This window comes from Salmo salar, chromosome ssa11 (genome assembly GCF_905237065.1).
Source record: "Salmo salar chromosome ssa11, Ssal_v3.1, whole genome shotgun sequence".
NCBI lineage: Eukaryota > Metazoa > Chordata > Actinopteri > Salmoniformes > Salmonidae > Salmo > Salmo salar.
In genome coordinates this window covers 79,561,347-79,705,525 of record NC_059452.1, presented here as the reverse complement: position 1 = coordinate 79,705,525, position 144,179 = coordinate 79,561,347, and the positions used below count along the sequence as shown (strand labels likewise).

Here is a 144,179-nt window from a genome sequence, read left to right as displayed (position 1 = left end):
GTGGTTTGGGTTTATGTGACATTATATGCTAGCTTGAAAAATGGGTAGTCTGATTATTTCTGGCTGGGTACTCTGCTGACATAATCTAATGTTTTGCTTTCGTTGTAAAGCCTTTTTGAAATCGGACAGTGTGGTTAGATTAACGAGAGTCTTGTCTTTAAAATGGTGTAAAATAGTCATATGTTTGAGAAATTGAAGTAATAGCATTTCTAAGGTATTTGAATAACGCGCCACAGGATTCCACTGGCTCTTACGTAGGTGGGTCGATTTCGTCCCACCGACCCTAGAGAAGTTAAGCATCTCCAATCCAAAATTAAATCTAGAATCGGCTTCCTATATCGCAACAAAGCATCCTTCACTCATGCTGCCAAACACACCCTCGTAAAACTGACTATCCTACCGATCCTCGACTTCGGTGATGTCATCTATAAAATAGCCTCCAACACTCTACTCAACAAACTGGATGCAGTCTATCACAGTGCCATCCGTTTTGTCACCAAAGCCCCATACACTACCCACCATTGTGACCTGTACGCGCTCGTTGGTTGGCCCTCGCTTCATACTCGTCACCAAACCCACTGGCTACAGGTTATCTACAAGTCTCTGCTAGGTAAAGCCCCGCCTTATCTCAGCTCACTGGTCACCATAGCAGCACCCACTCGTAGCATGCGCTCCAGCAGATATATCTCACTGGTCACCCCCAAAGCCAATTCCTCCTTTGGCCGCCTTTCCTTCCAATTCTCTGCTGCCAATGACTGGAACTAACTGCAAAAATCTCTGAAGCTGGAGACTCATATCTCCCTCACTAGCTTTAAGCACCAGCTGTCAGAGCAGCTCACAGATCACTGCACCTGTACATAGCCCATCTGTAAACAGCCCATCTATCTACCTACCTCATCCCCATACTGTATTTATTTATTTATCTTGCTCCTTTGCACCCCAGTATCTCTACTTGCATTCATCTTCTGCACATCTACCATTCCAGTGTTTAATTGCTATATTGTAATTACTTCGCCACCATGGCCTATTTATTGCCTTAACTCCCTTATCTTACCTCATTTGCACTCACTGTATATAGACTTTGTTTTCGTTTGTTGTACTGTATTATTGACCGTATGTTTTGTTTATTCCATGTGTAACTCTGTGTTGTTGTATGTGTCGAATTGCTACGCTTTATCTTGACCAGGTCGCAGTTGCAAATTAGAAACTTGTTCTCAACTAGCCTACCTGGTTAAATAAAGGTTAAATAAATAAAATATATATTTTTACTTTCCCTTAATCACCGGTATTGTACTTCTACTAAGGTCCCCTAAACCACCGGAGCGCAAGAAAACAGCATATTTTCTCCTTTTTCCCCTCTTAAGGAAAAACCCAACTATCAGTAAAACCAAAGTGTGAGCCTTCTTCTCTACCATCATCTGATTCGAACTGTCATCATCCGAAGAACAAATGAGCAAATTCAAAATATCGAAAGCAAAAAAAATATACTGCGGTGCTCTACCGGACAAAATAACCTGACGTTAGGGTAGCTAGCTATGGGTGGTTTATCAACTAATCTTACCAATACTTTCAAAACGTCGCATAATATCTTAGGTATTTCATGCTATAAACATAGTAGTTATAAATATATCAACAAACACACGATTTGCCCAAACTGACGTCACCCAAAGTTGGAGTTGCTAGCGAGCCATGCCCAAGTTCCTTTGTGGGGAAACAAAAAGGCACAATAGAAGGCCTAGGATCCAGCTGCGATCCACGGGCTTGGTTAAAAGCGCTTACCGCGCTATGAACGCAAACTGCAGCTTACCTGTACCAAACAGGTCCCGGTGCAAAGCAGACCTACAATGGATCCCAGTGTTTTCTGTGGCATCTTTCTGGGTTGTTGGCCAACAACACGACGGGAATCATATAGCAGTTGATCCACAACTTGTGAAATGAACAACTAATTCAAACCGTTACGTACGTGACATGTTTTGTCTCTGTCGTAAGGCGTTCAGTGACTCAAATCTCAACCAGAAACAGAGATGTTGCACTAGCCACTGGATGGCGGTGTTGTCATACAACTGGAGAAGTATTTTTGTGCAACTTGTATAGTGGCACTCCTGTCTCCTTTTCACCTCATTTAACATCGGATTTACTTAAAAGGTGTGTGTAACAAAAGGAACATCTCAATATGTTGTCCATGTAAGTCATGACATATTGGGGAAAAAGGCCGATGACATTACGACTTCCCATCAAACCAACTCCTTGAATGCCCTACTCCACATGTCCAACTCATTCCACAGAGGGCCAAGTGTGTGTGTTTTTTTTTCTCCCCCTTGTACTTGATTGATGAATTAAGGTCACTAATTAGTAAGGAACTCACCTGGTTTTATAGGCCTTAATTTAAAGGGATAAACCAAAAACCTGCAGACACTCTGCTCACCATGGAATGAGTTTGACAACCCTGCCCAACTCCTTGAAATTATCAAAAAAATATATACTTTTTTTGCTTAAAACATATATTTGTTTACCCTTTAATGTGTGTACTTTACTGTAATATCAGTTTTCAACAGGAAAAATAAAAGAAATATTGGAGGACATAATATGTACTGGTAGTAAATTTCATGATTTTCAGACAAGCAAAAATAATAGCAAATGCTATGGAAAAAAATCCCCATATTTTAGCGTTACCTGTAGGTAATGCTGGGTGAGCAACACTGGTCATGTTTTTGATTTAACCAACTTGGAAGACCAGGTGTGTTGAATTTAGGAAATCACTGAACTGATCAATTAGCTCAGTTGATCAGGTGGGGTACCTAGTTGGAATAAATACTAGAAGGGTGTAGCTGCCACTCAATATGGCGACCGGAGTATGGGCGAGTGGGTGTGTCGAAAGGAAAGTAGTGGGCGTGTCAAAGATTGGGTGTGTCGAAAGGAAAGTAGTGGGCATGTGGAAAGGAGTTGTTTAGGAGAGGCTCCAAGATGGCAGCTTGAGCGCACGTGTCCTACCGAGCTCTGCATACCAACTTTTGTAAGATAGTGAGAAGTGTATTATTTTGAACTTCCAAATTAATACTTCGCTTGCTAAAAACACCAGGTTATTGATGATTTAAGATGATATTTTCCAAAATGTCACAGCGCACTGACAGAAAGAGACATTTTATGGCTACCTCCTCAGCTAGCAATGCTCCGCCATCATCCAATGTCGTTACACAGGAGGCAAATGCTTTGATTGACAACTGCCACAACTATACTGGTCTGACAGATTCTATGACACTTTCCGTGTCAGAGGAGGATTTTCCTTCTTTGCCTATAACCAGAAGCAAACCTCCAGCTTCCAAGAAAGGCATGTTTGAACTGGGCCCAGATGCCGCTGCCAATAATGATGTTATCGCCACTCTTTCCAGGCTCATCAATGCAAGGTACGATGCCATAGAAAAAATGGTTGGCGACAACGCAATGAAAATCGAGGGCTTAAAAAAAAAACTGTTGACTTTGCATGCATGTAAGAACGTTAAGAAGAAGGTCGCCCACATTGAAAAGCATGTCGAAAGGAGGAGGGAAAGATGGACTTGTGCCAAAGAAGAATCGCGGAACTTGAAAGCTATTCCAGACGGTGGAATCTAAGACTGTATGGAGTTCCCGAGTCAGATGGGGAGAACGTGCAGCAAGAGACCATCAAAGTCTGCCAAGCTATCCTACCTGTGGAGAAGGCTAAGCTAACAGATGTTGTTGACACTGTACATCGCCTCGGCACGAGAAGGCAGGGTGACTCCAAGCCCAGAGGTGTCATTCTCCAGTTCACATCATGGATCTACAGGGATGCCATTTGGAAAGCAGCCAAGAAATGTACTTTCCTATGCGATAACAATCTACGGTTTGCTGAATACCTCTCAAAAGCAGACAGAGAAAGGAGAGAGAAACTGTGGCCAGCTGTGGAAAAAGCATGAAAAGAAGTGAAAGCGGCTTACTTCATCGGAGGGCGCGCTTTCATCAACTGATCCAAAATCAACCTTACTCCTTGAGAACTGTCATAGGCTGTGCCTGTTGGTCAACATAGGCTACCTAGATAGCTACCTCTGATGTGAGCAGATCTCACTCCCGGCTCTAAGGTGATTTAACCTTCGTTCTAACTGCACAAAACTACTGGAGTAATGGATATTTACTATTTTATTTGTTCTCTCACTTCTGATATTTTTACCTGGAGTATAGTCAGTGAGCAAGCTCTTTGTTGTTTCTTGTTCTGGCGGTTAGCTTTGTTATGCAAAACTACTCTCACTCAATCATTTATATCTATATGGTGTGCAACGCTGGTTTCCTTTCATTCTTATTTGATTTGTGATTGTTGTTTAGCTCGTTGTACTTTGTTCAAAATTCCACTTTGTTGTTGTCTATAGTTTCACTCAATGCTAGGGGGTTAAGAAATAATGTAAAGCGCAAAGCCTTATTTTTATTTGCCAAACAGCTTAAACAGATTTATGTTTTTTTCAAGAGTCTCATTCAGTTGCTACCGACGTCAACTTCTGGAGATCTCAGTGGGGTAATGATGTATGCTGCCCTACCAAGCGAAAAGACACTAACTACTCATAGCATGGAACTGAGAAAAATTGCTTTTATTTACCTTGGTTTCACAGTAACTTTATGCAGTTACTGCTAACATGACCCCCATTTTCTGCAAAACACAATACAGTAGAGGCAGGATACTTGTCCAAATGATTAAGCATGTATTTAATGTAGCAAAAATGACATTAACTCATTTTCGACCAAATGAGCAGTTACTGCCTTTTTGCTTGGTAGGGCAGTATGTCTCTCTCATGGTTCTGAACTCTCTGCTGGAGTTACCACTCTAAAGAATCATTTTAATGGAAGGATTTTGCACTCCGACTGTGACTCTTTTGGTCACTTTCTTTGTCTTGTTATCAACTGTAACAACATCATCATTATTATTACCAACATTTATGGGTACAATTCCAAACTTGAAAATGATCACTTACTTGAATCCTTAGAAAAGCGTATGCTTTACTTATAGTAGGTGGGGATTTTAATATTTCTACGAATAATTTAATTGATAGATGGCTTCCGGGAAAGTCCACTTCTATGAATACACGTTTGAGGCAGTTTATGGAAAGGTTTGATATTATAGATATTTGGAGAGTAAAGTTTCCTAATGACAAGTCTTTCACATGGAGTAATAAGGCATGATCCAGAAAATCACGCATAGATGTTTGGCTTGTGTCTAAATATTTTGATAAACAGGGTATTTCTGTTAACATCCTTGCCACTCCCCTTACTGATCATAGAGCTATTTATATTGACATTAAACTTTTTATCACTGATAATGGCCTTGGCAGAGCATCCTACTGAAAGCTTAATAGCTCTATATTTGTCAGGCTCATCGTGCGAACTGGAAGCAAACTCAGACCAACATGCAGCGTGATCTAGGTTCCACATATTTTATTTAAGTGAAACGCACAAAACAATAAAGCATAAACGATACGTGAAGCTCAAGCAGTGCTCATAGGCAACTACACAGAAACAAGATCCCACAAAACACAGTGGGGTAATGGCTGCCTAAATATGATCCCCAATCAGAGACAATGCTAAACAGCTGCCTCTGATTGGGAACCATACCAAGCACACCAACATAGAAATAAAACACATAGAACACCCCCAGTCATGCCCTGACCTACTATACCATAGAGACCCAAGGGCTCTCTATGGTCAGGGCGTGACAATATTAAAACATGAGTTGGTCAAGATGGAGATAAACAATTTCTTTACACACTTTTGGAACAAAGCTATAAATGACAATTCATACATTAATAACTGGGAGCTTTTTCAATATGAGATTGTAAAATATTTAAGAAAATATGGGAGTATTCTTGCCAAGACGAGGAGAGCTGAAGAAGAAAGTGTAATTACAAAGATCACCTCTCTTGTTCAAAAGCCTGTTGAAAGTCTCTGAGGAGGACTAATCTGTTCTGTTTGAGCTACAAAACAAGTTGGATGATATGTATGAACTGAAAGCAGAGGGAGGCTTTGTCAGATCTAGGAAGAAATGGTTAGAGGAGGGTGAACAAAATCCATCTTATTTTTTCAGGTTAGAAAAATACCACTCTAAAAATAATACAATTCAACAACTAAATATTAATGGTCTCATCACAGATGATCCCAAATTAATCTCTAACTTTAGTTGCAACTTCTACAGGAATTGATATAGTTCTAAGTATTGTGAGGTTTCCTCAACACTTTTTTTGACTCTCTGGGGGATGTGAAATCAATTGGGGAAGCTGAGAGGGAACAGTGTGATGACCCTATTATAGTTGAAGAGATCATTTATTCTATTGAACACCGTCAAAATAATATGTCTCCTGGGACTGATGGTATATCTACTGAGTTTTACAAAACTTTTTCTCAACATTTTTGTTGGAGGTCTTTTCTGAAAGCATTGCAAATAATGCTCTCCCACCCACTTTGACTCAAGGTCTGATTACATTAATACCTATGCCCAAGAAAGACTTGCTTCTCCTCGATAATTGGTGTCCAATCTGTCTGCTCAATAATGACTACAAAATATTAGCCTCTATATTTGCAAAAAGAATGAAGGCAGTATTGGACTCAATTATAGAAGAGACCCAATCTGGCTTCATGAGGAATAGACATATATCTAATAATATCCGACTGGTGTTAGACCTCATTGACTATTCTGATCTAATCCCCAAAGATAGTTTATTGTCTTCTTAGACTTTTATAAAGCCTTCGATACAGTGGAACATGAGTTTCTATTTCTCTCCCTTGAGAAATTTGTTTTGGGGGAATTATTTTGTAGTACTATTAAAACTCTTTATATGAATGGGAACAGTTCCATTAAATTAAAGCATGGCACTTCTCCTAGATTTGATTTGAAAAGAAGAATTAGGCAAGGTTGCCCAATTTCGCCTTACCTCTTACTGCTTGCTGTTGGGCGGTCCTTTGCTTGGGGTGATGTAAGTTTCCTTCAACAATCAGTCGTCCTGATAGATGACACAGGAACCTTGGTATAAAACTCTTTAGTAATAAAATGCAATTTCCGACAGATTCACATACAGAATACCTCAGTAGTCTATAGTAAAGATCTGTGTGGCGAAACAGGAGACTACACTCTTTATACTAGTTGGTGTGGACAACCTACCGCCAATCATACCTTAACATTGTTGCATTGCATTAGATACAAAGTATCTAAGATGAGAAAAACATGTCTAGACTGTGGTTTCTCACTCTACTATAAGCCATCAACCACACCTGTGTAGTCTCAGGCGCTTTGCTACTTTTGGAACATCTCGGCTTTGAGGCTGCGAGACTATTAGCAGGTGCAGGCAGTTCTCAGTCTGAGAACTAAAGCAGTACATCTCCATTACCCAGTACTTTTCCATCATTGCGAATTGCAAGCATACAAAGGTTATCACATATATACAGTAATCATGGCATTGGTGTAGCCCCACACCCGACCCCCCCAGGGTAACCCCCAACATTCCCCCCTTTGAGACTACCTAGTCTCATATAACCATGTACAGAAATCGACGTTAGAACTTTTAACCATTCATATATAGGTAGTATAGTAATCATCCTCTGGGTCAGTTGGGCAAGCAAGAGGGTCATAGTTGGGGTCAACACCAGTGGCATCATAGTATTCATCATAGGAGGCAGGTAAAGCCAATACCATTAAACCAGGCATGCTTCTTCACTGCCCATTTACCAAGACAACAAAAAATCAGAACACAGCAAAAGCCTAATAACACAGGAACTGTGTTAAAAAAAAAGCCGACACAATTATTTTTTCAGTGACATTAGATTAGTCCATTTACAATGGCCATCCCCATGGCATTGTCCATTAGCTGTTATAAAGAGGCACTACCCTCTCTATCGTCGCCCTGCAGATAGGGCACTTCGTTGGCTGGTGGCAGAGCCTGGTAGAACGTTGATTAATGTGCACTGTCCCTGTAAAAATAAAATAAACTCAACTCAAACTACAAATGACAAGATACCCATTAAAATCTGGCCCATAACATTTCCAAATTTCCCACTGAACCATTTACCCATCCTGGTCAGAACATCATTGTCACTCGAACTGAGAGTATTAGAGAGTTTAGACATATCAAGCAGGATTTTGGTCATGTTATTGGATGAGTCAGGAAGCAACATTACGCATTCGTCATCAAGGTCCAGCAGGTAATCCAAAGCCAAACTGTGCCTAGCCGTAACTGCCTTAAGATTCTGGACATCCAGGGAGAGCTGGCTAAAACTCTTGTAGGTCAAATTAATATGAGCTTGTAGCAAGTAAATCAAATTATTAATCCATTTACCTAAAATGGATACACTAACGCTAGGAATAATGGAGATACCGAATATCTCAGCTGTTGTAAGGACATGGCCATACGCCTCATTGTTAATTGGAATAGACCTTTTCATACGTGTGGAAATGGGATCAGTGGAACAGTTAGTTGGTATAGCAGAGGTGGGGACTGAGAGCATTGGTAAGAGTTTCACAGAGGAAACAACTCCCGCGGCAGTTATTTGGAATTACCAGATAACCTCTACTGCTGCAAATCCACATAAACCCCCAGGGTGATCCCATACCATCGTTTAGAGCAAGATAGATCACTCTAGTAATTAAATATGAGACATCCACTAAATGCCACCCTTAGGGTGTGCTAAAATTTTGCCTGCGCTCTTCTTCTTCAGGGAGGTAACCTGCATATGATCTACAATGCACTGTTACACCCACAGCCAAAGAGCCATTGTTACAGTGGAACACATTCTTCCTTCAGATTCTCTAAAATTGGTTCAGCCACAGTGGTCCCCAGGTTTTCACTCCAACCATACATCATTGGGTGAGTACACATAAGCCTTTTCTTAACTATCTTCCAATTATCATCATCCCGGGGATTATGCCGTGGCCAAAACCCACGAGTTACAGTCCCTATTCTATCCACAGCTTCTGGATTCCCATTTGTCAAACACCCTCCCCAGATTTTGTATGCCCCAGTCCCTTTCAATACGTTCTTATTACCCTGATCAATTAGCTCATGTCCATTAAAGAGTCCTATGGTACAATTACACTGGCTCTGCTTGTCTTTTGCCCTCCTCATAAAATACAACATTCCACAGGCCTGATCTGTCTCTGCCATTGGTCTACTCATTGAACCAAACAACTCTCTCATGGATGTGGGTTTAGACAAAATTAACACCGCAGTCCCGTTTGGGGACACTTTTCTACCTAAGTCTCGAACAAACTTTACCCACATGTTGACAGGGCCGGCTTCAACCACACAAACAAGTAGTGTCAACCACCAACGACCACATTAGAGGTCGACCGATTCTGATTTTTCAACGCCAATACCGATTATTGGGGTCCCAAAAAAGCCGCTACCGATTAATCGGCCGATTATTTTTTACATTTATTTGTAATAATGACAATTACAACAATACTGAATGAACACTTACTGTATTTTAACTTAATATAATACATCAATAAAATCTATTTAGCCTCAAATAAATAATGAAACATGTTCAATTTGGTTTAAATAATGCAAAAACAAAGTGTTGGAGAAGAAAGTAAAAGTGCAATATGTGCCATGTAAGAAAGCTAACATTGTCATTGACATATGTGTAGGTGGCAGGGAAGTCAGGCGCAGGAGAAACCAACTTAATATAATTGGAGTAGTTTAATATATTTTAAAACAAACTCCAATATCAGCGTACATCAAATAAACATGGGTAAACATACCCGTCGCACACCTATACAAAATACACGAACATAATAACACCAAACAATCTCCAAAACAAAGACATGAGGGGAAAACAGAGGGTTAAATGCACAGCATGTAATTAATGGGATTGGAACCAGGTGTGTAGGAAGACAAGACAAAACCAATGGAAAATGAAAAATGGATCAATGATGGCTAGAAGACCGGCGACGTCGACCGCCGAGCACCACCCGTACAAGGAGGGGCATCGACTTCGGTAGAAGTCGTGACAAACGTTTAAGTGCCTTGCTCAGAACATGGAAACATATGAAAGCTGGTGGTTCCTTTTATTAACATGAGTCTTCAATATTCCCAGGTAAGAAGTTTTAGGTTGTAGTTATTATAGGAATTATAGGACTATTTCTCTCTATACGATTTGTATTTCATATACCTTTGACTATTGGATGTTCTTATAGGCACTTTAGTATTGCCAGTGTAACAGTATAGCTTCCGTCCCTCTCCTCGCTCCTACCTGGGCTCGAACCAGGAACACATCGACAACAGCCACCCTCGAAGCAGCGTTACCCATGCAGAGCAATGGGAACAACTACTCCAAGTCTCAGAGCGAGTGATGTTTGAAACGCTATTATCGCGCACCCTGCTAACTAGCTAGCCATTTCACATCGGTTACACCAGCCTAATCTTGGTAGTTGATAGGCTTGAAGTCATAAACAGCACAATGCTTGAAGCATTGCGAAGAGCTGCTGGCAAAACGCTCGAAAGTGCTGTTTGAATGTTTGAATGCTTACGAGCCTGCTGGTGCCTACCACCGCTCAGTCAGACTGCTCTATCAAATCATAGACTTAATTATAATATAATAAACACACAGAAATACGAGCCTTAGGTCATTAATATGGTCGAATCCGCAAACTATCATCTCGAAAACAAAACGTTTTTTCTTTCAGTGAAATACAAAACCGTTCCGTATTTTATCTAACGAGTGGCATCCCTAAGTCTAAATATTCCTGTTACATTGCACAACCTTCAATGTTATGTCATAATTATTTAAAATTCTGGCAAATTAGTTCGCAACGAGCCAGGCAGCCCAAACTGTTGCATATACCCTGACTCTGCGTGCAATGAACTCAAGAGATGTGACACAATTTCATGTTAGCAGGCAATATTAACTAAATATGCAGGTTTAAAAATATATACTTGTGTATTGATTTTAAAGAAAGGCATTGATGTTTATGGTTAGGTACATTGGTGCAACGACAGTGCTTTTTTCGCAAATGCGCTTGTTAAATCATTACCCGTTTGTCAAAGTAGGCTGTGATTCGATGAGAAATGAACAGGCACCGCATCGATTATATGCAACGCAGGACACGTTAGTTAAACTAGTAATATCATCAACCATGTGTAGTTAACTAGTGATTATGTTAAGATTGATAGTTGTTTATAAGATAAGTTTAATGCTAGCTAGCAACTTACCTTGGCTTCTTGCTGCCCTCGCGTAACAGGTAGTCAGCCTGCCATGCAGGCTCCTCATGGAGTGCAATGTAAGGCAGGTGGTTAGAGCGTTGGACTAGTAACCGGAAGGTTGCAAAAACGAATCCCCGAATCCCCCCTGAACAAGGCAGTTAACCCCCGTTCCTAGGCCGTCATTGAAAATAAGAATGTATTCTTAATCTGACTTGCCTCGTTAAATAAAGGTGTAAAAAAAAAAAAATGTAATCGGCAAATCGGTGGCCAAAAATACTGATTACCGATTGTTATGAAAACTTGAAATCGGCCCTAATTAATCGGCCTTTCCGATTAATCGTTCGACCTCTAGACCACATGCTGTCGTCTTGCCTCTCTTATACCCCCTAAGGGTTTGTGTCACATGGATGACGCTGGAGAGACGAAGCAGGTATGGGGAGTCAAACATTTAATATGGAACGGACATGGAAAAAGACAGGAACAGCGTCAGCAATCAAGTAATACAGACAAAAAACTATTAATGCAGCAGCGGAGAACAGAGCAAGGGAAATGACAAATATAGGGGAGGTAATAAACAGGTGATGAGTGAGTCCAATATTGCTGATGCGCGTGATGAGGGAAGGCAGGTGTGCGTAATAGATGGCAGGAGTGCGTGATGCAAGGCAGCCTGGCGCCCTCAAGCGCCAGGTGGGAAGAACGGGAGCAGACGTGACAGTACCCGCCCCTCCCCCCCGGGGTGCCACCAGGCGTCCCACCTGGGCGAACCGGCCGAGACATGGGCGCTGGGCAAGCCGGTTGGGGCTCAGAAGCCCTACGAACCGGAGCAGACGTGACTGTTTGTTTATTTACAACATAACCTTGCTGATCATGTAAAACATTTGGTTTTTCAGGGCTTTGGTCTTGCCCTTCATCTTTTTCAAGTCTTTGGTCTGGACTCACATCTGCTTATGCCTCTTGTTTCAGGCTGTGTCTGGCTCCATCATCTCCTGTGGGCTGAACACCTTCTGGCAGTGGGACAGGTGACACCAGCCGGACCTTTCCTGAACTCTAACTGCCGTTGGTGTTGCCATGGTTACCTCGAATGGCCCCATCCATCTTGGCTGGTTCCATTTTCTCTTGTGGACCCGGATTTTGACCCAGTCTCCAACCTCCACAGGCAGGTAGTCAGGGTCCTCACCTGGTACCTCCTCCTGAGCTTTCCTAGTGTGAGAGTGGAGAGATCTGACAATAGTAGTTAGCTCTTTCATGTTCTACTTCAGCTAGAGTGAGGTCTATTTGTCTGTCAGTCATGGGTCTGTGTGCAGGAACATTCATGGGTCTTCCTGTGAACATTTAATGTGGTGTGCACCCCAGGCCTTTATTAACACTACTTCACATTTTCATTAACACCAGTGGTAAACAATCCACCCAAGATTTATTGGTGGAGTGGCATGCCGAAGCTAACCCTTGTTTAATGGATTGGTTAGCTCTCTTTGTAACCCCATTACTCTGGGGGTGGTAGATGGACACAAACTTCTGGTCCACACCCATCATTATGGCTACCTGCTTCACTACATCACCAGTGAAGTGGGTACCGTTGTCTGCAGATAATACCTAGATTTGGTGTTCCTGAGATTTTATCTCCCTCACTAGTAGCTTTGCTACTGTCTTAGCATCACAGTGTGTGGTGGGAAATGCCTCCACCCACCTAGGTGAACCTGTCAATAAAGACTAAACAGTACCTTTTCCTTTCTTTTCTTTCTGCAAGATCTATAAAATCCATGGCAAGATGGACAAATGGTCCTCTTAGCGTAGGGAAATGACCTGGTTTCAGAGGTGTTCCTTTGGCAATGTTAAATTGCATGCACGTAGCACATCGGAACAGAAACTGTTTCACATGCTGAGTCAAATTTGGACAAAACCAATCATATCCCCCCTTGACAAATGGGCCATACCATGGGCCACTTGGCAAACAGAGGTGATAAGACAAGCTGGCATTCACTGTCTGCCAGACAGTCTGTCTCCAAATTTTAGAAACTGTGTCAAGTTTACAACCCCGCTGTTGTCATACCAAATGAGAACCAACATCCAAAGCCTGTTTAGATGCCAAATCATCAGTGTCTTTCCCAACAGTAGCAGAGAAGAACATGGAGTGGCTATGACACTTTGAGGCAGCCAATTTAGCAGCCTCATCAGCCTCATATTTCGAATAGTACTTCCACAAGCATTGTGAAAACCCCTACTCCTCCAGACACCACACCAGGAGAGACAAACCCCTATTGCATAAGCAGAATCGAAGAAAAGTGTAACCCTTTTCCCTTCTCTCATGTTACAGGCAGTGGTTAGTGCCAAAAGTTCAGCCTGTTGAGCTGAGAAGGTATCTGGTAATGGTTGTTGTATGTGAGTGGTTCTATCAATTGTTACAATACCAAACCCTGCATGTTTCTTCCCTGTAGTTTGATCTATATATGCAGAACCGTCCACGAAAAGCTCAGCATCAGTCAGGGCAGTGTCAGAGAGGTGAGGCCCAGCATTCGTTGGTGTGGGACCCACTGTCTCTGCACTGCCTTTGGTTGAATCTGTCATGGTGCCCCGTGATTTGGTTTTAATCAGGTTCTATGTAATGTGGACTGAGTGACTTATCTGTATGGTACTGTAGAAAAACCCAGTTCTATCCCCGTAAACAGGTAGTAGAACCTAACATAGGGTGATATACCCAACGCAGTTCTATTTTCTCTAACCCCTCTTCTTCTTTAGTTTCACTACATTTATTCACTAACCACGCTACTGTAAGTGGTTCCACATACGTGTGGTAAATAACCACAATTGGTTTCAATTGTATTTTAACTTCAGTACGGGTGTCTCTCTGTCTCCTCTCTTGTGGATGTAATGGAAGAGTAAACTCACATACATGTCTTTCCCAAAACGCAATTCTTAAATGTATCCCTTCTTGTACTAGTCTTAAAGACTTGTTGTCTATACCAGTCTAGATTTATTTCAGCACATAGAAATTCTTGATATTGACTAGCATATATCCATTCACTGTTATCAATACACTCAATTCATTCAACAATTGTACCACACCAAATCTATAATCCCACCAATTATACATATATCAAAACAAAACCAATGTCTTCCCTCAGGTAAGGACACCATACACAACCATTCTTTAAAAACCTGTGCCTTCCATCAGGTAAGGACACCTTACACAACCATTCTTTAAAAACCTGTGCCTTCCCTCAGGTAAGAACACCATACACAACCATTCTTTAAAAACCTGTGCCTTCCCTCAGGTGTCATGCCCTGACCATAGAGAGCCCTTGGTTCTCTATGGTGTAGTAGGTCAGGGCGTGACTAGGGGGTGTTCTAGTTCAATATTTCTATGTTGGTGTTTTGTATGGTTCCCAATTAGAGACAGCTGGTAATCGTTGCCTCTAATTGGGGATCATATTTAGGTAGCCATTTTTCCCACCTGTGTTTGTGGGATATTGTTTGTATTGGTGCTTGTTTGTTGTTTTGGTTAAGGAAGTTTCACTTTAAATAACTATGTGGAACTCAACAAACGCTGCACCTTGGTCCGTCTCTTACAACAACTGTGACACCGGTTAAGGACACCATATACAACAATTCTTTAAAAACCCATGCCTCCCCTCAGGTAAGGACACCATGCGCAAATAACACTTTCAATCACTTGTCACCCAGTACCTTAGTACTGACTTGGTTCATCCTAATCTATAACCAAGTTCCTCACACAAGGTTCCATTAGACCCTCAGGAATTTCTAACTATTACACCTGGGATTCTGTCATTTATCACATATACATCATATTACAGTGCTTTTTCTAATTTTAGACATCTGGTTTAACAGGCATCTGCTTACCTTCTAATTTGATGCGCTGCACAGTGGGACGAAGATCATCCAGATGCAGTGGTCACCAACTCCTGTGGTTTCTCACTCTACTATAAGCCATTTCAACTTCATCTGGAAAAATCGTATACATTATATTAGGAAATCTGTCATTATGAATATGGTGATCTCAATTGTTTTTATTTTCTTATTTTGAATAATACTTAAGATAAATTGGACTAAACATTTCTTAAAGAATCCGTCTTCAGTTTGGAATCTCATCCCTCATATCTTCTCCTGTTTTGGTGGCCTCAATTTTGTTACTTTGTAACTATAAACTGTATAAGATTCTTACAAAATGATCTGCTTTTCATAGACAAGTATTCTTAGCGTGGTCGTTAATATATAAACAATTTCTCCCCGCATACAGTGCCTTGCTAAAGTATTCGGCCCCCTTGAACTTTTCAACCTTTTGACACATATTCAGAATAATTTTGCACGGCCAATTTTTCAGTTTTTTATTTGTTAAAAAAGTTTGAAATATCCAATAAATTTCGTTCCACTTCATAATTGTGTCCCACTTGTTGTTGATTCTTCACAAAAAATTACAGTTTTATATCTTTATGTTTGAAGCCTGAAATGTGTCAAAAGGTCGAAAAGTTAAAGGGGGCCGAATACTTTCGCAAGGCACTGTAGGTATTTCATTTGGCACAAGGATATTTTGTATAGAAAAAAGTCTTTATTTTAAGAACTGGTTTAATAATCATATCCTGCTGGTGACTGAACTTTGTAATGTAGAAGGATTGTTACTCAATTATGAGGAATTTTTATCTCGTTACAATATCCCTGTAACACCTAGAGAGAACACTATAGTCTTTGACGCTATTCCATCTGGAACTCATGTTTAGAGGCATAGCCAGACCTCTGTCACGCCCTGACCATAGAGCCATTGTTTCTTTATGGTGTAGTAGGTCATTGTGTGACTAGGGGGTGATCTAGTATATCTATGTTGTGTTCTACTTTCTTTTTCTATGTTGGTGTTTTGTATGATTCCCAATTAGAGGCAGCTGGTAATCATTGTCTCTAATTTGGGATCATATTTAAGTAGTTATTTTTCCCACCTGTGTTTGTGGGATCTTGTTTTGTGCATGTGCACCACTTAGTCACATTTTGTTGTTTCTTTATTTGTTTTGTTCAAAGTTTCACTATAATAAATAATATGGAACTCAACATCTGCTGCGCCTTGGTCCGTCTCTACAAGCGATCATGACAACCTCACCTTCTTGACCTACCCTCGCTTAATCCAGTTGACTCACCAATATCGTGACAACCTCACCTTCTTGACCTACGCTCGCTTAATCCAGTTGACTCACCAATTTTCTATGGTAGGTCAGCGCGTGACGGGGGGGGGGTTCTGTTATGTTCTAGTTTTGTAATTCTATGTTGGGTTTTGTTTGGGATGATCTCCAATTAGAGGCAACTGGTCATTGTCTCTAATTGGAGATCATACTTAAGTAGGTGTTTTCCCCCACCTGGGTTTGTGGGAGATGTTTTGAGTTAGTGTATGTTTCATCTATGAGTCTTTTTTATTTATTTTTTTTAATTTTTTTAGTTTGTATATATTGCATAGTTTCACAGTGAAAATAAAATGTGGAACGACACACACGCTGCACTTTGGTCCGCTACCTTCCTACGACAACAGTGACATGCTCGGTTTCCTTAACCATAATAAGGAAAAACAATTTTACCTCAAATCTAATTGTGCTAATGGAAAAATGTAATATTGATAAATATAATTTCACAAAAAAAAAAAGTTTTCTATAAGGAATTTGAGCAGTACATTAAGACCATTCAACATATTTCAAATAAAGCTGTTAAAAGAAACACGCATTGATTGTTTTAAGGTTGTGTAATTTGTTGTACCCCTTAGCATGTCTATTTGTATTCTTGTATGTATACTGGTTTTCTTTACATTAAATGAATCCTACAGACGAAGAACCATATATGTGACAATTTTTCCATTTTAAGATAATCAGTTATTTTTATATTATTCATTGTGTGTACCACATTGGGTGTTTTATGGTTGACAAATAATTCACCATACTCATATCTTCCAACAACAATTGATATTTTTTTGTTATTTCAAAAAATACTTTTTTTATTGCCGTTTTAATTTTTAGAATGTGGAAGAACAGTATATCTCCAGTGATGATTTCAGTTTGTGGAAGAACAGTATATCTCCAGTGATGATTTCAGTTTGTGGAAGAACAGTATATGTGACATTTTGCATGACACTTGTAAGATGTCCTTTTTTAATACCTGATATGATGTTTTAAGTACTTTCAAGTACAGATGCCCTTCATGTAAATAACTTAAATGCAATATGTAGTTAATTCATTTAATGGAGGTTCATTTAAAGGTGGTCTATCAACTTTAGCACCGATGACTTTTCTTAAAAGTTGAGTCATGAAATCTTAGTCTCATTTAAAATGAAGCCCTCAATGTGAACATACCATAGAATAACTACAAAAATAGAATACAATTAAATTAATTAAATCAAAAGAAGTACAACTTGTACATATCAAATATGGATCAATGTCATGTGCCAATATGCGTGTCCATTATGCAGGTCCCTAAGGTCAATATTACAAAACGTTCAGAAAACCATTCTCTTTGCGTTTAACACTATGATCTGCAATTAAGTTTTGAATTGCGTTAAACCCATGCTAAAGGCAAGAAACGTCCTTCTGTACTGAGGTGACAGCAGTAAATAAGTATTAACTGCTTAGAGTTGATGCTAAATGTGGTGACAGAGATGTATATTGTAATGAATAAAAAAAGGGAATCATTAGGATATTTTATTGTTAGAACAACATGTTGCATGTTGATGGGATGTTAGTAAACTATTCTCTGTGCAATACATGTGACTTTTAACCACCTCACTGAAGTGATCTGTAGTCCAGCTGGTCGCTTGAGAACAGAATCTGGGAGGTGACTGAAGTCTTCACATTGCATCCTCATCACCTTGAATGGTTTTGCTGGTTGTGCTTGTTGTTTCTCGTATGGGACAGTGTAGAAACTGTTGAACAGATGCAGCTTGCGCTCATCAATCAACTTTCCACAATCCTTTCTGCACGTCGTGGAACACGCTCTTCCCTGCAGGATACAGTGTAACGTTACATATAACTAGCTAGCTACTGTAGCCATGTCGAATCATCCGGTGGATGGACAAAAAGTAGCTAGCTATGTTTCTTCTATAATCTAGCAATAACATTTGTAACGATAATGTATAAGGTAGTAGCCAACGAACTTTAGCTAATATGTTTTCTCTATAGTTACAAATTAGACAACCCAGAACATACATGTTAGTTACTGTACTCTATAGCTAGCTAGCTTGATTGTTTGATATACGGTTCTTCCACATACCTCTTTTGGACAGCTTTTCCCAGTTTTTTCTTGACCCTTACGATTTGTATAGGGTTTTCCCGCATCCCGTAAGATCTTCCTTTGCCTGTCTTTCCATTCTTTTAGTTTTGTTTTACGTTTCTTTCCCACATTTCGGTGATTTTCATCAGCAACAGAAAAGTTGTGCGCTTGTCCGTCAATTCTGAGTGGTGCACATAAACGGTTATTCCACGAGAGCCTATCTTTAAATTTAAACATATTGTTAATTAGCGCGTGGAAAGCTTGTGAAACCGGTTCACTATAGAAAAAGGGTGTCCAATAATGATTTTTCATGTATATCTCGTTTTTTTGAAAAATGTCACATATACGGTTCTTCGTCTGTAGGATTCAAATGTCCATGGAATTTTTTTTTAAAGGAGTTTAGCAACAAAACAAACGTGCAACTGAGGTAAAACTGACAGGGTTGGCTTAGTTTACACGTCGGCAACAATATTTTGTCGCCAATGTTTATTGAACATAAATACATTTGCACTTGTGTCTCATACATTTTTACAGTTGGTTGGCTAGCTAGGGATTTTTATTGCTATATTAGTGTAACCGATGTGAAATGGCTAGCTAGTTAGCAGTGGTGCGCGCTAATAGCGTTTCAATCGGTGACGTCACTCGCTCTGAGACCTTGAAGTAGTTGTTCCCCTTGTTCTGCAAGGGCCGCGGCTTTTGTGGAGCGATGGGTAACGATGCTTCAAGGATGGCTGTTGATGTGTGCAGAGGGTCCCTGGTTCGAGCCCAGGTAGGGCGAGGAGGAGAGGGACGGCAGCTATACTGTTACATTAGCATTGACATGAAATCAGTCAAAATACCTCAAAACAAGACACTGTATCAAGAACAAGATGAAACTAGCTGCAATGAGTCACCTCCAATTCCCCACGTGGTAGTTTTTTGTCATTGTTGGTAGCTATCTGGTCATCCAGAATCAAAACAACCCAATTGACTTCTGCCCCATTAAAGAGTGCACATTGTTTTTGTGACATTGTCAGCTAACCCATCTATTGATGCCTTGTACAAAACAACTGGGAACTCGGACATCTCAGACTTCCGACTAGTGTACTCACAAGACCTGGGAACAAGTAAAAAAAAACAAGCTCCGACTGGGAAAAATTGCTTAAACTCAACTCCACAATACGATGGAGTTGCACGCGACTTGTGTGGGTGGACTGGAGCTCCGACGTCACACAAAATGTATCGTCAGAACTCAAAAGAATAGTCAGCAATTACAAACATTGTTCTGTGTAATGCCGCATTCAAAAGAACTGGGAACTAGGAACTCTGAAATCAAATTTTATTGGTCACATACATATTAAGCGGATATTATCGCTGGTGTAGAGAAAAGCTTGGGTTCCTAGCTCCAACAATACAGTAGTATCTAACAATTCACAACAATACACACATCTAAAGGTAAAATAATGGAATTAAGAAATAAATATTAGGACGAGCAATGTCGGCGTGGCATTGTGTAACCGTTGTCGTCGGGAATGGAGGACCAAAACGCAGCAGGAATGTGGATGCTCATCTTGTTACTTATTTTAAATAAAGATAACACCAAAATAATAAAACGAAGAACGCACGAACAACAAACCAGTCTTGTCATGCTCACACAGGCAAAACAAGAAACAATCTACCACAACACCAAACCAAATAATTACCCATATATAGGACTCTCAATCAGAGGCAACGAGAAAGCACCTGCCTCCAATTGAGAGTCCAACCCCCATCAACCTAAACATAGAAATACAACAAACCAGAAAGAAAATAGAAATACAAAACATAGACCAAAACCCATAAATAATAAATCAAACACCCTACTACATAAATCACCCCCCCCGAACCACATAAACAAAATACCCTCTGCCACGTCCTGACCAAACTACAATAACAAATAACCCTTATACTGGTCAGGACGTGACACATTGACTAAAATACAGTAGAATAGAATACAGTGTATACATATGAAATGAGTAAAGCAGTATGTGAACATTATTATAGTGACTAGTTTTCCATTATTAAAGTGACCAGTGATTCCATGTCTATGTAAAAATGGCAGCAGCCTCTAAGGTGCAGGGTTGAGTAACCGGGTGGAAGCAGGCTAGTGATGGCTATTTAACAGTCTGATGGCCTTGAGATAGGAACTGTTTTTCAGTCTCTCAGTCCCAGCTTTCTTTGATGCACCTGTACTGACCTCACCTTCTGGATGATAGCGGGGTGAACAGGCCGTGATTATCTTTTTGGCCTTCCTGTGACATGGGGTGCTGTAGGTGTCCTGGAAGGCAGGCAGTGTGCCCCCGGTGATGCATTATGCAGACCTCTAGAGAGCCCAGAATTTAGCAAATTTGTAACATATTGTACGTTTTGGTAATTCTTATACTAATTGTAATTTCTAACAAATCATACAAAATGGATGATGGACATCCACAAATTTATACATATCATACGAAACTTAACATATCATACTGAATGGAATGTCTCAGATTTACATAAAGAATAATAGGAAATGCTCAGAGACCAGCTGAGACCAGGTTGTGTTGCCGGTGGTAGCTAATGTGGCAATTTTTTCTACCTCCCATGATTTTATTTCAAGTAGGATAGCAACCTACACTAAAAATTAAAAATATTGATAACCATCTAGAAGTCACCTTGATACATGCACATAGTCTCCTCAATGAGGAGGGTATGAACAGCAACAACATCGGGACACTTACAGTTGAAGTCGGAAGTTTACATACACCTTAACCAAATACATTTAAACTCAGTTTTTCACAAATCCTGACATTTAATGCAAATAGAAATTCCCTGTTTTAGGTCAGTTAGGATCACCACTTTATTTTAAGAACGTGAAATGTCCAAATAATAATGGAGAGAATGATTTATTTCAGATTTTGTTTCTTTCATCACATTCCCAGTGGGTCAGTTTACATACACTCAATTAGTATTTGGTAGCGTTTCCTTTAAATTGTTTAACTTGGGTTAAGCTTCGCACAATAAGTTGGGTGAATTTTGTCCCATTCCTCCTGACAGAGCTGGTGGAACTGAGTCAGGTTTGTAGGCCTCCTTGCTCGCACACGCCTTTTCAGTTCTGCCCACACATTTTCTATAGGGTTGAGGTCAGGGCTTTGTGATGGCCACTCCAATACCTTGACTTTGTTGTCCTTAAGCCATTTTGCCACAACTTTGGAAGTATGCTTGGGGTCATTGTCCATTTGGAAGACCCATTTGCGACCAAGCTTTAACTTCCTGACTGATGTCTCGAGATGTTGCTTCAATATATATCCACATCATTTTCCTCCCTCATGATGCCATCTAGTTTGTGAAGTGCACCAGTCCCTCCTGCAGCAAAGCACCCCCACAACATAATGCTGCCATCTCTGGGCTTCATGGTTGGGATGGAGTTCTTCGGCTTGCAAGCATCCCCCTTTTTCCTCCAAACATAGCGATGGTCATTATGACCAAACAGTTCTATTTTTGCTTCATCAGACCAGAGGACATTTCTCCAAAAAGTACGATCTTTGTCCCCATGTACAGTTGCAAACCGTAATCTGGCTTTTTTATGGCGGTTTTGGAGCAGTGGTTTCTTCCTTGCTGAGCGGCCTTTCAGGTTATGTCGATATCGGACTCATTTTACTGTGTGTGTGTGTGTGTATATATATATATATATACTTTCGTATCTGTTTCCTCCAGCATCTTCACAAGGTCCTTTGCTGTTGTTCTGGGATTGATTCGCACCAAAGTACGTTCATCTCTAGGAGACAGAACATATGACGGCTGCGGGGTCCCATGGTTTTTTATACTTGCGTACTATTGTTTGTACAGATGAACGTGGTACCTTCAGGAGTTTGGAAATTGCTCCCAAGGATGAACCAGACTTGTTGAGGTCTACAATTTTTTTTCTGAGTTCTTGGCTGATTTCTTTTGATTTTCCCATGATGTCAAGCAAAGAGGCACTGAGTTTGAAGGTAGGCCTTGAAATACATCCACAGGTACACCTTCAACTGACTCAAATGATGTCAATTATCCTATCAGAAGCTTCTAAAGCCATGACATCATTTTCTGGAATTTTCCAAGCTGTTTAAAGGCACAGTCAACTTAGTGTATGTACACTTCTGACCCACTGGAATTGTGATACAGTGAGTTATAAGTGAAATAATATGTCTGTAAACAATTGTTGGAAAAATTACTTGTCATGCACAAAGTAGATGTCCTAACCGACATGCCAAAACTATAGTTTGTTAACAAGAAATTTGTGGAGTCGTTGAAAAACGGGTTTTAATGACTTCAACCTAAGTGTATGTGAACTTCCGACTTCAACTGTACTGTGGTACATATGCCACGTTCAAACAACTGGGAACTCTTACAAAATATAAGGTCAAATCATGACGTCAGTAATCTTCAGGTCGGAAAGTCGGAGCTCTAGAAAGAGGCCCGAGTTCCTAAGTTAGAATTCCGAGTTGGTTGACTGTTCAAAACGATTTTTCCCAGTCTGAGCTTGTTTTTTTCCCAGTCCCAGTTGTTTTGAACTCTCAGAAGTTGGAGCTTAACCTCTCCCTCAACGTCAACAAAACAAAGATGATCGTAGACTTCAGGAAACCGCAGAGGGAGCACCCCCCTTTCCACATCGAAGTGACAGCAGTGGAGAAGGTGAAAAGCTTGAAGTTCCTTGGCGTACACATCGCTGACAATCTGAAATGGTACACCCACACAGACAGTGTGGTGAAGAAGGCGCAACAGCGCATCTTCAACCTCAGGAGGCTGAAGAAATGTGGCTTGTCACCCAAAACCCTGACAAACTTTTACAGATGCACAATCGAGAGCATCCTGTCGGGCTATATCACAGCCTGGTACGGCAACTACACCGCCCTCAACCGCAAGGCTCTCCAGAGGTCTGCACAATGCATCACCGGGGGCAAACTACCTGCCCTCCATGACACCTACAGCACCTGATGTCACAGGAAGGCCAAAAATATCATCAAGGACAACAACCACCCGAGCCACTGCCTGTTCACACTGTTATCATCCAGAAGGCGAAGTCAGTACAGGTGCATCAAAGCTGGGACCGAGAGATTGAAAAATAGCTTCTATCTCAAGGCCATCAGACTGCTAAACAGCAATTACTAACTCAGAGGCTGCTGCCTACATTGAGACCCAATCACTGGACACTTTAATAAATGGATCACTAGTCACTTTAAACAATGCCACTTTAAATAATGCCACATTAATAATGTTTACATATCTTGCATTACTCATATCACATGTATATGCCTTCCCTGTGGCTCATTTGGTAGAGCATGGTGTTTGCAATGCCAGCATGGTGTGTGCAACGCCAGGGTTGTGGGTTCGATTCCCACTGGGGACCAGTACAAAAAAAAAAATGCATGAAATGAAAATCAAATGTATGTATTCACTACTGTAAGTCGCTCTGGATAAGAACGTCTGCTAAATGACAAAAATGTAAATGTATATACTGCATTTTATACCATCTATTGCACCTTGCCTATGCCATCGCTCATTCATATACTTATATGTACATATTCTCATTCACCCCTTTAGATTTGTGTGTATTATTATTTGTGTGATTTTGATTTGAAGAAGGGGCAGGGGTGACAGGGGTAGCTATAGCTAGCCATACACTGGTAAACAGTGGGGTGCACGGAACCAATGAGATGTTCGAGAAGACAGTCTACGGGCTATGTGCACACTGCCCACAAAATGAGGTGGAAACTGAGCTGCACTTTCTAACCTCCTGCCCAATGTATGACCATATTAGAGACACATATTTCCCTCAGATTACACAAATCCACAAAGAATTCGAAAACAAACCCGATTTTGATAAACTCCCATATCTACTGTCTACTGGGTGAAATACCACAGTGTGCCAACACAGCAGCAAGATTTGTGACCTGTTGCCACAAGAAAAGGTCAACCAGTGAAAAACAAACATCATTGTAAATATAACCCATATTTATGCTATTTATTTTCCCTTTTGTACTTTAACCATTTGTATATGGTTACAACACTGTATATATACATAATATGGCATTTGTAATGTCTTTATTCTTTTGGAACTTCTGTGAGTGTAATGTTTACTGTTCATTTTTATTGTTTATTTCACTTTTGTACACTATCTACCTCACTTGCTTAGGCAATGTTAACATATGTTTCCCATGCCAATAAAGCCCCTTGAATTGAATTGTTCGAGGGGGGAGCGGGGGTGTTCATGAATGTACCAATGGAATGCTTGAGGGGTGGAACTACCGAATTGCGGACTGCAGTTGCACACTATTGGTCAGGTCTCAGGTCGGCAGGATGACCATACACCAGTGCACTGTTTACCGGTTTATCGACTTGTTGTGCAGCCCAATCAGCCACGCAAAACGGTCTTGAGTGACAACAAATCTGCCATATTACCTTATTTGCTTTCCACACACACCCACTCGCCTATACTCTTGGCCGCAGTTAGCCATACTTGCGAAATCCCTGCTGTAGACTATTTGTCTGAGTGAGTCACAAGCACTGGAAATGAAGATCATTTATTAAGATTGGCAATTCCTAATCAGAAAAACTGAAATAATCGCAGATATAAATGGGTCTCGTGCCCGGCCACGTCGTTGTTTATGTTGACGTCACGGCTACCATAGCTACGGGGAGCTTTGCAGCTGTTCTCAGAATGAATACAGTCAAATGCTACTAGCTAGCTAATCCACTCACTGAGCCTGAACAGGAGCCACTCGCTGAGCAAACCATGGTAAGAAACCCTGCAATATGATCAACATAAAGTTGGAATTGAGCTATATGGCTAAATGCAATATCGTACGGGTGAGAGAGTAACGTTAGTCAGTTATCCAAAACGTGCGTCGCGACTAACTTTAACGTAGCTTTCTAATAGTTAACTAGCTAGGGTTAGTAACCTTAACGTTAGCTACAGTACAGCCTGTCCCTGCCAATAAGTCTGTACCTGGCAGGGCATGCTTATTGTCATTCATGTAAATAATGCATTACTGTTGTTACTGTCAGAACAGAACTTTATAACAAATAATACCATGTCTTATCTGTCAAGTAAGGTTACGCATAGGCAAGCTATAGCTAGCTAATAACAGTGACGTTTCAAATGTTATGGACACATTTTTACCTTGTGATTGGTAATCAGTTACCTAAACTAACAAGTACGGCTTGATACCATATTACCGATTCCTGCAGTAATAACGTACCCCAAACCTTTGAAAATACATTCATCCTCCAAGCTGACTACAGAATCACCTGTGACACGTGTAGTCTCTCAATTTATTTAGCTAGTCCTAATTCTTGTTGCCTACTCAGATTGCATGTAATCTACAGTGATTGTGACATTAACAATATCACAAGGATGTGGCTAGACAATCTGCTGTCTATTTAGTTGGCTGGATCAAAAAGTACAGTGACAACAGTGAATAAGAAGACCTCTTAAGCCTCCCTCAACACTGGAAGAGTCTTCTTGTGCATGACTCAACTGTCCAATCAAAGGTGCTGTGAAAGTAGGCCATGGCAAGAGGCTAACCGTTAAATCTGTGCTCTTAGTGCTTCTTGCCTCCTGCACACAGAGCTCGGGCTCGTCTTGATTAATCTGTGCCATGCCAAACCCAATCACACCGGGGAGTTTGGCTGAGGTTGCCCGCGGCCCCTGGCCTCGGGCCTCGCATTATTTCTGCCCTGGTGTGTTGGCTCTGTTATGCAATAATGTGTTTTCAGGTCACCCTGTTAACAGAACAGAAGTTGTTTGTAGCTGGACCACTTGCTGTTAATTGTGTTTGAACATAATGCCTTGTTACCTAGGTTCTTATCTCATTACATAGCTATAACCAAAGTACCAACTTGTGTTGTTTGTCATGATGTCACCTGACCTTGATGTGTGATGCACTGCAGGGTTTGCTGTCGATTCTGCGAAGACTGAAGCACTCTCCTGACCAGGAGGTGCGGTTACTGTTGCTAGGGCTGGACAACGCTGGCAAGACCACCCTGCTTAAACAGCTGGCCTCAGAGGATGTCAGCCACATCACCCCTACTCAGGTAAATGTACTGATATACACAGGATTGGGGAGTAATTGATTACATGTAATCAGTTACATGTTATCTTATTAGAAAAAACAGTACCTGCAATCAGTTACGTTACCATTAAAAATATAGTAATTCAATTACAGATACTTTTGAAAAACTAGATGACTACTTTGATTACTTTTAAATTCAGAAATGATGTAGCCAATTAAAAATAAAATGTAAAAAAATGCAGAGACCGCTATGATGACGCACCAAATGCATTTGATGGATCCTTTTTGTGATCTTCTAATGCCTCTTAAGGGGAAAGTAATCCAAAAGTAACAAAGTAAACATATTACATTACTGAGTTTGGGAGTTCCAAAATGTACATTACTGAATACAATTTGACAGGTAACTAGTAACTGTAATAGATTACATTTAGGAAGTAACCTGCCCAACCCTGGATATAGACCATAGCATAAACACAGCTCAGACACTCATGAAAGCATAGTTACACATGCTCGCAGTGATCACCAACTGTCCAAAGCATTGCATTAATGGGCACTCTCCTCCTCTGTCCACAGGGATTCAACATAAAGAGCATGCAGTCCCAGGGATTTAAACTAAATGTTTGGGACATTGGAGGCCAGCGCAAGATCCGCCCGTACTGGAGGAACTACTTTGAGAACACAGACGTACTGGTAGGTCCAAAAAGTATTCTGACCACAAATAAATGGAGACAGAAAGGTTCAACCATATCAAGCTATCTGTCACTAATACTCTCCTCGGTCCATCTTCGTCACAGATCTATGTGATTGACAGTTCAGACAGGAAACGCTTTGAAGAGACCGGTCAGGTAAAGCGGCACCAGTCTGTAAAAATGCACAATATTCTATTCAGCTGTCTTCTGATATCCCTATTTTGATGCAGTTATTGATTGACCCCCTCCCCCACCCTTCTCTTACACACACACACACACACACACACACACACACACACACACACACACACACACACACACACACACACACACAGGAGCTAGCTGAGTTGATGGAAGAAGAGAAGTTGAGCATGGTGCCACTGTTGATATTTGCCAACAAGCAGGACCTGATGACTGCGGCTCCTGCATCAGAGCTAGCTGAGGGCCTCAACCTGCACACCATTAGAGACCGGGTATGGCAGATCCAGGCCTGCTCTGCAATTACCGCAGAGGGAGTACAGGTATAAAACACACATCTACGGTGGTTTAGTCATTTTTGCAAATGTATTAAAAAGAAAAAACTGAAATATCACATTTACATAAGTATTCAGACCCATTACTCAGTACTTTGTTGCACCTTTGGCAGCGATTACAGCCTTGAGTCTTCTTGGGTATGACGCTACAAGCTTGGCACACCTGTATTTGCAGATCCTCTCAAGCTCTGTCAGGTTGGATGGGCACGTCGCTGCACAGCTATTTTCAGGTCTCTCCAGAGATGTTTGATCGGATTCAAGTCCGGGCTCTAGCTGGGCCACTCAAGGACATTCAGAGACTTGTCCCGAAGCCAATCCTTTTTGTAATTTAAAAAAATATATATACTTATTCTTTTTTTAGCCCCTTTTTCTCCCCAATTTCGTGGTATCCAATTAGTAGTTACAGTCTTGTCTCATCGCTGCAACTCCCGTACGGACTCGGGAGAGGCGATGGTCGAGAGCCAATGCGTCCCCCGAAACACAACCCAACCAAGCCGCACTGCTTCTTGACACAATGCCCACTTAACCCGGAAGCGAGCTGTACACCTGGCGTACACCTGGCGACCACGTCAGGGTGCACTGCGCACGGCCCGCCACAGGAGTCTCTAGTGTGCAATGGGACAAGGACATCCCTGCCAGCCAAACCCTCCCCTAACCCAGACGATGCTGGGCCAATTGTGCGCCACCCCATGGGTCTCCCAGTCGCGGCTGGCTCAACAGAGCCTGGACTCGAACCCAGAATCTCTAGTGGCACAGCTAGCACTGCGATGCAGTGCCTTAGACCACTGCACCACTCGGGAGGCCTTGAAGCCACCCCTGTGTTGTCTTGGTTATGTGCTTAGGATTGTTGTCCTGTTGGAAGGGTTGTTGTCCTGAGCGCTCTGAAGCAGGTTTTCATCAAGGATCTCTCTGTACTTTGCTCCATTCAACCTGACTAGTCTCCCAGTCCCCGCCGCTGAAAAACATCCCCACAGCATGATGCTGCCACCACCATATTTCACCGTACGGATGTTACCACTCTTTGGCATTCAGGCCAAAGAGTTCAATCTTGTTTTCATTAGACCAGAGAATCTTGTTTCTCATGGTCTGAGTGTCCTTTAGAAGCCTTTTGGCAAACTCCAAGCTGGCTGTCATGTGCCTTTTTACTGAGGATTGGCTTCCGTCTGGCCACTCTACTATACATTTTGATTGGTGGAGTGCTGCAGAGATGGTTGTCCTTCTGGAAGGTTCTCCCATCTCCACAGAGGAACTCTGGAGCTCTTTCAAAGTGACCTTCAGGTTCTTGGTCACCCCCTTTGAACAAGTCCCTTCTCCCCCGATTGCTCAGTTTGGCCGGGCGGCCAGCTCTAGGGAGAGTCTTTGTGGTTCCAAACTTCTTCCATTTAAGAATGATGGAGGCGACTGTGTTCTTGGGGACCTTCAATGCTTCAAACATGTTTTGTTACCCTTCCATAGATCTGTGCCTCGACACAATCATGTGGCAGAGCTCTACAGACAATTCCTTCGACCTCATGGCTTGGTTTTCCTCTCTGACATGCACTGTCAACTGTGGGACCTTATATAGACAGGCCTTTACAAATCATGTCCAATGAATTGAATTTACCACAGGTGGACTCCAATCAAGTTGTAGAAACATCTCAAGGATGATCAATGGAAACAGGATGCACCTGGGCTCATCCAGAACGCCGCAGCCCGTCTGGTGTTCAACCTTCCCAAGTTCTCTCACGTCACCCCGCTCCTCCGCTCTCTCCACTGGCTTCCAGTCGAAGCTCGCATCCGCTACAAGACCATGGTGCTTGCCTACGGAGCTGTGAGGGGAACGGCACCTCCGTACCTTCAGGCTCTGATCAGGCCCTACACCCAAACAAGGGCACTCTGTTCATCCACCTCTGGCCTGCTCGCCTCCCTACCTCTGAGGAAGCACAGTTCCCGCTCAGCCCAGTCAAAACTGTTCGCTGCTCTGGCACCCCAATGGTGGAACAAGCTCCCTCACGACACCAGGACAGCGGAGTCAATCACCACCTTCCGGAGACACCTGAAACCCCACCTCTTCAAGGAATACCTGGGATAGGATAAAGTAATCCTTCTAACCCCCCCCTTAAAAGATTTAGATGCACTATTGTAAAGTGGTTGTTCCACTGGATATTATAAGGTGAATGCACCAATTTGTAAGTCGCTCTGGATAAGAGCGTCTGCTAAATGACTTAAATGTAAATGTAAATGGCTCAATTTCGAGTCTCATCGCAAAGGGTCTGAATACTTATGATGTAAATGTTTTTTTTTTCTGTTTATAAATTTTTTATAAATTAGCAAACATTCCTAAAAACCTGAGGAAAAATATTAATTTAATCCATTTTAGAATAAGGTGTTAACGTAACAAGATGTGGAAAAGTCAAGAATGCACTGTACACACAAACTGCCTATACACTACATTTGCACACAACACACACATACTGTATGCACATTTAGAGAGCCTCATAGACACTGATTGCACACTAACGTTTTAATACTGTGCCGATGTAATATGTGTCTGTTTACTTACTTTATAGGATGGCATGACATGGGTGTGCAAGAACATAGCAGTTCGTAAGAAGTGACGCCAGGGGCATACTTATTCCCAAAGACTCAAACGAAGGGTAGGAGGTGAAAGGTGGAGTGGTGTTCATTATCAAAGCTTTTGACTTGCTGTCATAATATGTTTTAAAAGTATTGTGATATTTTTTTTAATAGATCATGAGCCAGTTGCAATAGAGCAAATACTTTAAATGTTCTGTAATGTTGACATTACCAGCATTTTATTCATGCTTCTCGAGTTGTATATACTGTATATACGTTATTATTTAAACATTTTAATTATTCAGATATTACTCAACTATTATTTCTGTGTGCTTACTTTTGCCACCTTTTTGTAATAGTCAGGAGGCTTAATTATGAAGATGTCTACATTATGAAAGTAGTTTTTTTAAGGATTAACAGCTGAATAAACACTACCCACTGGGCACAGACATCAGTTCCAACATCTAGTTCTGATTTACATTTGGTTGAGTTGTCAACTAACATGAATTCAGCGTGAAATAAACAAAATATTTCACCATGTCATTGGATTTAGGTTAAAAGTTTGGTGAAAAAAACCACAACATGCCCTTACGTTGATAACATTTAGTTTTCCACGTTGATTCAACGTCATCACATAGATTTTTTTGGGGGGGTTGAAATGATGTGGAATCAACGTTGATTCAACCAGTTTTTGCCCAGTGGGTACTTTGTTGCGTGTATGTGATTGAAACTCTGTCCTTAGTACCAGTGGGGCAGGGAAATATCCTGCTCTGTATCAGTAACCAGGTTTCCATCCAAACATTTCATGCCAATTTAATTACCTGAAGCATGAACAAATAAAATATGTTTGTTCAAAATGGTCTGATCTTTTTGTGTCGGTAAAATAAATTATGCGAGAAATGGCAGTTGAAATGCCTTTATTCGCAAATATTGATATAATAACTATCATATCGAAGTAAACTTGCAGTCACGCAATGATGTTATGTGGTCCTCCCACTACGACTCGTTAAAGCATGCCGTTTGTTAGACTAGAGACGAAATAAATGATGATGAATTTTACAGGGTTGTGAAAGTGCACGGTGATGAGCTTGACGCACCTTTTCAATAAGTATCGAGGGTCTTAGTCTGGTGACATGATGATCGATGCTTGACCACCATTTAACAAACACATTTTATCGCTCTTATTATCCATAATAATCTCATCATGTAGGTAGCCGACCCACACTGTGGGGCAAATTTGCTATAAGGCTAACGAATCCGTTTTTGTGACAAAAACGTCAATAGAGTTGAAAATGTGATGGCAACCCATTTAACTTGTATTTTTTCTCCGGTACATGGGAATTTAACCTCAAAAGTTATTTTATGTGCAAATCAAAATCCAATTTTATTTATGACATACACATGGTTAACAGATGTTAATGCGAGTGTAGCGAAATGCTTGTGCTTCTAGTTCCGACTGCAGTAATATCTAACAAGTAATCTAACAATTCCCCAAACTACCTAATACACACAAATCTAAAGGGGGAATGAGAATATGTACATATAAGTATATGGATGAGCAATGGCCGAGCGGCATAGGCAAGGTGCAATAGATGGTATAAAATACAGTATATACATGTGATATGAGTAATGTAAGATATGTAAACATTATTAAAGTGGCATTATTTAAAGTGGCATTGTTTAAAGTGACTAGTGATTGGGTCTCAATGTAGGTAGCAGCCTCTCTGAGTTAGTGATTGCTGTTTAGCAGTCTGATGGTCTTGAGATTGAAAAACAGCTTCTATCTCTCGGTCCCAGCTTCGATGCACCTGTACTGACCTCGCCTTCTGGATGATAGCGGTGTGAACAGGCAGTGGTTCGGGTGGTTGTAGTCCTTGATATTTTTGGCCTTCCTTTGACATCCGGTGACATAGTTTGCCCCCGGTGATGCGTTGTGCAGACCGTACCACCATCTGGAGAGCCTTGCGGTTGAGGGCGGTGCAGTTGCCGTACCAGGCTGTGATACAGCCCGACAGGATGCTCTCGATTGTGCATCTGTAAAAGTTTGTCAGGGTTTTGGGTGACAAGCCACATTTTCTTCAGCCTCCTGAGGTTGAAGAGGTGCTGTTGCGTCTTCTTCACCACACTGTCTGTGTGGGTGGACCATTTCAGTTTGTCTGTGATGTGTACGCCAAGGAACTTAAAACTTTCCACCTTCTCCACTGCTGTCCCTTCGATGTGGATAGGGGGATGCTCCCTTTGCAGTTTCCTGAAGTCTACGATCATCTCCTTTGTTTTGTTGACGTTGAGTGAGAGGTTGTTTTCCTGACACCACACTCCAAGTGCCCACACCTCCTTCCTGTAGGCTGTCTCATTGTTGGTGGTGATCAAGCCCACTACTGTTGTGTCGTCTGCAAACTTGATGATTGAGTTGGACTATGTTATCACGCACAGACTTTTATCTGCAATAAATCTGTTTGTTGGCAACACATTGGTGGGATAATGTGCATATTGTTTTATGCAGATTTCAGAATATTGCCATGAAAATCTGTTGCATATTGGATGGAAACCTAGCTACTAATGCCCAAGCACCGAATGTCCGACATGAATGCCTGCGCCTCTCCTAGAAAATAACTAGAGGGCAATATTTCTCTACTATTGATCTCCATGACAACGCTTGCTCACAGCACCCATAGATCCCCTCTTGTTGTATAGTACTTGTACTGTTTTTCAAGAACATACAATTCAACATGTGTATGTGATGAGTTTATGTCATGGGCTTAATTAATTGATCTATACTGGTTGTTATTTTATAGGGTAAAATAAAGTCATTATTCAGTATCCTTTAGGACACAAACAAGCAAAGCAAGAAATGATTTAGCCGATTGAAACGTTCCCTTGTTTTTCACTCTCATTTGGCTGGACTAATGTAGTTAGTCTAGACTAGAGAATTTGCACTACTACAATAAAAGCCCCAAATTACTACGAAACGTAACTCTAATGATCTCTGGATTTCGTACCTTAGAATTTGAACACGATCACATTTTATGCATGAGAGTTCTTTCCTTAGTAAAGCAAATACTATGAACTGCACCCAACAATCTCTGACACTAGCGCATTTATAACAATCTCTCTTCAATACATCTCTCTTGCATATACAATAAATCACATAGAATACCTCAACCATTCACTGAAGTTCTCACCTTGTTCACCATGATTTACCACAAGGCAATTCCATTTTTTTTATTTCTATTTTGTCTTTTATCGCAGCCCATACTAATCTGCCTGGGCTGAGTGCTCCACTGTGGTCTTATAGACATTTACATACAACCCTTTTCCAAGACTCTAATAGATCTCCAATACAATTTGCATTTATATAGCCCTCTTCATACCAACATGATTTGGGTGCTTTGCCATGATAAAAACAAACCTCCTCCTCTGGCCTTGAGTCACAATATTCTTCCGTGTGCCCTGCTCTCCATGTAAGCTTGGCTGGCTTTAATAACCCGAAGTCTGTTGATCCTCCATCTGAGGTAAAACGAGAGCAGGAGTATTCAGCTGGACCTCAAGGTGATTCAACAGTCAGCATAGAGTATGGAGGGTTTTGTAGACCATGCACAAGTGTGATCCATCCATATTCACTGTGGTTTTCTGCTTTGGTACACTTGAAAGCAATAGTGGTCATTACTCTACCTAAGCAGAGAAACATGTAATGTAAAGATGAACGTATTAATGAAATGGATCCTGAAAAAGTCGGTAATATATTTTCTACTGAAATGAGGAAATCTATAAGGAGTTGCATTTAAGTTCTGAGGAAATGAAATAAAGAATCACAAGTTTAGCTCTTGGGTTTGTCCAGTGTATAAATGGGCGTTTTATAGTTTTATGAGGATCTATGTAGCGCTCTTCTAAAGGTGAAAAAAATATAACAGGGAAATGAAAGTCTACCATGTGAGACAGGTGATAAAATCTCCATAACTCTCTCTCTCTGCATTGCTTAATTATTAACATCTGAACCACACAATGTACTAATCAAACTAATAAAATGCACTCGAAGTTGTTTCCCTTTCCCAAATATGATGTTAATCAGATGGCAAAGTGGAAAGGATGCGAGTGACAATAAATCCCAATGAACAATATAGGATTTCCCAAATAAGAGAATAGAGCGAAGCAATCAACCCTCGTTACCCTCACTGCTAACCTCGCTGAGGCGAGAGGCAGTCAGGCCTGCAGTAGGCCATAAATCATGGGACTTTCCCAGCTTCTTACCCCAGAACACTGGCCTCCCACACAGGGGAAACGAAGGACAGAAAGACAGATTGACCAGCGGGGTAAAGAGAGAGATATCCTCTAACTTAATTAAAATGTTGTGTGTCACACAGTCTCTGTCTGTAACTATACTACAGGCAGGGGTGTAGGAGAGTATAACATTGATTGGGGCCATCAGCCCCCCGGGAAGATTTTTTTGATAAACACCTTTTAAATGCTCTTTATTTTTTTTACTTTTGAGAAAAGGATACAGACAAATCTTAACTTACAAATAGGCAAATTTACAAGGCTAAGAGGGGCCATGCAGAGGGGCACTTACTCTGGTAAACTCCAATCAGTGACTGTCTATGTGGATATATTAATTTAAACATCCATTTTGTAGTCTCTCTGATACTGTATGATTAATTTCCTAATATTTGTCTTACTTTCCCTATAGCAGATTGTTACTTCTGCTGCTCTGCATACTGTATGGTTTGAAACAAAAAATAATATTTGTAATACAGTTATTATACTGTAACAATAACCAGCAACATAATAAAATAAAATAAAAATAGGCATGAAAGGTCAAACTGAAATTAATCAATCTCACTCTACACAACTACACTGTATATATAAAAGTATGTGGACACCCCTTCAAATTAGTGGATTTGGCTACTTCAGCCACACCCGTTGCTGACAGGTGTATAAAATCGAGCACACAGCAATGCAATCTCCATAGACAAAATTTGGCAGTAGAATGGCCTTATTGAAGAGCTCATTGACTTTCACCTTGGAACCGTCATAGGATGCCACCTTTCCAACAAGTCAGTTCATCAAATTTCTGCTCTGCTAGAGCTGCCCCGGTCAACTGTAAGTGCTGTTTTTGTGAAGTGGAAACGTCTAGGAGCAACAACAGCTACGCCACAAAGTGGTAGGTCACACAAGTTCACAGAACAGGACCATCAAGTGCTGAAATCGTCTGTCCTCGGTTGCAGCACTTACTACCGAGTTCCAAACTGCCTCTGGAAGCAACCTCAACACAAGAAGTGTTCGTCACGAGCTTCATGAAATGGGTTTCCATGGCCCGAGCAGCTGCACACAAACCTAAGATCACCATGCGCTATACCATGCGTCGGCTGGAGTGGTGTAAAGCTCACCTCCATTGGACTCTGGAGCAGTGGAAACACGTTCTCTGGAGTGATGAATCACGCTTTAACATCTGGCAGTCCAACGGACGAATCTGGGTTTGGCAGATGCCAGGAGAACGCTACCTGCCCCAATACATGTACAAATTAACTCAACTAACCTGTACCCCCGCACATTGACTCGGTACCGATACCCCCTGTATATAGCCTCGTTATTGTTATTTTATTGTGTTACGTTTTTTTTGTTTTTATTATTTTTTACTTTAGTTTATTTGGTAAATAATTTCCTAACTCTTTCTTCAACTGCATTGTTGGTTTAGGGCTTGTAAGTAAGCATTTCACGGTAAGGTCTACACTTGTTGTATTCGGCAAAGTTGTGACAAAGTTTGATTTGATTTGAACTGTAAAGTTTGGTGGCGTGGAATAATGGTCTGGGGCTGTTTTTCATGGTTCAGGCTTGGCCCCTTAGTTCCAGTGAAGGGAAATCTTAACGCTAGAGCATACAATGACATTCTAAACGCTTCTGTGCTTCCAACTTTGTGGCAACAGTTTGGGGAAGGACCTTTCCTGTTTCAGCATGACAATGCCCCCGTGCACAAAGCGAGGTCCATACAGAAATGGTTTGGCGAGATTGGTATAGAAGAACTAGACTGGCTTGCACAGAACCCCGACCTCAACCCAATCGAACACCTTTGGGATGAATTGGAATGCCAACTACGAGCCAGGCCTAATCACCCAACATCAGTGCGCGACCTCACTAATGCTCTTGTGGCTGAATGAAAGCAAGTCCCCGCAGCAATGTTCCAACATCTAGTGGAAAGCCTTCCCAGAAAAGTGGAGGCTGTTATAGCAGCAAAGAGAGGACCAGCTCCATATTAATGCCCATGGAATGATATGTTCGACGAGCAGGTGTCCACATACTGTTGTTCATGTAGTGTGTGTGTGTGTGTGTGTGTGTGTGTGTGTATATATATATATATACATTACCAGTCAAAAGTTTGGACACACCTACTCATTCCAGGGTTTTTCTTTATTTGTACTATTTTCTACATTATAGAATAATAGTGAAGACATCAAAACTATGAAATAACACATATGGAATCATGTAGTAACCAAAAAAGTGTTAGACAAATCAAAATATATTTTAGATTTTTGATTCTTCAATGAAGCCACCCTTTGCCTCGATGACAGCTTTGCACACTCTTGGCATTCTTTCAACCAGATTCACCTGGAATGCTTTTCCAACAGTCTTGAAGGGGTTCCCACATATACTGAGACTTGTTGGCTGCTTTTCCTTCAGTCTGCGGTCCAACTCATCCCAAACCATCTCAATTGGGTTGAGGTCGGGTGATTGTGGAGGCGAGGTCATCTGATGCAGTCCTCCATCACTCTCCTTGATCAAATAGCCCTTACACAGCCTGGAGGTGTGTTGGGTCATTGTCCTGTTGAAAAACAAATGATAGTGCAAACCAGATGGGATGGCTTATCGCTGCAGAATGCTGTGGTAGCCATGCTGGTTAAGTGTGCCTTGAATTCTAAACAAATCACTGACAGTGTCACCAGCCAAACACCCCCACACCATCACACCACCTCTTCCATGCTTCACGGTGGAAACCACACATGCGGAGGTCATCTGTTCACCTACTCTGCGTCTCACAAAGACATGGTGGTTCGAACCAAAAATTTGGTTTGGACCCATCAAACAAAAGCACAGATTTCCATCGGTCTATTGTCCATTGCTTGTGTTTTTTGGCCACAGCGAGTCTCTTCGTGTTACTGGTGTCCTTTAGTAGTGGTTTCTTTGCAGCAATTCGACCATGAAGGCCTGATTCTCGCAGTCTCCTCAACAGTTGATGTTGAGATGTGTCTGTTAAAGCATTTATTTGGGCTGCAATCTGAGGTGCAATTTACTCTAATGAACTTATCCTCTGCAGCAGAGGTAACTCTGGGTCTTCCTTTCCTGTGGCGGTCCTCATGAGAGCCAGTTTCATCATAGCGTTTGATGGTTTTTGCGACTGCACTTGAACAAACTTTCAATATTCTTTACATTTTCCGGATTGACTGACCTTCATGTCTTAAAGTAATGATGGGCTGTCGTTTCCCTTTGCTTATTTGAGCTGTTCCTGCCATAATATGGACTTGGTCTTTTACCAAATAGGGCTATGTTCTGTATACCACCCCTATCTTGTCACAACACAACTGATTGGCTGAAACGCATTAAGAAGGAAAGAAATTCCACAAATTAACTTTTAACAAGGCATTCCAGGTGACTATACCTCATGAAGCTGGTTGAGAGAATGCCAAGAGTGTGCAAAGCTGTCATCAAGGCAAAGGATAGTTACTTTGAAGAATCTCAAATCTCAAATATATTTTGATTCGTTTAATACTTTTCTGGCTACTACGTGATTCCATATGTATTATTTCATAGTTTTGATGTTTTTACTATTATTCTACGATGTAAAATTGTAAAAATAAAGAAAAACCCTGGAATGAGTAGGTGTGTCCATATTTTTTACTAGTACTCTATATGCCTTTACGGGCATCACAAAACCGGGCATCAACATTGATCAAAGAAGGCAACGGGCACAAGTAAGGGTGTGTAAAAGCAGTAACGGGCAGAGCAGCCCTCTCTCTGGAGACGGTCTTCTCCCAGGATTCAGCTAGAGACGTTTCATCCATCAATTCACTTGATTCTGATTGGCTACATCCAGCCCTTCCCTTCTCACAATAACACACACAGTTTCACAGTCTGTGCTGAGACCTGAAGCGAGATTAGATTACATCATACACAAAACATTTTTTTAAAGTGTTAAGAATTTAAGAGTTTAATGGCATGTAATGATGCAATCGTGCAATACAGGATTGTGCAGTAAGGAAAGACCTAAGGAAATGTGTTTGCATTCTTAACAGTAAGTTAAGACCCTGAATGAGTTTTTATTTTATTTATATTACCGAGGTCCAGACCTCAGTGTCCTCATATGTATCTATGGCTCTGTTCTCCACCTGAGACTGGTTTCTTCATGCCCTGTGGAGGGCCCCAGCCATAGCCCAGCGAGATGTGGGCCGAGAGCAGAGGCAAACCTCCACCCCGCAGGAGGAAGAAGGTCCGCAATCCCTTCCAAAAGTGAGAGCAGCCTTTGTTGTGACACGTCATTTTAGCAACATGGGGGCACTCAACACACAGCCATGTCTGTCTCTGTTGCTTGTCTGTCGGCGAGCCTGGACCTCCCCCTGCTGAATAGTACAATACACAAGGTGCATTTTCGATACTTGGTTGTGCACCAGCAGTTTTCTTCTTGTTACATGTCACTTACTGACATGCAGTCACTCAATTAGCCCATGTCAGTTAAATATTTTTAGATTGGTAAAGTAGTTTATTAAGTCTAGCCAGCTTTCTAAACTTTACCGACTGGGAACGCGGGGCACGTGCCCAGTAGCCCTGATCTCCAGGGGGCCCTGACCTCCAGGGGTCCCCCATGTATTTTATTAGTCACTCTCACTCAGATATCATATTAACATGTCATGAGTCATGGCAAAATGTGAAGAATTGCAGGAAATTAGCTCTAAAACTTCAACAAGAACAAAAGGTTATGTAAAGCAAGCGTATTTGCTTACCTTTTGTTAATAAAATATTTTTCTGCTAACAGATCCCTCTGTACGTATTAAATGATTGTTTTGAATCCCTGTGCTGAGTCAGTGGGAGTGCAGCAGCTAATTTGATAGGTAATAGACTATGTGTTTGTAGATCGACTGAAGTAAATGAAGCTACAGCAACCAATGTGATAATGGTTGCGGTAGGTTTTGCTTGTTTTTTTGTTCTCCAAATAGCATTTCAGTTTTTAAATTGTATAGAAATACAGTAATTGAGCTTTAACTTTCTTAAAATGTCCCTCCAGACCTCACTAAGACTCAGACCCTGGTTACAGCCCTGGTAGAGGAGGAGTTGAAAGGTCCGCTGGGTCCATGTCCAGCACCAGAGTGGTGGTGGAGGGGCGTTCCTGAGGGGAAGTAACCACCGTCGGCAGTTTAGAATTTGTTTTGCCAAGGAGGCCTTAGTCGGGAAATTTTACATCTAAATAAGGTGTTTAAGGCAGTATTTCTCAAGTAAAAATATGTGCTTGAGAAACTAGTCAGTGCACTGCATATACTGTACAGTCTATTGAGTCGGGAAAGTCTGGATGCACTCTAAGGACAGGATTTCTGAGAACAATAACATGTCTACAACTTCATCATCTGCAAGCTGTCAAACTATCTTAAAAACGTACAAGCTACACACTGTGTTTATCAGTGCCAAAAATCACTTGCTAAGTGTTTGTCAATGAAGCTATCAAGTAGTAGCTGGCTTGTGATTTCAGCCGTATGGCTACAGCTGTTTTATGAAAGAAAATGACCCAAAAAAATTTGAGGTGTTGAAGCAAAAGGAACTCTGAGTTCCTTCTTCTGCATGGTCCAGTCTCTCATCTCTGGATTGTGGCATCTGTGTTGTCAGTCATTGATTCGTGTGGCAGCCCCGACCCGTGTGAATCTTTGAGTGATCCTTTGACTCAACCCCTACCCACACACACACATACAGTGCATTCGGAAAGTATTCAGATCCCTTGACTTTTTCCACATTTTGTTACGTTACAGCCTTATTCTATAATGTATTGTAATTGTCCCTCATCAAACTACACACAATACTCCATACTGACAAAGCAAAAACAGGATTTTAGAAATCTTTCCAAGTTTGGAAAAAAAAAGAAGACAATTATTCAGACCCTTTACTCAGTAGTTTGTTGAAGCACCTTTGGCAGCGATTACAACCTCAAGTCTTCTTGGGTATGATGCTACAAGCTTGGCACACCTGTAGTTGGGGAGTTTCTCCCATTCTTCTCTGCAGATCCTTTCAAGCTCTGTCAGGTTGGATGGGGAACGTCGCTGCACAGCTATTTTCAGGTCTCTCCAAAGATGTTCACGTCCGGGCTCTGGCGGGGCCACTCAAGTACATTCAGAGGCTTGTCCTGAAACCACTCCTGTGTTGTCTTGGCTGTGTGCTTAGGGTCGTTGGCCTGTTGGAAGGTGAATCTTTGTCACAGTGTAAGGTCCTGAGCGCTCTGGAGCAGGTTTTCATCAAGGATCGCTTTGTACTTTGCTCCGTTCATCTTTCCCTTCATCCTGACTAGTCTCCCAGTCCCTTCTGCTGAAAACATCCCCACAGCATGATGCTGCCACCACCGTGCTTCACCGTAGGGATGGTGCCAGGTTTCCCAGATGTGGCGTTTGGTATTCAGGCCAAAGAGTTCAATCTTGGTTTCATCAGACCAGATGTTTCTCATGGTCTGAGAGTCCTATAGGTGCCTTTTGGCAAACTCCAAGCGGGCTGTCATGAGCCTTTTACTGAGGAGTGGCTTCCGTCTGGCCACTTTACCATAAAGGCCTGATTGGTGGAGTCCTGCAGAAATGGTTGTCCTTCTGGAAATTTCTCCCATCTCCACAGAGGAACTCTGGAGCTCTGTCAGAGTGACCATCGGGTTCTTGGTCACCTCCCTGAACAAGTCCCTTCTCCCCCGATTGCTCAGTTTGACCGGACAGCCAGCTCTAGGAAGAGTCTTGGAGGTTCCAAACTTCTTCCATTTAAGAATGATGGAGGCCACTGTTTTCTTGGGGACCTTCAATGCTGCAGAAATGTTTTAGTACCCTTCCCCAAATCTGTGCCTCGACACAATCCTGTCTCGGAGCTCTACGGAAAATTCCTTCGACCTCATGGCTCTGACATACACTGTCAACAGTGGGACCTTATATAGACAGGTTTCTTTCTAAATCATGTCCAAACAACTGAATTGGCCACAGGTGAACTCCAATGAAGTTGTAGTGACATCTCAAGGAAGATCAAAGGAAATTGAATGCACATGAGCTCAATTTGGAGTGTCATAGCAAAGGGGTGTAAATACTGATGTAAATTAAATATTTCTGTATTTAATTTTCAATAAATTTGCTAACATTTCCAAAAACATGATTTCACTTTGTCATTACGGGGTATTGTGTGTCGATGGGTGAAGAAAAAATATGTAATCCATAATTCAAGAATCATGAATATGTTTTGAACTGTACAAGAATGATGTACTTTTAGTTCATGGTTGATGCAGTTTGTTGGCCATTAGCCAATCTGCGTTTCTCAACAAGTTCAAAGAACATGAAACCATCTAACTGGTATTTACAACTTCACAACTGGTAATTATCACCTTCCCACTTGGTTATGAACGCAGCATGAGAATGAAGCAGTCAGTGGAGGTTGGTGAAATTACTCATGTTCCAGCAGCGGAGGCCTTTCAGTATAAAAGTCCCTCAAATCTGGCTACTATTTTTTTTAAAATTTTATTAAATGATTGCTTCTAACATTGGGGGGGACATGTCCCCCCGTTCCACCCCGGCTCCTACACCCTTGACTACATGCCTATAGCTGTTGTATTGACCTACTTTAGGATCAGTGGTTTTTATCTTAAGAATTATGATTACGAGGAATATGACCTCAACAGCAATAAAATGTTCAAAGGCCTTTCACACCTCTGTCCTGCACCTGCAATGTGTTAACACAGTATATCAAGCAAGGTACCCATTTACTCCGTGCTACAACCACCCACACATCCCACTATGTTGAGAGAGAGGGGGGGCTGGCGAGGCTGAGATTAATCTGCCCTATCTGACCAGCAGACACATTTACAGCAGCGAGGAGGGTTCGTTTGGCCATCTGAGTGCTCAGGGTATCATTCACCACCCATCCCTTTTGATTAAGCAGCAGAATGCTACATGATAAAACAAACAAATGTCGGCATTCCTCCCATAGCCTCTTTGATGTCTCTCTCTCTCTCTCTCTCTCTCTCTCTCTCTCTTTGGAGCCATAACAGCTCTGGGGGAACTCTGCCGCTCTCCAGGACACAGTGGACTTGGGGGCCAATAACGGCCACACTGTAATCAAGGCATGAGCCATAAAGAGCCACGGATGGGGACAGTAAAATGACTGGAGCTCGGTAAGAGGTAGAGGCTGTCCTCACACCTCAGTGTGGGTCAAACCGAGCAACACCATGGGGTCACCACTGAGGCCATCTTGGCAGGGGGCCTTGTTCTGTTTGATGGTGACGAGACAGATAGCGGAGAGAGAGAGAGGTTATAGTAGCCTGTTTACTCAGTCAGGGTTATATTTCCACTATGACATTAGGAATCTTGTGACACAAATCACAAATACAGTATATGCAGTACGGTTCTGTTTGCTGTCAGTGAGAGAATGGCGTGGGATGACATTTCTCCTCGCTGTTTTAGTAAGGGAATCTCTTAAATACCAATAGAATGGATGGAACAAACGTGGCACAGTGTTCTATAGCCCTGCATGGGTTTTGAGCAACGTTTTTATATGAACATTTCGTTTTCTTGATTCACTTCTGGGCTATTATTTCATCCAGCCTTTAATGTGCTTGTTATCACTTGGATGTGCCATTACAAGTACATAATGATCAGTTGCTGCAAGTAATCATCTTTTCCACAAAACAAATTACATTTTGATTAGGTTCACTTGAAACCAATAGTGTCCAATATAACAAAAACAGACTGTGAGGACTTAAGTTCTTTGGAGCAGTCTGGGAGCCTGCTGCATCAGCTATGGGCCAGGTCAAAGGTCATGTTCTTGACCCTTCACTGACCTCTAACTCCAGACTGCGCCCGGCTGTGTCACACAGGCACTGGGAGAATTACACTTTCCATCGCTCACGTGAAGAAATGCTTTCCTCATTGACTGATTGGCCTTATCTCTTGACGGATCTTTTCCAATTCCCTGTCTCTGTGTCCGTGCATCCCCACCTGTCTCCCCAGCAGTCATAATTGAACTTTTTATCACCTCTCGCTGAAAGAGAGAGCCGGCGTCATCCGTCATTACAGCACACAATGACAGCTCTTCACAGATGCATGAAAGGAATGGATTTTTACATTCGACTCAATCCAGGGGGTTACTTTACTGTAACAGATTCAATATTCTTAAATGAGCCTGGCGATACATGCCGGTCAGATGAAATGATCTATTGCATGGCCTTAATGGATTTCCTAGACTTCAAAGGCTGGGTACTTTAGGATGAAAATACATAATGTGCAATAAAAACATAATTATTAATTTGATTAGCCTGATCAGTTATGCCACTCCCATTGTCTTAGGGCTGAGTAGTGACTGTGAGTGTGTTCTATTTAGGATGCACAGATTTCTCACAATGACTGAAAATATCTCTGTAGAACAAAATAATTGGAAAATGAAAAGGTATGCAAAAGTAAAGACCTTTGTTATGGAAAATAGAGAAAATAAACAAACATATAAAAAAGCATATTATGAGAATGAATCTGCATAATGTGTTTCTTTAGATAGGCCTAACTGATATTGTCCCCAAGAACACTATGTATTAATTGTAATAAGAACATTCTGCTCTAGAAACCCCCCCCAAAATCAAACTTCTTTTACGGTATTGATATTTCCTTGATGAGAAATTATAAGCACTGTAATATCCATATGATATTATGATAGTTAGACATTTCCAAATATGGTACATTTGAATCTCTGTGATTCTCTGTGAGAGAATGAGAGAGACAGAGATAGAAAGAGAGAGGGAGAGGCAGGGGGAAATATTGTTTTTGTTTTGTTTAAATATCTTCCTGTTTTTAATGGCTTGTGTTTGAGTTTTGCAAGCGTCTGTGTGTGTGAGAGCGGGAGAGAGGGAGAAAGAGAGTATTCTCAATTTCCCTGTAAAAAGAAAATTCATTTGCAGTTGCTAATGTAATGTCATCGTTGTGTTTACTGAGCGTGGATGATGTATAGGGGATGTTGCATTGAGTGAGACTGCTTAATGATGCATAGAATTAAGTCTGCGGCTTTCAGCTGAGCTCCCCTCTCCCTCATACACTCCACACTCCCACTCCCTCCCTCTCTCACTCTCTCCCTTCCGCCCTTCCTCTCTCTCCCTTCCTCCTCCATCCTTCCCTCCCTTCGTTCTTCAGTTCCTACCTCTCTCTCTCTTCCCCCTTTCTCTCTCTCTCTCTCTCTCTCTCTCTCTCTCTCTCTCTCCTCAATGTCTCTCCCCCGCTCTCTCTCTCTCTCTCTCTCGCTCCTTCTCTCCCTTCCTCTCTCTCTCTCTCTCTCCCCCTCTCTCTTTCAGTGAACGCTGAGAAACAGGCTGTCTCGGACTGGTGGCCACACGTTGCTCTGTGCTCTGTCGCCTAACTCCATCAATCACTATGGAGGGAGAGCGAGTGAGAAGGAGAGAGCAAGAAAGAGTGTGTGTGGGGGAGAGAAAAACAATAAAAAGAGATATTGATAAAAAGTGGTACAAAAAAATCACATTGTGTGTAGACATTGAGGAGCATAAATTATAAAGAGAAAAAGGAAGAGAAAGTCAACCAAATGAAAGGTATAATAGCAGTTATTAATAATTTTCCATGCATAATGATGTCTCAAATAAATGTGTTTTCCCAATACTGCTTCACTACAGTGTGAATAAAGTGTCAGAATGGTGCACGGTTTGGCTGGGACTGTGATTATAATTGTATGATGATGGTGATGATGATGGTGATGATTATGATCATGGTGATGGTGATGATAGTACTTATGGTAATTGTATGTCCTTAGTTGTTATGGTTATTACCTATGTGAGATCACCAACTGAGCATTATGAGGGCTGAGCGGGAGACGTACAGATGGAGAGGGGTACCTGCATATGGCATTTACGTCATCTCTGTAGGAAATTCATCAATATGCAATGGTTAAAAGCCTGAAATGAAAACCATCGCCTGTTTTGCTGAAAATACTTTTTATTGTTTGACAATTGCGTTACAGTTATGTGTAGTTACTGAAATGTAGCTTTGCATTCAAAAAAATGTATTACACTGACCCAAGCAAAGGAAAAAGTGGAAATATTTAGTCATGTGCAAATGTCCTTGATATACACAATTCTGAAATACTGTAATCTACATCAACAACAGCTTGATGATATTGTAATCATCCTAACAAGTTGGGGGCCCTATAAAATATATTTCAGCTCTGTTGTGTGTAGATGTATGTGTAAATATACAGCCAGACAGCTGCCACAGTGAAAGCATCGCTGAGAGTGGCCTATTTCACTTCCAGCTGCTGAATGTGCTTTTCTATTTGATTTGATTTGGACTCCTCGTCACTTTTTCACTGGCATTTAAAAATGCTAAAAGACCTAAATTCCTAGGTACTGAAAGAGATCCTCACTATAAATCATTCAAAAACTGAAGTCTTTCAAATCTTTCATGAAGGAAAATATAGGACACCAGTTTTCTGTTCTGTTCAAAAGAGAACCCATTTGAATCAGTATTACAGTTCTAAATACACTTTGAGTCCCACACTATGAAGTAATAATGTTATATTAGTTGCCATAGTGTGAGAATGTTCAGCTCTGCAAACATGATGGTTATCAGCTGATGTCTGCAGAGAACTCTGCAATTTCAACCAAACTAAATATAAATCATTTTTCTACATAAGTGAAATGTCCATTTTATCACCTACGTAGTAGACAAGGTAGTCACAAGTGAAATAGACAATTCAGCCTTTCACATTTACTCAACTTAAAAGTAACGATTACATTTCTTCTAGCTTCAAAGAACTGAATATTCAAAATACTTTTTATAGCTCAGCTGGTTGCTAAATTATTGCTCAAACGACTCTGGAATATATCATAAATCACTATGGTTAACTAACTAAACTGTATTCATGAAGCTAAATGAAGCAGTGAATTCCATCATTTCAAAGAATGGTGCCAACACTTTCCTCTATAAGGACATCTGCTGGACCGTTCCTTTCAATTCATCTCGTTTTCTCAGTCACACATATAATCCGCTATCTGGAGTGTCTATTTCAGTTAGTTTTGTCTATGAAAACAGCATACAAACTATTTCGCTGAATGATGCAATGTTTGTTTGCTTGTTGATTTTCTAGTTGTGCTCTCTCTCCCTCTCTCAGGCCTCTTTCCTCCTGGTCTCTTTCTCTCTTTCTCTCTGTCTCTCTTCCTCTCTCTCTCCCTCTCTCAGGCCTCTTTCCTCCTGGTCTCTTTCTCTCTGTCTCTCTTCCTCTCTCTCTCCCTCTCTCAGGCCTCTTTCCTCCTGGTCTCTTTCTCTCTTTCTCTCTGTCTCTCTCTTCCTCTCTCTCTCCCTCTCTCAGGCCTCTTTCCTCCTGGTCTCTTTCTCTCTTTCTCTCTTTCTCTCTGTCTCTCTTCCTCTCTCTCTCCCTCTCTCAGGCCTCTTTCCTCCTGGTCTCTTTCTCTCTGTCTCTCTGTCTCTCTTCCTCTCTCTCTCTCTCTCAGGCCTCTTTCCTCCTGGTCTCTTTCTCTCTGTCTCTCTTCTCTCTCTCTCCTCTCTCGGCTCTTCCTCTGGTCTCTCTCTCGTCTCTCAGGCTCTCTCTCTTCCCTCTCTCGGTCTCTTTCGTCTCTTTCTCTCTTTCTCTCTGTCTCTCTTCCTCTCTCTCTCCCTCTCTCAGGCCTCTTTCCTCCTGGTCTCTTTCTCTCTGTCTCTCTGTCTCTCTTCCTCTCTCTCTCCCTCTCTCAGGCCTCTTTCCTCCTGGCTCTCTTTCTCTCTTGCTCTCTCTTCCTCTCTCTCTCCCTCCATTGCTCCGTTGTGATCCAGCTGTCCACCCCATTCATCATTCCGCCACACTCCCCGTGCAGAATTATTATTTATTTGATGTGTTATTAGTTGAAAACAAATCCATTTTGCTGCCCATCAATTTATCATTTGGGATGGGGAGTCACACTTCAGTTGTAGGGGCAGCAAAATGTTCCCAATTTCCACTGTACCGGGCTGTGTGTGTGTGTGTGTGTGTGTGTGTGTGTGTGTGTGTGTGTGTGTGTGTGTGTGTGTGTGTGTGTGTGTGTGTGTGTGTGTGTGTGTGTGTGTGTGTGTGTGTGTGTGTGTGTGTGTGTGTGTGTGTGTACGAGTGCCGATGTGTGTTTGTTTGTGTGTTGTGTTAATGTGCTTGTTTTTTTTAAATATCAGAGAGGGAGAGAGAAAGAGGGAACGAAGCAATGGAGGTAAATAGAAAGGAGGAAAAGAGAGGGAGAATGTGGGAAGGAAATAGAGTGAGAAGTAGAATGGAAGGGAGAGAGGGAAGGGAAATGAGGGAGAGAGGAAGGGAAAGGGAGGGTTTCTCTTCTCCCTCTCACCCTCCCTCACCTAACGTCTGTGATAATTTATCACTCCTCCTAGCTTGGCTGACAAACTATTTGCAGGAAAATGAGTTTTTCCGCTACGGATTTGTCCTCTGGGAATGGAGCGGGGAGCTGCTGTGTTTTTATTCTTTCACACACACACACACACACACACACACACACACACACACACACACACACACACACACACACACACACACACACACACACACACACACACACACACACACACACACACACACACACACGCATACTCTCAATCTGACTGAGGTCTCCAGTATTTATGGGGGGGGGGTTAAGATAAATGAGGTAAATTAATAGAGTCACTGAGGGAAAAGATCTGCTTCCGCACCAGCAAATCTGCCAGTGACACGCTGCCGGTGACACGCTGCCGGTGACACGCTGCCGGTGACACACTAGGGAGGAGGAGATATAGTGCTCCCTCTTTCTTTCCCTGCTTCTCTCCTTCCCTCACTTCCCCAGCTTAATCCCTTTTGCATTCTGTTTTCACCCCTCCTAAACCCTCCGTTTTACTCATGCTGACAAATGAAACACTCAAATAGATACCAGAAGGCATAGCGTAATAAAACGACAGGGTATATCCACACTGGGACAAAAACAAATACTACAATCTCCAACCAACATCTATCACACATTTACCAAGCATCCTTGAGAGAGGAAGAGAGTACTTTGCACAGTTGCTATAATTACCTAGCTTGACCTGGGTCAGTGGCTCCAATCTCACTTTTAACCTCATCAACCAATATATTGACAATGTGCTTGATGGAGAATTACATGACAATAAAGGCCTAATTACATTGCTATTACTATGGGCCATCAGTAATGGTCAGACGACGTGTCCACAGGACATCTCGGCAGTAAACTTGCAGGGGGAGAGGTGTGTCTGGTGTTCATGGGAGGCACTCTCCCTCCGTTATAATGGGACTCGATGCATGCCGGCTCATTTGCATATCAAGCACATTCCTGTTTTACGGCGTAGGCTATGGTGATAAAATCGCTGGATTGAGAAGAGAGGAGAGGACTTGGTGACTGTCAACAAACACACACCAACTGCCAGAAACGTATTGGGCTACGCATTCAAATCAATGAGTGTTACCTTCTAACGGGGGGTTTCCTCGTCACGTGACCTGATTATAAAATACTCATGAGCCCTTGTTATTTGTAATAGGCCGGCGCCACATTATTCCTGGAATCCTCTGTCTCAGCTGACTGCAAGGTCTACATACAAAAAAAGAAACAAATAAGTTACCCATCAAAGCAAGGAGGAGCTGTGTTTTGGCCTATTGCATTTCCCAGAGTGGGGCGAAAGATGGTGCTGGAACTGAGGCACAAGAGGACACCCTGCTCTGGCTGTCTGAAAATGATTGGGGGTCTTTGTGAACCCAGGAGGACCCTGTGGCAGCAATTACCTGACCCTCTGTCCACCAGCTCAGTCCATGTGTCAAAATCCCCTGCTCACACATTATGGCTTCATCAACACAGATACACCCTCCTCCCTCTATTATGGCCAACTTCACCTAAGACCTTTCTCTACACATCAAATTGAGTGGGTGGGTTAAATGTATCTTCTTTGGGAATAGCATGTCAGACTCACAAGGCTGTTCCCTTGGTGTGCAGGCTCCCTGGCACCCCTTTGATTAACTGAATACTGAGTTGACTAAGATTTTATTCAGATAACTTTAAACATATTCTATGAATTATAATCCAATTAGGTTGAGTTGGACTAAAAATGGATTTCTTTGACCATCCATTTGTCAAATAGGCTATCTCTCCAGTGGTGTAAAATGTTTGCAGAAGGTGGACCACCTGAACATGGTTTCCCTTGGGTCCACTCAACTCCACAACTCCAAACATACAGGCAACTGCCTTGCACCCTGTGATGTCAGTCTCCATGGAAACCACTACTCTGACTGACAGGCATGAAGAGGGGTACTACCAATCACTCTGACCACCCAACTCTCCCTTTGCTGATACTTATACTTTCTTATACTGTCTGTCTGCTCCTTGTCTGTCTGTTGGTCTACATATTACTCTAAATGTAAGTTAATAATTCACATGTTAGCTGCTCTTTTTGTGTAAAGAGTATCCCTGATTTCATTGAGTGAATTATTCTCTTTCATCCATATGTCCTCTTTTTAAAATTGGATGCTGTGGTTAAATGTTTTTATTAGCTGAAGAAAATCCTTGCCCAGACAAATACATTTGGTTAACGAGGTATACATTTTGTAGTTTGGGCATTGAAATTAATTGTAAAATCTCTGAGGGAAAGGTCCACATATTTTCTTAATAAAAACCTACATTAATCAAACAAAGACCACAATAAGCTACTATGAGCAAAAAGACTGGGATTTGACTACTATACCTGGTGCTTGACTTGGAATGAAATAGGTGTCGGTACTCATTTTGGGTGCCGGTACTGTTTACATTTAGGTGCAGGAGCTCCACAATGCATTTGAGCAAATATTCTAGAAGAGGAACAGGAACTCATGTAGTAGAAAATAAGAGGTGCCGGTACTCAGCTCTGGCGACTCAGCGCTGGTGACTCAGCTCTGGTGACTCAGCTCTGGTGACTCAGCTCTGGTGAGCTCCTGCCCAAGTCAAGCACTGACTATACCACAAACCAGGCAGACACCATTCAGTGTTTGAGATTTCTGCCTCAAGCCTACAAGTGGGGTGAAGTAACTGATGCCTGTCACAACAGACAAGAGAAAAAGAATGAGCGAGAGAGAGATAGCGAGAGAGAAAGAGAGAGAGAGATGGAGAGACAGAGAGAGTGAGAGAGAGAGAGCGCGACAGAGAGCGAGATAGGCAGAGATAAAGATAGACGAGGGGAAAAAGAGAGTGAGGAGAGAAAGGTAGAGCCCGAATAGGCTGGATGGCAGGGCAGGTAGGGATTAATGTGGGGCAAGCCCCTAAGTTGCTAATGGCTATTACCGCCTGGGTGCCATTGTGGCCCATACAATGGCCGTCACGCTGGGATTTTGTGAGGAGCTTGCCGGCAAAAGTTATTAGCCCCAAAACCTCAGGCGGAGCAGTCAACAGAGGAACAAGAAGATTTGGGGTGCCAGGGGGAGAGGTGAACAGGGTGTGGGGTCAGGGGTCAGACACAAAGCGGAAATGGGAGGCAGAGAGGGGGAACAATGGAGGGGGCTGAACCAGGCAGACAAAGCTGGAAGGGGGTGACGGTGCACAAAACACAGGAAGATGAGGATAGAAAGATGGGGTACCAAAACAGATGGTAAAAGGAGGTATGAGAGAAAAGGCAAGCACCAAAGAACAGGAAAAGACCTCTATTTGCAACATATACATCATAAGAGAATCAGTCTAGTGACTGACTGAGTATAAAAACGAAATGTGGGTAAATCACATATGGCAATTGGCAACATACTGTTAACTTATATAGCCCAACTAAGCATGAAATACTGAATGTCTCAATGGATGCATCAATGACATCTTGTAGTGTTTTCAAGGGGGCTAATGCTCTCCTCACGCTGTAGCTGAGCAATATAATATTGTCCCCTCACATATTCACTGTAAAGCTTGCAATTTTGGACACTTTTGTGTAGCACTAAGCTGTGCAATGCATTTACTGCATGGTGTCCACACATTAAACACAAATTCAACCTAAAGCATAAAAACAATAGAAAATGTTGGAAGATCAGAAAAAACGGGACAGGGGGCATCAAACGTGGGTGTAGTTACAGTGGAAATCCGTGGAAAAGAGAAGATTCCTTATATAAAATAAAAATCCTGGTCTGGGTGGAATTCTTACGTGGATCCTGGTAGAAATGTATGTTTGCACCAAAAAAAAGTTTGCAAGGGGGTAATGGAATCATCAATATTGAGGCATTTCTTTAGCTCGTATGATCTAATTATCTGGCTCATCTCGAATCGCTGACCACAAAGAGACAAGCGTAAGGCTAGATTTATAAAAGTTGCTATTAAGTGGGCTTTAACGTGAACCCATTCATCTTGCAGAGCGTGCAGAGTGACAAGCGGAGCAGCGTGGAGCAAGAGGAGGCCATGCATCACGCAGAGAGCGGGACGGGAAACGTGCGCGCACCGAGTAATCAGCGAATCAGACACAGTGAATTCACTTTACCCTCCCTTCGCACGCACCTTTGCAGGTGGAGAGACACCGACAAGAAGACAAAACGGTCGTTTAGTTTTTGTAAAATAATTTGAGAAGAATTTCACCACAAAAAAAGTTCAGTTACATAGATGGAAAAATTACAATTGGTGCTTATGAGGAAAAATAGCCTAGGCCCTAACTGGATAGCCTAGCTAGGCCTATTCTTTATCCCACTCTCTCGATGCAGTTTGGTCTCTTCTTCTTCAAAACGGACCCCATATTTTGTTACTGAATGAAGCTAAATCACTTGCGTTGTGGCCTTCGTTTTATTTTTTATAATTTGACCTATTCAAACCTATTATATTTGTGCCTCATAGGCTTATCAGTTGTCATGTCATGTCATAGCCTATATTTAAATGTCTAATTTGGAGTAGTCTACCTCGTGGTGTTCACTTCAGTGGTCTCTCAAAGTAATTCCCCAGTGAAAAATAGCTCAGCGTAGTTGCAAGGTGTAGACCTACATGCCTTTTACCGGTGTAAAGTGTCAGACCTAAGAAAGGTTAACCTAGTAAGGTGGAGTAATAGTTTTGTTGTGTGGAATATGAAAACGCCAAAGTTGAACTTAATGTTTTTGCTTGAGGCTACAACTCAACTCCAATCCAATTATGATAAACTTAAGTTGAAAAGCATATGTCTAATTGAAGTCAGAAGATTTCGGCTAATATTATAGTAGCCTATAGGCTTATCATTTGTTAATTAGTTTCATTTACTAGCCTATCTTTTGGACAAGAATTGATGCTGCTTTTCTGACCCTTTGCCCTCATGGTTTGCGCCCGTCGCCCCTGGGTCTGAACTTTGTTGCAGGTCCAAAATTGGCCGGGGGAGCTGAATCCGTAAAAACACCCATCAACAAGACACACCCGAAACATTTGGGGCATGCATCTTCTTTTGCCTCATGTCCCCAGAAAGTCCCAATGTAGGCTAAGTGAGTGATGTTGATATATTTTAAACCTATCCCTGTTTGTTTTAGTACAGAAAAGTCATTAAATGAATAGCCGATTGCCCTCAGGAAAAAGTAGTACTTATGAAAGCTGTCAGAAATGTAGAAAACGTTAATTATTCTGTCAGCTGGGAAATTTTACTGTTAAAATATGAATTCATTATTTCGATTAAAACTTAGATGCTTTAAATGCTTCTTCTTTATTATTTTGTGGGATCATTGATGCTACACCTGTCGAGATAAAGCAATAGCCTCTCAATGAAACGACTGCGTCCAATCTGCAAACGTTGGTATAGGCATTAATCTAAAAACAAGCATTTTTTTAAAGTAGGCTCCAGCCATATTCATTGAGGAAAAACACAGCAACCTTGGACTGAGGAGACGTTATTCATTATTTTTTGAAAGCAATGTTTTTGAGAATGGTTGCAGAAGGTGTTCTTGATATGGGTGGCTGTGCTCAAAGCCGAACGCTGCTGTAAATATTTATTTTTCTTTGATCAATGTATGGTTTTTTCTTCACTTTTTCATTTTACTTGATATTAACTGGCTCCACCCGAGCGCTACGTTGATTGTGTCGGTCCATTCTATAGTCAAATCGCATAAGATCTTGAGAATATCCTCTGGCGAAATGTTTTTCTCCATTGCATGTTGACAACCAAGTCTGAACTGAAGGACATGACAGACTGACTGTAGGCCTACATGTGCAGCATTGGAAAACAATCCGCGGGTTGTCTTAATAAAATCTCACAGTAGAAAATAAGTAGGGGCTGCATAGGCCTATTAATAATCAATCAAGTTACAAATTAAACGGGCTTGTTCATGTGGCCTGGGCGGAGAATGCTTTCAGGAACTGTCTGCGAGTTGATCTAATACCAGACAGATGACTTGCATTGGCAATACTCTTTATTCGAATTAATCATTTAGTTCAGGTTTTATTTCGAAATTATTATAGATGATTATAGACTATTTACAAAAACGTTAGGCCTATATGTAAACTTATATATATATATATATATATATATATATATCCTACATCCTCTCCCCCTATATCCCCCTCTCCATATACAACACGTTTATTTTGATATTGCAGAGGCCCGTGATATATGAATTTACACTGTTTAATTAGGCTATCAAAAGAGTTATGCGATTACTGGAAATAAAATAGATAATTTTAGGCTAATAATTGAACATTTTTGACGCAGTTTTGGCAATACACGCAACCTGAATACCACCGTCATAAACGTTGATGTAATGATTCAATTGATGTAGGCCTAATTATGTTATTTCTTCTTCTTCCTCTTCCATCTTCTCATTTTCATCCTCATCATCATTATAATATTAGGTTTATTGGTTTAGGAAGGATATTAACATATACTATGTTGTGTGTTGCATATTCTCTTTTGATTATAATCATTATTATTATTGGTGGATACTCATATGACCCAATCATCTGAGAGCCTTTGGGTGTATATTCATGCAATCAGTTTGCCTCAAAGCAAGCCACACAACAAAACCCCTGTAACTAAACATTATTAAAATGTGCACTTCTGATGTAGATAGCCATCTAGAAGTTTTAATCCCTTGTTAAACTCTCGATAACCTCTGTGTTCCATCTTTCTTTCTATCTCTCACCTCCCTCCCCAGGCAATTGCCCTTCGCTCTCGCTCTCTTTGCACTTCACAGAGGAATTCTCTGCTTCTATCTAATGTTATGATTCGCTTTAGTCCCTCGACAGTTTTATTTATTTCAAAACATTCGCCCTTTTGTCCCGGAGCGAACCTGATGTTATGGTATTTACATTGCACGGCGGACCGGGGAAGATTGAGAAGGAGTTCACCAATTGTAGCCTAACGAGATCAGGATTTGCGATGCACTGACCAATGATGTTAAATTGTTTGGGGCGCACAAGGGTCCCCTTCTATCTACTTCACATATATCTCGTAATCTCGCAACTAACTAACGTTTCTAGATTGTTTTTAAGGACCTACACTTAAATTGCCCCGACTTTTATGTTCTGTTTCCAATCACCAATTTCCATGGCAAAAGGTTGCACTTTTGCATAATCAATTTTGCTATGTCTTCAACTGGCAAAACTGTAAAACAACTGTAAATTGGTACCATGAGCCATATGGTTACATATACCATCATTTCTGCTGGGCAGACGACACTGTGGCCATGTTAGGCAACATGGGGTCATAAACGAGAGTCATTATAGGTGTTATGTTTGTTTTCCAAGCTCGTGAGAACAACTAAACACTGTTGGAACGCAGAGGGACACCAACACCCTGTTGCGAAGAACCACCCGCATATTTCACGGAGCCCATTCACTTGATATAAGTGGTGAATGTGTAAAATAAGCTACGGCATTCAATACGCACAATCAGAACGCCGTGGCTCTATGATAACCAGCAGCTGAAAATGCGTGAGATGTGATGTTCGGAAGTGATGTTCAGACGTGATGTCCACTAAATTGGATAGGCAGTGTCTACTGTCTCTGTCTTTAACTGGTTTGACCTTAAAGAACTCGCTGTAGACTTATTATGTAAGTAAGAGACAGTCTACCATTAGTTAGTAATCTAGTATTGGCATTTACAGCGCTACTTGATGGAGAGGTGAAGAGGATAGTAAAAAAGCTTACAGGGTTAGAACACAATCCACGTAACACTGTCTGACCTACAACTACACAAACAACCACAGAAAGCACTCTAAGGGCGGGTGGGTGAAAGGTAATACAATAATGTAATCCCATATCAACATATAGGACTGAGTCGTTGTTTTTTGACTGAACGTGGTGATGATGTTGAAAATGATGTTTTTAAGATTTACCTCTGCATCTTTGTTTAGTAACAGAATAAAAACAGACATAATCTGGTGGTGGTGGTAATAATAATAATAATATGAATATTAATAATAATATGCTAAAATAAATCCATTCCAACAATAAAGACAAGCAATCTGAAAGACGTTTCTAATAAACATTTAGGCTATTAATGTGCAAAAAGTAATACATGTAATCAATATTGTGGGCCAACATGGCCTATTTCATCCATATTTAATTAGTTGAAAGTTGTGTAAAAAGTAGCAAATACCAGCAATCGCCTATTCAACCTTTAATTTGATCCATTCTTTTTTAATTGAAGTCCTCTGACACGAAATAATAAGCTGTCCTAAATCATTCAATTATGACTGTAAGTAGATAATACTTTATATCTGATGTGCTTATGCAGGGTACAACACAAAACAAAACGTTATGATTTAAACAGGACATCTACAACATATATACTATAGGCTTCATCCATGTCCCTGACATGGTTTAGGCCTATATTACTCATTTTATCACTCAAATAAGGGGACATATACCTGTCATGTGATAGCAGAAATTGTGACAGATCACAACAAATCAAGTTCCAAATTGTGTGTGAAAACAGTGTACTCCAAATTAACCGGAATTCACAGACCCCCGGAAATCGTGTCACATCTTATACACAATCTAATCAAAGCGAAGCTGTCGCTGGGGGTGAATGAAAACAAACCGGCTCTTTGACAAGTGTTTCCGTAAACGTTACTGTTTCGCTAAGACAGTGTGTTGTATTGGGTGGAATGCCACTCAAAACACAAAATCAGTCATCCATGTGGTTTTGGGAAGGGTGACACCCTCTTCTCAAATAGCCACACCTCACCCTTAGTTCTACTGCACTCCCCTCGACTCCATCATCCAATGGCCGCGGCGCACCGTCTCCACTGCGCGCCTCGGAGACCGTCTGTTGGATAAAACCTTGCACAGTATTAGTAGCAGGTCGTGAACAGCTACACCACCTCTGCCTGTTGAGAGAGTATCATACCAGACGCTTTATCAAAGATTGACTTGGATCTCCCCGGCCGAGGTTACATTTCCTCCAGTGTGGTCTAGCATTGGATAATAATAAGGATATCTGCCCGGACCTTTTTTCTGCAAGGCGAAGGTAATTATTTCCACCAATGAGGTGCTTTTGATCGTAAACGCAATGTGCAAACGGCTAGTCATGGGTACATCACCGTGTTAGCAAATGTGGATGTTTGTTATCATATTTAACAAATGGTTGTAAATGTGTAAAAGCTTAACAATGAGTAATGTATTGGCTGATCGTTTAGTTAGAGTATCGAGTCCCGTTACATTCGCTAAGTAGTGTGAGAGAGTAGTCCCTACAGAGATCCTATTACTCCTAATTGGTAATCCCAACAAAGATCCAAAGGCTAGCCTACGATAAGCAGTGAAACGTGTTTTTTGTTTTGGCTTATTATATAGGCCTATATATTTATTTAAATAAGAGCGGCGGCGGGGACTTAAGACTCGAATTGAAACTGCAACGCGGGCGCTAATATATTGTAATACTATGGCACACTATGGCATAACCTTACTTAACAGTATTCATAAGAACCCCATATTAACTATTACAATGTCCTCTTGCAGCAAAGAGTGCACTCAGGAACACATTCATGCCAAGCGAGGCCCCACATGGACTAAAAACATCTAATTAACTGGGAAGAGAGAGAGAGAGAGAGAGAGAGAGAGAGAGAGAGAGAGAGAGAGAGAGAGAGAGAGAGAGAGAGAGAGCGTGGACCCCCAACGACAAAGACTTAAGAGATATGTCCAACAGCACCGGACGAGGTAAAATACCAGACCTGAGACTCCCTTCCCTCGTATTGCTATAGTATTTTGGCCGCTAAAGAGAAGATCATCGCATGCATTTAGCAGCTATTACTCAAATATAGCCAAAACAAACAGATACTTTGTTAAAATGTTCCTTAAAAAAAGCTGAAATCATTCATCAATATGAAATATTTAATTGTCAAAGAAAGCAAAAAAATGCAGTACAGGCATGACAAAATATTTCAGAGACCTTGACAGAAATCAGCCTTTATTAGTTTATGCTCAGGCGTTGACAACGGAATAAATTCATAATCCCTGTAATTATTTTCTATCCAAGTTTCGTTAAGAATACCTAACATTATTCACCGGGATTTCTAATTACATGAAAACGAAACGCTTTTAAAGTAATTGAATGATTATGCTGATAATAAACTGGATTTCAGCAGCAACGACATTTTGGCCTTTGGGTGCTTTGAATTATGAAAGACTTGAATAGTGTTTGTTGTTTCATTCTCTAATACATTGACATTATTCATACTGAATAAGGACGTTATTAACAGAAACAGGCTATGTTTTATTGTAATATCTGTATACCCACGAATTCTGAATACATTAGCATAGTTGAGTAGTCCATGGCTGTTTATGCAGTTTCTAAAGTTTATACAGCAATGTTTCTCTTATCAGAGCAGAGATCGGCTAGAAAGGCCAAGGACCTTAGTCAATAAAAACCGAATGATCAATAATTGAAAAACTTAATGTGCACCTGTCTTTATACACTGTTATTACAGTTATTTTCCTTAATTTCAGGGTGATCTTTGTAATTGTTATGACAGAATGTCAATTCATGAATTTAACATTTAAAAAATCGAACTATCAATGATCAGGCCAACAATTCTGAAAGTTGAGCCTGGTGTTATAAATCCTGCTTGTATTTACTATACAAAAATAACTGATTTTCCTTCTCTCGTCGAGGGTTTGTCAAGTTAATTGGACGTTAGTCTAGCTGACAGATATAGATTTGGGCCAATCCGTGGTCATTGTCACTTCAATTGTGCCAATGATGGAACGGTGGGGAGCTGAATGGTATGGCTTGTTTACGTTTCACCCGGTCTACCCCGCGGCATAAATTATGACACCCTCTTGTCGCCTCAAATGCGCCATCTTCTTTCATGTTCTCATAGCACCCGCTGTCAGGGGTTACAATAACCGTTCTGAAGTTACAGTGCAGCATTGCACCTCAGAGGTTTTTGGGGTTATTGGGTCCCGTTTGGCTCAGTTGGTAGAGCATTGCGCTTGCAACACCAGGGTTGTGGGCTCAGTAAGGGAAAAGTAAGAAAATGTATGCACTCACTATAAGTCACTCTGGATAAGAGCGTCTGCTAAATTACTAACATTGAAATGTTATGGGTCTAATCAAATTACGTGACAATGTTGTTTAAAATTGTTAGGAGTAGCTTATAGGATAGTCAACCGATGTTGTCAAATATAGGCAATCGATCTCTAGTGGCTGATACATAATTATACCTTATAGCCTGTGAGCATCTTCATTTCTTGTGTTAGCAGACGGACATACCACGACAAAAGTGCTTTTTTTGGGAGGGTGATCAACATTTTCTTTTAAAACTGCTTATTTTTTATTTAGACTAAATAATGGGTTGTGCTAATCGTGGTCAGTGGCCACACTTTCATTCCATAACCTAATGGCGAGTTAGTGGAATAAAACAAAATATATAAATAGGCTATCATATAGGGACTAAAGTGCAGTGTAACAGAAATGCTGCATTATTGAAACTCGTGTGAAACTAAAATGGTTTTCATGAAAGTGAGAGGTTCTGCAATAGTTTGTGTGGGCTGTATTATATTTAATGTAAGGTTATAGGTTAGACACACACACACACAATAGGTGAACAAAACCCGTTTTTTCAGGTATGGTAGATATTTCCTCTGGCATTTTGACGGCTCCTTATGTTACATTGTAGATTGTGTTCTCAATTCAAATGTGTACATACTCATCCAAAAGGCTAGGCCTTTAGGCCTATTACATTAGGCCTAGTTCCCGCATCATTTGAAGTCTAGAATCAATAAAATAATATATTTTACGGTGGATTATAAATTCGAATCCATTTTGAGGAGGAAAACCATACAAGGGGATTCATTATTTGAAGGGAAACAACCTAAAGAATGAATGGCATCATTACAAATTACGCGAAATGGAGACAATATAGGCTATTAATTGTGCAATTAGGATAAATCGTTTTTATGAGGGATTTTGTGTGTGTGTGTGTGTGTGTGTGTGTGTGTGTGTGTGTGTGTGTGTGTGTGTGTGTGTGTGTGTGTGTGTGTGTATGTGTGACAGAAGAGAGAGAGAGTTCACGCGCGTGTGTATATGCGTGTGTGTTTATTCCCTTGGGGTTGCTCAGCTTTAATATCCTGCAGGTTGGTGAAGCTTGGCGGGGAGATTTTTACACACTCCGCTAGCACGGTTAATGGTGCTCCTGCTCCCCACCCAGCCTCGTCCGGACTCCGTTTGATGTGGAAATAAAAGCTGGGAAAGGGCTGAGAAAAGAGCAAGGCGAGGAAGCAAGCTGCTGAATGGGTTAAATTAAAAGCAATGGGATTCTTACAAAGTCACTGATGCAGTCTATAGAAAGACAGAGAAGCTGCTGACAACTTTCAAAATGAAATGGCAAACCCTTTCCCCAGTTTCATTTCCAAGTCCTCATAAAGGAGAAGTCGATTTTTGATTTTGTAAATGAAAATGGTCCACTATAACTAGAACATGTATTACCTGGTGTGGTCTAGGCCTATGGTAGGCTATTCATTTTAGCATCGACACAAGGGAATAAATGTTATTCTACAAATGAATATGCATGCGCATTATCTCGAGCATATTGGTGAACCATAATAATTGGTATAGGCCTATAGGGAAAATGTTCATAGGAATCAGTATTTCATTCATCCCTATAGTTCAAATACAGACGATGGACACGTTCTGCCGTAGACTACATCACTCTCAATGTAATAGTTTTTATAATAACCGCATTATGCCAACGGACTACCGACAGCCCATCGATGTGTCTAGACGAGAAGAAATGTAGTGAGTATGCTTGCACGCAAATAGGCTATCAATAACTTGATTTACACCACACAAATGCTATTTGACTTAATATAGCTATTGGAAATGATCAACATGCTCACGATGTAGGCTACATTTTTCTAATGTAAAAAACGAATTATTGCCATTTATTTTGCGTAATTGTAAATGTGATAAACATGCCTGTCAAAGAGGTGGTTTCACATAGAACTTGGTGCTACAGCCTATAGAAGCCCATTATCCTCGCATATATACATTCATTTTTTTACGAATAATTGGCCAAATCGTGGAAAAATAAACTTCAAAACATAACATGATGATAAATAATTGACTTTGTAATTTAGCCTATAGAATTGTAGCTTAGACAGTATCACTTCAGGGCATTTTGAAATCGAAATGATGGCAATATCGTATCATTGTGCATGTGAGCTGTTTTTCCATGCCGCTTGCCAGGGTGGGCCTAAATTATGCATGGCCTATGGGCCCCGAACTCCTTACATAAAAAAAATGTAAAACGCGTAAAATTCTCCGCTTTATAACGTTTAATGTGACATTCATTTATATCAAAGTTAGGATAAACTTACTTCCTCTGCGAGAAATGACTACCTTCTCTCGCTGCCTTGTGTGTCCCATAGGAAACCCAAACCCGGAGAGAGGAATCTAGAGGTCAGAACCAGGATTGAGAACATCTAGAATGTGGAAGACTTACACAGAGCTGTCTAGACCAGAGGCTGTCAAATTTCTAGCTAGATCCGACTTAATTGGTCAGTTACCCTCTTTTACCACACTTTTAAAACAACACTGAATTATGCATGATAAATTGACAAAATATATTCTGACATGTGCATCATTCACATCTCTGTCATCATTTTTATATAGCCCTTTTAAGATCTTCACCCGGGTTAGTTTGATAGCTAGGGGCTCTATTCAATCTGTATCGCTGAAGCATTACAGATTGCGCTATAGAAATGTAAAGGTATTTTCCGATTGAGCCAACATAGCCTATACAGCGTTTACGGTTAATACAGTCTCCGCTAAAGCGGGAACTTTTCATTTACATTTCAATCACTCTGTAATGCTGAACTTCAGCAATATAGATTGTGTAGAGCTATGCTACTGTAACTTATAGTTTAGCGAATCATTTTTTTGTCCAACATTCATATCAATTACCTGTAAACTTGAACACACCAAACATGCCTGTCTCCTCAACATAAAAAAACGAATATGAAATAACTTTATTTAAAACAATACAGTGAAACAAATTCCAGGAAATATATGCTCATTGTTATGTTCATGACCTACACAATTCTGTGTGCTGAATTGTCCCACCAGGTTCAATAACATCTTCTCTTGGAAACCCAAAGGAGCCACCTTTTATCCTTTTTTTTTATTGCATTCTGAAAATGATATTGCCAGTAGATGCCTACATAATATGTGATTTATTTGATCAAGTCATCTATTTTCTTCTACATGTCTGTAGTATGTCATTGTCGTATCAAGGTAAGAACATGAGGTGCCAAGTAATCCCTGTCACGGACCAAACAAATAGCTTGAAGTAGAACCAGCCCAGACCCAATATCAGTCTGCCCTTCCTGTGTGTGTATCCTCTGTGTGAGTTAGTGCTGTGTGTGTATCCTCTGTGTGAGGTAGTGCTGTGTGTGTATCCTCTGTGTGAGGTAGTGCTGTGTGTGTATCCTCTGTGTGAGTTAGTGCTGTGTGTGTATCCTCTGTGTGAGGTAGTGCTGTGTGTGTATCCTCTGTGTGAGGTAGTGCTGTGTGTGTATCCTCTGTGTGAGGTAGTGCTGTGTGTGGGTGGTAGCATGGATGGCAGTGAGCTCAGGTTCCAGGACATTTATAAGTGTTTCACCCCCCCTCCTCCCCTAGGTCATGGGGGTCTTAACCAACTAGGCGGAATGTTTGTGAACGGCCGTCCGCTTCCGGAGGTGATCCGGCAGCGCATCGTGGACATGGCCCACCAGGGCGTGCGTCCCTGTGACATCTCCCGCCAGCTCCGCGTCAGCCACGGCTGTGTCAGCAAGATCCTGGGACGGTGAGCACCTCATAGCACCTTTACACCTTTACACAACAGGGTGATACTGTTAGCAGCCCTCTATTGTGTTCTCAAGACACCTAAACCTTTGTTTAGAGTGTCTGGGTTCACTATACAGTACATCATTGGTCATGTAAACACCTATTTTTGTTCAATCCAAATGATGACCACCCACATTCACTATATTGCTCTCTGACTGAACAAACCTCTCTGTACTTTTCCAGCTACTACGAGACTGGCAGCATCAAGCCAGGTGTGATTGGGGGCTCCAAGCCCAAGGTGGCCACTCCTAAAGTGGTTGATAAGATAGCAGATTACAAGCGTCAGAACCCCACAATGTTTGCCTGGGAGATCAGAGACAGGCTCCTGGCAGAGGGGGTGTGTGACAGCGACACCGTGCCCAGTGTCAGCTCCATCAACAGGTACTGACTAACCTCTCCATTATGCTATGTGTAAACCAATAAATATCACTAAGTGGGCCTTTAAATTAAGAACTGAGGTCTCTTAAGTAGTGTTAAACAAGTGTATAGAAATTGAATCAGCAGAACAAACGCAGATGTAAAGTCTGTGGTGCAATAGATTTTACACTGTTGTCTAATAAACACATTTCACTGCACCTATCTGGTGTATGTGACAATAAAACGTTGATTTATTATTATTTATAATCTCTGCTCTTTATTCCAGAATAATCCGAACCAAGGTGCAGCTGCCTTTCAACCTGCCCTTGGACGGCAAAGGCCTAAGCCCAGGACACACACTCAGTGAGTCTCTACACACACACTCACGCACGCACGCACGCACACACACACACAGACAGACACACAGACAGACACACACACACACACACACACACACACACACACACACACACACACACACACACACACACACACACACACACACACACACACACACACACACACACACACACACACACACACACACACCCTTGTCATTAACAAAGCACTAACACTCCCCCCACTCCAAGCACCAACACACGTCTTCACTAAGGCCTAGCATTATGATCTGATCATGTAGTATTTAGCCTAAAGAAACTCCATGCTTAATGGTTCGTAAGATTAACGGCTAATGGTCAACGATAATATTGCAGTAATAATGGTCCGTTTTCCCTTTCTGTCTGTCAGTCCCCAGTTCAACTGTCACTCCCCCAGAGTCGCCCCAGTCCGACTCCCTGGGCTCCACCTACTCCATCAGTGGCCTGCTGGGGATACCACAGCCCAGCCAGGAGGGCAAGAGGAGCCATGATGACAGTAAGTACCCAGCCTGATGTTCTATCCTCCTCTCACATTTTATCATTCTTTTTATGCAATTCAATAAGATTCACTCTCACAATTTATTCAACCATAATTTATGTACAAACTCAAATAGATTCAACAACTTTTCAGTATAACCCCACTCACCCCCCCCCCTCTCTCTCTCTCTCTCTCTCTCTCTCTCTCTCTCTCTCTCTCTCTCTCTCTCCCAGGTGACCAGGAGAGCTGTAGACACAGTGTGGACTCTCAGGGCAGTGCCGGCGTTCCTAGGAAGCAGCTGAGACCAGAGCACTTCCCCCCGCAGCACCTGGACTGCGGCTTTGACCGCCACCACTACCCACCAGACTTCAGCTCTGCAGCAGCCAGCAAGACCGAGCAGGTACGGTGGCCTACATGGCACATTGACACTGAGAGGTGGAGTCTGCTTAACTCCACTGCACATTTTTTTATTCAATTCAATTCAGTTTAAGGGCTTTATTGGCATGGGAAACATATGTTTACATTGCCAAAGCAAGTGAAATAGATAATAAACAAATGTGAAAAAAACAATAACAAATTAACAGTGAACATTACACTTACTAAAGTTCCAAAAGAATAAACACATATAAAATGTCATATTATGTATATATACAGTGTTTTAATGATGTACAAATAGTTAAAGTACAAAAGGGAAAATAAATAAACATAAATATAGGTTATATTTACAATGGTGTTTGTTCTTCACTGGTTGACCTTTTCTTGTGGCAACAGGTCACAAATCTTTCTGCTGTGATGGCACACTGTGGTATTTCACCCAGTAGATATGGGAGTTTATGAAAAAAATGGTGTAATCTGAGGGAAATATGTGTCTCTAATATGGTCATACATTTGTCAGGAGGTTAGGAAGTGCAGCTCAGTTTCCACCTCATTTTGTGGGCAGTGTGCACATTGCCTGTCTTCTCTTGGGAGCCAGGTCTGCCTTCGGCAGCCTTTCACAATAGCAAGGCTATGCTCTCTGAGTCTGTACATAGTCCAAGATTTCCTTATTTATTTGAATTCCCTCCTCTCTTTTTAACACACAACACACACTCACGTACAAATGGTTAATCCGCTTTATCCTCCACAGACTGTGTACCCTCTCTCGCTCATCAATGGCAGTCTTGAAGACGGGAAGACCAGCCTCTCAACATCGAGTGCTGCTATTGGTCGGAATCTGGCAGCTCACCAGGGCTACACTGTGGTGACAGGTAAGACTCTTACGATGGATGGTGCCCTCTCACCCCGCACAAAGATCAGCGCTCAAAGGTGAAGCAGAAGGAAAACTGAACACGCTGACACATGGAAACATTAGCATATTTCACCACCCAATTTACAAAGGCAGTTCTTTTAAATATCATAATCTGTGAATGTAATAGCAGTCTGTTTAGGCGTGTATACTCCGGACCGTATCAACTGCGGCTGTCATCAGTCTGATAATAGATCGTGCTTCCGACCGAGCTATCATAGAAGTTGATGTTTATCTCTGCAGTGCAGCCACATTTTTAGCTTGCCGTGCCCGCTGATGCGCTGTACAATTAATTTGGCCTATTATCACGAGCTGCCCAAAGCACCCTTTCAAGTTTCATTTAAAACAGACGTACAATATGTGCTGTATGTCTAATGTAGTACCCATTCACTCGTCATTTGTTTCAAGCATTAATTTCAGCTTCCTGGCTATTTCTGCTGTGTATTTGTTAATCCATTCATTCCTATTAGTTAATTCCATTTTATTTCATTTTCTCACCCATCCACCCACTGGCCATGCCACCTCAGACCCCCTACAGCCCCTCCCACTTTGTCTGAAACAGGAAATGTCCCCGGAGGTGACCAGCACAAGCCCCTCCCCAAATGTGGTGGCCAACTCTGCTTTCCTAGAGCTGCAGTCGTTGCAGGCCCCTGTCACTGTCAGTAGCAGCTGCAGCAGCTCCAACCATTTCCCTCATGCGTTCAACTCATTCTCCCATCATGCACCAGTGTACGGCCATTTCAGCAGCCAGTCTCTCATAGCAGGTAATGAAGCATTCGTCTCACCCATTGCCACGCCCTGTAGGGGGTTCATACAGACAGTATAGCCTACACTCGCTTATCATGTCACCTGCCACAACACACCAAACCCCATGTGCAGTACTGTACTGGAACGTCAATTGCTGTAGATGATGGTGAGCACCGCTGACAGTGACAGAATTGATTTGTTTTTCATGTGTATATCCACCTGCTGCACTACTACAGTGCATGTACATCCTCAGGCTGACATCCTCAGGCTGACAGTCTGTCCTCCTCTGTTTCAGGGCGGGATATGGTGAGCTCCACTCTCCCTGGCTACCCTCCTCACATCCCCTCCAGTGGCCAGACCGGCTACTCATCCTCGGCCATCACTGGCATGGTAGCAGGTAAGACTCCCGTCCCTTGACACACACACAGGCTATGAGACGGGCTATGGCATCCTAAAATGGGATTTCTGAGAAAGAGGTGAATGATGTCTCTACTTTCAGTTCAGCTTATATAAATGCAGTTCATAGTTTTATTTTTAGCCAAACCTGATCCTATCTGGGTTTTCCCTTGGGGAACGCTGAAACTGCATAAGCTATTAGGACAAAGCACCCCTGAGAAGAATTTAGACAAAAAACAAAGCATTTTTTTAGGGCAAGGCAGTGACCAAAACCAACGCTAAAAAAGCAAGGATGGGCGTGAGAGAGGGAGAGCGAAATGCTGGGAGGGAGGATTGGAGATTAACAGGAAGGCATGCTGGTTAATGAGTAGCCTGCTCGGCTGGTGAAGTGCACGGCGGTGCAGCCAGGGCCCAGGGGGTACAGGGAACAGGCTGGGGGTTCCGCCCTGCTGCCCGCACCCCCACGCCGCCCCTCTGACCACACATCACCATGGGAACCAGGGGCCCCGCCAGAGGGGGGGAGAGGGTGGGGGGCCACTGGGTGGCAGAGTGGGCCTGGGTGAGAGAGAGAGAGAGAGAGAGCAGAGGAGGAGGGTCTTTGTGTGTGTGTGTGTGTGTGTGTGTGTGTGTGTGTGTGTGTGTGTGTGTGTGTGTGTGTGTGTGTGTGTGTGTGTGTGTGTGTGTGTGTGTGTGTGTGTTCCTTTTTTATTTGAAGTCTGCCCTTCGAAGCGCGAAATGAGAGGGTCTGATTTATTATTTTTCTGGTGGGCTTGCTGTGAGGAAGCGTTCATACACAATTACTCACAGAAAGGGAGGGGGGTCTGGGGGAGAGCCGGGGTATTCAATCCAGCCAACATAATTACCAATTAGATATTGGAATGTAAAAAAAAGAAGAAGAAAAAAATAGAGGAGACAGAGAAAGGCTGAAAGGCTGAAGCAGGAAGTGAGGGATAGAGAGGAGAGGAGGGCATTTTGGATGGACGGAGAGGGGAGGGGTAAACGCTAAAGAGAGGAAGCGGAGACTAGCCACACGCACCAATGAGTCGAGGGATTTTACCCCCAGCCATCCACCTGGCCCATAGATTAATGGTTTACAAGATGCCCTAACCATTGGTGAATTATGAGCTAAGTCTTAGCAGATGCTGGCAAGAGGACAAACACCCTCAACTGAAGGCAAAAAAACAAACACTTTGAGGAATGCTGTGTCTTTATAAGAAATATTATGCCTGATATTGTCTAGACTGTAATGTGTTTTTTTCTATACACGTACATCTGTGAATTTCTTACTGAATGATGTTTGTTACTGTATGTCTCTTAGTGTACATCTGATGTATGTGCTGTTTTGTTCCATGTCTTTGCAGGTGCAGACTACTCTGGTCAGACCTATACTCACTCCCCCTACACCTCCTACAGCGAAGCTTGGAGATTCACCAACTCCAGCATTCTCGGTGAGTCAGTCAGTCAGGCACAGTGGAGTTCAATGGACACACCCTTCATAAGTATTAGAAGCGTGTACTGTAGTCTGTGTTGTGTGAGTACTGGAACGATGAAAGATTCCACACAGGACCATACTGTTTATAAAGCTGAGGTGTTATGATTGAAGTGAACGTGACAAAAGTGCAAAACAAAAGTGTTCAGAATACACTTCGCTGATCAGACTGAATTGTTATAGATAAAAGTCCCAGCTTCCAATTAAATGTTTTTTTTTTTTAATACAAACCATTCCTGTCAGGTCAAGTTTATACTTTGAACCTTATTCAATAGCTTTGAACCTAAGATACCATGAATTTGAACCTAGAGTATCAATGGGAAAACCGCAAATTCAAATCCTCACGCCAACCAGGAAATAAAGTACAGTCAAACTTTTGGTTTCAGTCAGGTCACATGTATCAGGATCTCTCCTAGTCCCCATGGAAACTAGTTACCCAGTTACCAAGGGGTCTGCGCTATACCCCTGCCGTCTCTTGGTGTGTACGGTAACTCTCTCTGAGCTTACCAGCCTATGAGAACTTGTGTTCTGTTGTGACTTTCTGGTCACAAGTCTGTGTGTCACCTTGAACCAGCTGATTTCACCAATTATTAACGACACCGGGGAACATAGACAGTATTAATGCTTGTGTGTTCTGAATGCTTAATTCTATGCAATATTCAGTGATATTTCTTCCATCAAGTAGAGCCATACTTTAACAGAGAGAAGGTGCAAAACAGGCAGCTTTATTCATGGGACAAACTATCCAAGCAAGGCAGATTTCCATCTGAACCATCTGCTATTGTCATGTGGTTGATGGGATTAAGAAAGCCTGCTCTGCATTGCATTGTCCCTCCTAACACCATCAAAGCCAAGCTAAAAATCAAACCACAATAGTAAACTCCTTTATCTCTGTCGCCCCCTGCAGGTTCGCCCTATTACTATAGCTCGGCCTCCCGCACCGCTCCACCATCCACTGCAGCCTACGACCATCTCTAGCTCCAATGGACCAACCTTCATCAAGAGGACTGATAATGGGGACCAATAGGCAAATGCAGCAAGGGATAGGAAGCTGTGATGAGAATTGGACTGTCTCCCAATAATGGACAGGGGAGTAAAGACATCGGAGGGACATTGAAGACTTTTAGTGGCAACACTGGACCAGCTATGCTTGACCCTGAACTCATGGCCAATACCTTCTCATGGCTAACTAATTCATTATTTATTTGTTTATAATGACAGCCTCATCCAGGGTGACTTGACACGTTTACACATGACATTCTGAACACTGTAATACATTTGGGCAACTGATGTCTATGACTTTGTCAGTGGCAAAGGCCTGAATCCTGCATTGTGTGTACATTGCTCCAAAGCTGTTTCACCAAAGACTTTATTTGTAGCACATTTTTGCATCACTCTGACATGCGACTTTGACTTCATGACATCACAGGATGTATTGGTGGCACAGTACAGTAACAGCTTTTTTTGTGAAGCTACTTCCTGTATTTGCATCAAGTTTACAATAGTTTTATACAATAATACACACGTCCCTTTCGCAGTCTAGTGTCGATTTTTTAGGATTCTCTGTGTTGAATTCCAAATTCAGCCTCTTTGAGCTCACCACCCAACAAAACCTTCCAGATCTTAAATGTAGTGTCGTGCCAATAGTCTGAATGAGGAGTACAGTCACACGTGGTATCATTCTCATAGCAAAATGTCCTCATGTCCTTGTCAAAAAAAAATGTGTTCTATGAATTGAACTGTCTGGGTTACTCTTGTTTGGCAATATGTATATATTGTAAATGGCAAACTGCTCTTGAGAAAGAAATGCAATTTTATCAGAAGGATGATTTGGGGGTGAATATTGTGGGGATTAATGACTGAGTATCTGAAAAACAAAACAACTCTTTAATAAAATTTTTTCTTTATGATAATTCGAGTTTGTTGTCATGCTGATGTTTAGTATGAGAACTGTGACTAAACTGTTTTTTCTTTTCTTATACTGTTATTAATATTATTGAAGATGTAAATATGGAATTTCTAAATAATTATTTTAATTAAATAAAGCATGACAAAGTGATTCTGCATTGCATTCTTTTCCCCACATGTTTGCACATCTAATGAGCGATGACAACATTTAAAGTAGAATAAAGTCCTATTCATATCCTTCGTATCAACTGTCAAAAAGTAAGAAACCCGTTTCTATTTAAGTCTGTATAGTTTGAGTGTTGTGGCATGTCGTATGTAGCGCATAAACAAACATAGGCCTACACAAACCTCCCCACTGCTTCCATCACCATAAGGAATGGACATCACAACGAGAGGATCATTGTTTCATCACAACGTTGTTTGATGCTGCACAAAGCTCCTATTGTCTAATAATCACAAAACTAGAATATTCTGTCACACATGCAGTTTAGAACAAGGCAATCTTACAAACAATCTTGTAAGATTGTAGCCCTGTATACCAACTCCTCATGCTGAAGCAATTAGTAAATAGTTTATACATCATCTATGAATCATTACACCATTCATAAGATGTCAAATAAATGTCCTTATAAACCATTTACTAATCATTAGTTAAGTATTTTTGCGTCATCTAAAGTGTGGGCTATTTATACTTTATAAATGTTTTGAGTGACCAGTGTTATTTCTCCCAAAAAGATGGACATGCCATTGGTAGACATTCCAGCAGTACCTGATGCTCCTTAAGGTCTGAAAATGGCTCTTAGAACATACCAATGGTTAAACAATAAGCAGACAACACAGAGGATGTTTAAATATATTCAACATTTTATTCCAAAACAGTCACATTGTTGTAATAGTGTGATGTGTAACTTTAGACACACTTTATGCTGAGTAAAATTAATTTTTTTCATCTGAAAACGCTATCATTAGCGTTTCTTGGCAGGGACTTTTCTACCAAAACCAAAGTGCAGATTGCAGTCACTCCGTAATCCATAGAATGCTTATGAGTTAAGGAAATAAATATCTGAATACATCCTTTCGTTGAACTATCCCATTACGGCTAAAGAGTTAACACATTTAAGGCCCAGTAAAAGTGCTGCCAAACAATGCCATGTGTGAAAATGAGTCTGTGGTTAAAAGACTGATGCACTGGAAGCATTTAAGGGTTATAACACTTCTACATGCATATAATAAATGTAACATTTCTACCTCAATCACATATCAGTAGTAATGAAAGAATAAAAACCAATTAGAGAAAAACTGGCCAATCTGGCCAGTTTTTGTGTGTAGGCTACATCTCTCTGTTTTATGATTAGTTTGTGTTCATGAGGTTGACAACATTAGCAAAATAATCACATTACAACACCTCCTCACATCCTTCAGACAGTTGTTTTACAATCGTTTCTGTGAATAAAATGTTTGATATATTTCCTTTAAAGGCCTAGTGCAGTCAAAACTAGATTGTCCTGGGTGTTATATGTGCTGTATTTCCACACTATGAGGTAAAAATAATACTGTGAAATTGTGAAAATGATGTTGTTTGAAATGACTGCCTGAAATGTCAGCCTGTTTTGGTGGGATAGTGTTTTGGCCTGCCTGGTGATTAGTTAATAGACCAATAAGAAGGACAGTTCCAAACCTCTCTGCCAATAACAGCTAGTTTTCAGTTGTCCCCTCCCCACTCAGACCACTCCCAGACAGTCCTAGATAAATTCGTGTTTGAGAAATGGCTCTTTGCCAAGAAGCTATTTTTGTTTATTTTTGATCATTTAAAATTTTAAATGAAAACAATCATAGTAACACAGGTAATTGTTACCCAAAAATGATGCAGTGGACCTTTAAACACCCTGTGTTGTCTGCTTATTATTTTACCATTGATATGTTCTAGGCTATTTTACAACCTTAAGGAGCATCAGGTACTGCTGGAATGTCTACCAATGGCATGTCCATCTTTTTGGGAGAAATAACACTGGTCACTCAAACATTTATCTAGCATTTATAAAGTATAAATAGCCAACACTTTAGACACGCCATGCAAAAATACTTAACTAGTGATTAGTAAATGGTTTATAAGGACCTATATTAAATACCTTATGACCGGAGTAATGATTAATAAATGATGAATAAACATTTTACTAATCCATTATAAATGCTTTATTACGTGGAGTGATTATAAGGTGCTACTGGGGATTTTAGTAGCAGTGCAATTCTTTAGCCTACAGTCAAAATAGGTGTTCTGCTAATTTCAATTTATCAACACAATATCTCACCAGATCTCACTGCCTCACACCACTTTACTGTATCCTATTAGTGATGTCAAATTCTTCACAAAGACAACAGGCCTAGTTTCCTCCCCTGGATGTAAAATGTAGGATTCCCATTGTGCACAATAAATACGTAGTGAATTAAATACTTTTAACAGAATACATAACTATTATTATTAGTTGTTGTTGTTGTTGTTATTATTATTATTATTATTATTATTATTATTATTATTATTATTATTAGGGTCTATATGGTTCTACTGCAAAACTCAAATGTTGCATATTTTCTGCAACTCAGCAATTCACCAGAAACGTAAGAGGACAAAATCAATGATCCTGATCAAATGCGCATCTGTTTAATTTCTTTTTTATTTTCTGCTTCATGTAGTTTTATTTGCAATTATTTCTCCCCTCTTTGCGGCCTCATAATTATACCGCGGTAACGAGGCCACGGTTCGGCGGTGCCACTGCCCACCTGGACCCACCATCGCAGCACAAGCCGCGGGACTTGATGGATGGCCTGCCTCTCCGCCGTGCATAAGTCTGAGTCGACACCAGATCACACCCCATGATGTTGGAAAGAACACCTACTGTATGTGTAGGCTATTGTCTCTGGAAAAGCAGCGAAGGTAATTATTTCTGTTTTCAAAAGGGACTCAATCCTGTTCTGTCTCACATTTGATTTGTTTTATTTGAAGGTGTAATTTAGGCCTGCAGTGGTTGTGGACTCGGGATGAATTTGTTGCTGTCTTTATTTTCCCCTAGTCTTAGAGTTTATATTCAACTTCATCAGTGAGTTCCTGCGCTAAGGTAATAACCCTTGAATGTGAGCTGACAAATCTAATAGGCCTACTGCCACATATCTTTTGCATATAGTTGCATATTCAGACAATTCGTAACCTAAAATAAGTGCATTGTGGTATTCTACTTCAAGATAAAGACTCATACATTATATCAATAGAATTAAGAGACTACATTTTCCTTTGTTTTTACCATAGGCTAATTCAAACTCTTTTTAATGTAATACTCTTTTTAACTACATCCATTTTTTTTAAATTCATTTGTTGTTTTTCTTCTGAATGTAGGCTATAAACCTTTATTGGTCCCTCAAAAACAGAGCACATCATGGCCTTAATTTACCACTAAAATAAGCACTAAAACAATGCAAAAATCAAATGAAATTAAGGCTAAGCTCCCTTTTGAAAAATTGTTTTAAGCAAACAATATCAACGATAACTGGCAAGCAATACAGTGTAATCAGGGCAGTACTCAGCTGACAAAGATGATTCATGACATCTCTTTATTTACTGTATACTCTGTCTTCCTTCCTCCCTCTCCCTCCCTCATTCTCTCACTTTCTCTCTCTCTCTCTCCTCTTCACACCTCTCCTTCCTATCCAAGTTGCGACCCTCATGCTCACTCTATTCCTCTACTCTCTGCCCTGTCCTGTGTACTTAAGACAACGCTCCCTTCTCCGTTGTTGTTGAAGTGGGATGCCCCACTCCCATCAAACGAATGGAACACATTGTTTTCAGTTCCCTGTGCAGACACGCCGAAACACACATCACATCCACATACTGAAACACAGAGGAGCTTTAAAGTATATGTCCCCTCTTTTTTTTAATGGCTGCAAAATGAGGCAATCCCCCCAAAGCATCAAATTCAAATTCCAAAGCCTCCACAAACCCAGCCAGCTGACGGACTGCCAGGGAAATAATGACAGCAACTGTTAAACATTAACAATCCTGCAGCCAAAGAGTCGAAAACAACATAATACTGCCACAAACAACTACAACACAAATACTTCATCTCTCTCTCTCTCTTTCACACACACACACACACACACACACACACACACACACACACACACACACACACACACACACACACACACACACACACACACACACACACACACACACACACACACACACACACACACACACACACAATTCCCAGCCCAGGCCTGGCTCTGGGCGACAGTGGGCCTATTAGTGTTAAGGTTTTGGGCCACAGTGCTTCTAGTAATGAGCCCGGCAGCACAATACAGGCACCCGGCCGGAACAGCTGAGGGGAGACAAAGCCAGCAGGATGGGGAGAGCGCTGGGGGCTTGGGGTAACTACATTTAACACAGAGAGGGACAGAGCGGTGTGTGTGTACACATGCGTCCATGTGTGTGTGTGTGTGTGTGTGTGTGTGTGTGTGTGCATGTGTGTGTATGTGTGTGTGTGTGTGTGGTGCATGTGTGTGTATGTGTGTGCCATAGCCATTACTGGGACAAACTAAGAGATAGATAGAGGCCCCTGGAGTAGCTGCTGCCAAAAAGGCAGTGCAGAGAGGAGTGTGTGGCAATCAGTGGAATGACGGGTCAGAGTTGTCCCGCGCCAGTCAACTGGAAACTTCTCCACTTATCTCTGGGCCTGAGACATTGGGCGAACCAACTCGCAAATAAGCATAGTGCACAGGACAATATTTGTGTGCCTAAATGAAACACAGGCTGCTGTTGTTTTAAACTGTGAATTGCGGGGCTACAAGGTTGCGCTGAGGGTCTCGTCTGCCGGATGTTTTCTGTGAGGACAGGCTTTGAGGCTTGGAGAAAAGCACTTAATCCAGACTGTTTGATTGAACACGTCACCTTCATTTATTGATTAGGACGGAGCGGCGGTCATTAGTGTGAGCCCTGTCGGTCCGTTACAAGAAGGTTTCTCTTTCAAACTATTTAAAATGAGCTCATTGTCCTGGAATGACACCTTCTCACCAATTCCAAACGGTCTCTGATGTCATCATTGATATATTTCTTCTGTCAGAATAAACGTGAGAAAAGCTTCAGCGATTACTAATCTACAGATTTTAATATGTGTACTACTTCTTTCAATTATACCATTGAAAACAGTTCCTCTTCCTCAAACATTTATAATGAGTACCATCAGTAACTTCAAGGATCTCATCTGTCCATTAAACCATAGAAGGACTTAAAACAATCGAAGTGGTCAAACAGACGGTGAGCCTGTGGTAGATGGGAGGTGAAAGACAGGTGCCCTCTGTTTGACTGGCCTATTAGCACACAGCCCTGAGGGCAGGAAGCTCTATTGACTGGAGACATCAAGAGGAACGCACCTTTCAAAGCACACACCTTCCGGACTCACACACACACACACACACACACACACACTCCTATATACAACCACCTGGATAAAATCAGCCAGGTATCAGGTACTGCCCCGAGGGAAAGCCCTGAACTCTGGACATGGAGACAGAGTCAACCAAGACCAACACTGCTCTCTCTATCAGATGCTTCAAAACATACTCTCCTCACACTCGACATTTCATTTTCTACGCAGATCTATCACGTATAGCACCAAGATGAAACCCCTCACTAGTACTGATTAAAACTCGGTCAAACTCAGATTGAAAAGGAAACACCGTCAACATACGTGTTTGTCCTGCCTGCCCAGATTAAAAAATCTATCCGCAGCGTACTGTACGTCGCCTATAAACCCTATTCTACGTGTCATTATGTTTGTTTGCAGCGCCCGTGTCTGAGAAGCACTGAATCCCTGCCTAGGGAGTGTTGTCCCAGGCAGGAGTGTGTGGAAGTGGAGAGTGCAAAGTTAGGTCATGCATTGAAATGCCCTTAAGCCAGGCACTTTACCTTAGCTGTTCCAGTGAGAGACTCCTAGGGTACAAAGGCTTACATTCTAAAGGGTATGGAGGAAAGAGTAGAACGTGGAAGTATTATTCATGTTAGGCCTGGGTCTGCTTAGCAAATCAAATGAATATGTCTGGTTTCTGAGTCTAAAATGGGGAATTGAAAAAAAGGATGTGTCTAATGCTATTTCTGGACTTCTCTAGCCTCCATGCCCTCACATCTGGTACCTATGAAAAGGGGCAAAATAAAATAGGAAGAGGACAATAAGAAATATGATGATGACATGAATCAAATGAAATGAGACAATAAAACTGATAAACAACCGGATTTAGAGAAACAGCATAAGTATGAGATGGAGCACGTTGTGTTTCTTATCCCACTGGAGACTCTCTAACTCAAGTGGACACAGAGGGAGCTGACAGTGGATAAGTGAAGGGGGGGGACGAGGGTCCGAATGGAAAAGAGACTCCTGAAAAGATCACAGAGAGAAAAGAGTAGAATTCAAGAGCCGGGCCACAGAGAAAGCCACGCCACGACGCCAGCAGTCAAGAGTGGAGCGACTGAAAGGCCAAGGATATAAAAGAGGATGGGGAGAGGTAGAGGGAGTAAAAAGCTACATCGAATACAGAGGGGAGAGAGAGACAAATAAATGGTTTGTGCGGATAAAAGATAAAAAGTAACAAGTGGAGCGTGTGAGGCGTCAGCACCAGATGGGCAATGTGTGTCGGGAGGGACATTGAGGGCAGAGGCAGGAGAGACAGACGGAGAAAATAAAGCACAGGGACAAATACTGTGTGTGTGTGTGTGTGTGTCTATATTAGAGCTTTTGGAATGTTGGATAGCGTTCAACACAGGATGAGTGTTTGTGTGCATGCTTCACAGGGAGAGACCTTATGTGTGGAGGGGCTTATTCTGAGTCCACTGCCCAGTGCAAGCGTTGGACAAGCCCCTAATGATCACAACTCTGGCCTTGCCTTTTTAATTACCCAACCAGCCCTGACAGAGCGCCACAAAGCTCTTCAACCCACAGAATGGGGAGTAGAGGGGGGGAACAAAAACAGGACCTTTGCATCTGAAGTATGGCCCTAACCTCTGCTAATGCAAGGCTGTCCTGTCTGCCTCACTGCCATGGCCACTCTTTGTGTGGAGTGGAGGAGCAAGATGGCACTCCAACCCAGCACCACTGCTGCTGTCATGGTCTAGAGAACATGTATAGAGCCTGGGTCAAGACCCTCCATTGATGAAAGCCAAAGTATTCACTGCAATTTGTACCCTGCATGCATTAAGAAGAAACCCGATGTGAATGTGTGAAAGTCCATGTGTTTAACAGGTTAACATTGCCTCAGAAGAGCAGGATTTCTGGATTTCTCCTACTGTTGCAATTCATGTACAACAGACCAAGAACATGAAGGTTATCCAAGATGGCGTCTTTTTAGCTTATCAGGCAGACACACCCGGAGCATTGTCATGGCCTGAAGCTCCTGCCAATCATTCGCTCAATCAATCATCCGCATCTTTAGAATCGGACTTTATCTTAACGGTCTGTTGTTATTCAAATGAATGAATATGAACCATTTTAACAGAAAATACACACAAATAAGCACTATCACATTAACCCAGGTCCTGTATCAGCAATATCGTAAAATGACACATTCGATGAACCCATGTCTCATGACAAGGGTCCTTAACTTATTACCAGATGACCTGAACAAGAAAAACTCTGGGCCTTAGTACGCCAGGATAAACTTGGTGCCCAAGCAAATTATGTATAATGTATTTCTGAATGTATGCATGTTTCTGTTCAAGATACTATTCTTGATCCTGAAGAGACTAGTCCAGTCAGAAAAGGTTTGTCCCATCTGTATTGTCTGTGTTCCTCACTGTTTTACCTATTGTCACGTCACATTCCTGTGTGTCATCCATAACAGTGACGTTAAGGAGCAATGTGAGGGTCTTCTGAAACATCCTGTTCTGACCGCGGCTGAAGATGTCCCTCTGAAAAAGAACGGCCCAGAATTCCTCCACGTGCCACGAGAGATCAAAAAACGATTAAATCCCTTTTCGCCATTCTTATTGACAAGGGCATACGTGACTGGCAGCTCAAAGAACTGGGATGGGTCATTTAACTGTTTTCATTCTAAACTCAAGAAGCCTAATCAAATAATTGTGAAACTTACAGTGAAATGTTATGGTAGTCAATTCAATTCAATTCAATTCGCTTTATTGGCATGACGTAACAATATACATATTGCCAAAGCTTATTTTGTATATTTACAATATAAAAATAAATAAAAAATGAGAATCAAATATTGTCAACAGGACAACAGTAACAACAATAACCAAGGGTCAAAATAACCATACATTCAACAATAACAATAATCATACAGTAGAGGACATGTGCAGGTTTATTGGTCTGTCAGACACTGTCCCTCAACTTATGGCAGGCAGCAATGAAGTGCGCTGCCAACACACAGCTCTCTGCGTCCTCCCCCAACAGGACGGGTAGCCTATCCTCATCAGAGAGGTCTTTGAAACCTTGAATAAGGGTTTCATATTTGGGGAAATGACACTCTCTAATTGTTTTATATTTTTGACATTTTGTCAGGAAATGCAGCTCCGTCTCAGGTTCTGCTGTGGTGCAGTGGTCGCACAGCCTTTCCTCTACAGGGAGCCAGGTTTTCCTGTGTCTACCCTTCTCAATGGCAAGGCTGTGCTCACTGAGCCTGTACTTTGTCAAGGTTTTTCTAAGGTTTTGATCAGTAGCCATGGTCAAATATTTAGCCATAGTGTGCTGTCGATTTAGGGCCAGATAGCACTGCATTTTGCTTTGTGTTTGTGCTTGTGTTTCCCAATAAGCAATGTAGTTTTGTTTTGACTGTGTTGTAATTTGGTTTATTCTGATTGGATGTTCTGGTCCTGAGGCTTCAGTGTGTTAGTAGAACAGGTTTGTGAACTCAGCCCCAGGACCAGCTGGATGAGGGGACTCTTTTCTTTGCTCAGCTCTTGGCATTGCAGGGCTTGGTAATGATATGAGTAATGATAGTCTTTCATGGAGATGAAATCCAAATAGGTTTATATAAAATGACATAGAAGATACAAGACTGCATAACTGGAATGAGCATATTGACATAATTTTTCAAACTGTTTTAGGCCTTCATTTTGATTTGATGTGTGATACACTGTTGTATAGCACCCTCATGTGGCTAGAGTTCCACACTGGCCATACAGAGCAAACGAGTAAGATTTTGTAACTGCAGAGACACATTTCTAATAGAAATAAATAGGAATCTCAACATTTCACAGCAAATTCATAGGTGTAGGTAGGTCCATGTGGGTTTTGGGGGATTAAAATCGTTAGGAGACATTCATTGCGGCTATGGAACCCTGACCTGTTCACCGGACGTGCTACCTGTCCGAGAACTGCTGTTTTCAACTCTCTAGAGACAGCAGGAGCGGTAGAGATACACTCAATGATCGGCTATGAAAAGCCAACTGACATTTACTCCTGAGGTGCTGACTTGTTGCACCCTTGACAACTACTGTGATTATTATTATTTGACCATGCTGGTCATTTATGAACATTTGAACATCTTGGCCATGTTCTGTTATAATCTCCACCCGGCACAGCCAGAAGAGGACTGGCCACCCCTCATAGCCTGGTTCCTCTCTAGGTTTCTTCCTAGGTTTTGGCCTTTCTAGGGAGTTTTTCCTAGCCACTGTGCTTCTACACCTGCATTGCTTGCTGTTTGGGTTTTAGGCTGGGTTTCTGTACAGCACTTTGATATATCAGCTGATGTAAGAAGGGCTATATAAATACATTTGATTTGATTCTATTACTCTTTTTGACCCGTCAGCATGAAACATCGACTTCTGAGGTTCAATTAATTTTGTTAAATTGATAGTGCACGAATATGAACTAAAATACTTTTATCTTATGAAGAGAGAATGTAACAAACAAAAGGACTCAAACAAGATCCCTGAGGGATGCATTCTGTTTTATTGACCTTTGCCTTCTTGCTGAATAAGTGCAAGCTGAAAATGAAAACTTAAAAGGACAGTGCTTGGAAGTAACACATTGTCCCTGTCCTAAAAAAAGCCATTGAAAAGTCATGTCAGAGTTATATGTGTCTCACTTTTGGACACCTGCCCTCATATTTCCTGGTTGCGTCTCGGTATGATGATCTTGCGATAGGTCCGTCTCTCCGAGATGTTGCGTTTAACTTTGACCACGGGTTGCGAGGCCATCTCCAGATCCAGGGAGGGGCTGGAGTGGGACTTCTTCAGGGTTCCCTCCTCCCCCTCCTCATCCACTGTGTCCTTACACACAGCTCTGTCAAACAGGCTGAGCTTGCTGGTTCCCACCTCAGTCTCAGTTGACTGGTTCAAACCCTTCCAGACCTCCAGCATCTGGATGTAGGCCTCGTAGCGACATTTCTGTAGGGAGAGGAAGGAATGAGACATCTAATGGAGTGAAGGGGGAAAAAATGTAGCCTGCATTACGATACTGTCACAGAACTTAACATTGTGGTCAATCCCATATGCACATAAAACACACACACACACACACCCACACACACACACACACACACACCTCATGCTGCAGGTACTCCTCTCTGACTCGGTGTTCCTCCATCTCCTTGGCTTTGGCCCTGCGCCCGTCAGGGAGACTCTGCTGCAGGTAGGCCAGGTCTTCCTGGAAGGACTCCAGCATGCCTGCATGGGACTGCAGCTGTCTCTCCTGCAGGGGGCAGCAGAGAGCCAGGCTCAGTGAACAGGCTCAGAACACACTCCAGGTAGAAAGTGTCCCTAACCATAGATCTAGTATCAGATTACCATACCTGGCCCAGCACAACTAGAGAACATAAACTCAGCAAAAAAGAAACGTCCCCTTTTCAGGACCCTGTCTTTCAAGGATAATTCGTAAAAATCCAAATAACTTCACAGGTCTTCATGGTAACGATTTTAAACACTGTTTCCTATGCTTGTTCAATGAACCATATACAATTAGTGAACATGCACCTGGGGAACGGTCGTTAAGACACTAACAGCTTACAGACAGTAAGCAATTAAGGTCACAGTTATGAAAACTCAGGACACTAAAGAGGCCTGAAAAACACCAAAAGAAAGATGCCCAGGGTCCATGCTCATCTGTGTGATCGTGCCTTAGGCATGCTGTAAGGCATGAGGACTGCAGATGTGGCCAGGGCAAAAAATTGCAATGTCCATACTGTGAAACGTCTAAGACAGCGCTACAGGGAGACAGGACGGACAGCTGATCGTCCTCGCAGTGGCAGACCACGTGTAACAACACCTGCACAGGATCAGTACATCTGAACATCACACCTGCGGGACAGGTACAGGATGGCAACAACAACTGCCCGAGTTACACCAGGAATGCACAATCCCTCCATCAGTGCTCAGACTTTCCGCAATATGCTGAGAGAGGCTGGACCCAGGGCTTGTACAGTGAGGGAAAAAAGTATTTGATCCCCTGCTGATTTTGTATGTTTGCCCACTGACAAAGAAAGTTTCAGTCTATAATTTTAATGGTAGGTTTATTTGAACAGTGAGAGACAGAATAACAACAAAATAATCCTGAAAAATGCATGTCAAAAATGTTCTAAAATTATTAGCATTTTAATGAGGGAAATAAGTATTTGACCCCCTCTCAATCAAAAAGATTTCTGGCTCCTAGGTGTCTTTTATACAGGTAACGAGCTGAGATTAGGAGCACACTCTTAAAGGGAGTGCTCCTAATCTCAGTTTGTTACCTGTATAAAAGACACCTGTCCACAGAAGCAATCAATCATTCAGATTCCAAACTCTCCACCATGGCCAAGACCAAAGAGCTCTCCAAGGATGTCAGGGACAAGATTGTAGACCTACACAAGGCTGGAATGGGCTACAAGACCATCGCCAAGCAGCTTGGTGAGAAGGTGACAACAGTTGGTGCGATTATTCGCAAATGGAAGAAACACAAAAGAACTGTCAATCTCCCTCGGCCTGGGGCTCCATGCAAGATCTCATCTCGTGGAGTTGCAATGATCATGAGAACGGTGAGGAATCAGCCCAGAACTACACGGAGGATCTTGTCAATGATCTCAAGGCAGCTGGGACCATAGTCACCAAGAAAACAATTAGTAACACACTACGCCGTGAAGGACTGAAATCCTGCAGCGCCCGCAAGGTCCCCCTGCTCAAGAAAGCACATATACATGCCCGTCTGAAGTTTGCCAATGAACATCTGAATGATTCAGAGGACAACTGGGTGAAAGTGTTGTGGTCAGATGACACCAAAATGTAGCTATTTGGCATCAACTCAACTCACCGTGTTTGGAGGAGGAGGAATGCTGCCTATGACCCCAAGAACACCATCCAAACCGTCAAACATGGAGGTGGAAACATTTTGCTTTGGGGGTGTTTTTCTGCTAAGGGGACAGGACAACTTCACCGCATCAAAGGGACGATGGATGGGGCCATGTACCGTCAAATCTTGGGTGAGAACCTCCTTCCCTCAGCCAGGGCATTGAAAATGGGTCGTGGATGGGTAACTACCTGGTGGCCAACTACAAGAAACGCCTGACCTCTGTGATTGCCAACAAGGGTTTTGCCACCAAGTACTTAGTCATGTTTTGCAGAGGGGTCAAATACTTATTTCCCTCATTAAAATGCTAATCATTTTAGAACATTTTTGACATGCGTTTTTCTGGATTTTTATGTTGTTATTCTGTCTCTCACTGTTCAAATAAACCTACCATTAAAATTATAGACTGATCATTTCTTTGTCAGTGGGCAAACGTACAAAATCAGCAGGGGATCAAATACTTTTTCCCCCTCACTGTACAAGCCCTGGGTCCAGCCTCTCTCAGCCTATTGCGGAAAGTCTGAGCACAGATGGAGGGATTGTGCATTCCTGGTGTAACTCGGGCAGTTGTTGTTGCCATCCTGTACCTGTCCCGCAGGTGTGATGTTCAGCAGGGGATCAAATTTCCCCCCTCACTGTAGGCCTGTTGTAAGGCAGGTCCTCACCAGACATCACCGGCAACAACGTTGCCTATGGGCACAAACCCACCGTCGCTGGACCAGACAGGACTGGCAAAAGTGCTCTTCACTGACGAGTCATGGTTTTCTCACCAGGGGTGATGGTCGGATTCACGTTTATCGTCGAAGAAATGAGCGTTACACAGGCCTGTACTCTGGAGCGGGATCGATTTGGAGGTGGAGGGTCCGTCATGGTCTGGGGCGATGTGTCACAGCATCATCGGACTGAGCTTGTTGTCATTGCAGGCAATCTCAACGCTGTGCGTTACAGGGAAGACATCCTCCTTCCTCATGTGGCACCCTTCCGGCAGGCTCATCCTGACATGACCCTCCAGCATGACAATGCCACCAGCAATACTGCTCGTTCTGTGCGTGATTTCCTGCAAGACAGGAATGTCAGTGTTCTGCCATTGCCAGCGAAGAGCCCGGATCTCAATCCCATTGAGCACGTCTGGGACCTGTTGGATCGGAGGGTGAGGGCTAGGGCCATTCCCCCCAGAAATGTCCGGGAACTTGCAAGTGCCCTGGTGGAAGAGTGGGGTAACATCTCACAGGAAGAACTGGCAAATCTGGTGCCGTCCATGAGGAGGAGATGCGCTGCAGTACTTAATGCAGCTGGTGGCCACACCAGATACTGACTGTTACTTTTGATTTTGACCCACCTTTGTTCAGGGACACATTATTTCATTTCTGTTCGTCACATCTGTGGAACTTGTTCAGTTTATGTCTCAGTTGTTGAATCTTATGTTCATACAAATATTTACACATGTTAAGTTTGCTGAATATAAACGCAGTTGACAGTGAGAGGACATTTCTTTTTTTGCTGAGTTCACAGTCTCAACGTACTACTAGACTCCTAAATATCACACCCCACAAAAATGAATACATAACGTACTAAAACAAAGCAGTTGGGACTACAGAGAGTGAACCAAGAGGGTATGTGAGTACAGTACCAGTGAGTGGGCAGACTGCGAGGCAGGCAGGATGGGTCTGCAGAACTTCCTCTGAGAGCCCACGGCAGCAGGGAAGGGAGGAGAGGAGTGTAGGGCTGACACCAGGTTGATACGGCTGATCCATGAAATCATCTCTGTTGTGGAGCTGGGGACAACAAGGGAACCGTGCACATAGAAGACATAACATATCTAATCATATCTTTGTACATAAAGTCACAGGATTATTGGACTGCTGCATCCTGATTGATTCGATTGTTCCTTCACACCGCCAAACAGTCAAACACATTAGTCCTTTGTGTGACAAATGTAAATTCACAACTCCAATACTACATGGATACAGTTCCGGTCTCTCAAACATACACACTACATAGACTCACGAGGCCTGAAAGAGGAAGACCCTCCAGTCAGCGGTCTGCAGGCGGAAGACGTGTGGTCTCTTAGTGTAGTCTGCTGCCTGCTCTGCCAGGGCATGGTGCACACTGACCACCTCCTCTGTACTCTGCCACTCCATCGTATACTCATCCTGAGGGGGGGGGAGAAGAGGTTGGATAGGGTAACAAGCAGTGAGGGATTCGTGTGAAAGGCATCCAGAACATTATCATGAGGCCGTGATATGGAAAGTATGGAATAAGAGGAGGTGACAAGATGAGGGAGAGGAGGAAGAGGAGGAGACTCTAACCTTCTGTAAGTAGAGGACCATTCCCTTCAGCACTCCATAGAAGATCTTCCAGCTTCTCTTCCCCCAAGGAGCTGTCACACACAAAGGATTTATCAAACACTATGACGCTTTGTACACACTTTATTGCCCTGATATTTGAGTTCCTATGGTTTCGTGCAAACAGTGTCACAGTCCAACTCACTGCGTTTGCCATCGATGTCAGCGTGGGCCTTGCGTTTGAGGAAGCTCTGTTTGAACACTGTGGCCTTCTTGTCATGCGGCACATCTTGGAACGGGTTGCTCTTGGAGCGCAAGGGTGCGTCCTCTTTAGCGTCCTCCGCCAACAACATGGAGCTCTTCAGTTCCTTCTCATCACTGAACAGGGCGATTGACGAGATGAGGGGAGGAATGAAGAAGCAATGGAAAGGAAATGTAAAAACAATGAAAATATGAGAGGTGTAACACAACCACAATATATTGGAGAAAGCAACATGAAGAGGAAGCTGTATGTAAATCAGCCATGTCCAAGGGGAGACTGAAAAGGTGGTGGTAAATAGTATAGAATAATGCTACCCACTACCTTGTTCTTAAGTCAGACTACTTACACTGCCCATTCCAGAGGCTCGTTCTTAATGGAGTTGTAGAGAGCCTGAGAAAGAAACAAGAGAAAGGACACTGAAGTCTTCCATTAAAACGGGCTACTTCAGACTGCTACAGACACTGTTCTTTCAGTTAACAGTATCTACTGAAATATTGAGTAGGTGTAGAATGAGGAAGGATAATCTTACCTTCAACAGCTCCTTACTGAAGTTCTCACCCTCATTCATCCCATCCAGGTTGGACACGAAGCTGGACACAGACATGGGTTTGCCCACATTCTGAGGACAGACACAAAAACAATGTTTAACTCAGTAGCGGTCAGTGCTGTTTAATTTGATTTTTTCTGAGGATGATCTTATTTCTATTGCAGCATATTGGATGACTGTCATTCATATTCCATTCACCCAGTTCAATGTAACATCGATAGGTTTAGGCTACTACATGATACTCAAAAATTGTCCCTATACCCATCATGACAACAAATTCAAGTTTACAACGTAGGTGCACAGGTCGAGAGACATTTTTCAGTAATCAAGGTGACAGACCGTGACACATTCAATACCGCCTTGCACACTCTTGCCTGCATCTAGCTAAGGTGTAATCAGTAGTCCAACAGTCGCAAACGAGAGTTTCTATTGGCCAAATTCAGGTATGTTTAACTCCGTTTCATTCCATTTTCTTCCGTTTAAGAAATGCATTTCAACAGAATCGGCAGAATAAATAAACCCTTGAACACCACAAACAGTTCAATTCAAAGCAGCCACATAGCAGCCACATAGCAGCCACATAGCAGCCACATAGCAGCCACATAGCAGCCACATAGCAGCCACATAGCAGCCACATAGCAGCCACATAGCAGCCACATAGCAGCCACATAGCAGCCACATAGCAGCCACATGATCATTTGCTCATTGTATAATTCCTTCTCGCATCTACACGCTCTCCTCTCACATTTTCCTTTCAACTTCAGTGCACAATACAGTAGCTGACCAGGCAAAAATCCTTTCCAAAACAAAACGTCATACCATAACCGCTACACACAGCCTACATCGTTGTCACCATATTAGCTAACATCATAGTCAACATAGCTAAATATTTTAACTAACTCGCAATAAACCCGCTACAATCTTGCAGTACAGTGTACAGCAAGCAGTTACACCGTTGGGCCCCGTTGGGAATAAATCAAACCAAAAGCGTACCTTGACTTAGAAGAGTTACAGTGTTGGATAGCCATAGCCAGCTAACATAGCATCCCTCTCTGTTTGAGCCAGGAATTTGAGTAGGCTAAACTAGCTAGCTGCATTCGCTAGATAGGTAAGTAAAAAAAAAAAAACACAATGAAATATAGCTAGCTCTCGCTCTCTTTTGCTTCTCCATTTTTTAAGAAACTAATTTGTTCAAAACTGTTCAACTATTGTCTCTCTCTCTCTTTGAGTCAGCTACTCACCACATGTTATGCACTGCAGTGCTAGCTAGCTGTAGCTTATGCTTTCACTACTAGATTAATTCTCTGATCCTTTGAGTTGAAAACATGTCAGTTCATACAGCAAGAGCTCTGATAGGTTGGAAGATGTCCTCCGGAAGTTGTCATAACTGTGTAAGTCTATGGAAGGGGATGAGAACCATGAGCCTCCTAGGTTTTGTATTGAAGTCAATGTACCCAGAGGAAGATGGAAACTAGCTGTCCTCCGGCTACACCATGGTGCTACCCTACAGAGTACTGTTGAGGCTACTGTAGACTTTTAATACAAAACAGTGTATTTTAATCAATTATTTGGTGACGTGAAAATATTTAGTATAGCTTTATCTAAAAAGGATAACTTTGTTTTGTTTCACACTTTTTATTTTTCTGAAATTCACTAAGGAGGATGGTCCTCCCCTGGTTTAACTGTGTATACATTCAAAACCCTAAATACCTACACATTTGCAGTGAAGTGAGGACTCACCTGTCCATGCAGATCAGAGTTCAGAAGCATCACAGAACAGGTGAGTGTGAGTACTTCTCCGGAAGAGGAGAAGGTGTGAGGGTTGCATTGCTGGAATCGACAGGAGAAATGCTGCAGCACCCGCTCTCTTTCCTGGGTCTCACCGATAAGCACCACCACCCTCAGGAAAGACCTGGGAGAGGAGGGCAAAATAAAGGAAATATAACATCATTTACAGATGGAAGATGCTCATTTGAGACCATTACTTGTTACTATTACAGTGAACTAGGAAAAATCTAATTAGAAAGTGTGAAGGACTTACCTCAGGCCTTGGTCCAGTCTCTGACCGGTGAAGTCAAAGAACTTGAGGTACTCCTCCCCAACGGCTCGGCTAAAGTCATTGCTGAATTAGAGAGGGGCCGGGAGACAAAGACAGGTCAAGTTCATGACTCAAGGTGACACATTATGAGGACAAAAAAACTCAGAAAGTACTTACTAGCATGGATAATTACCCTGATAGTTACTACTGCATAAGGCCTATGTAATGTAAAGTGTGGCCACTCCATGTTTTGCAGCCTTTGGTCTTACTCTTTGTCCAGGTGTTTGACCACATCTGTCTTGTGGATCCCGTCCAGCCTGTAGAGTCTTTCAGCCAGCCTGCAGGCCTTCTCCCTGTCCAAACCTCCACCATTCATATGGACCACCACTGGTTCTGAGGCCTCTATCTGCTGTACCTGAGACTCCAGTTGCTCTCCACTTCCTTCCCTGGGCAGCAAACATGAATCCTCTGTACACACTTTCTGTTCCAATTGTTCTACCTGCTCTGTCTGCTCAAGCTCTTCTGTCAACTCAGTCAGTGCAGTCTGCGCTGGCTGTTCAGCCCCTGAGTGTTTCTGGTCTTCTGTCTGGTGTGACTGTTCTGTCTGTTCAAGCTCCTCTGTGCAAAGGAAAAGTAATTCTTCTAACTGCTTTGAATGTATTGGTTTGTTTTCTGTCTGCTCGGACTGCTCCGTCTGCTCGGACTGCTCTGTCTGCTCCATGTCCCCTGATTGTTTTGACTGCTCAGAATCTTCAGAGTGTTCTGTCTGCTGTGATGGTTCTGCCTGCACTGAAAAGTCTGTCTGCTCCGAGTGCATAGTTTGCTCTGGCTGTTGCGTCTGCTCTGATTCTTTTGATTGTTCTGACTGGTCTGTTACTTCTGACTGTTCTGCCTGTTGTAAATGGGCCTCTTCAGTTTGCTGGTCTTCCTCCCCTGACTGATTTGAATGCTCTACCTGGTCGGACTCTAGAAGTTTCTCAGAGTCTTCTGGCTGCTCTGTTGTCTCGGTATTGTTCCCGTATTCACTCTGTTCTGTGTGGTTAGGCTCTGACTGCCCACTGTGTTCAGACTTCTCTGAGAGTTCTGACTGTTCTTTCAGTTCAGCTGGCTCAAGCAGGTGCTCTAAGAGTTCTATAGTCTCTGATTCCTCCTCACTGTCCGACTGTTCCCTCCCCTCTGACTGTCCTATCTGTTCTGTCTGCTCGTCACAATCTCCATTATAAGATAAATTAGTCACAGTCTGCTCCTCCTCCTCTTCCTTCTCCTCATAGTCCGTAGAGCTGGATCCTTGCTCCGGGTTGATCTGTATAGTCAGGACTGTGCCAGTCTGTTCCTGTTTCTCTCCCGGCACAGAGTCTAAACTCTCAGTATCCGACCTAGTCTCGGACTCTGCTGTCTGTACAGAGCTAGGATCTATGTCAGAGGGTGTGACAGTCTCCTCTGTCACAGACTGTCCTATCCCTTCCTCTGGCCATGGACATCTCCCTGAAAGAGAGTCTAAACACACAGATACCCATGTTAATATCGACCAAGTCAATATCACAGGAGGCTTTTGAGGGGAGAACGGCTCATAATAATGTCCGAAAGGGAGCAAATAGAATGGCGTCATTTGTTACATTTTAGTCATTTAGCAGACGCTCTTATCCAGAGCAACTTACAGTAGTGAATGCATACATTTCATACATTATTTTTTTCCCGTACTGGTCCCCCGTGGGAATCGAACCCACAACCCTGGCGTTGCAAACACCATGCTCTACCAACTGAGCCACACGGGACCATGTTACCATTCCATTTTTCAGCTCCAGTCATTAGAACGAGCCTGTTTCCCCAATTAAGGTGCCTCCAACATCCTATGCACTCAACATACTATATGATCAAGTCAAAGTGAGAGGTGAGAGGTCAAATGCATTTGAAGGGGTAGCAACTATCAGAATATGTCAACACATGTTAAAATAAAAATCTTAGAGTATGCCCATGGTGCATTTGCGAAAGTGACTTCGGTCTGCACTCACCATGGTCCTCAAATAGCTCTTGTGCTGAAGCCTCCTCTTCTTGTGTGTGTGCTGCATGCTCCTCCACATATGGCCTTGGTGTATCACATGCCTGGAATTGCAAAAGCAGCTGTCAACAATAAACATCAAGCTGGGGAAAACTTGTGATTGAGAAAGAGGTGGGATGATCAGCACTCAGACAGAAGGGACCTGGCTCTCAGATGACTGATATGTACAGTACCAGTCAAAAGCTTGGACATACTTACTCATTCAAGGGTTTTTCTTTATTTTACTAATTTCTACTTTGTCGAATAATAGTGAAGACATCACAACTATGAAATAGCAGATATGGAATCATGTAGTAACCAAAAAAAAGTGTATATATTATAGAGTCTTCAAAGTAGCCACGCTTTGCCTTGATGACAGCTTTGCACACTCTTGGCATTCTCTCAACCAGCTTCACCTGGAATGCTTTTCCAACAGCCTTGAAGGGGTTCCCACATATGCCAAGCACTTGTTGGCTGCTTTTCCTTCACTCTGCGGCCAACTCATCCCAAACCATCTCAATTGGGTTGAGGTCAGGTGATTGTGGAGGCCAGGTCATCTGATGCAGCACTCCATCACTCTCCTTCTTGGTCAAATAGCCCTTACACAGCCCAGAGGTGTGTTTTTGGTCATTGTCCTGTTGAAAAACAAATGACAGTCCCACTAAGCTCAAACCAGATGGGATGGCGTATTGCTGTAGAATGCTGTGGTAGCCATGCTGGTTAAGTGTGCCTTGAATTCTAAATAAATCACAGACAGTGTCACCAGCAAAGCACCCCCACACCATCATACCTTCTCCTACATGCTTTACGGTGGGAACCACACATGCGGAGATGATCCATTCACCTACTCTGCGTCTCATAAAGACTCGACGGTTGAAACCAAAAATCGCAAAATTGGACTCATCAGACCAAAAGGACAGATTTCCACTGATCTAATGTCCATTGCTCGTGTCGCTTCTTCTTATTGGTGTCCTTTAGTAGTGGTTTCTTTGCAGCAATTCAACCATGAAGGCCTGATTCACGCAGTCTCCTCTGAACAGCTGATGTTGAGATGTGTCTGTTACTTGAACTCTGTGTCTGTTACTTGAAAGCTGTCCTTGCCATAATATGGACTTGGTCTTTTACCAAATAGGGCTATCTTCTGCACACACCCCCCCCCCACCTTGTCACAGCACAACTGATTGGCTCGAATGCATTAAGGAAAGAAATTCCACAAATTAACAAGGCACACCTGTTAATTGAAATACATTCCAGGTGACTACCTCATGAAGCTGGTTGAGAGAATGCCAAGAGTGTGCAAAGCTGTCATCAAGGCAAACGGTGGCTACTTTGAAGAATCTAAAATATTTTTTGATTTGTTTAACACTTTTTTGGTTACTACACTGAGGGAAAAAGTATTTGATCCCCTGCTGATTTTGTATGTTTGCCCACTGACAAAGAAATGATCAGTCTATAATTTTAATGGTAGGTTTATTTGAACAGTGAAAGACAGAATGACTACAAAAAATCCAGAAAAACACATGTCAAAAATGTTCTAAAATGATTAGCATTTTAATGAGGGAAATAAGTATTTGACCCCTCTGCAAAACATGACTAAGTACTTGGTGGCAAAACCCTTGTTGGCAATCAGAGGTCAGGCGTTTCTTGTAGTTGGCCACCAGGTTTGCACACATCTCAGGAGGGATTTTGTCCCACTCCTCTTTGCAGATCTTCTCCAAGTCATTAAGGTTTCGAGGCTGACGTTTGGCAACTCGAACCTTCAGCTCCCTCCACAGATTTTCTATGGGATTAAGGTCTGGAGACTGGCTAGGCCACTCCAGGGCTTTGATGTGCTTCTTCTTGAGCCACTCCTTTGTTGCCTTGGCCGTGTGTTTTGGGTCATTGTCATGCTGGAATACCCATCCACGACCCATTTTCAATGCCCTGGCTGAGGGAAGGAGGTTCTCACCCAAGATTTGACGGTACATGGCCCCATCCATCGTCCCTTTGATGCGGTGAAGTTGTCCTGTCCCCTTAGCAGAAAAACACCCCCAAAGCAAAATGTTTCCACCTCCATGTTTGACGGTTTGGATGGTGTTCTTGGGGTCATAGGCAGCATTCCTCCTCCTCCAAACACGGCGAGTTGAGTTGATGCCAAATAGCTACATTTTGGTGTCATCTGACCACAACACTTTCACCCAGTTGTCCTCTGAATCATTCAGATGTTCATTGGCAAACTTCAGACGGGAATGTATATGTGCTTTCTTGAGCAGGGGGACCTTGCTCAAGGATTACAGTCCTTCACGGCGTAGTGTGTTACTAATTGTTTTCTTGGTGACTATGGTCCCAGCTGCCTTGAGATCATTGACAAGATCCTCCGTGTAGTTCTGGGCTGATTCCTCACCGTTCTCATGATCATTGCAACTCCACGAGGTGAGATCTTGCATGAAGCCCCAGGCCGAGGGAGATTGACAGTTCTTTTGTGTTTCTTCCATTTGCGAATATTCGCACCAACTGTTGTCACCTCACCAAGCTGCTTGGCGATGGTCTTGTAGCCCATTCCAGCCTTGTGTAGGTCTACAATCTTGTCCCTGACATCCTTGGAGAGCTCTTTGGTCTTGGCCATGGTGGAGAGTTTGGAATCTGATTGATTGATTGCTTCTGTGGACAGGTGTCTTTTATACAGGTAACAAGCTGAGATTAGGAGCACTCCCTTTAAGAGGGTCAAATATTTATTTCCTTCATTAAAATGCAAATCATTTTCTAACATTTTTGACATGCGTTTTTCTTGATTTTTTTGTTGTTATTCTGTCTCTCACTGTTCAAATAAACCTATCATTAAAATTATAGACTGATCATTTCTTTGTCAGTGGGCAAACGTACAAAATCAGCAGGGCATCAAATACTTTTTTCCCTCACTGTACATGATTCAATATGTGTTATTTCATAGTTTTGATGTCTTCACTACTATTCTACAATGTAGAAAATGGTCAAAATAAAGAAAAACCCTTGAATGAGTAAGTGTGTCCAAACTTTTGACTGGTACTGTATATTCCATCCACCTCATCTCAACCTACGACTGAAACCTAAATGCTGGTATATAATCTATGAATAGACAGAGGTAGAGCCATTTCTCATCCTAAATACTCTCTTTCTCTTGTACTTTCACAGACAAACACACACATGCACACAGGAAATAAAGGTCCAAAAATGGACACAAACACACAGCAACATAATCTCAAATGACAACAGACACATAACCACAATCCTTTCCTGTCTGCCTGACGTACCCGAGGGGAGCTTTCACTCTGGTCTGTGTCCAAAGGCAGCTGTTGCTCCGGTCCGTTGTGATTATGTGTCTTCTCCTGGACAGACAGCTCTATGTTGATTCCTGTTACACAGGCTTGATGTTCCTGCTGCTGGTGGTGGGACAGGGGACTCACAGTCCAGTCCAGACTGGCCGCTCCACTGGAGTCCAGCTCATCGGCCGGGCTGTCAGTCATGGGGTAGGGCATGTCAGGGGAGAGGTCGGTTATGTCCCACTGCACCGTGGCAAAGGACAGAGGGACACTGGGATGGATCATGGGGTACACAGGTAAAGTCATGGAATCCCAGTGCTCCTCTGGCTCCTCAGTCTGAAGAGAGTTATCCTCTTTCTCCCTGTCCATCAGGTTCACTTGCTCCTCCATCTCTCTCCACCCAGTAGCCTCCTCCGGTGGCCTGCTCTGTAGTGGGAGATCCATATTGGGCCATGTCTGGCTATCTGGCTCCCTGAGGTCTGGGAGAGGAGAGCGCACCCTAGACCCCTCCATAACCTCTCTCTTCACTCAGTCCTAAGCAGAGAGATATGTCTCAACTTAGTTTAGTCTCGTTCCTCTGTGCTGGGCAGGGCATCCATCTTGGAATTAGGTCAAAGTGATGCTGTCATGGTTGACTCCTGTGGTTGGTTAGCTTCCGGTGCTGCCCTAGTTATGTGCACGAGGTCCGTAAAGCAAGAACATTCACGTACAATAAAATATGGCAAAACATTCATTCAAACTAACTAGTGACTCGCTCATAAATTCCCAGAGTAATGTCAAACAAGTAGTGTTTGTAAAGGGCTAATGTTCAAATGAAAATAAATCAGTAAGACAATATGTTTAGCTAAAGACAGGTTCTCTTTAAGTACACCTTGAGGAGATCAATCATTCTGGCACTTGTTTATAAATAAACATATGTGGCGAACTGAGTCATCTGCCAAATGAAAGCCAATCTAAACAGGTACAGTAAATCGAAGAGGAAATACTACTCTGCAGGCTAAAATCTACTCCCCAACACTCCCCAACACCTGACTCATATATCAAGAATATTACAGTGTGAAATTTCAATTTGTAAATTGTATTATTTAAAAAAAAATGGACTAGGGTGTGAGATTAGCACTCTTTCAATTGACAGAAAGCCAACATCCTAAAATGTAGACCAGTGGTGGCTCATGTCACGCTCACACATCATACACAAATAGGCACCGTTCAATGACAAACAGTGTCTCTAAAACATATTAAAATGTAAGCCAACACTCACCATTCACTTCTGCATACCAAACACTATCCAGTTAATATATTTTAAGGAAGAGGTTGTTTTATAAACCCTGTTGACTTCTCTCTCTTTTGGCGTGGCACAGCGGATGTGCTTTGCAATGACTTTTGCTGAAACATTACAGAGGCGCATTTACTTCCTGACCACAGAAGAGCAGCCTTTACAGAAAGAGAGAGAGAGAGAGAAGTTGGAGAGCAAAGATGGAGAGAAATAGAGAGTGAGAGCCAGATGGTGGGGGTGTGAGTGGTTTCACTGTATCCTGAATATTCATGTCTACTGCTAACCATCAACTTGAGCTACCATGATGTACATGTATAGGTCATGGTCCATGGAACTACTCTGAGGAGATCAGTTAAGATATACAGTAGTATGTTGTTGATCCATACCAAGGACACTACCTGATATAAACACAGCATTTTTGTAACAATTCATGTGAAGCCTTATACTAAGCCTCTAGTCTTGAGAATTGCACTGTCATCAAAAGAAGGGTGACTTGGAAAAGGGTTCAAATACCTCCTATTCCCTCTATATAAACTTTCACTCCATTTCTTTCTTTCAGTCTCAGCCTTTTTGTCAATAGTCTACTCACATCACATAACCAACATCCGGGACCGTGCTTGGCCACACTTCCTGTGTGGGTGCTCACTTCTCATTTCCTGTTAGGGTGCTAGGCTGGCGCTCCACTTAAAGACATTAAAGAACGGTATAAACTTATGTTAGATAGATACTTTCTTTTTGCACCCCATACTTCCTCATTGAATCTGTGTGAATGAGATTTTCAGATCTCTGAGATTGTATAAAGATCCAGGTGTGTGTTGTATAAACTAGATTACTCTTACTTTGGAGTCTGGATAAAGACTAGTGACTCGCTCATAAAAGTCATCATCTTTCTTTAGGTATAATATTTGAAGGTATTCAGGTCATAGGTTACAGTTATCTAATTAGAGGAACATTGTTCCCTTCATGCAGGCACAATACAGGCCTATCTATTGTTTGTTGTAATAACAACAATAATCTCTGACCTTGGATTTGAATGTTGCTGGTGATTAAGTCTTCAGGTTCTTAAAGTTAATAAGAGAGAGATTTCAGTTGTGTCCTTTAAAATACCAGCATTACTACACTGAACAAAAATATTAAATGCAACATGTAAAGTGTTGGTCCCATGTTTCATGAGCCGAAATAAAATATATCAGAAATGTGCCATACGCACAAAAAATGTATTTCTCTCACATTTTGTGCACAAATTTGTTTACATCTCTGTTAGTGAGCATTTCTCCTTTGCCAAGATAATCGATCCACGTGACAGGTGTGGCATATCAAGAAGCTGAATAAACAGCATGATCATTACACAGGTGCACCTTGTGCTGGGGACAATATAAGGCCACTAAAATGTGCAGTCTCGTCACACAACACAATGCCACAGTTGTCTCAAGTTTTCAGGGAGGGTGCAATTGTCATGCTGACTGCAGGAATGTCCACCAGAGATGTTGCCAGATCATTTCTCTACCATAAGCCACCTCCAACATTATTTTAGAGAATTTGTCAGTACCTCCAACCAAAGACCACGTGTATGGAGTCGTGCGGGCAAGCGGTTTGCTGATGTCACCGTTGTGAACAGAGTGACACATGGTGGTGGTGGGTTATGGTATGGGCAGGCATAAACTACAGACAATGAACACAATTGCACTTTATCAATGTTAATTCGAATGCACAGAAATACCGTGATGAGATCCTGAGGCCCCATTGTGAGTCCCATTTTTGTAAGGTATCTATGACCAACAGATGCATATCTGTATTCCCAGTCATGTGAATCCATAGATTAGGGCCTAATTTATTTATTTTAATTTACTGACTTCCTTATATGAACTGTAACTCAGTAAAATCTTTGAAAATGTTGCATGTTACATTTATATTTTTGTTGAGCATATTTGAACCAAATTCAGGAAATGAAGGTCTAATAAACAGGTACAAGGCAATGGCAAAGGTTTAGCGCAGCTGATGAACCATTACATGAACTTGTGGATGTCCCAGTGATTATGTGGATCATCCCCTACCAGTGGACCATTGTATTGGCAGGCACTATGCATGGGACTCTAGCTGTTGAGACAGTCTATCAGAGTGAGATGCCAAACTGACTGTAACCACATTGACTCTTCAACACCACACCCAAAGGCTCTACATGACAAGTACAACGATGCACAAACCAAACCACAAACTTGAATGAAACCATCAACACCAACAGGATAACAAGGTTAATATATATTATTCATGTGTGGAAACACCAGATAATAAACACTACTGCTGTCAGCAAACTAATAACATGCCTGAGATCATTAAAAACTCAAACACAAACTACTTTCAGAGAGTAACACTTGCCATTTTCATAGTAAACTTCAATTTGGACTTACCCTTTAAAGCCTTCTCAGGGGGTATCATATGACCAGTGAGTTAGTAAGGCTTTAAGTCAGTCTGGGGGGAAAAACCTCTTTATTGCCATGTAGACAGACAGCTTAGTGCACAAGGTGTAATCCCTCAGATGACAAGTTTTCTAGCCTCTCTCACTTACACAGCGCTAGCCTGGGGTGTCACAGAGGATGCATGTCGCAAGTCCTAGTCCACTCCTCCTCTGTGAGAGATACCTCATCTCCAGGCAACAGATCCCAGACTTCCACCTCCCTCTGCTCATCTGCAACATGGATATGCCTTGCAAAAACAGGGGAAGAGGCAACAAAAATAAAGAAAAACCACATTGTGATTGGCAGGGAGCGAAATAGCACAAAGACACCTGAGAGCATTGGGCCCGCCCACAGCCTAAAGGCACAGATGCGCACAAGCATACATTGAGGGGATTCTATAATGCTGGCCCGGGCAGGCATACTTTGCACTGGGTGAAAAGTGATTGCATTCGTTTTGGAACCGTGCTGCTCCCGGGCATGAGCCAGCTGCCTCGTTCTGGCCGACAGCGAAGTCGACTCAAAACAAAAGGTGGACGAATGAGTAGGATTCTGTATGTTGTTTTTTTATATTTTTTTTATAAAAAGGCTTATGCTGCCTTCCCAATGAAAACTAGTTTGAAAATGTGAACATACATTTTATGGAAAATAGCTGTATGTTTCTGAACGATGGATCATGCTGTTGACAACATAACCAAGCACTGCAGATTCCTGTTTGATTTGAGCATGGCGCTCCTCCCTCACCGGTCACGCCCGGTCATAGGCCGGTCCAACCGGACCAGCTTAATATAACTCAGCCACAGGTTAGGGGAGTGCCTCAACTTCATTCCTGCAAGTCTTGACTGACACAAGGGAGTGGACTGGTCGAGCGTCAGGGCACTGTAGGCATCCTTTGAAGCAAATACGTATGAGTCCCAGTGGACCATATTCCCCCTGGTCTACTGGTTCCAAGACAACATTCCCACTGTGTTTTTCTAAGGATTGTTCCATGGAAACCTCAAAATAACAAAACAGTTAAACAGAACCACTTTGCATGTGTCGACTTGATGAATAATGTTGTTAATTAAGACGCGCCGCTTGTAGCCAGGGCTAGTTGTTGTGACATGTATGACTTGGGTCTATGCTTCTTGAACTGTAAACACGTGTCAAATCAACAAACAAGCTACTACAAGCCGCCCTCGAAAGAATGCACTAAATATATCACATATATAACATTAAACGTGTACATTTACCTGCCAGGTTGTTGGTTGCCTACTACACTTGAAACGACGGGTAACACACATGCAATGCGTCCTCCTTACCTGCGGAGGCGGTAGAAGAGGGAGAGGCGCTAGGGAGATCACGTCACTTTGACGGGATGGCACGTCACTTTCACGCGACGATTACTGCTTTGTTCCGGACACGGCAGCAACCTCGTACACACCCACCTCGTAAGATAGTTTAGGTTTTAATATTTTATTTGTATGCAATTTATTTGCAGATTATGGCGAAGTCAAAAGACTTAAAAGTGTTTTTGGAGTCGTCTCTGAACGAGATTTTTAAAGCCACAGTAAGTGACATATTGGAATCAGTGGACCAATCGTTGTCTGAGTACAAGGGCAAAATACAAAGAATTGAAAGTGAGAATGAGGATCTTAAACGAAGGCTGCACGAACAAGACAATAATGTTTCGATCGTAAAGGGTACGTACACAATGCAGTTGGCTTCAAAATAATAATCGCCAGTGCAGCTATCGTTAGTTGCAGCTGTCCTTTGTTGTACCATCTTGAAGTACATGCTGCCAAGATGGCGACCGAGCCTAGCTGACCCCTCTCTGTTGCATGTTTTATATGTCCTTTTCCAAGCACCCATTGGAACCATGGACAACAGTTGTTGTCAGTGGTACTTGCAAACTAGCTTTCAACGTAAGAACTTGTAGTAGATAGTAATCCCCTGACTTTGTTGGACATTTTTTTACTTTTAACATGTATTTGTTGTTGCCCAGACCCTGGAAGTAACCAGGACGTCGTTCACCTCCCTGACTCTTCAAGGAAGACATGTTCCAGCCGTTCATCTGTCAGCCAATCCCATAAGCCAATCAAAACACAGGGTGATGAGAGGAGGAGCTCCAGGAGACAGCACAAGGGCAAGATGCCTCAGAGCAGAGGGTCTGTCTCCATTATGGATCCAGCAGCTCAGCAGGAACCAGAATGCCTCAAAAACATCTCAGACACTGAGGTTTCCACCCTAATTTTCAAAACCATAAAGACTGAACCTGATATGGAGGATGACTATGCTATAGACCTCTCAAAACCTCCATCTCCTCTCAACCTGGCATCTAAGCAAATTAAGATGGAGAGTGCTGAGTTGAGCTATATCATTCCTGAAGAGTATGATGAACATTTTCAGTCACCACTGGACACAGATGTGGACTCTAGAGACAGCGACAGTGATGTCAAAGTCACCATAGTGTCTGACATTCACATGGAGATGAGAGACGATGAGGGTGGCCATTTTGTTGAATCGGAGGGAAGGCTGTGTCACAATGATACTGGAGAGTCTGAGCCAGAAGAAGATCCTTTCTTGACATACTACCCTGACATGGGAACTGACCCTGCTGGGACGACAGGGGAGGACGTTTTACCCACTCTGAACTCTCACGCTACAGAGCCCTCTAAAAACACACAAGGCTTCTATAACTGCACCCAGTGTGAGAAGACATTTAGTCGAGTGAGCTCCCTCAACATTCACCTGAGGAATCATAGTGGCGAGAAGGCCCACTGCTGCAACTATTGCGGCAAGCGCTTTGTCCGGGCAGACCTGCTCAAGTCCCACAAGCGCACTCACACAGGAGAGAGACCGTTCAGCTGCAACCTCTGTGGGAAGAACTACGGTCACCCGGGCCAGCTCAGAATACACAAACGTGTTCATACGGGAGAGAGACCGTACTGCTGCGTACATTGTGGTAAGCGCTTCAGTGAACACAACCAGCTTAAAGTCCACTTACGAACTCACACAGGAGAGAGGCCATACAGTTGCACTGTGTGCACCAAAACATTTAGCAACGCAGGTAACCTGAGAATACATCAGAGAATACACACTGGGGAAAAGCCTTACTGCTGTGTACAGTGTGGCAAGAGGTTCAATGGTATGGGGGACCTCAAAACACATTACAGGATTCATACAGGGGAGAGGCCGTACCACTGTGACCTGTGTGAGAAGACCTTCAGCCAGGCAGGCCACCTCACCATACACAAGCGGATGCACACGGGAGAGAAACCATACACGTGCTCAGAGTGTAGTAAAAGCTTCAGCGTGGCGAGCAGCCTCAAGCTGCACCTGAGGACTCATACAGGGGAGAAATTGTACAGCTGCTCTTACTGTGGGAAGAGCTTCAGTAGGTCTGGCCATCTGAAGAGACACGAGCAGGTTCACACCAAGGAGAAGGTCTACACCTGTGACCAGTGTGGGAAGACCTACACCGACCAGTCATCCCTCAAAAAGCACCAGAAGACTCATGGAGATGAGGAGATAAGGACTGAAGAGATTGAGGGCAGTACCAGTGGGACTGATGTTCCCCATAACCTAGAAATAAAGATTGAGGACTAAGACTGTCATGTTACTGTATGTGTTACAGTGCAGTATATATGGATATTTAATGTTGATGTATCAGTACAATGTTGTAGAAACACTGTATGCTGAATTTCATGAGAACTCAAGTTTAGATTTGTCCCAAGTAGTAGGACAGCAAACTGCTTCTAGTCTTGCCAGTATTGAACTATGGTAATAATTGTCATTTGTGGTAGAGCCTTTCTATGTATATAGTGGTAATGTTGTTTCCTAACACTGTACATAGCTTTTAAGTCATATTCTCTAAGAAAATGTAGATTTTCTTAAAAAGAATGTCATGCATTTTAGTCTGTACAAGGTGTAAATAATGAAATTCACCCAAATTGGTTGCGATGGCTTTTACCTAGAGACAAACTATTTCATTTAATCTATGAACATGCCGTTCATTTTCACAATTAATGGTTTTAAACAAATCAACATGTTTCACTAGAATATTGCGTTCTTTTGGTAAGAATGATGCCGAACTTTGAAAACTATTTATTATTCAAAGTGTAATTAAAGGAATAATCCACCCAAAACCACGCATTCTTTTCATTTACACTGTTAAACAACACTATGTGAACAATATGTTTTATGAACAAATGTTTCATTTTGACGTTATTATAAGGTTGGTAGCAACATGGAAAATTGGTGCGGAAATCTGTTGCAGCTCAAGTCGACTACGAAATCCGCAGTGCTCTCTCTATTGGCGATTTAGCAAACATAACTACACAGTAATACCAAAGACAATACCAGCATGTAAAGTAGGTAGTTAGTGCAATTTGTTCAGGTGATTTTACAGCTATCAATGTAGGGGTCTACAATCTCACCATGTTCAACCTGCAGATTGATGTGGAGTCTAACATTCGCAACTGCATATATACTTTTGCGGAGATGGGAAATGTCCATGCTATGTCAATGGGCCGCGCGGTGCATTCTGGGTGATTCTGGGACAAGGAGCACACTGGTATTTCACCCAATAAATATGGGAGTTTATCAAAATTGTATTTGTTTTTTAGAATTCTTTGTGGATCTGTGTCATCTGAGGGAAATATATGACTCTAATATGGTCAACAATTTGGCAGGTGGTTAGGAAGTGCATCTCAGTTTGCACCTTATTTTGTGGGCAGTGTGCACATTCCCTGTCTTCTCTTGAGAGCCAGGTCTGCCTATGGCGACCTTTCTCAATAGCAAGGCTATGCTCCTTATTTTTGGGTCAGTCACTGTGGTCAGGTATTCTGCCACTGTATGCTCTCTATTTAGGGCCAAATAGCATTCCAGTTTGCGCAGTTTTTTGTTAATTCTTTCCAGTGTGTCAAGTAATTATATTTTTGTTTTCTTGTGATTTGGTTGTCTCATTGTGTTGCTGTCCTAGGGCTCTGTGGGGTCTGTTTGTGTTTGTGAACAGAGCCCAGGACCAGCTTGCTTAGGGGACTCTTCTCCAGGTTCATCTCTCTGTAGGTGATGGCTTTGTTATGGAAGGTTTGGGAATCGCTTCCTTTTAGGTGGTTGTAAATTTAACGGCTCATTTCTCGATTTTGTTAATTAGCGGGTATCGGCCTAATTCTGCTCTGCATGCATTATTTGGTGTTTTACGTTGTACACAGGATATTTTTGCAGAATTCTGCATTCAGAGTCTCAATTTGGTGTTTGTCCCATTTTGTGAATTCTTGATTGGTGAGCGGACCCCAGACCTCACAACCATAAAGGGCAATGGGTCCTATAACTGAGTGAAGTATTTTAAGCCAGATCCTAATTGGTATGTTGAATTTTATGTTCCGTTTGATGGCATAGAAGGCCCTTCTTGTCTTGTCTCTCAGATCGTTCACAGCTTTGTGGAAGTTACCTGTGGCGCTGATGTTTAGGCCGAGGTATGTATAGTTTTTTGTGTGCTCTAGGGCAACGGTGTCTAGATGGAATTTGTATTTGTGGTCCTCACTGGCAACGGCACCATGCAATGCACCCTGGACGAAAGACGCAGACAAATAGGACAAATGCGTTAGACCCTCCATTAAATTACACATTTCTCAAGGTATGAATATCACAAAAAAATGCTCAATGGCTCATTCGAGAGAAGACATCCGCCTGAGTTATGACATCGGCCAGTATTGAAATCTGACGTGTGATAGACGTTTTCACGATTTAAAAGTCATTCCTATTAACTTCCAGTGTAGTGAGAGACTTTATCACAGGGCTGCATCATACTGGCTGGATTTCTGCCTGCTTGAACGCCAATAGCTCAGATACACATGTAAATATGAAATTACAGGTACAATATCCATTTTAGTTAATATACTCAGTTTATATAACATTTACCAGTGAGCTGCCACTCAAAAGAAAAACAAAACACAGAGTTTAAGTAATAATACATTCAGTATAAACAGGAAAAGAAAACCAAAATGAAGTGGGCCTCCGCCCCCAACCTTCCATCCCACCCAGCCAACATGTCTCCATCCACCCCCACTAGCAACTAGGGTTCAATTATGTGTTTATTTCTACAATGTTATATTTACATTTTTTCATTCTGACACCAGCATTTAAATCAGTCGGTGTACAGACACAAGCAAAAGCATAATCCGCTCAGACATAATATAGTATGTTTTAATAACTTTTTATTAAATAGCTTTGATACAACATTAATAACCTATGCAAAGACATTGGCATACAAAGACATTAGCCTACATATCAAAATAACTGAGTATGGTCAACATTTTATTGCATTTATTTGCTTGACAGGTCTATTTCCTCAAAGGCATTTCCATCCCTGTATATGACATACAGTATGAAATAAGTAAATATACTGCTCCAAAAAATTAAGGGAACACTTAAACAACACATCCAAGATCTTTATGAAAAAAATAATCTTATTAAATACTTTTTTCTTTACATAGTTGAATGTGCTGACAACAAAATCACACAAAAATAATCAATGGAAATCCAATTTATCAACCCATGGAGGTCTGGATTTGGAGTCACACTCAAAATTAAAGTGGAAAACCACACTACAGGCTGATCCAACTTTGATGTAATGTCCTTAAAACAAGTCAAAATGAGGCTCAGTAGTGTGTGTGGCCTCCACGTGCCTGTATGACCTCCCTACAACGCCTGGGCATGCTCCTGATGAGGTGGCGGATGGTCTCCTGAGGGATCTCCTCCCAGACCTGGACTAAAGCATCCGCCAACTCCTGGACAGTCTGTGGTGCAACGTGGCGTTGGTGGATGGAGCGAGACATGATGTCCCAGATGTGCTCAATTGGATTCAGGTCTGGGGAACAGGCAGGCCAGTCCATAGCATCAATGCCTTCCTCTTGCAGGAACTGCTGACACACTCCAGCCACATGAGGTCTAGCATTGTCTTGCATTAGGAGGAACCCAGGGCCAACCGCACCAGCATATGGTCTCACAAGGGGTCTGAGAATCTTATCTCGGTACCTAATGGCAGTCAGGCTACCTCTGGTGAGCACATGGAGGGCTGTGCGGCCCCCCAAAGAAATACCACTCCACACCATGACTGACCCACCGCCAAACCGGTCATGCTGGAGGATGTTGCAGGCAGCAGAACGTTCTCCACGGCGTCTCCAGACTGTCACGTCTGTCAAATGTGCTCAGTGTGAACCTGCTTTCATCTGTGAAGAGCACAGGGTGCCAGTGGCGAATTTGCCAATCTTGGTGTTTTCTGGCAAATGCCAAACGTCCTGCACGGTGTTGGGCTGCAAGCACAAACCCCACCTGTGGACGTCGGGCCCTCATACCACCCTCATGGAGTCTGTTTCTGACCGTTTGAGCAGACACATGCACATTTGTGGCCTGCTGGAGATCATTTTGCAGGGCTCTGGCAGTGCTTCTCCTGCTCCTCCTTGCACAAAGGCGGAGGTAGCGGTCCTGCTGCTGGGTTGTTGCCCTCCTACGGCCTCCTCCACGTCTCCTGATGTACTGGCCTGTCTCCTGGTAGCGCCTCCATGCTCTGGACACTACGCTGACAGACACAGCAAACCTTGCCACAGCTCACATTGATGTGCCATCCTGGATGAGCTGCACTACCTGAGCCACTTGTGTGGGTTGTAGACTCCGTCTCATGCTACCACTAGAGTGAAAGCACCGCCAGCATTCAAAAGTGACCAAAACATCAGCTAGGAAGTATAGGAACTGAGAAGTGGTCTGTGGTCCCCACCTGCAGAACCACTCCTTTATTGGGGGTGTCTTGCTAATTACCTATAATTTCCACCTGTTGTCTATTCCATTTGCACAACAGCATGTGACATTTATTGTCAATCAGTGTTGCTTCCTAAGTGGACAGTTTGATTTCACAGAAGTGTGATTGACTTGGAGTTACATTGTGTTGTTTAAGTGTTCCCTTTATTTTTTTGAGCAGTATATATATATATATATATATATATATATATATATATATATATATATATATATATATATATATATTTTAAATGCAAATGTTGTTTCACCTTAAATCTGAGAGGTGTTCTACTGGCAGTCTACCTACATATTGTGTCTTCATCAGTACCTTACATTCAGTCAGTGTTAGACCAAAACAAATTCACACCCTAATAACCAGACAACTACCTGTACAGTATGTGTTGAGGAATCATCCTGAGTTGGCTGTATTTCCGGTACAGCAGGAGCCAGGTTTATGTGGTAGTATAGTTTGAACAGGTAAAGCTCAGGCTGGATGCTGCTGCTGAATGTCCTGAAGCCAAAGACAATGTGGTGGATGTAGCAGCGGAATACATCCAGGGAGAAGTAGTGCTGGAATGGGAACAGAGCCACGGGAGGGAAGTAGTTAAAAACAATGATTGCCAAGATGATAAGGACCATGTTAGAGGCTTTTTTCTTGACGGGTGCATCTCGTCGCGGCCCGGCCCAAACTGCCTCAGGGCCCACAGGATGGCGACGTTACGGAATACCATGAAGGCAAATGCCGCCAAGATCTTGAATGTGAAGACCTCAAAGTTTATGATGTTGCCCACACACTTGGCGGTAACATAGGCCAGCGTGAAGAGCACGGTGGCGGCGCTCCTTGAGCTCTGTGAAGGTGATCGGGTGGAGCACGGCCATGTAGCGATCCAGACAGACGCAGGAGAAGAAGTCCTTGACGTCGTAGAAGTAGCGCAGCACATACCAGGTGCTGCTGGTGGTCCGGTAGACGGTGTTGGCAGCCTCCAGAGTGGGGGTGAGGCGGAAGAAGGTGTCCAGGATGGCAAGGTGCATTACGAAGATGTCTGAGGTGGTAGAGTCGCTCTTGTTCTTGTGCAGGGCCACAGCACCATAACGTTGGCTGGGATCCCCAGGAACATGTTGATGAACTACAGCGCCAGGTAGAAGAGGAGTACGGCTGGGATGTCTTCAGACTTCCTATACACACTCTTGTCCCCTATGCTGGAGTTTAATGGTTTGTGAGAGATTTAAGAGCAAGGACGAGTTGATGAAGAACAAGGATGAGTTGAAGCACCCCTCCATGATGACTGGACTAGTAGGAGACTCAGTGGACACCAGACAACAGGGCAAGGAGGACTCTATATCTAGACAAACAAAGAATAAAACTGTCAGATTTGGCACAACATCTCTAACAGCTAGTTGGACACTTTGACGTATCATGACATTTACATTGCTTTGTAATATAACAACATATCCTGTTAGCATCTTCCTTTTCCTCTGGTCACTGAACTTCAACATGACTTAACATCTGTCTTAAGAAATAAATCTGCTTACCTGATTCCTGAATATAGTTGTCTGATATTGAATAATTCCTCTTGCCACATGTTTTTAATATGGGACACTGTTTAAACGTAAACTGTGAGTGCGTTCCGTTTTAGTTAATGTGCACATAATAAGGACTGAAACTTGCCATGACACCTGTTTGCAGATGCCTGTAATGTAGAGTATATGCAAAGTAAAAATGCAGTATGTATTATCTTTGTTTCCTAGGATATATGCTGACAAGATAAAGGTAAACTGTGCAGGCAAGGAGATTGAATCTTATCTTGGTGTCCCTAGATCAATCCCTTTCTGGAGACCTAAAATCTAAAATGGCGAACAAATATATATATTTTTTATACCGTAACACTAGATATTTTAACATTAAAGTTAAGAAACTGCTTGTCTCAACCTTGATTCAGTTTCATATTGATTTTGACTGCTCTGCTTGGTATAGTGGGCTATCAAAATAGCTGAAAAAGAGAATGCAGGTCATGCAAAATAATGTTATCAGGTATATGCTGAATGTCCCCCCTAGGGCCCACATAGGGGTACAGGAGTTCTGGGAGGTGGGCTTGTTGCCTTTGGAGTCCAGAGTGGACCAACTTAATCCTATATCTTAAATGATCGTGCCCCAGGTTATATGGAAAACCACATTGATATGCTCTATAACCAACACAGTTACAATACCAGAGCTAGTGTTATGTCCTGTAAAATCCCAAGAGTAAACAGTACTGCGAGGAGCATGTTTTTCTATACAGGCATTTGTCTATGGAATAACGTAGGTGCACATATTTTTGAGGTGACACAGTGACAGATGGACAGACAGTGCTGCCTTGCACACTCTTGCCTTCATCTAGCTGATCTAGGGTGTAATTATTAGTCCAACAGTTGCAATTGAGAGTTTCTATTGGACAAATTTAGGTATGTTTATCCCGGTTTTGTTCCTTTTGCTTCCGTTTAAGAAACATTTTCCAACAGAATACACCCCTGATCACGTGTGAACACAGTTCACTAATAGCAGCCACTGTGGAGGATGGCACTCCCCTTCCTCCTCTGAGGAGCCTCCACTGAGCTCATTCTCATGGCAAAATGTGTAAAATAGCAAGAAATTAGCAACAACAAAAAATCTACATTCTCTCAGCCTAATTGCAAAATGTGTAGAATAGCATGAAATTAGCTATAAAACTGCACATTTTCCTCTCTGCCCCATGGCAATATGTGTGGAATTGCAGGAAATTACTCTACATGACCAAAAGTATGTGGACACCTGCTCATCGAACGTCTTATTCCAAAATCATGGGCATTAATATGGAGTTGGTCCCCCTTTTGCTGCTATAACAGCCTCCACTCTTCTGGGAGGCTTTCCACTAGATGTTGGAACATTGCTGTGGGGACTTGCTTCCATTCAGCCACAAGAGCATTAGTGAGGTCGGGCACTGATGTTGGATGTTCCAATTCATCCCAAAGGTGTTCAATGGGGTTGAGATCAGGGCTTTGTGCAGGTCACACACTGATCTCGACACACCATTTCTGTATTGCCTCGCTTTGTGTACGGGGCATTGTCATGCTGAAACAGGAAAGGGCCTTCCCCAAACTATTGCCACAAAGTTGGAAGCACAGAATCGTCTAGAATGTCATTGTATGATGTAGGGTTAAGAGTTCCCTTCACTGGAATTAAGGGGCCTAGCTCGAACCATGAAAACAGCCCCGGACCATTATTCCTCCTCCACAAAACTTTACAGTTGGCACTATACATTGGGGTAGGTTGAATTCTCCTGGCACCCGCCAAACCCAGATTCATCTGTCAGACTGCCAGATGGTGAAGTGTGATTCATCACTCCAGAGAACGCGTTTCCACTGCTCCAGAGTCCAATGGCGGTGAGCTTTACACCACTCCAGCCGAGGCTTGGCATTGTGCATGGTGATCTTAAGCTTGCGTGCGGCTGCTCGGCCGTGGAAACCCATTTCATGAAGCTCCCGAAAAGCCGTAATTGTGCTGACGTTTCTTCCAGAGGCAGTTTGGAACTCGGTAGTGAGTGTTGCAACAAGGACAGATGATTTTTACGCGCTACGCGCTTCAGCACTCCGGTTCTCTGAGCTTGTGTGGCCTACCACTTTGCGGCTGAGCTGTTGTTGTGTTGTGGAAATTCTTACACACATGTTGTGGAAATTACTACCAGGGGCACTCAAAGTCAATCTTAAATTAATCATCCTTTATTATTAGCGCGCTGGAGAGGTTCCAACCAACTCAATGCACCATAGTACACATGTCAATCAGGAGCTCTGCTGGGGCAGTCCCAGCAGTTGTCTGTGTACAGCCATATATAAGACAAGTTATATTTGCATGATTTAGCATAATGAATTCATCATTAGCGTTTTTGTTTCATTCATGTGACCGACCAATACTGGTTCATAACATTTGACAGACCAATAGCTCATGAGGCTTCTTCTCTCCAAGCTGAGACCTTGAAACTGAGACATCTTTGGTTCTCAAAACAAAGGTCAAGGCGTACTGCTACATTGCAGCTACTGATAGTGAGGATTCCTTCAGTCAGTCACTTACATGAACATAGAAAACGGTTATTAGAAAATCACATGAATAGAACACAACTTCACTTCACAATAACAGCACCTACATTTGAACGGGGCAGCTCTAGCAGGGCAGAATTTGACAAACTGACTTGTTGGAAAGGATGCCACATTGAAAGTCACTGAGCTCTTCAATAAGGCCATCCTACTGCAAATGTTTGTCTATGGAGATTGCATGGCTGTGTCCTTGATTTATACACCTGTCAGCAACGGGTGTGGCTGAAATAGCCGAATTCACTCATTTGAAGGGGTGTCCACATACTTTTGTATATAATAGTGTAGCTTTAAAACGACAACATTTTCTCTCGGCCTCATGGCAAAATGTGTTGAATGAGATTAACTATAAAACTACAAATGTTTTATCTATTTTTTTTACTGAGGTATGCCACTGTCGTTGAGACAGCCTACATGGGGTCTTTGGTCTGTTCTCTGTACAGATGGCAAGATCCCTAATACTCTGAATGTCAGAAACCGATCTCATAAAGAGGTTGTTTGACCTTTCAGATTACCTCTCACATCACAGAGCTCAGAGTGTTCTTTCTTCATTTTCATTCCATTATGAAGGAACAAAAAGGAAGACGAATAAAGACATCGACACAAGCGAAGGATACTTTTTTCAATTACAAATTGGAATTAGATTACACTTCACTGTGACATCAGATATGGCTTGTTGTCTTTAAACTATATGAATACACTTCTCATACAGTGAAAGTCAATCAACACAGCTGGATCCAGTCCAGGATTCACCTTATTTGTTTACTAATTTGTCTGTCTGATTAGTTACTGTCTGATTTGTTTGGGCTAACATGGTTATTGAAATCTATCCACATACACATCTGTATAACTTCTGTATAACTCAGAGTGTTTTATCTTGGTTGTAATGGCTACAATTCCCCACAGCATCTGTCGAAACACAACCCAGGTTCTTTCATTGTGTGACTGAATCCAAGGTCGTGTTTACATTAGTGCTCTGTTCACACAGGACATATTTTGCTCATATAAGGCAAGATTCCCAGATGCGTGCCACATTCGGCCCTGGGCTCTGAGCACCACCTCCAGCCACAAGACAAGGGTTATGTTTTTATCATGCAACTGCAGACAAAAGATCAAACCAAAGTTCATTTAAATGTCTCAATTCAAATGTCATATACATTTTAATTATACCATTCTGATTTAGTTACGTGTCATTTCACTTATGCGTTTCAGGAAACGTTTCATTAGATTACCAATTTTGCTGAAAATGCCAGCAATGAAACTGATAGGTTAAAAGGAGATGCCATTTGGTTTACTTACTGTAAATCCCCTTCTCTTTGATACCTCAGAGAAAAGTGACTACCTGAAGTCAGTGACACATAATTGAAGAGCACATTATGCCAGACATTGTTTTCATGCTTCTCCTATCCCACAGACAGTATCTTGTGTGAAAGTCACATCCCCACCATGCAGAAGTCAGTCATGCAGATGACATGATGCCCATGGGATGGTTTTGCCATTCTGTTTAGTTAGTCTCTGAGAGAGCGAGAGATGAAGTGCAGAGGGAAACTTCCCTCGGGGTCTCTGACTCAACATGCTTAGCTGTTGTTGCTTTGGGTGCTCATTTAATTAGCGGGAATTAATGCTTCAAGTGGAATGTAAAATAATTGCAATTAATTAGGAATGTTTATTTTTGTTGTTTGTATTGCTGTTGTTTTTATTGTTTCTGAAGCTGGTGAAATGTAGTGTAATAAAGAAAGTGAATGACATAAGTTGATTCATTTGTTTATGGTTATTAGATATATAATAAAATTCATTCGGATCCTCATTAGCTTTTATTAGTATCCCCATTTGGTTTTGCCAGAGCAGCAGCTATTCTTCCTGGGGTCCACACAAAAACATAAAACACGACAAGTAACAAAACACTGATAGTCAAGAACAGTCACACAATTTTAAAATTCAATGAATTACAAGCAATACAACTAAAGAATAACGTGTCATAGTGTGTCTGCGTGTGTTTGTCATTTCACAGTCCCTCTTGTGCCATGAGATGTTGTTTTATACATTTTTAAAGGTCATTTTGCTTTTGCTTGAGTAATAGGAGATGGAAGGGAGTTTAATGTGATCATGGCTCTGTATAATACTGTGCCTTGCCGTGAATTTGTTTTGGACCTGGGGACTGTGAAGAGACCCCTGGTGGTATGTCTTGTGGGGTACGTATGGGTGTCTGAGCTGTCAGTTATTTGATTATGATGACAATCTGGAATTTTCATCACAGTAATATTGCTCATAAAACTAGACAAGAAGCAGTTCGTGTTTCGTCAACCCTCAGCCAGGAAATACTCACCGTGCATGTTGTTGATGATAGTTCTGCATGCGCAGTGAAAGGGCAAGCTGCAACTTTGCTAGGTCTTTCTTTGCTTCACATATTCTGGATAGTGATCAAGATGGGACAAGACCAGAGCCTGAACAACTAGTACAGTTGATTTTAGTGTAAAAAACACAGAACACCTTGTTATAACAGACATACCTCTCTCCATCTTCACAACAACTCTGTCAATATGACTTGTCCATGATCATTTACCATCCAACCCAATACCTACGAGTTTAGCTTCCTCAACTTGCTCACTGGTCACATCCTAATGTCTCATGAATAAACCCCACAGTCTCACCATTTCTAAAACGTTTGAAAGACATACAGTCATTTTACCAATCCCAATAAATTCAATGATGTATGTCCAGGCCAAACAGAATTATATTACTTATTAAAATGTTCTCCGTTGGATCTTAACTAATAAAATCCAAATTGAATATTGGATGAATTATGTCATACTGCGAGAACGCACTAGAGCATTTCCTAGTCTGACGGTAATCTGTGAGGCATTGTCCACCTAATCAAATACAATGGCCATCATTGATCTGTCAGAGAAGCCTAATGCCAATTATATTATCTCTCGACAGAAGACACAAAGATCTCTATGTAGCTTCTAGTAGTCTGGAAGAGATACATGGGTAATATTTCTCATTGTTGCACAGATCATTTACCATGGGAGTCTCTGGTCAGTTACACTGTCTGTCCATCCAGCTTTACAATAACACACTCAATCAAAGGTTATTCATTTCAACCTGTCCATCAACTTGGCACGGGTTACTTTTTTTATTTGATCAGAAAGAACAAATTGGAAACAAAACCAGTCAACTAGTTAATAAGGGCTATTCTATATGTGTGATTATATAACAGTCAACTAGTTAAGGGCTATTCTATATGTGTGATTATATAACAGTCAACTAGTTAAGGGCTATTCTATATGTGTGATTATATAACAGTCAACTAGTTAATAAGGGCTATTCTATATGTGTGATTATATAACAGTCAACTAGTTAATAAGGGCTATTCTATATGTGTGATTATATAACAGTCAACTAGTTAATAAGGGCTATTCTATATGTGTGATTATATAACAGTCAACTAGTTAATAAGGGCTATTCTATATGTGTGATTATATAACAGTCAACTAGTTAAGAGCTATTCTATATGTGTGATTATATAACAGTCAACTAGTTAATAAGGGCTATTCTATATGTGTGATTATATAACAGTCAACTAGTTAATAAGGGCTATTCTATATGTGTGATTATATAACAGTCAACTAGTTAATAAGGGCTATTCTATATGTGTGATTATATAACAGTCAACTAGTTAAGAGCTATTCTATATGTGTGATTATATAACAGTCAACTAGTTAATAAGGGCTATTCTATATGTGTGATTATATAACAGTCAACTAGTTAAGGGCTATTCTATATGTGTGATTATATAACAGTCAACTAGTTAAGGGCTATTCTATATGTGTGATTATATAACAGTCAACTAGTTAAGGGCTATTCTATATGTGTGATTATATAACAGTCAACTAGTTAATAAGGGCTATTCTATATGTGTGATTATATAACAGTCAACTAGTTAAGGGCTATTCTATATGTGTGATTATATAACAGTCAACTAGTTAATAAGGGCTATTCTATATGTGTGATTATATAACAGTCAACTAGTTAAGGGCTATTCTATATGTGTGATTATATAACAGTCAACTAGTTAAGGGCTATTCTATATGTGTGATTATATAACAGTCAACTAGTTAAGGGCTATTCTATATGTGTGATTATATAACAGTCAACTAGTTAAGGGCTATTCTATATGTGTGATTATATAACAGTCAACTAGTTAATAAGGGCTATTCTATATGTGTGATTATATAACAGTCAACTAGTTAAGAGCTATTCTATATGTGTGATTATATAACAGTCAACTAGTTAATAAGGGCTATTCTATATGTGTGATTATATAACAGTCAACTAGTTAATAAGGGCTATTCTATATGTGTGATTATATAACAGTCAACTAGTTAAGCGCTATTCTATATGTGTGATTATATAACAGTCAACTAGTTAATAAGGGCTATTCTATATGTGTGATTATATAACAGTCAACTAGTTAAGGGCTATTCTATATGTGTGATTATATAACAGTCAACTAGTTAAGGGCTATTCTATATGTGTGATTATATAACAGTCAACTAGTTAATAAGGGCTGTTCTATATGTGTGATTATATAACAGTCAACTAGTTAATAAGGGCTATTCTATATGTGTGATTATATAACAGTCAACTAGTTAATAAGGGCTATTCTATATGTGTGATTATATAACAGTCAACTAGTTAATAAGGGCTATTCTATATGTGTGATTATATAACAGTCAACTAGTTAAGGGCTATTCTATATGTGTGATTATATAACAGTCAACTAGTTAATAAGGGCTATTCTATATGTGTGATTATATAACAGTCAACTAGTTAATAAGGGCTATTCTATATGTGTGATTATATAACAGTCAACTAGTTAAGGGCTATTCTATATGTGTGATTATATAACAGTCAACTAGTTAAGGGATATTCTATATGTGTGATTATATAACAGTCAACTAGTTAAGCGCTATTCTATATGTGTGATTATATAACAGTCAACTAGTTAAGGGCTATTCTATATGTGTGATTATATAACAGTCAACTAGTTAAGGGCTATTCTATATGTGTGATTATATAACAGTCAACTAGTTAAGGGCTATTCTATATGTGTGATTATATAACAGTCAACTAGTTAAGGGCTATTCTATATGTGTGATTATATAACGCTGCCATTTACAGGCAACCACCGACAAAAGGAGTTTTACAAAAGAAGAGAGAGAAAGAGTATCAGATACAAATGTATCAGTAATTCTAGCCAGATAAACACGACAGTTTTCTTTCACCACACAAGAGCACTACTACGCGCCATCTAGTCCCGCGTTGCCACAACTCCAAAATCACGTCGTCATCACACCTCCTGTTTTAGGGAATGCTGGTTCAAGACAAAGCTGCACGTCCTCGAATACCTGTCCTCTTACACACTTTCTCATTAAGACATTTGTGTATCAACATTTTTCCATAGACACCCCGCACATTGTTGTTCCCCACAACGTAAACACCGCGTCAAATATGGCTCTTTGATTGATGTTGCATAAATGGTTTAAATTTAACACCGGTTTCAACCACAAATCAACAAGAGGGTTTTACTGTTTGGTTGATTTTAAATGTAATTCATGTTTTCTGACAACAACAAATCAAATATTAATCCAAACGTGAAATATTTGCCCAGTGGGCTGTCTGTATAAACCTTTTTTAACCAAAGTAAGAATTATTAATATTTTCCTTCACTTTCTAAATATCTGCTATACTGGAAAAGAGGTTGGAGAGTTTATTTAGAGTAATATAACAGGTCCTACGTATTTTAGAAGCTCCCAACTGTGCCATGCAAAACCCGACTTGGAGGCACCCTGCACCCACAAGCTGTCCAGTCAACATCCTGACCCTAACATCCACCTACATAGAGGTGACTGCTTTCTAAATCAAGTCAACTTTGTTCAACAAGAGGCTAATATGACATCTTACAACCACCCTACTACTGATGACCCTCATCTGGATCAACCCTGGAATACAAAGCAATGAAAAAGCAAGGCTAAATTGATCACAGGGTAAAACACCACAGAAATAGATGAAAAGGTGGCTGATAATGTGACCTTATTGGCACCATATGGTCATGTTTATTTCACAGTCAAATGGGAATACTTCAATTGAAAATCGGAAAGGATAGGGTGGCATTCACTTATATACTCATGTGCAGCAAGATAACAACGACACCAAAGACGTCCAATCAAACAGGAGAGACAGACAGGCAGCCAGTCACAGCAGAGAGTATTGATATGCAGACATCATCACATAGCTGCGTTACATAGCAATCTACAGCCACTAAAAAACATTTTCTCAGTTAAAAAGGGGATTCAAGACTGAACGGCCTGTTGACCATGTGGTTTATTGTCCTGGATTAGTGGGACCATTATGAGATACAGCATTAAAGAGCGTTTGTACCTATGCTTGGTGTTCACCTCTCAGGGAACCAAGTCTCACATACCATGTTAGTACATGGATGAACAGAAATTGGTATCACTCATTCTTTTTTTTACACAAAGGCTCCAGGACACCACAGAGGAGAAGTGGCACTATAATACCAGTCTTGCGTGAATCATTACATTACATTAGAGGCCTATTAACCAAGGAGGAGTCACTTTCATTCCACTAGCCAACACAACGGCCCTCTTCTCTGAGCCACGTCCTGCTCCAGTGGTCACACTGCCACTGAGGACCAGGGCTCAATGCACATTCAATATAACCCAATCCTTCTCATCTTCAAGTCTCTTCTACGTGCAAACTTCTCTCTTACCCTCTCCACTACTAGATCCCCTTGGCTTGTAGGACATGCGTCACCTTTTGGTGCTCTCAATACATTCACTTTAAGGGAAACAAAATGTGACATTTACATGCTGCTCTGCTTCTAAAATGGTGGGTAATAGGCTATATATACTGGTGCGTCACTTAAAGGGTAATTAGAGAGACATAAATGAGATGCCGCACAGTCATGGTGTCCTCCAGGTCAGGGGAGCTCAGCTTCTCCTCATATCAACCATTTCAATGAAGGTTTGAGATACTCAACTGGGTGTACTGGAATAGAAGGGGAGAAATATCTACCAAAGTGTGACCGGGATCAAAGTCTCTGGATGAAATGGTTAACAACATTGTGTTGGAATGGTAGATCACAGCACATCAACTTTTTCATCTACATTTTTAGTGTGGTGTGTGTATCGGTCCGGAAGTCCCTCCAACAAATGTATTTTGTACAGCAGCTGTTGTCATGGTGATTGGCAGGGATGGATCCTGTAGCTCCATGTAATGGTTTTAAATGTAGTCCATGATGTCCAATCACATAGGATATACTGTGATGAGAGGGAGGGTAAACGTAAAGGCTGGTCCAATAAGGTAGGATCCTAGTGCATCACAGTAGATCCTTGGAGTGATCAAGCGGGAGTGGAATCCTGGGAAGGCCCCAGTTAGGAGTGGTAAGACTATGGTGTTCCTGGATTTTTGCCCAGTGGGTGAGGCTGACTGTCATTGGAGGGTTGACTCGGGGGTCCCTCCCTTCAAGGAGTGGCCGGCCCAGATTAGTGTGCAGGCCATTTTAAGTGGAGTGGTCAGTTGGACAGATCCAAAGGGAGTGGTACAATGCGGGGTAAAAAGATCATGGTGCTTTCATCATGACAGAAGTGGTCAGTTGAGTGTGGAATCCAGTAGGAGTGGTACAGCTGATACAGTTGTCTTGTTGTGACTGGGGGGGTCAGATAGAGCTGGAGACCAGTGTGGTTGTATTATGGCGTCTGTATTCAGATGAAGGTGGAGTCCATGGTGCTGCTGTCGTGCGTGCTCCGGGCGCGAGCCTCAAACAGCTGTTTGATCAGAGCAGACTTCTCCTGCTCCAGCTGAGTGATGCGCTTACCCTTATCAGTCACCTCCTGCGCCGGGGACGGAGGACGAGAGACATGGACAGGGGAGAAGATAGTTTGGAGTTTAAACAAGCCTGTACATTAAAAGGAGTTGACATACAGCTTCAATGCAGCAGGGAGAAGAGATAGGTAGAGGTCAGACCATCATAAAGGGACGGTGGTGAGGTGTACAGGAAATCTGTACATTTACAGTATATTGACATGACATGTTCAGTTTACCTGGGTGAGAAGGCGGTTCTGGTACTTTAGTCTCTGAATGGCTTGTGGGGGGGCAGGAGGCTGGGAGCTGGAGGAGATCACCGTGGGCTGGGAGCTGGAGGAGATCACCGTGGGCTGGGAGCTGGAGGATGGGAAAGACTGCTAAGAGGGAGAGAAAGAAAGATTATTCCCCACGAATTACCATGTTTCAGTAGCGACTCTAGTGTTTAGGCTTGACTATACTCTCTTTCTAAAACATAGAACAACCTCTCAACATCTAATTGCCACTGAGAGGACTCCAGTAAGAGGAAAATAAGTCCCTTCACAATTACTGTGGAATTCAATTTGACCTTAGAAATTACACAGTCATATGAGACAACTATCCCCCGTTTTTAGAGAAGTGCGGACGCTCAGTTAGACGAAGTCAGGCAAGGTGTCTTATTTCAAGACTCACCGCTCCAGAGCAGGAAATTAGGTCATTAAGGCAACGGTTGACTTCCTGCAGCTTGGGAAGCAGAACATTCATGTAACTTTGTTTCTGGGATTCTGTGAAGAAATCCTGGTGGGAGAGAGAAAGAGAGTAAGAACTGGACAGTTTCAGATAATTCACTGTATCATCCATTCCTACTAAATTGTATACATGCCTTGGGTCATGTTCGTTAGGGCATGCAACGGAAAACGAAAAGGAGCGTTTCTTATTGAACCTCAATAGTAGTCCCTCCCTGTTTCAGTTTGTTTCCGTCTGTTTGTTGCCTAATGAACAGTCGTTACCGTGCAGTGGTTGCTTTGGCCCACGTGCCTCTGTCTCTCTGTGACGTTGTGGATGTGGGTCTGGTACCACTCTCTAGCCCGCTCCACCACGTCCAGACCGGCCAGAAGAGAGTCCTTCTCCTGCTCCAACTCCTTCATCTGCTTCAGCTGGAGGGAGGGGGGAAAGGGAGTCAAATTCTCTCTTACTGTCATCGTCAACATGGGTCACTTACCTGACGTCATTTGGCGAACCTGGCTCCTCAAGCTTATACTCATCCTGAGCCCCCCAAAAAGCTTGCATGTCAATATTTATGATGTTTATGTTGTTTTGGGTTACTTGGAAAATCTGCACCCTTTTATTTGCACATTTGTCTGCCGCTTTTGTTCCGAGACGATGGCACCGGGCCAATTGTGCCGGAGTGGTACCCTGACCTCAACAGGAGACAATGTTAAGAGCAGCGATCAGCCCGGCGCCATGGCAACCATGCAGAGACCTAAGAATGGGTAAACAGTAGCCACTACAACAGGTCGTCCTGTCCCAGTGACCGGTAGACAGCATTGAGTTCTGCTGACCATCCTATCCTCCAGTACCACAGCAGAGGCCCCATCCCTGGCATTCAGCCACCCTCTCTATACACTATCACCGCTGGGGAAACCATGTCTGTACAAAGGCCTTGTTCCCAATGACATAATGCAATGGCCAAACCAACCAGTATTGTCAAAGTCTACTCATACTGTTGTTGTTGTTATCTGATCTGGACTGTAATTAGCCAGGGTAAACCTCTTGTGCCATCACTGCATACTAAACACATTTCCCCTTTCAGCTCTGGCCATGCTGGGTTGAATGGGAGCTGCAAACAGAGGAGAGGAGAGCGAGGGATGAAAGAGAGAGAGAGAGAGAGCAGAGAGAGGTGGGGGGGTGGGGTTGTGCCTGGAATGAAGCGCGACCCAGAGTGTCAGGCTGTGTTTGTGTGGTGGGCCACAGGCAGGGAAAATCTGCTCTGTAAAGAGGGGGGGGGAACACAGAACAGGGGGAGGAAAAGTTGCAGAGGGGAGAGGGGGGTAAGGGAGGGGGGAGCTGGCTGACAAAGCTAACATCACCAGGGCTGCAGGTGGCCAAGCAGTTAAGAGCGTAACCGAGAGGTCTGTGGTTTGAATTCCCGAGCCGACGGTGTGCCCTTGAGCAAGACACCTAACCTCAATTGCTCCTGTAAGGTCGCTCTGGATAAGAGCGTCTGCTAAATGACTTGAACGTAAATGTTAAAATGACACAGCATTCGACACCGGCATGACACAGCTGATGTTGTCGTCTCTAAAATCACAAAGTACAATATCATGGGCATCAGGATAATCCAAACAGTACAAACTACACCTGCTAGGACTAGAGGAACAAATATTACAACCAGGAGTTTACTGCTTATCAACAAGACCAACTGAAGCTGCCACTTTCCACTAGCTTCAACAACACATCAACCGCACACACAGAACTGATCAACCGCACACACAGAACTGATCAACCGCACACACAGAACTGATCAACCGCACACACAGAACTGATCAACCGCACACACAGAACTGATCAACCGCACACACAGAACTGTCAAATATTCAGCTGGTTGACAAGCGGTTCTCTCTCCCTGACTCTGCTCAGAACTCTATAGTTACATTTTGACACAGCTCAACACACATCTGCAAGCCTGTAATAGACATACACATACATGGAAACAGCTCAATGACCAAACAAGACTCTGCTTTTACTTCTCTTTCCTGGCCTCTCTCCTCGAGTTGTTCTCACTCACCCCGAGGAAAAAGTGCAGCGCATTGCTGCTGTACAGACTGCTGCTGAGAGGGATGAAGACAGTGGTGTAGGCTGCCCAGACAGCTGTCCAGGCTGGGCCGGGTGGGCCAAGCGAATCCCCTGCTTCCAGGCCCCTGGGCCCGACCCGGCTCATTACAATGAGGACAGGCGGCCAGAGGGGGGGAAGGGGAGCAGCTCCCTCTACGACCGCACACAGAGAACGAGTGGAAGGAGAGGAGAAGACAGAGAGAGGGGGATAAAGTAGGGCTCAGAGAGGAATCAGAGGTAGGGGGACAGAAAGAGAGAAAAAGAGGGCGAGTGAAAGAGAGAGGAGGCATGGAAAGGGGGCAGGAGATTGGGAGGGCCACAGGGGGAGAGGGGTGGGACTGAGTGAAAGGTGGGAGGGGTGTAGGGAGAGGGGTTGAATGGGGGAGGTAATGGTGGGTGTTGGCCAACAGAAACAAAGTGACCTCCAGCAGTTGCAGTCTGTACAGAACAGATAGGCCTGTTTATCCATGAAACTGTTCTCCACCTCTAGATAAAAAGTTGAACTGACCCCTAACACAAACCCGATCACTGACCACCAGTATGAGACCACTTTCACGTTGTCTGTGGACCACAAAATACCTGTTTTCACTGGCAGTGAGAACATGGTTGTTTGACCGCCTCTCTAAAAACTGTGCATAATGCAACAGAGTGTGTGTGTGTGTGTGTGTGTGTGTGTGTGTGTGTGTGTGTGTTAGCGGGCGTGAGTACCATTCCATAATCCACCCCGTTGGTGATGGTGTGGCGTCTCTGCTCATCTCGGCTCCGCCCATGGCGTCTGGAGACAGTGAATCCCGTGGCTGACTCACTCTGGGACCTCGGTAACCCAGCCTCCACAATACCTGGACCAGAAATTGGGCAGGAATGGGTGGTCAGAAAGGTTTTTTGCGGATTTCACCAACTGACATCCAGGTCTGGTCTGGAACACAGCTATCAACTGTCTGGTTAGTACAACTATGCTTTGGGTACCTGGATAATTAATACATACAATGTAAACATACCCATTTGATGTGAGGAAGAACAAACTTGTCTGCACTTCTATAATGTTAGTATGAAATACATAGAGCTAGATGGACATGAAAGCCAGAGATAACATCTGAGAGAAGTTCTGACTCACTCTGTTGTGTTCAGTGCATCACGGTTTCCATCTATGATAGAACTGAACTGTCCCCCAGCCAACAATCAAAAGAGATCAGACTAACACATTGCCACCAAAAAAAACAAATCCTGTGTGTGTCGAATCAAATCAAATTTTATTTGTCACTTGCTTTGTAAACAACAAGTGTAGACTAACAGTGAAATGCTTACTTACGGGCTCTTCCCAACAATGCAGAGAACATTTTGAAAAATTATTTAAAAAATAACGAGGAACAAACACAAAATGAGCAACGACAACTTGGCTATATACATGGGGTAACAAGTCAATGTACAGGATTAGGAGATAAATGAAGTACTATGTACATATAGGTAGGGGTAAAGTAACTAGGCAACAGGATAGATAATAAACAGAGTAGCAGCAGCATACAGTAAGTGATGAATCAAATGAGGGTCAATGCAGTCTGGGTAGCTATTTGGTTAACTATTTAGCAGTCCCATGGCATTGGGGGTAAATGTTGTTCAGGATCCTGTTGGTATGAGACTTGGTGCATCGGTACTGCTTGCCGTGCGGTAGCAGAGAGAACAGTCTATGACTGTGTGTGTGTATATGAGTGAGTGAGTGAGTGTGTGCGTGAACGAGGGAGAACACGAGAGAGAAAGAGTCAGAGAGAGAGAAAAGGGAGAGGCCACTACTCAGAATAGTGAAATCTGTAAACCCTGCAGTGCCGCTGGTGGCCACACGAGGGCGCTAACCTCCCTCCCTGCTAACCTTAAAACCCCTATCTGGTTGGGTTGTATTAAATGGGGATAAATGACAATTCTGAGGGAAGATGAGAATAAAATGTAAGAACTTACGTATATAAAAACAGTTCAGGTGATAGTTGATAACAGAGCAGAGAAAACATGACACGTTTCCATGTTGTATCCGGACTCCCAGAAATCCTGTTAATCGGTAACTGGAGAGATAGTTCCTTGAGGGCAGGAGTATGCGGGGTTCAGAGAGGTGGAGGGAAATATGTAGAGCACCTAGTTTAGTGGCTCTAGATAATCTTCAAGTTGGACTGTGGCACCCAAAGAGGATACTGTTTACCAGTGTAGGTAAGCCTCATTTGCATGCCTTGAAACAGCATTGCTAATTGAAAGACAGCCTAATGGCCATTTCTACTTTTTTTGTAGAAATAACACAAGGAATAAATATAAAAATAATAACGCAAGGAATAAATACACAATGAGTAATGATAACTTGCCTATATACATGGGATACCAGTACAGAGTTGATGTGCAGGGGTACGAGATAATTGAGGTAGATATGTACATATAGGTAGAGATAAAGTGACTAGGCAACAGGATAGATAATAAACAGTAACAGCAGTGAATGTGATGAGTCAAAAGAGTTAGTACAAAAACGGTCAATACAGATAGTCCGGGTAGCTATTGGTTAACTGTTTAACTAACTATTTAGCAGTCTTGTGGCTTGGGGGTAGAAGCTGTTCAGGGTCCTGTTGGTTCCAGACTTGGTGCATCGGTACCGTTTGCTGTGCGGTAGCAGAGAGAACAGTCTATGACTTGTGTGGCTGGAGTCTTTGACAATTTTTAGGGCTTTCCTCTGACACCACCTGGTATAGAGGTCCTGGATGGCAGGGAGCTCGGCCCCAGTTATGTACTGGGATGTACGCACTACCCTCTGTAGCGCCTTGCGTCTGATGCCAAACAGTTGCCATACTAAGCGCTGATGCAGCTAGTCAAGATGCTCTCAATGCTGCAGCTGTAGAACTTTTTGAGGATCTGAGGGCCTATGGTGAATCTTTTCAGCATCCTGAGGGGGAAGAGGCGTTGCAGTGCCCTCTTCACGGCTGGGTTGATGTGTGTGGACCATGATAATTCCTTAGTGATGTGGGCACCAAGGAACTTGAAGCTCTCAACCTGTTCCACAACAGACCCTTTGATGTGGATGTGGGCATCCTCGGTCCTCCGTTTCCTGTAGTCCACGATCAGCTCCTTTGTCTTGCTGACGTTGAGGGAGAGGTTGTTGTCCTGCCACCACACTGCCAGGTCTCTGACCTCCTCCCTGTAGGCTGGTCTCATCGTCATCGGTGATCAGGCCTACCACGTTGTGTCATCTGCAAACTTAATGATGGTGTTGGAGTTGTGGGCGGTCATGTAGTTGTGGGTGAACCAGGGAGTACAGGAGGTGACTAAGCACACCCCCCTGAGGGGCCCTCGTGTTGAAGGTCAGCGTGGCGGAGTTGTTGTTGCCTACCCTAACCACTTGGGGGCGGCCCGTCAGGAAGGATTCAGTTGTAGAGGGAGGTGTTTAATCCCAGGATCCTTAGTTTAGCGATGAGTTTGAAGGGCACAATGGTGTTGAACACGGAGCTGTATTCAACGAACTGCATTCTCACATAGGTGTTCCTTTTGTTCAGGAGGGAAAGGGCAGTGTGGAGTGCAATAGAGATTGCGGCATCTGTGGATCTTTTGAAGCGGTATACTAATTGGAGGGGGTCCAGGGTGTCTGGGATGATGGTGTTGATGTGAGCCATGACCAGCCTTTCAAAAAATGTCATGGCTACAGATGTGAGTGCTACGGGGCGATAGTCATTCAGACAGGTTACCGTGGCATTCTTGAGCACAGGGACTGGTGGTGTGCTTGAAACATGTAGGTATTACCGACTGGGTCAGGGAGAGGTTGAAAATGTCAGTGAAGACACTTGCCAGCTGGTCCCATTACGTGTCCTGGTAATCCGTCTGGCCCTTCAGCCTTGAGAATGTTAACCTGTTTAAAGGTCTTACACACATCGGCTACAGAGAGTGTGATCACACAGTCATCCGGAAACAGCTGGTGCTCTCATGCATAGTTCAGCGTTGCTAGCCTCGAAGCGCGCATAGGAAGTATTTAGCTGGTAGGCACTGGACAGCTCACGGCTGGGTTTCCGTTTGTAATCCATGATAGTGTGCAAGTCCTGCCACATCCGACGAGCGTCAGAGCTGGTGTAGTAGGATTCGATCTTGGTCCTGTATTGACACTTTGCCTGTTTAACGGTTCGTCGGAGGGCGTAGCGGGATTAGCTCATTGAAACCGGCAGATCTAGCCTTTAGCTCAATGTGGATGTTGGCTGTAATCTATGGCTTCTGGTTGAGATATGTATGTACAGTCACTGAGGGGACAAAGTTATCGATGCATTTATTAATGAAGCAGGTGACTGATGTGGTAAACTCCTCAATGCCATCGGATGAATGCCAGAACATATTCCAGTCTGTGCTAGTGAAACAGTCCTATAGCTTAGCATCTGCTTCATCAGAGCACTTCCGTATTGATTATGTCACTGGTACTTCCTGTTTGAGTTTTTGCTTTTAAGCAGGAATCAGAAGGATAGAGTTATGGTCAGATTTGCCAAATGGAGGGTGAGGGAGAGCTTTGTATGCGTCTCTGTGTGTGGAGTAAATGTGATTTCAGTTTTCTTGAATTAAAGTCACCGGCCACTAGGAGCGCCTCCTCTGGGTGAGCATTTTCTTGTTTGCTTATGGCCTTATACAGCTCATTGAGTGCGGTCTTAGTGCCAGCATCGGTTTGTGGTGGTAAATAGACAACTACGTAAAATAAAGATGAAAACTCTGTTGGTAAATAATGTGGTCTACAGCTTATCATGAGGTATTCTAACTCAGGCGAGCCGAACCTCCAGACTTCCTTAATATTACAGATTGTGGACAAGTTGTTGTTAACAAAGAGACATACACCACCTCCTCTGAGCTTCTCCAAACGGTCTCTGGCTCCAGAGACAGTTTTTCCAGAGGTGAGTTGTTCCTCACGCCTCATGGGTAATTTGCAGTCAGACGGGTCGGAAAGGCCAGCTCTGACAAGCTCTCTCTCGCTCTCTCTGTCCAACCACTTCCACACAGCCTACCCTGCCTGCGTGGCTGCCTACAGTTCACTGCTCAAATACACAGAGATAGAACAGCAGGCACTGCAGCCATGAAAAATGCCCAATCTTTCCTCATCTTTTTTCAGCATTGTATAGCATGGACTTCATGTCGCCCACACAGTGACATTGTCCAGAAGCTGCCTTTAAGAGTGTGGGAAATATTTCATGGTGTTCCAGTAAAGTGATACTTGTTATTATGCCTTTCTTTCAGCTTAACTTTGGCAGGGCACTAAAGCATTGGGGTCAGTAGCTCTGTTAAACATAGTCCACTGTCCAGCTCCAGCCACTGGCCCATTACCCTGCTCCAACACCACATCAGCCTCTTCACATTACCCTGCTCCAACACCACATCTGCCTCTTCACATTACCCTGCTCCAACACCACATCTGCCTCTTCACATTACCCTGCTCCAACACCACATCTGCCTCTTCACATTACCCTGCTCCAACACCACATCAGCCTCTTCACATTACCCTGCTCCAACACCACATCTGCCTCTTCACATTACCCTGCTCCAACACCACATCAGCCTCTTCACATTACCCTGCTCCAACACCACATCAGCCTCTTCACATTACCCTGCTCCAACACCACATCAGCCTCTTCACATTACCCTGCTCCAACACCACATCTGCCTCTTCACATTACCCTGCTCCAACACCACATCTGCCGCTTCACATTACCCTGCTCCAACACCACATCTGCCTCTTCACATTACCCTGCTCCAACACCACATCTGCCTCTTCACATTACCCTGCTCCAACACCACATCAGCCTCTTCACATTACCCTGCTCCAACACCACATCTGCCTCTTCACATTACCCTGCTCTAACACCACATCTGCCTCTTCACATTACCCTGCTCCAACACCACATCAGCCTCTTCACATTACCCTGCTCCAACACCACATCAGCCTCTTCAATGAGTTCCACAGCCGGGCAGACATGACCTCTCTCCATGATTTTGGACATCCCCCAAGAGTCTGCATCCCAAATAGCACTCTATTTCCTATATAGTGCACTAGTTTTGACCAGGACCAAGTAGTGCACTATGTAGGGAATAGGATGCCATTTGTAACGCAGAGAGAGCGAGAGAAGAGAGAGCAGGGTAATGGTAGCTTGGCCAGGGGTGGGCAGGATTTCACTGCTGCAGTGCCTCAATTACTCTGCACGTAATCTGTGCTAATCCAGCGGGTTTGCTGGGGGAGATTACATTGCCATTCACCACCCTCTCCAATCCCATGGCTCTACAGAGAGTAGTGGGTAGAGTGGGTCTGTGGCACTGATATAAGTAGCTAGCCAGGGCCTCCAGGCTGCTTCATGGACACTGTTATAGCTCCAGACAGTCCCAGTTATAGATACAGACAGGCTTGGACTCAGCAGGGCCATTAGAGAGAGAGAGAAAGCGAGAGAGAGAGGGGGTGCCTGTGTGCACATAGGAGAGCAAGAGAGCTGGATTATCTCCATAGCTTTCCCGACTTGAGTGAACACAGGTCAGTCTAATGAGGGAGACCAGGAAAGGACCAGGAAAGGTTGGGCTGATGATCCCAATAGGAGGAGCCCAGAGCCCAGTCTAAACTCTGGCTAAGCATCCAGAAGAATTTGAGACATGATCTGTGACTCACTCTGAATGAGCTGGAGGTCAATTATTCAATTGCACACTCTTCACTGCAGCAGAGAGATTTGAGAGGCATACCAGGGCTCAGTACCAGATCAATGTGCAGGGGTATGAGGTCATTGAGGTAGATATGTACATATAGGCACCAGGATAGATACTCATAAGAGTAAAATAAGAATAGAGTAGCAGCAGCATATATGATGTGTGAAAGTGTGTGTATGTCCTCATTGGTTTTTAGGAGCATATACCCACGGGGGTGATTGAAAGATGAACTGAGGTCCACTCTCCAGTCCAGTTGGTGGTGGTAATTCACCTTAAAGTTGGTTGCCAACCGCCATATAAAGTCCAAAGAAAAATAAGTAGCCTGAAGGAGGAGAGATTACTAGAAACAAACTCAGTTTACCCTTTTATCTGTGGATTAATTGTTGGAGTAATGGACTTTGTGCATTTCAGGTAAAATAACAACCCAATGTTTATATCGCAGGACAAATTAGCTAGCAACAGCAAGCTAGGTAGCTAAATTGCCATGCATGTTTAATGCTTTTCAACCTAGTCTAGTCAGCATGTGATGCTAAACATGTAACCTGGTGCTAGTGCTGCAGTTGTTTAGTGATGACAGTCTGGTACAGAAGTGTGTGTAATGGGTGTGTGTGTGTTTCCTACACTACCTCCACACCTGGGTCAATGAGACTGAGGCAGCAGAATAGCCCTGACCTGTTTATACCCCACTTGATCTTATTGCTCAGGACGATTACTGATCGCTTAGCATAGTGAGAAACAAAATACATACACATAGGGGAGAGAAAGATGGATAGAGATGATGGAAGACTGGTCCTGATTTTATTGATCTTGATAATCAAACTTACTTGGTTTTTGAAGACTTGATGACTCGAGAGCAAGGGACTCTGTGGACCTCACCCGACTCTGCTGTGGATGCGCCTGCTTCCCCCTCCGAACCGAATCCACTCGATATGAACCGCTTTCGGGCACAATGGTTATCCGTTCCAAACTTCTGCCTGTTCTCTCATAACCCGTATTGGTGTAACGCATGGGACCACCTACGACCGAGGTGACTGGTGGGTATCCAGTGTTCCCCTCATTATGTCTGGACCGACTCTGAAGTGAGGACGCGCGTTTGTGATGCGTATTTGTCCCGTTGCTTGGACCCAGTGGGCGAACTTTGTTTTCAATCCGAGTTCCGACAGAGCAGGTAGAGAGCGGGGCAGGTTTTTGCGCTGGCATATGGTGCCGTTTGGAGTGCAGGAGTTCTTGTTTCGGGTGCAGGGAAACCTGAGCCTTTATGTGGTTGTTGTTATCCGGGTTCGGCATGGAGTATCGCAGCCCCGCCACGAAGCGCTCAAATGACAGACAACCATGCGGTGGGGCCACCCGCCTCAGACACTCCAGAACCCCGCCGGGCAAATCATGAGTATCTGCCCCATGCCATCTACTCTCAATCTCCGATATGTGCACATACCCTCTCTTCCCATCATCAAGGATGTCAAAGAGTGTCCTCAAACTGTGTAAAAAGGCTTTGGGTAACCCATCTGTTGAATATTCAGTGTCTTTGGGCTGCATTTTACCGGTTATGCCTGTCTTGCCTTGTCTTCTTGTGCCAATCCTACCGTTAATTGTCGACGGCCCGTTCAATTTGCAGCTACGATCAGTATCAGTTGCTATCAAAGCCATGAAGTTATCAATCGTTGAATTGAATGATGGCAAAATCAAACCTCACCAAGATATATCTACTAATGTGGTTATAACCAACGTCTTATTACTTTACGCGTGATACAAAAATACATGTGTTTATAAGTAGCCTACCCTACCTGTCTTTATAGACTATATTTCTCCAAAATAGATTAGAAATTCGACCAGCTTTCCTTTATGCCTTCGCTTAACGAAAGTATCTACTTTCCCTCCCAAGTCTTGGGGCTCCAGCATACCTTTTTCAATAGGACCGCCCTTCAAACGTCTGCGCAGATTTGTCCAGGGACGCAGCCATTGGTCATGGTCAGAATTGCCGTGAGCTTATTGGTTGGAGGTTGTGGAAGGCAGAAGTTTGAGTTGTGCTTTTGTTATTCATAAAGCCGGACGTTATTCACCCTCGGATTCATACCCTACCCGCAGGAGAAAAAAAATTGTGGGGAAATATGTTTCTTTACCCTCCCTACATGTGGGTTTTATTGTTTAAAAAAAACAGAGGCAGTCTTTTTACAATATGTTTATTACAATGTTTGTACATAGTATCATGCTTATGATACATTGTGACACAATGTATAGTCTACATTGTATCACAGAGCTATATTCCATTGAAAATGTTTTAACTGACTGCCACTTATCTTTCAGAATGTTCAACATAGGGCTTTGTAGGCTTCATATTACCAAAAATATCATAAAAGATCTTTAGAAAAAGGGTTCTTATAACACAAGTCAAAGAAATCTCCTCTTTCCTCCATTTAGCCTAGATAGATCATCTGAATTGATGAGAAGAGCATTCGCTTCTAGTCCCATTTTATCCTAAAGCCTCACTTGCTCAGACTTGAATTCTTATCTCATCCCTTGAGTGCAACTTTTAAATTGATGTCATTTAGTTTCACTGTCACAGTGGATGCTGCAATATATATCATAGGCTATGTATGCATTTATGATCTATAAATTAATATCCTGTCAACCTTCCCTTTTCTGCTCCCCCTCACAGTAAACACAGCACTATTGCAGGCGTATTGATTGTTGGAACAGAATCACTATATGCCTGAGGGTAAGCTCAAATTGATTGTTATAGTAAAGGACCTAACAACTGCACACTGTATAGAGTCCTACACACATACAGTGGCCTTGGTCATTCATGGAAGGAATTATCCTTACAACCCCTTTGGCTACTCCACTAGAGTCAGCAAGTGCACTCTCCTATATAGTAGCATAGACAGAGAAAGAGCTGGTGTGTCTGTGCACATGAGAGAGAGAGACTGCACTGTTCAATGGGAGGAGTGCTCTTTTACTGATCGGTAGGTTCACAGGGTCAGGCAATTGAGTCCTCAATTCTCAGTCAGCCTCCCCTCTCCCTCCTCATTTTCCTCTTGTTCTGTCTCTCCCTGTCACGCACATACACCCATGGCTCTAAACTGCAACCAATTTGATGACACGAAATATTTTCATGTGAGACTAAAAAATCTCCCAGATAATCATAGGCGTTGTGTCCAGGGGAAGCTTTCTGTAAAGGAAATTGAATTCCCAAAAGTATATAACCTAATTAGCCAACTCCATTCTATACAAAAATAAGTACAATATTTCTAAAGCATGACTGCTACAGAGGATCATTAGCTTCTTTTAAAAAAAAAAAATCAAGTTGTGGATTGTTTTTAGTACTGGGTGATTAACCGACATTCCGGGGGTTCGGTTAGTGACTATTAAACAACTAATTGACCGATGTCGGTTCAGTTAGGCTACTTGAATTCCATTTAGTTCCGTTTTTCTAAGCCAAACGCGCCATTTCTCGAGAGAAATCAAATCACTCATGAAAGAAATCAAGTGAAGAAGTCAAGTGAAGAACTATGTTAGACGCTGGGCTGAAGGGAGTTGTAGTTTTCATTAAGTAAATATTCTAATTAGTTCCGCGCAGAAACGTGGCAATTAACTACAATGACATGAATCCATTGCGCCTGTTTTCTTGGCTCAGCGATGGATAGAGATGGATACACGTTCTACTTTAGGTTAGATACACACAGACGGCATTGGCCGCATGTACACAACTCAAAGACGAGGGAGAGGGATAAAGACAGTGCGTGAAAGTGTCTGGTCTAGTTTAAAGAACTAGTAAAATAATTTCGTCAGACAGCTCTGCAGCATCCTTAGGCAGGTTAGCCTTGCTAAACAGGATGACTAAAGATAGCATAGTATAGGGAGCACATAGATAACGTTATCTGGCTAAGCAGAGATGAGATTATGATGTTAAGGTATGACAAGCAATCTAATCAAAACGAAGCAATATCCACAACTGATATATTTTATTATTTCATAGTAATTTCCTATTTATTTTATTTGATGTCAACCCAATGTGGACCAGAAAGAGACAATGGAATATTTTCAATGTTTTGGCAATTGAATGTTCACTATTTTGGGCTTTGGAAATTACATTAAAAGGCTCTAAAATCATGTAAAAAATGTTTTTTATCGAAACTGAAAAAGAAAACATTGATTATTTTTTAATAATAGAACCGAAACCGAACCGACCTCAAAAAGCAGTAATTGTCCCGCACTAATTGTTTTAAATCACTACGAATCTGTATTTTAGTTATCACAATTCTCAACTTAATTGACCGAACAACAGTATAGCCTATCTTATTGGCTCCAGCGGAGACCATCCCCCTTATCCCTGGCGAGTGCGCACTGTGCATATTCACTATATCCTTGTTGGGTCTGTGCCAGTCAATAAAAGTTAGTTTTTGGACAATTTCCTCTTCCAGTTTTTCAAATCAAATGTTATTGGTCTCATAGACATATTTAGCAGATGTTATTGCGGGTGTAGCTAAATGCTTAGATGGACATCATATTCTATTTGCGTCTCCCTTTCGCATAGGCCTAATACAGTGGGGGGGGAAAGTATTTGATCGGCTGCTAATTTTGAACGTTTGCCCACTGACAAAGAAAGGATCAGTCTATAATTTTAATGGTAGGTTTATTTGAACAGTGAGAGACAGAATAACAACAAAGAAATCCAGAAAAACGCATGTCTAAAATGTTATAAATTGATTTGCATTTTAATGAGGGAAATAAGTATTTGACCCCCTCTCAATCAGAAAGATTTCTGTCTCCCAGGTGTCTTTTATACAGGTAACGAGCTGAGATTAGGAGCACACTGTTAAAGGGAGTGCTCCTAACCGTAGCTTGTTAACTGTAAAAAAGACATCTGTCCACAGAAGCAATCAATCAATCAGATTCCAAACTCTCCACCATGGCCAAGACCAAAGAGCTCTCCAAGGATGTCAGGGACAAGATTGTAGACCTACACAAGACTGGAATTGGCTACAAGACCATCGCCAAGCAGCTTGGTGAGAAGGTGACAACATTTGGTGCGATTATTCGCAAATGGAAGAAACACAAAAGAACTGTCAATATCCCTCGGCCTGGGGCTCCATGCAAGATCTCATCTCGTGGAGTTGCAATGATCATGAGAACGGTGAGGAATCAGCCCAGAACTACACGGGAGGATCTTGTCAATGATCTCAAGGCAGCTGGGACCATAGTCACCAAGAAAACAATTGGTAACACACTACGCCGTAAAGGACTGAAATCCTGCAGCGCCCGCAAGGTCCCCCTGCTCAAGAATACATATACATGCCCGTCTGAAGTTTGCCAATGAACATCAGAATGATTCAGAGGACAACTGGTGAAAGTGTTGTGGTCAGATGAGACCAAAATGGAGCTCTTTGACATCAACTCAACTCGCCGTGTTTGGAGGAGGAGGAATGCTGCCTATGACCCCAAGAACACCATCTCCACCGTCAAACATGGAGGTGGAAACATTATGCTTTGGGGGTGTTTTTCTGCTAAGGGAACAGGACAACTTCACTGCATCAAAGGGACGATGGACGGGGCCATGTACCGTCAAATCTTGGGTGAGAACATCCTTCCCTCAGCCAGGCTCATTGAAAATGGGTCGTGGATGGGTATTCCAGCATGACAATGACCCAAAGCAACAAAGGAGTGGCTCAAGAAGAAGCACATTAAGGTCCTGGAGTGGCCTAGCCAGTCTCCAGACCTTAATCCCATAGAAAATCTGTGGAGGGAGCTGAAGGTTCGAGTTGCCAAACGTCAGCCTCGAAACCTTAATGACTTGGAGAAGATCTGCAGAGGAGTGGGACAAAATCCCTCCTGAGATGTGTGCAAACCTGGTGGCTAACTACAAGAAACGTCTGACCTCTGTGATTGCCAACAAGGGTTTTGCCACCAAGTACTAAGTCATGTTTTGCAGAGGGGTCAAATACTTATTTCCCTCATTAAAATGCTAATCATTTTCTAACATTTTTGACATGCCTTTTTCTGGATTTCTTTGTTGTTATTCTGTCTCTCACTGTTCAAATAAACCTACCATTAAAATGATAGACTGATAATTTCTTTGTAAGTGGGCAAACGTACAAAATCAGCAGGGGATCAAATACTTTTTTCCCCCACTGTATATGGACAACGTTGTTTTTAGTGATCTATTTGTCAGTGTCAGCAGAATAGGCTACCCTGTAATTTGTCGTATTAAATAAGATTCTGCTAATGTCTCCAGTCATAAAGTGTAGTCAGTGGCGACCCACCCGGGGAACCTTGTTCCAGAGCTCCGACTTTTCAACCTGAAGATTACAGACGTCATCAATTGACGTCGTTTTTTTCAGAGTTCCCAGTTGTCCTGAGAGCAACATTACTACAGTGAAAATGGCTTGCTTCTAGATAGAAGACCGAAGCAACATTTTTATCTTCCTATTGCGGTTCACCGGGACAGCATTTTACATTCATAACCATGTCGTGGGGTGTTCTAAAACTACTCGCGCGTCGTTAACCATTTGTTTGCACTTCGTTCAGTTACGTTTCTCCATTGGCTAGCTAGCTAACAACTTGTTAATGTTAGGGTCGAACTGGCTATTTGTATGCATAACTTATATAATATACCGGGGAAGCTATGCTACAATATTAAGTATATAAACTACGGGTAAATTAACTGTTGAAGACAAGAAGAACTACAACCGGCAACAGGAAGTGCGTCACGACGCTGGGATCAGCCTGCACACCGACGACAGGAGGAGCAAGTTTAAACCACGCTCCTCCTCCCTCTGACAGGCCAGCATTGAGCGGGAACTATCTCTGTCAGAGTATATAAGAGAGAACAATAGAATGTGACGCCCTCTTCTCTGTTTGCCCTGCGAGGTAAAACAGCGAGACCGTATATATACGAACCACACATATACCACACACGTGTTTGCATTAATTAAAGTACAGCTAAATCAGAAGTTACTATGTGCTGACTATTTTGTTCTGTTACCAGAAACGAACTGTCGCAACATTAACATTAACTTTATCAGTATATCCAAACATTTGGTGGCACAGAAAGAAAGGAAAAGAGATAGCTTCTTCAGGAGATCAGTGATCATAGCAACGAATGAATGACAGATCTCTTGCTTCTCAACACAAATCTGACATTTTGAAATAGACAGTGTACAATTTTCAATGTAATGATTCTCATCTCAATCATATACATTAAAACCAGGGGAATCTCAATAGTTAAATAGTGCTTTAACACAAAGTAGAAGTCTAGTATTCCACAAATGACTTTGTTATTTCAATGACAGGTATGTAATGAATATGAACATTTGAGCTTTTATAATAAACTAATGTAGGCTATTTACAGGGTTACATATTAGTTTCTAATGGCACAACATGCTTCAAAAGTAGCTAGAATTCATATAGGCTGTATCTAAAAAAATAATCACCAGTGCTACCAATTACAATGTTTAATTTAGAGCCCTGCATACACCGCCACAGTCACACAAACACACACTCACACACTCACTGCAGTGCCCACAGATAATGAGTGGAAGCTAAACCATCTGTGTGCTGAGGGACTTATCCCTGGTATTGTTTATCTTACTTATTAGAACCATACTTTTCCTCACCCCATTGGCCACCCGGCCCTCAGGCGTGCATGTGTGCACGTACACACACACACCATACCTTTTTTCACTCTGTGCCTTGCTTGCTCTCTGTATTTCTGTCTCTCCCTTCAACAATATCACTACATGTGGCAAATGATTTGAGAGCTGGGTCACTGCAATATTCTTTTTCGGGAAGTGCTTCAAATCATACAGTCTTTTAATCAAAGCTTAGTCACAGTGGAAGACAAAGAGGAAGTGGAAGTGAATTTAGGCCATGGAGACTAAAGGAGAGAACAGATAGTGTCAAGTATTTCTCTCATTTAGCCTTCAGTTATGATTTGACTGAATGTCTATCATCAAATGAAAACAATCCAATCCTGGATGAGTTTCGTCCATGCCAATCCACTTCTCCAGTCTGTTCCTGTTTCTGGCGCCTTGTATTGTTAAGCGGTTTTCTTTAAGCACTTCTTTGGGTGCCAAAGGGCCTGGACTTTGGTCACCTAGTTTCTCCTGGGAGTTATGTGTAAAAGGAGTCCATTGTTTCACTGGCCTCCATTAAGAAAAACACAATTTAAAAAAATAAACTAGTTTAGCTATGCAAACTGTGCCACTGTATAAAAACGGACTGAGTTTTTCTTACAGTACTGATGCAAAGCCAAATCCTTGCTCAAACTCCTATAAATACAGTATTTATTTATAGATTGTAATGCATGTCTTGCTCTAAGCCATCTATAGAATCCATTATGTGACTGCAGGGCTTACGATGACAAATGTGTTCTTGTTTTTGGAAGCATTGTTTATCAGTGTGCTTGCCACTATATGGTAATAACACACCTCTGGTATGTACAACAGAAATGTCACACCAATTGGGTATGTCTGTTGACACTAGTTCAAGTATGATTTTGTGCGCCTTGAGAAAAGGAGCTTGAACCATACTACATCTTCATGTTTTACCCAGTCTCTGTTTATTTTTATCCTCAACGACTCCACTCTAGAGAAGACTGAACTTCACTACTACACTCGGTCAATCTTGGGGTTGTCGTTTTTGGGTTGTTGGCCAATGCATTGCGTGAGACACAATATTGTGTACCTGAAAAGTAATTCAGATTCAATAGGATGAAATGTATTTATGACACACATAAAACTACTGGTAGACAGACCCAGCTGAGAAGCAGCCCCAGACAGTTGGAGATTGTCAGGGAGAGCTGGGAGTGTCACCCAGTGGTGTCAAAGCAAATCAAATCAAAGTTTATTTGTCACGTGCGCCGAATACAACAGGTGTAGACCTTACATTGAAATGCTTACTTACAGGCTCTAACCAATAGTGCAAAAAAGGTGTTAGGTGAACAATAGGTAAGTAAAGAAATAAAACAACAGTAAAAAGACAGGCTATATACAGTAGCGAGGCTACATACAGACACCGGTTAGTCAGGCTGATTGAGGTAGTATGTACATGTAGATATGGTTAAAGTGACTATGCATATATGATGAACAGAGAGTAGCAGTAGCGTAAAAGAGGGGTTGGCGGGTGGTGGGTGGCGGGACACAATGCAGATAGCCCGGTTAGCCAATGTGCAGGAGCACTGGTTGGTCGGCCCAATTGAGGTAGTATGTACATGAATGTATAGTTAAAGTGACTATGCATATATGATAAACAGAGAGTAGCAGCAGTGTAAAAAGAGGGGTTGGGGGGGCACAAAATGCAAATAGTCTGGGTAGCCATTTAATTACCTGTTCAGGAGTCTTATGGCTTGTGGGTAAAAACTGTTGAGAAGACTTTTTGTCCTAGACTTGGCACTCCAATACCGCTTGCTATGCGGAAGTAGAGAGAACAGTCTATGTCTGGGGTGGCTGGCATCTTTGACAATTTTTAGAGCCTTCCTCTGACACTGCCTGGTGTAGAGGTCCAGGGTGGCATGCAGCTCGGCCCTAGTGATGTACTGGGCCGTATGCACTATCCTCTGTAGTGCCTAGCGGTCAGAGGCCGAGCAATTGCCGTACCAGGCAGTGATGCAACCAGTCAGGATGCTCTCGATGTTGCAGCTGTAGAACCTTTTGAGGATCTCAGGACCCATGCCAAATCTTTTTAGTTTCCTGAGGGGGAATAGGCTTTGCCGTGCCCTCTTCACGACTGTCTTGGTGTGTTTGGACCATTCTAGTTTGTTGTTGATGTGGACACCAAGGAACTTGAAGCTCTCAACCTGCTCCACTAGTAGCCCCGTCGATGAGAATGGGGGCGTGCTCGGTCCTCCTTTTCCTGTAGTCCACAATCATCTCCTTACTCTTAGTTACGTTGAGGGATAGGTTGTTATTCTGGCACCACCCGGCCAGGTCTCCGACCTCCTCCCTATAGGCTGTCTCGTCGTTGTCAGTGATCAGGCCTACTGTTTCAGTATGATATATTGGATAAAGTAATAAAGACAGACACCAATGTCTAGTTCAATAGCCTTGTTCATGCATTGTACAAATCCCTACACGCGGAGTCCCAGGGAACAGTCCGGCTAGTCGATTACGTAACATCATCCTTTTCAATAGAAAGTGCAAACATAACAGCATAACATTAAATTCTTAACAATCAAGTCATAACAATTGAAAAAGCATGACATTTTCTTTTTACTTCAGTTGTCATCTTCTTTTCTTTTTTTCCTTTTTTTTATAAACAGAGGACAAGTTAACATAGTCTCTTGCTTACAGAATAAGCCTGTCTGGTGGCTTGCACAGCCGACCCACCCGTGAGTAAGTATGGGCTCTGACAGGGGTAGGATTAGGGCCACGAGCTGGAGAGCTTGGTGGGGTAGAAGCCTCACCTTCAGTTGGCTCATGTCTCAATTCTGCGCCTCTTACCCTTAGGCCTGGACTGTGATCCAGCTGATCTAGGTGAGTGTATGGCGTGTTCTGGTTTGTCTGCTCTGCTACGCGCAGATCCACCCGATTGTGACGATAGAGGGACCCACCAACATCCACCAGGTAAGAGTGTGGTGCAACTCTCTGTAGGCACGTGCCCAGCCTCCAAAGTCCTGTGTGGTCTCCCGGCAGCGGTTTCATCCTTATCGTTTCACCCACCTCCAGCTCTGGTAGGTCTCGAGCAGTCCGGTCGTAGAAGCACTTAGCGAGCTGCTTTCTGTGACGCAGTTTGTCCGTGACGCCAACCATGACGCAGGGCTCAAGTAGCTTGTTAGCTACGGGGATGTTAGTCTTCAGACGTCTGGACAGAAGGCGTTGTGCTGGGCTGCTGTCCATGTTTTCGGTGGGTGTGTTCCTCCACTGTAAGATCGCTTCCATGGGTCGTTGCTGTCGCGCACGGCCCTGCTTAACAGGTTTTTTGCAATCTTGACAGCTGACTCTGCCTTGCCATTTGCTTTTGGGTGTCTTGGAGAGGAGGTCACGTGGTCAAACTCCCATTCTGAGGCGAAACGCTTGAACTGTGCAGTGAATTGTGGGCCATTGTCCGTGATTACCTTGTCAGGCTGACCTTGCCTGGCAAACTGCGCCTTGCAGCGCTTTATGACCGTCTCTGCAGACAAGTCAGGGAGCAGTTCAATTTCCCAAAAGTCAGAGTTGTGATCAACAATGAGAAGATAGTCATTTTGTCTGTGGCTGAATAAGTCCATGCTGACGATTTGCCAGGCCCTTGTGGGCAGTTCGTGTGACATCATGGTTTCCTTTTGCTGTTCATGAGCGTACTCGTTGCATGTGGTACAATTGCTGACAAAGTCTTTAATTTCTGCTTGCATGTTTGGCCAGTGTAATGTTTCACGAGCCTGGCGGTAGCATGTGTCACCTCCAACGTGACTGGAGTGTATGCGGGTAAGCATCTCTGGACGTAGTGATTTGGGAATAATGACCTTCTGACCTCTGAACAAGACGCCATGTTGCACGCTGATCTCATCTCGAAAGGTCCTGTATTCTCTCACTGTGAAAGGTGTCTCCTCTTTCAGGTATGGCCAACCTGCGAGAGCCATGGACTTCAGTGATTGTAGGTGTTTGTCCTTGTCAGTGTGTTGCCTGGTCTGGGCTAGGCGGTGATCTGTGACGTTTAAGTAGTCTGCCTGATTGATCTGTTGAACATCTTGTTGTTCCTGCTGTAGCGAACAGATGGCCTGCCGCTGATAGGCAGTGCCTCTGCCTGTACATTGTGCTGTTGCCCTGCTCAGTGTGTCGCTGATGTACATCTCTGGTCCTGGCTTGTAAATGACCTTCAGGCTGTAGTTTTGCAGAGTCAGGAGCATGCTTTGAAGCCTGTTGGGCACGTTGAGGAGAGGTTTACTGAATATGGCAATGAGTGGTTTGTGGTCAGTTTCAGCGGTGACCAGCTCTCGACCATATAAGTAGTGATGGAATCGCTGGCAGGAGAAGAAGATGCTGAGGCACTCTTTCTCAATTTGTGCATAGTTCTGTTCGGTGGGGGTGAGCGCTCTCGAGGCAAACGCAACGGGCTGGCCTTCCTGCATAAGGCAGCATCCAAGTCCCCTTTGGCTGGAGTCGCTCTGGATTGTGACAGGCTTCGTGACGTCGTAGTAGCGCAACACTGGCATGGATGAAGCCAGAGATTTCATCTCCTGCACCGCGGCCTCGTGCTTGGGTAGCCAGTGCCATGGTGTGTCTTTGTCCAGCAACCGGCGCAGAGGCTCACAGACTGCTGATAGGTGTGGCATGAACTTTGCAAGATAGTTTGCAAAACCGATGAGACGCTGTACTCCTTTTGCATCAGACTGGTTTGGCATGTCGAGGATCGCTCGGACCTTGTCTGGGTCTGGCTTCAGGCCTTTTGCCGAGAGAATGTGGCCATGGAAGTGGACGTCTTTCACCTTGAACTGCAGCTTCTTCAGGCCAAGACGAAGCTTAACTGATCGACAGCGCTCCATCAGTGCCAGGAGCTTCACATCGTGGTTGCGTTCTGCTTCTTCGTCTGTGTCACCACAGCCTTTGATCAGGACATCATCGGCGATGGGTTCAATGCCCTTGAGCCCAGCCAATAACTCGTGCTGCTTGCCTCAGGTGCCACTAAGACACCAAACGGGAGCTTGAGCCAGCGTTTCCTACCCCAGGGGGTCCAGAAGGTATTCATGAAGCTGCTTTCTTCGTCCAGTTTGCATTGAAGGAATGCATCTCGGGCATCCACCAAGGTGAAAATCCTGGCCTTGGGAAGCTTGTAGGGGACATCCTCTAGTGTCGGCATGATGTAGTGGGATCGTTTCAGTGCTTGATTCAGATGCTTTGGGTCGATGCAGACCCTCAGCTTCTCTGTTTTTTTCACTATGACCATATTGCTGATCCAGTCAGTTGGTTTGGTCACAGATGTCATGTGGCCATCGGCCTCATACTTGTCCAGCTGGGCCTTCACAGCCACTTTCATTGCAATGGGCACATTGCGAGGAGCACACTGGACTGGAGTGATGCTCTCATCCACTTCAAAGTGTACCTCCCCAGGCACTGATTCAACGGGCATGTTGAATACATCGTCATATCTGCTGAGTAGTTGTTCTTTGGACAGGGGTCCATGCTGGACATGATCCACAATGTGCAGGTCATTTGGTACAGTGAACTGCATCAGTCCCAGGCGTTCGCATGTAGAGCCTGAGAGGAGAGGATGTTGACTGGTTTTCACAATCTCAAACTCCAGCTTGTGTTTGCGTCCCCGAATAACACATTCGGTCTCAAAGGTGCCCATAGAGCTCATTAGCTCTCCTGAGTACAGCTTTAGTCTCGTATCGCTGGGCAATAGATGTGTGTTAGGTGCCAGATTGATTTTGTCTTTGTAGCTCATTACGTTGCATGTAGCACCAGAATCCAGTTGACATTGTTGTTGCTTGTTGTGTAATTGTAGTGTCACAAACCATTTCTTCCCTCTTGAGTGTGCAGCCCCAATGGATTCATGCATGTAAATGTCACTTTCACTGTTCAGCTCTGAACATTGAGTGACATCATCAACACAGTGAATCTTGCCCTCACTCACCCTTCTTTTGCTTTTGAGACACACTTTTGCAAAGTGATTATTAGTTCCACAAGCTCTGCATGGTTTTCCATAGGCAGGGCAGTGCTCTTTGCCACGTGTGTGTGTGTATTCCCACAGTATTTACATGCTACGGGGCTCTCTGTGTTCACCGTTCGTGGTGAATTACTCTGCCTCGATTGGTTTTGTCTGAATGTCTGCCTAGCAACAGCGTGAACAGTATCAACGTCGGAGCATGGGGTTTCGATTTCCATTGCTCTCATTCTCATGTCAGTGACTTCAGCAGTGCGACACATTTCGATGGCAGTTACTAATGTTAAGCCTCTCTCTCTCAGTAGACGCCGGCGAGTATCCTCATTTGCAATTCCCAGTACTATTTTGTCCCGAATCATTTCATCTTTCAATCCCCCGTATTCACAAGTGGCGGATTTTTCTCTCAAACGGGTTACAAAGTTGTGTACTTGTCACGACTCCCGCCGAAGTCGACCCCTCTCCTTGTTTGGGCGGCGTTCGGCGGTCGACGTCACCGGCTTACTAGTTGCCACCGATCGATGTTTCACTGTTCATTTGGTTTTGTCTTTATTGTGTACACCTGTTTTGATTTTCCCTAATTATGTTAATTATTTAAACCTCTGCATTTCCTGTTTGTCTTGTCGGCGATTGTTTGTCTGTTTTATGTAGTTGGAGGTGTTTCTCCAAACTATGTATTTTGATGAGAAGATTAATGGATAATTTTAGTAAACACGTTTTGTTTACCTTTATCCCTGTGTCCTGCGCCTGACTCCTCCACTTCTCTAAGAAAAGCATTACAGAATCACCGACCTTAAATGGAGTCAGAAGGAGCAGCCAGTTCTCCTAGTCATATAGAGGAGCGCGTTCAGCAGCAGGCGAATATGATCCAGGATCTAATGACTGCCATGGATTGCGTGCTGCTGACCATGGAGAGAGTGGAGAGGAAAGGATGTCCCGTCGACCCAGCCACACCACCGCCCGGCACACCTCTGGATCCTATCCAACCGCCGTCTGGATCCGGTGGGATTCGGCTCTCGCTCCCGGGAGCGTATGACGGAGCAGCTGCCGGGTGTCAGGGGTTCCTACTCCAGCTGGAGCTCTACCTGGCGGCTGTCCGGCCGCAGCCCTCGGGACGCGAGAGAGTGAGCGCCCTCATCTCCTGTTTGACTGGTAAAGCCCTAGAGTGGGCCAACGCCATCTGGGAGGTGGAAGACCCGACTCGGGATAACTACGAGGACTTCTCCCGCCGCTTTCGGGCAGTATTTGATCATCCACCAGAAGGAAAAGCGGTGGGAGAGCGCTTGTTCCATTTAAAGCAGGAGATGAGGAGCGCTCGGGAGTTTGCACTGGATTTTAGAACTCTGGCGGCTGGTGCAGGATGGAATGAGCGGGCCCTGATCGATCACTACAGGTGTGGTTTGCGAGAGGACGTTCGTAGGGAGCTAGCCTGCAGGGACACCACCCTCCACCTGGACCAGCTGGTGGACTTATCGATCCAGCTGGATAACCTGCTGGCCTCCCGCGGACGTCCGGATCGGGGTCCGTTGGTTCCATCCTCCAGTCCCTTAGACCCAACACCGATGGAGTTGGGCGGGGCTGGTACTAGGGAGACCGGAGGGGAAACCGTTCCATGCACCAGAGGTGACCGCAGAGGACACACTGCTGGTCGGTGCTGGGGAGGTTTTCCAGGTAGTCGAGGGGTAGGCGGAACACTGGTGGTTCATCTCAGGTGAGTAGGCACACGACTCACCCAGACCCCCCTGTTGCTCACATGTGGTTATCTATAAGCTTTCCGGGGTATTCCCCGCATTCCCAGCATAAGGCGCTAGTAGATTCAGGCGCAGCTGGGAACTTTATAGATCGGTCTTTGGCCAATAGATTAGGGATTCCTATTGTTCCCGTTGATGTTCCCTTCCCTATACATGCCCTAGATAGTCGTCCTTTGGGGTCTGGGCTGATTAGGGAGGTCACAGTTCCCATTGCTATGGTGACGCAGGAGAGTCATGAAGAGAGTATTAGTCTCTTTCTGATTGACGCTCCTGCGTCCCGTTGTGTTGGGGCTTCCCTGGTTGGCTTCTCATGATCCTATTATTTCGTGGCAACAGAGGGTTCTCAAGGGATGGTCCTGTCAGTGTTCAGGGAGGTGTTTAGGTGTTTCCTTAGGTGCCACTATGGTGGAAAGTCCAAACCAGGTTTCCACCATGCACATTCCTCCCGAATATGCCGATTTGGCAATCGCCTTCTGTAAAAGGAAGGCGACTCAATTACCACCCCATCGACCGGGGGATTGTGCGATAAATCTCCTGGAGGGTGCTGCACTTCCCAGGAGTCACGTGTATCCTCTGTCACAGGAGGAGACGGCGGCTATGGAAACATATGTCGCTGAATCTCTGGGACAGGGATACATTCGGCCCTCCATTTCACCTGTCTCCTCAAGCTTATTTTTTGTGAAGAAGAAGGATGGAGGTTTACGCCCGTGCATTGACTATCGAGGTTTGAACCAGATTACTGTGAAATACAGTTACCCGCTACCTCTGATCGCCAGTATGACAGAGTCATTGCTCGGGGTGCGCTTCTTCACAAAATTGGACCTCAGGAGCATGTACAACCTGGTGCGTATCAGGGGAGGGGATGAGTGGAAGACGGCATTTAGCACTACATCTGGGCACTATGAGTACCTCGTCATGCCGTATGGGTTAATGAATGCTCCATCCGTCTTCCAATCATTTGTGGATGAGATCTTCAGGGACCTGCACGGGCGGGGTGTAGTGGTGTATATAGATGATATTCTCATATCATCCGCGCTGAGCATGTGTCCCTTGTGCGTACGGTGCTTGGTCGACTGTTGGAGCATGACCTTTACGTCAAGGCAGAGAAATGTCTGTTCTTTCAACAGTCGTCTCCTTCCTTGGGTACCGTTTGTCCGCGTCAGGGGTGGAGATGGAGACTGACCGCATTTCAGCCGTGCGTAATTGGCCGACTCCAACCACGGTAAAGGAGGTGCAGCGGTTTTTAGGGTTTGCCAACTACTACCGGAGGTTTATCCGGGGCTTTGGCCAGGTGGCGGCTCCCATTACCTCCTTACTGAAGGGGGGACCGGTGCGGTTGCGGTGGTCGGCTGAGGCAGACAGAGCTTTTGGTAACCTGAAGGCTCTGTTTACCACGGCTCCAGTGCTGGCGCATCCTGATCCCTCCTTAGCGTTCATAGTTGAGGTGGATGCATCCGAGGCTGGAATAGGGGCTGTGCTATCTCAGCGCTCGGGTAACCCACCAAAATTCCGCCCCTGTGCTTTCTTTTCGAAGAAGCTCAGCCCGGCAGAGCGAAACTATGACGTGGGGGATAGGGAGTTGTTAGCTGTTGTCGGGGCTCTGAAAGCGTGGAGACATTGGCTTGAGGGGGCTAGACACCCTTTCCTCATTTGGACTGACCACTGAAATCTGGAGTATATTCGGGCAGCGAGGAGACTGAACCCTCGCCAGGCTAGGTGGGCTATGTTTTTCACACGCTTTTCTTTCACTCTTTCCTATAAACCAGGTTCCCAGAACGTCAAGGCAGACGCACTGTCCCGGCTGTATGATACAGAGGAGCGGTCCACAGAGCCCACTCCCATAATTCCAGCCTCATGCCTGGTGGCACCGGTGGTATGGGAGGTGGACGCGGACATCGAACAGGCGTCACGTGCAGAACCCACTCCCTCCCAGTGTCCCGTTGGGCGCGTGTACGTGCCGTTTGATGTTCGCGATCGTTTGATCTGTTGGGCCCACACATCACCCTCCTCTGGTCATCCTGGTATAGGTCGGACGGTGCGCTGCCTTACGGGGAAGTACTGGTGGCCCACGTTAGCCAAGGACGTGAGGGTTTATGTCTCCTCCTGCTCGGTATGCGCACAGTGCAAGGCACCTAGACATCTGCCCAGAGGGAAATTACAACCCCTTCCCGTTTCGCAACGACCGTGGTCACACCTATCGGTGGATTTCGTGACGGAACTTCCCCCGTCACGGGGTAACACCACGATCCTGGTCGTTGTGGATCTGTTTTCTAAGTCCTGCCGTCTCCTTCCTTTGCCCGGTCTCCCTACGGCCCTACAGACTGCGGAGGCCCTATTCACCCATGTATTCCGGCACTACGGGGTGCCTGAGGATATAGTCTCTGATCGGGGTCCCCAATTTACGTCTAGAGTCTGGAGGGCGTTTATGGAACGCCTGGGGGTCTCGGTCAGTCTTACCTCAGGGTTCCACCCCGAGAGTAACGGGCAGGTGGAAAGAGTCAACCAAGAGGTGGGTAGGTTTCTGCGGTCCTATTGCCAGGACCGGCCGGGAGAGTGGGCATCATTTATCCCTTGGGCGGAGATGGCCCAAAATTCCCTACGCCACTCTTCCACTAACCTTACCCCTTTTCAGTGTGTGCTAGGGTATCAGCCGGTCCTGGCACCATGGCATCAGAGCCAGATCGAGGCTCCTGCGGTGGATGAATGGTTTCGGCACTCGGAGGAGACATGGAACGCTGCCCATGTACGTCTTCAACGAGCCATCAGGCGGCAAAAGGCGAGTGCCGACAGCCACCGCAGTGAGGCCCCGGTTTATGCACCGGGGGATCGGGTCTGGCTCTCGACCCGAAACCTGCCCCTTCACCTGCCCTGCCGGAAGCTGGGTCCGCGGTTTGTGGGGCCATTTAAAGTCCTGAGGAGATTGAACGAGGTTTGTTATAGGTTACAACTTCCCCCTGATTATCATATTAACCCCTCGTTCCATGTGTCTCTCCTCAGGCCGGTGGTGACTGGTCCGCTCCAGCAGTCGGAGGTACGGGAGGTTCCTCCGCCCCCTCTGGACATCGAGGGGGCCCCGGCATATACCGTACGAGCCATTATGGACTCCAGACGTCGGGCGGGGGGCCTTCAGTACCTCGTGGAGTGGGAGGGGTATGGCCCGGAGGAGCGAAGCTGGGTACCGGCGGAAGACATCCTGGATCCGTCGTTAATCCAGGATTTTCACCGCTTCCGTCCGGATCGCCCTGCTCCCCGTCCTCCGGGTCGTCCCTGAGGCCGGTGTCGGCGCGCTGCTGGAGCCGCGCGTTGGGGGGGGGGTACTG

The 144,179-nt window shown here is 43.1% G+C and overlaps 6 protein-coding genes and 1 long non-coding RNA gene across 17 annotated transcripts in view; 3 read left to right on the top strand and 4 right to left on the bottom strand.

The window, feature by feature from the left end:
• Window positions 1-2,141, bottom strand: part of LOC106563291 (WW domain-binding protein 1) — an 18,096-nt gene extending 15,955 nt beyond the window's left edge. The window contains exon 1 of the mRNA XM_014128767.2: window positions 1,808-2,141. Coding sequence (XP_013984242.1) covers window positions 1,808-1,870 — 63 coding nt within the window. The 5' untranslated portion in view covers window positions 1,871-2,141. The remainder of the gene's footprint in view (window positions 1-1,807) is intronic.
• A 15,716-nt stretch (window positions 2,142-17,857) lies between these two features.
• Window positions 17,858-18,499, bottom strand: LOC106563292 (uncharacterized). Its single transcript, XR_001319227.2, has 2 exons — window positions 18,441-18,499; window positions 17,858-18,170 (listed from the first exon to the last, which is right to left on the bottom strand). It is a non-coding gene; the product is annotated as an uncharacterized lncRNA (long non-coding RNA).
• Window positions 18,500-24,913: 6,414 nt separating this feature from the next.
• On the top strand, window positions 24,914-31,123 carry LOC106563294 (ADP-ribosylation factor-like protein 3). 2 transcript variants are annotated; one of them, XM_014128769.2, is made up of 6 exons: window positions 24,914-25,212; window positions 26,367-26,510; window positions 27,062-27,178; window positions 27,283-27,333; window positions 27,513-27,698; window positions 30,260-31,123. In XM_014128769.2, exons 1-6 carry the CDS (start codon window positions 25,210-25,212, stop codon window positions 30,305-30,307), a joined length of 549 nt encoding a protein of 182 aa, XP_013984244.1. In that variant the 5' UTR covers window positions 24,914-25,209; the 3' UTR covers window positions 30,308-31,123. The 2 variants fall into 2 exon arrangements, with proteins under 2 accessions (XP_013984244.1, XP_013984243.1); XM_014128768.2 differs by lacking the exon at window positions 24,914-25,212 and having other exon boundaries at window positions 26,334-26,510.
• Window positions 31,124-56,657: 25,534 nt separating this feature from the next.
• Window positions 56,658-69,928, top strand: LOC106563295 (paired box protein Pax-8). Of its 4 annotated transcripts, none has more exons than XM_014128771.2 (12): window positions 56,659-56,887; window positions 61,285-61,413; window positions 62,558-62,699; window positions 62,924-63,121; window positions 63,384-63,460; window positions 63,845-63,970; window positions 64,186-64,352; window positions 65,079-65,199; window positions 65,765-66,001; window positions 66,280-66,381; window positions 67,742-67,828; window positions 68,777-69,928. In XM_014128771.2, the coding sequence occupies exons 2-12, from the start codon at window positions 61,344-61,346 to the stop codon at window positions 68,845-68,847; spliced, it is 1,398 nt and encodes a 465-aa protein (XP_013984246.1). In that variant the 5' UTR covers window positions 56,659-56,887; window positions 61,285-61,343; the 3' UTR covers window positions 68,848-69,928. The 4 variants fall into 4 exon arrangements, with proteins under 4 accessions (XP_013984248.1, XP_013984246.1, XP_013984245.1 ...); XM_014128770.2 differs by having other exon boundaries at window positions 62,534-62,699; XM_014128773.2 differs by lacking the exon at window positions 65,765-66,001 and having other exon boundaries at window positions 56,658-56,887; window positions 62,534-62,699.
• A 9,778-nt stretch (window positions 69,929-79,706) lies between these two features.
• Window positions 79,707-96,520, bottom strand: LOC106563296 (PH and SEC7 domain-containing protein 1). Of its 6 annotated transcripts, none has more exons than XM_014128778.2 (14): window positions 96,227-96,520; window positions 92,534-93,208; window positions 89,239-89,329; window positions 87,496-88,723; window positions 87,230-87,310; window positions 86,929-87,100; window positions 85,171-85,260; window positions 84,988-85,031; window positions 84,585-84,757; window positions 84,404-84,474; window positions 84,102-84,247; window positions 83,725-83,869; window positions 80,322-80,468; window positions 79,707-80,164 (listed from the first exon to the last, which is right to left on the bottom strand). In XM_014128778.2, the coding sequence occupies exons 2-14, from the start codon at window positions 93,053-93,055 to the stop codon at window positions 79,880-79,882; spliced, it is 3,195 nt and encodes a 1,064-aa protein (XP_013984253.2). In that variant the 5' UTR covers window positions 93,056-93,208; window positions 96,227-96,520; the 3' UTR covers window positions 79,707-79,879. The 6 variants fall into 6 exon arrangements, with proteins under 6 accessions (XP_013984253.2, XP_013984251.2, XP_013984252.2 ...); XM_014128776.2 differs by lacking the exon at window positions 96,227-96,520 and adding an exon at window positions 93,804-94,363; XM_014128777.2 differs by lacking the exon at window positions 96,227-96,520 and adding an exon at window positions 93,804-93,976 and having other exon boundaries at window positions 92,534-93,203.
• A 1,113-nt stretch (window positions 96,521-97,633) lies between these two features.
• On the top strand, window positions 97,634-100,398 carry LOC106563298 (oocyte zinc finger protein XlCOF6). Its single transcript, XM_014128783.2, has 2 exons — window positions 97,634-97,953; window positions 98,256-100,398. The coding sequence occupies exons 1-2, from the start codon at window positions 97,755-97,757 to the stop codon at window positions 99,857-99,859; spliced, it is 1,803 nt and encodes a 600-aa protein (XP_013984258.1). The 5' UTR covers window positions 97,634-97,754; the 3' UTR covers window positions 99,860-100,398.
• Window positions 100,399-111,248: 10,850 nt separating this feature from the next.
• On the bottom strand, window positions 111,249-127,439 carry LOC106563299 (suppressor APC domain-containing protein 2). 2 transcript variants are annotated; one of them, XM_014128786.2, is made up of 6 exons: window positions 126,358-127,439; window positions 119,567-119,697; window positions 117,034-117,180; window positions 116,717-116,821; window positions 116,284-116,421; window positions 111,249-116,073 (listed from the first exon to the last, which is right to left on the bottom strand). In XM_014128786.2, the coding sequence occupies exons 1-6, from the start codon at window positions 127,178-127,180 to the stop codon at window positions 115,945-115,947; spliced, it is 1,473 nt and encodes a 490-aa protein (XP_013984261.1). In that variant the 5' UTR covers window positions 127,181-127,439; the 3' UTR covers window positions 111,249-115,944. The 2 variants fall into 2 exon arrangements, with proteins under 2 accessions (XP_013984261.1, XP_013984259.1); XM_014128784.2 differs by having other exon boundaries at window positions 116,284-116,424; window positions 126,358-127,437.
• Window positions 127,440-144,179: the final 16,740 nt, after the last annotated feature.

Bases quoted from the DNA above. Each gene is read 5' to 3' on its own strand.
- LOC106563299 (XM_014128784.2), bottom strand. From the start codon at position 127,180: ATGGCTTTGATAGCAACTGATACTGATCGTAGCTGCAAATTGAACGGG. The intron at 116,425-116,716 runs GTGAGTCTTGAA...TCTCCCTCTTAG, and splicing joins TAATTTCCTGCTCTGGAGCG to CAGTCTTTCCCATCCTCCAG. The intron at 116,074-116,283 runs GTAAACTGAACA...TCCCCGGCGCAG, and splicing joins AGAACCGCCTTCTCACCCAG to GAGGTGACTGATAAGGGTAA.
- LOC106563296 (XM_014128778.2), bottom strand. From the start codon at position 93,055: ATGGAGGGGTCTAGGGTGCGCTCTCCTCTCCCAGACCTCAGGGAGCCA. The intron at 83,870-84,101 runs GTGAGTCTATGT...TGTTGTCCCCAG, and splicing joins GTCTTCCTCTTTCAGGCCTC to CTCCACAACAGAGATGATTT. The intron at 80,165-80,321 runs GTGTGTGTGTGT...CTCTCCCTACAG, and splicing joins AGGAGTACCTGCAGCATGAG to AAATGTCGCTACGAGGCCTA.
- LOC106563298 (XM_014128783.2), top strand. From the start codon at position 97,755: ATGGCGAAGTCAAAAGACTTAAAAGTGTTTTTGGAGTCGTCTCTGAAC. The intron at 97,954-98,255 runs GTACGTACACAA...GTTGTTGCCCAG, and splicing joins TAATGTTTCGATCGTAAAGG to ACCCTGGAAGTAACCAGGAC.
- LOC106563294 (XM_014128768.2), top strand. From the start codon at position 26,349: ATGTGTGATGCACTGCAGGGTTTGCTGTCGATTCTGCGAAGACTGAAG. The intron at 27,334-27,512 runs GTAAAGCGGCAC...ACACACACACAG, and splicing joins GCTTTGAAGAGACCGGTCAG to GAGCTAGCTGAGTTGATGGA. The intron at 27,699-30,259 runs GTATAAAACACA...CTTACTTTATAG, and splicing joins TTACCGCAGAGGGAGTACAG to GATGGCATGACATGGGTGTG.
- LOC106563295 (XM_014128770.2), top strand. From the start codon at position 61,344: ATGTGGAAGACTTACACAGAGCTGTCTAGACCAGAGGCTGTCAAATTT. The intron at 63,971-64,185 runs GTAAGTACCCAG...TCTCTCTCCCAG, and splicing joins CAAGAGGAGCCATGATGACA to GTGACCAGGAGAGCTGTAGA. The intron at 65,200-65,764 runs GTAAGACTCTTA...ATGCCACCTCAG, and splicing joins GGGCTACACTGTGGTGACAG to ACCCCCTACAGCCCCTCCCA.